This window comes from Siniperca chuatsi, linkage group LG21, assembly GCF_020085105.1.
Source record: "Siniperca chuatsi isolate FFG_IHB_CAS linkage group LG21, ASM2008510v1, whole genome shotgun sequence".
NCBI classification, from domain to species: Eukaryota; Metazoa; Chordata; class Actinopteri; order Centrarchiformes; family Sinipercidae; genus Siniperca; species Siniperca chuatsi.
The window spans coordinates 11,937,319-12,072,106 of NC_058062.1; the positions used below are offsets into that span (position 1 = coordinate 11,937,319).

General features: G+C 40.9%; 2 long non-coding RNA genes across 11 annotated transcripts; one reads left to right on the top strand and one right to left on the bottom strand.

Annotated features, from left to right (window-relative positions):
* Window positions 1-26,331: 26,331 nt before the first annotated feature.
* Window positions 26,332-90,298, bottom strand: LOC122869115. 10 transcript variants are annotated; one of them, XR_006376250.1, is made up of 8 exons: window positions 90,139-90,289; window positions 79,629-79,839; window positions 79,069-79,174; window positions 78,356-78,413; window positions 77,153-77,886; window positions 42,446-42,507; window positions 29,173-29,237; window positions 26,332-27,216 (listed from the first exon to the last, which is right to left on the bottom strand). It is a non-coding gene; the product is annotated as an uncharacterized LOC122869115 (long non-coding RNA). The 10 variants fall into 10 exon arrangements; XR_006376248.1 differs by having other exon boundaries at window positions 77,153-78,413; window positions 90,139-90,290; XR_006376244.1 differs by having other exon boundaries at window positions 78,356-79,174; window positions 90,139-90,290.
* On the top strand, window positions 29,244-33,888 carry LOC122869116. The gene is made up of 2 exons (XR_006376253.1): window positions 29,244-30,027; window positions 32,689-33,888. It is a non-coding gene; the product is annotated as an uncharacterized LOC122869116 (long non-coding RNA).
* Window positions 90,299-134,788: the final 44,490 nt, after the last annotated feature.

Below are 134,788 nucleotides of genomic sequence, written 5' to 3' on the forward strand. Positions count from 1 at the left end.
TGTTGGTGATGACTGTGGAGGTGGAGGGATGTTGGGGGGGAGTAGAGGGTGGGAGAGGAAGGGGTGTGTGTGGAAACCCTGAGAACTTTTTTTTTCTCTTGGCGTAGCTGCGCTGCTCTCCAGGACCACGGAGTGTTGCCCCCCTGCAGCTTAAGCCTCTGTCTCTTTTTGTCCCCAGCACAACAGCCTGTGGCATTCCATGGCAGCAAATCTGGCTGTGCTGTCACATGGGGGAGATTAGCCAAACTAAGACCTCAATAGAATGCTCACTTTACTCACCCATTCCAGCAGTGGCCACCCCCCACACCCAAACACCCTCACACACCCAATTTAACCGTTCCTCGTCTAGACAGACAGAAGTGATTATTATTGGCATTATTAAGACTTATATGCAATGCTCTTTTTGTCATTGTCACATTCCCAGCGGTATACATGAGCTGCCAAGCGATGAGCTCTATTTCCCACTGTGAAGGACACTTCCTCGTTGGTTGGGCCTGTGCAGTGCTCCACCTGGCCAAGTTGTAGCTTCTAGGACTAAATGCAAAATATCTTGCAGTGGATTTACATCTATTTCCTAAGCATTTTCTTCAGTAACTGTGGTTTCTCCTGCCTTCTGGCTCCTCCGGTCGACCTCCGCTTCATAATGCAGTTATTCTGGGCTTGGTCACAGATATTTAGAGTTATTCTAGTTATTCACCACTACCCACACACACACCATCCTTATCTGGCTGGGGACACTTGGAGGAGGATCTTCCAGGAAACAAAGCTCTAGCAGGATGGAGAGGTCTGTGGCTGCCTGAAGGGACCTAGGATGAACTAGGAAGGGGGAAACAGTGGGGATCTGGGTTGAACAGAATCTACTCCTAGGGGGTACTGCAAGAACAAAGCCATCTGACTGCATTTACAGACAAAGAGGGAAACACATATGGTTCATGTTTGTAGCATGTCAGACTTACACCATTTGCCCCTTTTTTACGCAACCCTTCCAGCCTCATTTACATATGTGTTCATGCCCAAATGGTAATTTTTAGATTAAGATTTACCAGATATATTCCCTGGTTACATTTTTTCAAACCAGTTTACATCAGGTTGGAGTTAATGCACTGAAAGAGAACACTTCACAGATTATTGTAGTAGACAGAATCTGATGATGGTTATGATTTTAGAGTTAAGACCATTGTTACAGTTATTGGTTAAGTGAATCAGTCTTACTCTTTGGGTTAGCTTTACAGAAATGGGGAAGGCTGAACTTCATGCGGCCCAGGAGCTGAGGCCAGAGCATGAGTCTGAGTTTGCAGCTGGAGACTGGGGGCCACAGTTGCTGCGGCACAGTAAATAATTAGGTTTATTTTCACGTAATGGTCTACTGCCCAGAGCAGCACCATTGCTAAGCATAGGCAAAAAGCTATTTTATTGCTGCCACATAAAAGGACTTCTCTTACCGCCTCCCAAAATGGATGTCATTAATGGAGCAGGTCTGGTTGAAAAGGGGTGAGGGTAGGGACATCGCAGGCAGGGGGAGGGCTGATACATCAAGGAAGGCTATATAGGCAAGAGCTGCCCGATCCAAACTGGGGAGTGACTCAGGCCGTGCTTCAGTGGCACTACCTCCCTCACCTGCTTTGCATTACAGGCAAAAGCAACAGTAAACCATGAACCATGAAGTTTGACCATTAAGCATTGCAATATAATTGCAGTCTACGGTATATCTGCTCTGAAGTCACGTACTTGACACACTACAAAATCTGAGCTGCATATGGACCACAAGGGAGGATACTCAAAACCTACACTACATACTACACACTACATCTAATCACAATCTCCTGCCAATACCATGACAAGTCACTGAATAGCCTTGCTAGCAATGAGCACACAATTTGCTGAGGTTATACATCACAAATAACAATATATCGTGTACTTTGATCAACACATAAATATTAAATTCTGATAATATCAACATATTTTAGATTCTCCGTCCAAAAACATCGGGCTGATATTGTTTATCCTCATCACTCAGTCTGTTGCTTGCTTCTGACGTAGCTTTCTGGCAGCTGCAGCCATCTGCAGCCAACCCAGCACACCGCAGCCCAGCAGAGTCCCAGCCAAGCCTAGCCAGGCCTGCGGCAGCAGTGGGCCTGCTGGCTTTCACTGGACAGATTAAGTCATGCTTTTGCGTCTGGGAGACATTGTCAGACCCAGCGATCATCTAAGCCATCAGTGATCCAACACAACCAGTGGAGGGGAGCACTAGTGACGTCCATAAATCACATCATTCCCCATCGAGTGCAAACCCCTGTATCTCCAACCCACGGAGAAAACTACAGAGTGCCTCAGTCACCTTGCACCCCTAGCTCCAGAGCTGGACTTGAATCTACATACAAGTCATGTTTGTCAGTGATTTTGGCAATAAAATGCTGAATAGCAAAGAAGTGGTAATAACAAAGTAAGATGGAAAGGTCCAAGATAAAGTAATAGCTTTGGATCACTGTAGAGCTGGAGGTCATCGATCAGTGGGTGGGGTACTCCGCCCCTGTAGGTCTATGGGTTTTGGGCGGGTGCCTTCATCTTTCACCTCCATAAGAAACAAGGCACCTGAGTTTACCTCTCTTTGTCAGGATTTGGGTGTCTGTCAAACAAACAAACCTTAATCACCTCCTCTTGGCAGTTGACCCAGTTCTTATAGGCTGGCTTTATAATATGGAAGATGTGGGCAAATCCAACATGTCCATTAAGTATGGATTAATCGCAAATCGTTACATCCCCAGGGCCTTGGGATTACCAAAAAAATTGAGGAAAATAAGGACCAGATTATTGGAGATCACGGAATGTGTTTGTCACAGATGACCTCTTGCCACTCTTGTGACGCACACACACACACACACACACACACACAAACACATACACAGTCAGGAGCAGGAGTGAAGTCAGTGCTTGGCACGGCAAGCTAGTATGGGTACCTGAGATGTCAGCCTCCTGGCTCCACTGATTCAAGCTGTTATTGCCCCTTCCTGTTCTTTCCATCCTTCCCACTTTCCACTCACAACAACAGTACATTGCCAGTGGGGTCACCATCTCACACAACAGTCTCACAATGCTGTATTGTCTGTACTATGCTAATATTGGTGGTAAAAGTAAGTGACTTTAGAAAAAAGTTTCAGAAAAAGGTTTTTGATGTTGCTCAAACAACAATTCCCCCTCTGCTCAACAGATTCTACTATCAGGCACTTTCCAGCTGTCTCATGTGGTAGCCTTTTGGCTAATAGCACCAAAATTAGTATTCATGAAGCATCCTACACTTCCCTGCTTGTTTGCTCTCTGCTGTGTTCTCACCATAAATTTGGCTCCCGGAACAGCAACTTACAATGGTTAAAATACGTTTTGTGAGTGCTCGTGTGCACATGAAAGTGTGCATGTGTGCCTGTGCACATGTTGGATACACATGCAGTTATATGTTTTTATTTGCCTTTGAGTAACGTATTGATACACTTTGCCCACAAAAACTTGCAATCTAAGAAGTGAATCTGGAATTTCCATAATAACTTGTGACCTTTTGATGTTTAATTGTTTTTGTAGTTTACAGGAAAGCTTTTGGAACTGTCTTTCAGTTCTGTTCTTGTCAAAATTCTGACCTTTTTCATGAAGACACAAACTTTTACTGCAACTTTGAGAGGCAATTGGGAATTTTTAACCCATGCTCTGGTGTGGAAAACATACAGCCACAGTGGCAGGTTGGACATGGAAACAAGGGAGTAAGCATGCTGAGACAGAAGGTGTGAATCCCCACTCCCAGAAGGGTACAGCTGGTAACCTGTGAAGCTTGTACTCCCCATGGCAAAGGGAATGCACCCCTGGACGGCACAGGACACTCCCAGCCATCTCTGGAGAAAAGAGAAGCACAAACCACAGAGGTTAAAACAGAATACCACTCATCACAATCATCACGTCACTACACAGTAAGAATGACTGACAGGTCAGTGTATTTAGAAACTGCAAAATACTCAGAACTTCCTCTTTAGCGGCTAGTGAAAAATGTGTATGTATGATATCACCCATGTCAGACAGACGAAACAGAGAGAAGTGAAAGAGCATAATGTCTGTTCAGCCCGCAGTGATGATGTCAAAGCGTCTCATGAAGATCAGACATCTGATCATGCTGAGAATGTCTCTTACATGTGAAACATGACTTGGAAATGACATGAAACGTCGGAACGTGAATATGATTCAATTATTACCAACATCTAACTTAATAACTAAGGAATGAATTCAGGTTTTACTTGATTTTATAATAAGGAGTAGCTATTTAAATTAAAAATAGACAAATCATCATAGTTCTATTTAAAGTGTAATACACTGAGGTATGTGTTTCTGACATGTGTCATTTTGTGCTTGTTAATATGTAGCCTAAAACAGTTAAATTATTTATTGCCCCAGCTGTGTTACTTTTTTCTCTTTAGCAATCATGGTTATTGAAATATTTATTATTATTTTATTTATATAATTACTCTTATTTATATAATTATTAGATTTACATTCTTGTTAAATTAAGAGGAAAAGGAATATGATGGGGTATTTTGTGTTAAATACTATGTTAAATTACAATTTGAAATAGAACATTTTTGTAATACACAATTACCACTCACTTGTATTTATTTATTCTATTTTTTTCATTGGAATTCAGAGAAGGGACATAAAAGAAACAGACACAGAGCAGATGGAAAAGTGCTTTCCTCCGCTGCTGTTTGCAGTTATTGTATGTGTGAACATTATACATCTCCCTGAGCCTGTCTTGGCAACTGACAGTAACAGTAACCCTGGCACTTTCTATACCTGCTGCTATCCCAGACTCACTCCATCCACCTCTACTAGAGTCACAGACTCATTAGGACAAATTGCACAGCAAATGTGTCACAGAGTCCTCAAGACAACAGTGCACATGCTAAGAGAGAAATGCAGCAGTCGTGGCCATAGTGCAAGGATTTTTCCAGTACCCTTTCCTGAATGCAGTGGAACTAAAGTCTCATACTGGGTATCAGTTTCCACTTTCCAGCTCCCTATAATTGAACAAATTGCTTTGAATCAGATTTTCTCGCACGGTCTGTTCTTTGTTATATGGGTTCAGAGTGATTACAGGATCATGACTGAGCTTTGCCTCAATAGATGACAAACTACATGGATTCTCCTAGTAATGTGTTCTCCCTTAGCCAACCTTATGTTACTATATTGCCAACTTGCTGCTTTATGAAGATCCATGCTGACTAGTTCAGGTCATAAAGGAAAGATGACAAAGTTTGAATTGTAGTACAAAAACTTAATAATTAAAAGCATCAACTCGCTTAGGACAAATGTTTGAGAAACTGGCCTCATTGAACTGAGAACAAATGTTTTTCTTATTAATTATTTGGAAAGAGTTTTTCAGCCAATATGCTATGGTATTAATTGGCCACTTGCTGCTTGTTACTGACCAGGTTACTATACATTTCCTAAAAAAATGCCTTTTTGTGGATTATTTGCCAAATGCATATGAACCTCTGAACTCACACACTTAACATCTAATGTAATTTATCTCTGATACTTGCACAGAAGTGCACATTTACACACATTCAGGTGCTGATACATGAAAACAAACGCACCCACACATGAACAGACACACACATACACTCTGTTTGAAGGTGAGTATCTTTATTGTAAAGTAATAGTAGCCTGTGAGGAGACAGTGGCTGACAACCACTTTTAACAACCAGCATGTCACCTCAGAAAAGCTTTGTAATATTTAATGTCATCAGACAACTTCAGAGGGGCAAACCTTGCAATAAAGTAGCTCTATTTTATATCATATTACTTTATTTAAAAATAATTATATCTTTTGTCATGTAGCCAAACATGATACACATTCAAACAGCAAAAGAAATACAACAGCGTCCTTAATATTTCTACTCTTATGGATTTAATTTCTTTCAGCTTCACTGGTTCATCTTTCTTTCTTTATTGCCTTCATAGTTTTGGCACAAAACTGGAAGGTTATTGAGGCATAGCAGTAAATGCAGCGTGAAGTGTCTGGTTTTATCAATGCATGTTATTTGAGGAACAATGAGGCTTACACTTTGGATCATCAGCTGTCCTACAACAGATCTGCTGGCATGTAAATATCAAATGATTCAGTCAGTGCAAGACTTGAGGAAGAGCTGAATAGGAAGAACAAATGATGAAAGCAAAGATAACAACAATGCACACAATGCACAAATCCTGCAAGCAATCTTGATCAATTCATTAAACAAGGAAAGCTTCAACAGGTTCCTCTTTCCCATAAGAAAATCTCTTCAACAATGTATACACAGTACAATGCAATAATAGAAGTGCCCTGAGTTTCTATTTGATAGACATTCCCATGGTTTCAGCTGTCCTAGGTGCCTGCCAGGATGTTGCTGGCCCGTGCAACAGACAGCCATTTCCTCCCAGGGCCAGGTGATTGACAAAGACACAACAGGCCACAGAGCCAAAACGACCCGCTGCTCTACTGCCAAGCACTCTGGGTTATAGTGCCATTCCCATACTGAACAAAAGCGTCAAGCAACTGGAGATAGAGAGCCATATCAATTTCAGTTTTAATGAGCACCTTTTGTACTCAAGGTTAATAAGCAGAGTCACCAGCCATCATCCGAGTGCGTACCTTACAGGAACATGAAAAAATGCATTTTTTGATTGCGGTTGTTATTCTAAGACCAACGTGAAGTCAGACTGTGGCAGATTTATACTTTGATAATGATAGCATAGTTTATATGGAAGTGAGTAAATCGTGTCTTTCAGCTATCATATTTATCTCAACACAATACAAAACTTGATTGTGAAGTGACATGCATCAGAAGTGAGGGAACTTCATCGCAATAAAAAAAAAGTAAGCAGATGCAACAGAGGACCCAACCCTGGGATTTTAGGCTGCCTTATGTTGTAAACAGCTGCATGTTATCCAGCTTACAGCAATGAGACGTGACCAAGCCTCCCTCCCTGGCGCACCATCTCCCAGGATCACTTGAAGGTGAGATACCATCAGACAGTAGTGATAGCATCAGATGCAGGCCCTCAAACATCCCTCCGCAAACAATATCGCTAATTTGTTCCTCTCTCTCACTTCCCCAGAGTTCCACTTAGTGTACGTAAGCTTTTGTTTTGTCAAGCAGAGACAGCGAGACAGATTCCTTGTCAAAACTCTTTTCCTTCAGGCCACTTTCATGAAGAGTTTGACTTCCAATCTGTTGACTGCACTGATGACTCCACTCATCTGTAATGACATCTGTATGTGTGTGTGTGTTTGTGTGTGTGTGTGTGTGTGTGTGTGTGTGTGCATGACCAAACATAAGCCTGCACATTTCCTTGCAGTAGCTGTTGAGCTCATCAGGTTTGGAGGAGACGGCTTCTCTGACAGGTGTCGTTAAAGTATGAGTAAGTGTATCTGTGCACGGGGACGCTCACGGGCTCACAGTTGCCTATTATTAAAGAAAACATTCTGCAGTCACCATAGCGATGGCAGCACTCTGAGATGGCTGCTGGGAGTGCTGACAGGCCTGTGTCAGAGCAGAATTTCCACCCCGGATCACTCCATCTCTCCACCCCTCTTCACATTTCTTTTGTCAAACCACTGAAGCAATCTCTGATACTACTTTTGCTCTCATTTCCTTACTCCCCCGACATATATTTTAATTTTTGTTCTTTTCACTGTACTCCCCTCTGTCCATATAGGCTCTCCTTGGCAGCCCCCCAGTCTAACACATACACACACACACATACACACACACCTCAGTGTAGTTCTTGAGAGACAGGCAGCGGCAGATAGACCTGCCTCAGTTTTCACACTTTACCCCAGGCTATTACCATGTCTTCTCAAGGTAGGCCTTCATATTTACCATACAGTCCCATTATTTCACACTAAACAAAGCTGTCATCTGCATCTGTCTCAATAGATCAGAAACAAGGGAAACAAGTTTGTGCTTGAAAGTAACACAGATGTACAACTCTTAAGAATACACCTGATATTGTAGAGGAAATTCAAAGCAGCTATTTACTGTATATAAGTGTTCTTGCACAAAATGTGTGATGATGTGAGAAATTAAAGGACTGAATAAAAAAGGTTCAAAGACTTTAACAAAAAATGAGACAGTAAAGAGTGCACACGTTGCATTCTCACAGTACAGCGTTAAGCTAGCAGGTATAGCCCAGTATTCACACTGTCAGTGACTAAAATGTTTATTAAGTAGGCAAATAGTGGTAGCTAAAGATACTTGTGTGAGTGTGGCATAAAGTAGCACAGGCCAATTCATGTGTCTCACCCACCCAGCACAGTTTACTGGGCACAAGCTGTCAGTTTATGTGTTCTGCATGACTCAGATTTTCTGATTAGTGGCCTGTTTGCATAGATACAGCGCAACAAGAAACAAATGGGGCTGAAGAATAACTAATGGCATGCTCAAATGAAAGGAATGATTTAATGAATGTGAAGGTTCAAAGCACGGTCAGTGACAAGTACCTTTAACTTCTGACATCAAAACTGGCTGTAATGTATATGTGCATCACATGTTTGTATGTCTGTCTGGATGTGAGAGGGACTGATGAGCATGCATGAGCCTAATTTTCACTTCATCCCCAAATACATCAACATCTAAAATAGTTTTACACTTTCTTTCCTGTAACACACACATTTACTTTAATGTTACAGACAATTAGACAACACAGAAGAAAAAAAAATGACACACCTGATTACATGATGTGATCATGCTTTTCTGCTCATTTTCATAATTCTAATGAATGCCCACTAGAAATAACAGTTCAGACGTTAACAGTGTCACCTCACAGCAGGAGCGGGCTAATGCATGTCAGATCCCTGTAATACATTGGCAAACTATGCAGTGTTTTCCCTGCATGCTTGGATAGGCTGCAACTGTAAAGTAATATGCAGTATAATATAATAGATACATGAAGCATGTATGCATGTTGTGGTATATGTTTAATCTACCATCAAATTGTTTGCCTGGTGTTCTCCCTTGCATGATGTTTTTGATACAGTATAGCAACAAATACAATTTCATTGTAACTATTGAAATACTGTGCATTCAAGCAAGCTGAAAACGGAAAAATGGAAAAGCACCAGGTTCAGAACACCAGCTAAAGCTTGTTGTTTCACTTCTTTCAAAGTTTGCTGTAGTTACGACAATGCAAAGGTGAACACTGTTGATGTAGTGCACCGGTAGATGTGATGACATGTCACCTCACTGAAAGATGACAAGTCTCCACCCCTTTCCAGTGGCCAAGCTTGTCAAACTCCTCAGTCTGACAATGTAAGTGAGGGTGGGAGAAACGCTCAGGTGGCTCAGTATGGATTATATTCCTCAACACATATTATGCTTCCAACATCCATACAGACATCCTTCCTTTCAAACAGACAGCATTATATTTCTATGTAATTGATGCATATGTGGGGATTAAGAGCAACCGCAAACACTGTAAACCACTGTAAAACCTGTACAAAATAATGCATGTCTATAAGCTGCTTATCTATCTTTGATCTGTTGTGACTGATCATGACACTGGAGGAAGTCACAGGGTCATAATTGCGCTCGCTCATAGTCTCTACAGAATATCTGTCATGGTTATCACATCTACCTCAGCATCACTTAGACAGGATGGCATTTTTGTGATCCAGCTATTTTTTAATTTTTCAGAAAGAATGGTTGTAGACTCAGCGTAAAACATCCACCCATCTTCCTCTGTGTGACCTGTCAAACTTTACATAGTTCTCTTTTAATATGTTCTGCCATCCTGGTCTATTTGCAAGTCATGGTCATGCAAAAGGAAGCCTCTGAGAGATTTGTCATGGTGCAGCTACGTGATTTATGAATAATTTTCCACCAATGTGAAATCATCACCAGTGTGCTTTTACAAGCAGGATAATATCATAAAATGTTGGCACCCCCACCCAAGTTCTTTCATCTCATTCTCTTTTCCCCCCTTAATTTTCCTCTTAATTTTTAAGGCGTGTGGTAATAAAGTAGCTAGTAAGAATTGGAACGTCTGCAATCTGATGACAGATTCATGGTGAATTTAGGAAGAGGCTTTTCAAGTGACGCACAATGAAATTGTTACATTTCGAGGCTTGAATGGAGTTTGGAAACCTTGCTGGATCCAATTTGTTAACGAGCCACGACTGTCAAAATACTTAGGGACGAGGTGCAGTATGTGTTTTGCTGTGCCAGGATATAAATATAGGGAAACACACATACTTTATTTCTCTCAGTTGCTCACCTTTGCTCTCTCACCCAGCTCACACACATGCATGCCAATACACGTGCAGACACACACACACACACACACACACACACACACACACACACACCATGCACAGAGCCATCAGATACAGAGCTGTTGACAGTTACTTTGGACTGATACTCTCCAGCTACAGTGACTGGCCAAACAAGTCTGAGCAGCGTATATTCATACACTTTTCATTACCCTTGGCTTGCGGCCTTCGACACAGTAGGCAGTCACAGCAGGGTAGGGCTCACATAACTTTTACTGTGGCAACAAACCTGGCATGGCAGGACAATACTCATACTGCTGGGTGGCAAATAATGGAGTCCTTTAGAGTTAGCACACATATGAGTACTTTGTCCAAGCCAATCTTAACCATGATTATTTTGACAGCTCTGTATTATTTAGTGTATGGAGATGAAGGTTTAATAGCTTCATGCTCCATGACAAAAATACCTAAATCTCAAATCCTTGAAAGATTTGGAAAACTCAAGACAGCGTACACTTGCTTAAGTCACTGAAGAAACAAAGAACTGCCATTCCCTCTTACTGACTATGGCCATACATGACATCCCATAATTTTAAACCTGTCGCATTCTCAAGTGGTTGTGTATCACCAAGACAACATCTATATAAGCCTGTCCTCCCAGTGAACTGTGTTCTGTGCCCTGACGAAGCGAAGGGGAACAACAGCCCTCATGGCTACGGGACACGTAAATTGCACTGCAAGACAAGGGGCTGTTTGTGTGAGACAGAAACATGACACATGATGTAGGAAGTGGGTTTTTTTCTTCCACTGTAAAATAAAGAATTAAACCCTGGGAAGAGGGAGCATTATAGAAACAATACTGGCACCTTTGTGTCTGTGAAGGTGTTAGAACAAGGTAATGTATGACTGACAAGCAATATGTTCCCAAGCTATGCATGTCTATGCAAGTGCAGCACAGTTTGTACAACAGAGGGATATTATCGTTCAACACTGTATGGTACAACAAAATTGCCCTTGGAGCTTGCCCAGGCAGTAACCGAGCTGTGGATTTGTAACAGTATTCTGTGTGCAAGTCACTGCAGAGCAGACATGGAAGGAAATCTAAAGTTCTCCTCTTTCCTATTTACAATTGCTTGGCATATTGTTGTTGCACTGGGTAACACTGTCAGACCAAATACTAGAAAGCAGGATCCAGCATGCATAATATCTCATTTGCAGGATTCAGCTATTTTATTTTACCCTGCCACTCATCAGCTTCCTCTTGTCCCCTGAGAGAAGTCCTTGTGTCTCTGAACATGTAAACCAACACCCTCACGCGCCACAGTAAATGTCTGTCTTTATGCCTGTCTTATCTTAATTTAAAAAAAAAATACTTTGTGTACAGTTTAACGAGAGAGCAATTAAGAAATGTAAGGGATATGTTGTCTTCTGAGAAAGCTATAGGTTTGGCTCAAGAGTTGTGTGATGTGTAACAGTATCTGAATATAAAATCCTGTCAGCCTTACCATATAGCCCTGTTTGGCAGCACTGCAGTTATGCTAACATATCACGTCATAGACCCATTTTGTAATGCCAAGATGCAGAGACACTAATGATTTGTGCTGTGTGGGAAAGCTGGTGCAGCATTCATTGACGGGATCTTGAGAGATTCAAAGATGAGTAATATATGACCATGATATAGATACCATATGTTCCCCTGCCTCTCTGCGAGACCAGGGGGTTGAAGGATGATGAGGTGCTAGGACTTCAGATCCTTGACACTCAGAAAGCTGGGTGATAGAGGCAGGAAAGAAAGGAGATGGAGAAGAAAATGAAGAGGGGATAGGAGGTACGGGTGCTGAGAGAGATTCAAAGACAGTTCCCATGCATCATGCCAAGTATTAGACTGGGGCATACAGTCTATGACCTCACTGCTCTGCGGCAGGGTAGAGCTGCTCGGCAACCTCACTGAATTAGCCCCTCCACTTTTGTGGTTTTGTTTGGGATGGATCAAGAAAGCCCAAATGGAGCAAAGAACATGGCGGTGGGCTGGCAGCCCAAAAATGAGCCGGAGCCGGCCAAGTGCTTGTGGTCGTCTAGTCAGGTCAACCCTGGTCAGGGCAGAACATCACCCCATCCATCTAGCAAAGAAGTCTTACCCTGGCCTCTGTAATGACTGCGTCATAAGAGAGAAGCCCCTCTCTCTGTGACCCAGGCCCTTAGTCTGTGCAACCCCTTTGGACTAAGCTGCCATGCTGAAATGTAGTACTGGGGCAGATGCTGGAGCCGGAACAAGGATCACAGCCAACTGGCAATGGAGGTGGAACCACTGCTCTAACCCTGTACTAATGTGAAAATTAAGGCTGTATGTGAGAGCAAGGGGAAGGACCATTTTGGGATTAGGGCATCCTTAGTGGATAAATTGAAGCGCTGATAGAATACATCCTGCTAAGACACAAATGGAAAAAAGAAAATTGATGAGGGATAAATGTCTGAGAAATGAGTGGGATATGTGCTGGGCAGAAAAAAAGGTGCCTCAATCTTAAATCCTGTTAACCCACAGTGAGGGTGTTAAGGTCACAACCTATCCTCTGGTAGGCATGCTGGAGGTGCTCAACTCTTTAGCAACCCTGAAGAACTGAATGCACTTCTAAACATTACACTTGGCCATATTGACAAAGAGAGTAACTGCTAATTTCACAACTGATGAAGTTTGTGAGCAAGCTTACAAGAATAAGCAGATACAGTAAGATCTGATTGATCTGTACATTCCTATCTAGTACTAATGGCATATAAACATATAAACATTAGCATTGCTTGCCTTAATAAATTAGGCCATTAATTACATAACAGCTATGTAGTATCTCTCTTTTTCTAGCCCATGTGTTTTATATTATTTGCGCCCCCTGCACAGCTGCAGCGGGCCTGATTATGTACACTAAAATGTGGTTTTGTGGAGGTGTGTGACGCAGCTGCAGAGCGGCTACTGTATATGATGTATAGAAAAAAAAGAGATTAGGCTATGCGTGTGTGAATTGATTGGTAGGTTTGAGAATGTTCAGGGGATGTGTGGCAGCATTCACGTCATGCTTACATTAGAAAGCTCTCTTCTCTCTTTGTAACTTTTATTCCTCTCCCACAGAGCTGAACTTTGTCCAGCAGCTCCATCTAACTCTAGCAAGGATCCTAACCAGTCCCAGGTGCTGTCAGAGCTAGGCTAACACAGTAGGCCCACCTAGACTGCGCGGCCTTGGGTTTCACCTCAAACCGCAGGCAGCCCTCACTCAAAGATCCAAACTATACCATAAAGTACTGTGGCTAAATCGGGCTAGCCCTTCTGCAAGCATGTCCCACCATGCACTATAAATCTATCTACATTTCCATCATGCACCTCAGTCACATTTCTAAGTTATATGGACTGACAGTGTTTTCTCTTGTCCTCTGTAAGCTTGAACAAAAGGGATTGCACAATGCTCCCTGCCAACCAGTAGAGCAGTAAATAAAAGATTAAAGGATGCCAAACCTGAAACCAAGCAGGCTCTTTCAAACCGAGATATATTTGTTGTTTTTTGTAAATCCTGATCTTGATGAACCAGTACAGAGTTAAGGTCTTTGTCTGAACTTCCTCTATTACCCACAATGCTTCCTGTTTCTATTTGAGGTGTAATGTATGTGTCTGGTTGATAAAAATTAAGAGGCAGACCTAGCCTGACTTTTCTTTTGAGTTGTCAGTGTGAACACTGTCTACATATTTTTACTCTTCAAAATTGCAGAAATGTAACATTAGTCAGCAGATGCCCATGCTGTTTGCTGTTGAAAAGTAAAGCAATGCAGCTGCTACTTTGATGCTAGTAATTCTCTACCGCCATTGTGTCTCAAAAGTCTGTCAGGTGTGGATATTTAGCCATGCAGGCAAATCGGGTCTGCACATTGCCTACATGGCCTTTTGCCAGCAGTGTGTACGGGCAATGTGATTGCAGACACAAGCAGGTGAAGGCAGGGGTGTAGTGGTATACGTGCCTGCAAAATGGTTTTACAGGAGCCAGGCTAAGGGGACAGGGGAGAGAGGAGGAGGAGGAGAAGGAGGATGTACTATGATAAATCTCCTATCCTTGTGTATACAGTACACAAGGTTCTGCCACCATGCTCTGCATATAGATATGCCATACGCATTATGCACAACCAAGAACAAGCTAAATATCACGTAATCCCTTCCATATCACATCCATCACAGCCATTCCTGTGTGCATGCACTCGTATAAACTCCCCTCCACTTCACCTACAACCTCCTTGAGCCCCTTCCAACCCTTATCTCTCATTCTTCCCCCTTTGGTCTTCTCCTCAAGTTAAAGCTGCCACCTTCAATGAAACCAGTGGTTCTAGATAGCAGCATGGCTTAATGACATCATTTTTTCCACAGTTACTATCGCCCCCATTACCCAAAATCCTGTTCGCCAGTGTCATTATCTCACCTGGCATCGGGCCCATGATTAGTTGCCTGTGCTCCCTGCCACTCCCCCCATACCCAACTAAAATACACAAGCATACACGTACACCCACATGCATACACACACATTGCCACCTCTACCCTGGAGTCTGAGCCAAAGCCTGCAGCTGGCAGCGCTATGAGAACATGTCCCTACACATCCACTTTCTTGGAAACCATTTTAGCTTGTTTAGCTTGTCTAAGCCTGAGTGGAAGAGACAGTACAAAGCTATAATACATTTGTTTTCCAATACAACAGAAATCTTTTTGATATCACTTGACATCAGTAACACCATGCAATGAAATGCACAGGGAAAGCTATACATCTCCCTGACTTCAGCTTTAACACAAAAGTTATGTCACTGTGCCAAGCAGATCCCACCCCACAGCTGCAACGCTACAGCTTTTGGCCTGTATTGGAGGCACAGACACACATCAACGGTGCAAACCCTCAGAAACGGACACAGAAATATATCCCCACACCCCTCCCCCCAATAAAGAATATAATTGAATCATTGGTAGAGACAAATCTCTATTCCAACATAATGAGGTAATTCCCTTCATCTTTGTATGCCTTACTCTCCTAAGCACAGCTGTATCACTTCATCTTAAATGTTTGATGAATCCATTGGGTTTTTATCTCTCCATGCCTTTTGTTGCTGCATTGCAGGGTCAGCCACAGGCAAACTGATGTCATCCGATTGTGAAGGCTGATTTTTTTGTAGTGTCTCTATCAGGAGTTATCTTCTTCAGCTACTGTTTGCTTTTCAACCCACTCAGAGACAAGACTTATGTCAGCACTCACACATGACATCATGAGTGAGAGGTAGCTCATTAGGGTATGAGTTGTTCGGGAGGTAGAACTGTGTCATTTGTGTGTAAAACAGAAAGAGAAGCAGAGATACAGAGTGAAAGAATCAGGAGAGAGGTAGAGCACACAGTAGGTCACGAGTTATGAGGAAATGAAACATAAGATCCCTTTTAAAGCCATGTCCTGCGGAGAGGAGCCCTACAGAGAGCAAGGTAGATGCCTCTGTCATCTCTTTCACAACAAGGATCCATCCTTAACCCTTAACAAATACAAGGATCTGCCCAATCATGCAAACCACATTAAAAGGCTGCACCGCTAATCTGAAAATAACTTATTAAAGTTATTTTAAGGCAACACCAACATTAAAGAAAGGTTTGTACATGCAGGTACATACAGACCGTGTTTCAGGAAAGAATTTGAATCAAATGTGGAATTCACCTCAGGTTCAGTGTGGGGTTATATTTACATTACAGAAATTTAAAAGTGAAAAAACACCTAAAATTATGACATAAATTGTCTTTACTCAGACCTTCCGCATGGCTGTAATGAGACTTTCTTATCTTGGCATGTCAATCTTACGTTATATGTCTCATTGCAAATGTTGTCTGAGTTGATTAGTGAGTGATGACTGACTATGTGGGTGAGCAACCAAGAAGGAATTAGAAAGAACATGAAAAACAAGTATTGTTATACCTGTCTGTCACTGTGAGTTTTAAATAAAAAAGAACAATAAAGTACTTCCGTTCATGCACCTTTGGCAAACATCCATTAATTTCACAGAAAGGGTTTGGCTATGGAGGCTGCCTGGTGATCAGGTGATCAGTGTGTCTGTAACAGAGAGGGAGCAAGAGAGAAAGACTATATTGAATTTATATGTAAAATGATCAAATGTACAACTACACAGAGAACGCTGATGGGTTTAAGAATATCTTGTCAGTCCTGTGGATAAATGTGTTTGTGTGTGTCCTGTCCGATGTCATGCAGGTGCAGGGAAGAAAGCAGGGAGGGAGGAGGTGAAGTACTGCGTGGTGTTGCGTTGCGAGGAGGCAGTGGGTGGTAGGGGTGGAAGTGCAGTGGAGATAATCCCCAGCTTTTGCCCTAATTCCTGTGCACGCTGGGCAGATCAGGGACTGAGGGAGGAGTGGTGCTACCCTGTGGTAGTCACCCAGCCCAGAGCCTTTCACCTGAACAGCCTGGCAACCCTGCAGCCTTCAGGCCTGGAGACTCAGCCTTCAACTTCGATCAGGAGCTGCTGAACAGTCACGGCTAAGTCTGGCTGAACAGACTTTGAGCCCGCTGTTGCCCTAAACTGCCCCTGTCCACTCAGCAATAGCATGCTCTGAATTTTTGCTCACATGCAGAGCCATTTCCTGGTCACTTTAAACGCTTTATCATACCTCACATTTTAAGTTGCATTCTATTTGCAAATGAATGTTGTTACTACTGATTGAGGATGAAGTGTCCTGTGTATCAATAAGCAAGGCAGAGGGGTCAGTGGGGTAATGTGTTCAGTATGGCTATATGTTTGGCCCTGGGGAGAGATGAAGTTCAGAGGTTAACCCAGGGGTCAAAAGGTCAGGTAACCCCAGAGCACTACTCCAGGCCGAGCCCCGATTCAGCTGGACACCCTGAGGAGAGACCCCTTCAACCCACATATCACCCTGCATGCAGTTGGGAGCGCCAGCTGTTAAGAAGAGCAACACAAGGAAGGAGGGAGGGAGAGGTAGAGAAGGAGCTCAGCTGACAGGATGTGCTCCAGTCCCAAGACACTCTTTCACTCCCATCCATCCATTCATCCCACACTCTGTGTTTGTTATCAATCAAACTAAGCATTTTCTATGTTCATTTAAAACTATTTCCCCCATAACAGCAAGGTTTTAACATTTTTATGCAGTCATATAAAACTGCAATAAATAATGCCTTTAAATTACACCAATTTCTGAATAGGTTCTGGATGTGAAGCTGAAAAAAACATTGTGGTGTCACTGTTAATTGGTCCCCCCAGTGGCAATAATCTGTGGCTCTTCCTCAGCCGGCCGTAACCTTTCGGTAACCCCACCACCACCGCTGTCATTATGGCCATCACAAGAGCCCTAATCATGTGATATGCGAAGCTTGGCTCCAGCTGTGAAGCCACAGATTCACAGCCTTTGTCCATCGGCTTGCTGAGTGACTCCAACATGCCCTGGTTGTGAACACATAAAAAAGAGCTTAGCACATTGCTATGCTGGAGGGATTCTTTAGATAGCTGAGCTGAATGTTTCCCCATTTTACACCATAAAGTCACTGTCACTTCCCTCTGTCTCTTTCACTGAATAAGTCCCTCTCTTGCTTTCCCTCTCTATGGGGAGTTTCAAGGTGTTTTAAATGAATACAGGCAGTGAAATGTAAGATGATTGAACAAAAAAAAAAAAACAGGAACGACAGCTTGACTTGACTTTGGGGCTCAGTGTATGTCAAGTATGAGTACAGCAGTGTGATCAGATTGGATTTGAGTTAGGTCTCTTAGGTGTAGAGATGAACAAAGGTTGTGTAACTGTGTAAAAAAAAAGGATAATTTGATGATAAGTATGCTGCTTTCTCACAGTACAGAAAAGCAGAAAATGAAAGGACTTCTGTTCGAGCACCTTCATACACTAATTGCGATTTCTAATTAGATTAGAAGATATTTGCATTATATCCCATGAGAAACTGGGCCTGAACAGGTGCCAAATTACACTCACCTGCAAAGATGACAATGTCATTCAAACTGCTTAAGGTGTAGATGGGACTATTTGCTAATGGCCGTTCTCAGGAGGATTCAACATGAGAATACTTTTTATCCACCAGTGAGCACAATGAAACTTTTCACATTTGGATCCATGGAAAGAGCTGAATCATACCATGCAGGCATTTGCTAAGAAGTTATATTAAAACACACCTGACAGAAGCACACAAACAAAGCAATTCACAATCAGAACTGCATTTTCTCAAGCTGAACAATATACACAATCAACAGCCAGTGTAGGCAGTATTTTGAAGTCTTGCAACCAGATTTTCAGAAGAGGCTGGGAGGCACTCAGCTCCTGGTCCTGCTCTTCCACACAAATTCGTCCCCAGAGAGAGGATACATGAAAACTGCTGGAAAATCTCACACAGTCTTGACTTAGTCACATCAGGCACCCACCCTAAAACACCACTCACTGTCAGTGATTTGATGTGCGTTCAGGCCCCAGAAAATCAAAACGTGCCTCAGCATATGAGCGTGTCACTCAAAACATCCATATTCAGAGAGTCTGGCCTTTTGGACTGAAAAGGGGGGGGGGGTTAGCCCTCCACTTTGCCTGATTAGGTTGTATTATGTGTCGTACATTGCCACTCTCACTGACTGGACAAAGGCCAGTGCAATGCATTTTTCCATCCAAATAAAATTCCCTTAAATGAGTGAATTTATGTTTGTTTCTGAGCACAGTGAAAGTAAACTCTGGGGAGTAGCTCAGCTCAATTACTGTGTTGTTTTAGCAAATGGACTTGCTGAGTCGTGTCCAGACACTTTTGAACTACTAAAATGCACTGAGCTTAAATTCTAGAAATACTCTACAGATGTTTTGCAAACGTCCATAATATGATTCATAACTGAATTGGCCTTGAAATTAGCATCATCATTTGGAGGACATTAAAGTGTCACTATTGAAGAAATGACCAACATAAAATCTGTACTGCTTACTCCTCAAGTTTTTCATTTCCATTATACACTGAATTAAAAAACATAAACTTCTTGAAACATTTTGTTGTCTTCCCTTACTTAAAGGTACCCTGTGGAGGTTTTGACCACTAGTAGCACTATGGAGCAATGTTTTTACGAGTGGGTCCTCGTTTTGTTTGTTGCAGCGCATGTGTACAAGGACGCACATGCACGTGCAAAGGCAGTCTGGTGACGCGACACACATTCTTGCCAATGCCTTCACACTATTCAACTGATCTACAGGTACAGAGAATGCACCAAGAAATGCAGCAATGTGCCAACAGACGCAGGAAAGAAGAAGAATGTAATCAAGTAAACATGTTTAGAATTTTCTTTTTTTAATTGGCTTTGCAAATGTGACAAAGTTAATGCATTTATCACATTTATTAGGCCTCACAGATACACATAATGTGCTTTGGTGAGTAAGACTGAATGTAAACAGAAACTTTGTTTACAAGACAACTCCACAGGGCACCTTAACAATACAAAGAGAGACATCACAGATGTAATTTATGCTGCTTATCATGTTTATGTACATTGCACAACTATGATGAACTAGACCTGAACTCAGATATTATATTTGACACATCGTCATATCAAATTATAATAAAAAACTAAGAAGTAGAAAATGAGAAAAGTCAAATGTTAAAAACATACATTTAAACTTTCTCTGATGTGTATGTAAAAGGATTTATGTAAACAGACTTTGAGGATCTCAAAATGAGTCAATTACTGTTTTTGTAAAATTAAATAATGTGACAATAATGTAACGTGTCACTCATCTTACTCAAGACAATGCACCTGAAGTTGATTAAACATGGTATACTCTAAAGAATTATGAATGGTGTTGACCCCAGAGATTTCGAAGAAGTAGGAAGCATTTAAAATTTCTGGCGAGGACAAGAACATTCTGGGGCTCACTGATAAGATCACACAACGTCAACTTTCTGGGCTACATTTCAAGCAGGATGAACAGGAAGAAAAAGCGGCCTTTGAAATACAAACACAAGTGGAGAAAAACCCTGAGTCTGCAGTATTTTGATCATCCTCTGTTTCAAGATAAAAAGCAGGCCTAATTTTGTCTTGTATTCCTCCGATTTCTACTCACAGGATGCATGCTGGATTTAACCTTTACCCTCTCTGGTATCATTATCAACCATTAACAGCCTAAATGTAAACTCATTAAAATCTGACCAGAGTCGTAGCAGCAGTCAACCTGTAGCTCACTCACTTTTTAGCGTATTGTATGAACACTGGTAGATTGAAAGTGTGCCATGGCCCCCAACAGAAGGGGGGAAAGGAGTAGATGGTGTAGATTTTTTCCATATCTTTGGTATGTCCTTGGCTGTGGGCAAATATGGGTGACCAACAGTTATCCTGGTGTAGATACATGTGCAACAGGGGTGAAGCAGCTGAATAAGAAGTGCTGAGGCCTCACTGGCTGTGTAAACAGGGCCTGACTACCCTGAGAGCTGATGGCTATCAACCATCCCAGAACCCGGAATGACAGGTCTTATCTGGCACTGCTCGGCTATGTGAGATACATGCCTATGTGTGTGAGTGTGTGTGCAATAACTACAGTGTGTATTAGGAACTCTCTGTTCAAATCTCTAACGGGCTCAGTCTTTGTGCAGGAAGACATAGGAGAAACAACTACGTTGCACACAATGCCATTGCATGAGTGACACACCACCACTACCATCTTGTTTGTGCTATCGTTGTGATAGATTGCTGTGTGAGCTCTTGTTGTTCCTCACCCCTCTGTCAGCTCTACACATCAGGAAACGAAATTCATGTGCTGCATGTAAAAAGGAACTTTGTGTGTGTGGGTCAAGGGGTCACTTTGTTCTCTGACCAGAGGATTCCTGCAATGTGGGAGGCAGCAAAGACAGCAGTCAAGACAAAATAATGAGACCTGATATACAGTGGAATCACACTTTAGAACTCTCATACAAATCATCATTTTCACCTACTTCAGTTGGGAATTCAAGCTTAAAAGATCATTATAAGAACTTGAAATATACTTAGCAATGAGGTATACAGGTACAGGAGGCAGCATTAATACACCAGCTTTTTATCAGCCATTTTACAGAACTGTACATGGGATTTCTTTGGAAATGCATGATGAGTCTGTGCTATGGGTGGTTCCCAAAACAGACAAGGTGCTTTACCTACTATTTCAGGTTTTTCTGCGGTGTTCAAGGAGGCGGACATGACTACCCAGTAGAAGTTACATTTATGAAAAAACACAGTAAAGCAAGTAAAAATGTCTGAATATATGCAGGTAGTGTGAAACCTTTTTGAGGAAAACACATGAGGCAGCATCAACAGGCATGTTAATAAATGTTAATAAAATTCCATAGATGTCATAAACGTATCAGTATGTTGTTTCTGGGAATTTCACATGTCAGCATATGATTTTCATATCTGCATTTTAGGAGAATTGTTCTAATGATCAACTTAAAAACATACTGCCTGGGATTTTTTTTAATTTTCAAACACATAAGATATCATTTGAAGTTTCAGTTTGCAGTAGATGATGGTATATAATATTTTCTAGGCCTGTAATGCTGCAGGCATACTACACAAATAATGTGGCCAACTTATTGTAACATTTCTTTCTGACAGTTTCACATGAAGACCCATTTATCCCTGAAATTGGAAGGTTGACACCCTCAGTCTAAATTCACCAAAGGCATAATGAGACATCTCTATCTGACTGTGTTTCCCAAGGTAAACTCCAGACTATGATCAGACCTTCTAACGAAGTGAACAAGTACTGACCTGACCTTTGACTTCTTTCACAGAGAGAAGAAATGAGCAACACTGTTGGGGGAAATGCACCTCTAAAAAATGTAGTGTCTTCCATTTAAATCTGATCCTTCCTCCTTTGCTAATCAGTAAAGGTCAAGCCACTAAAGCTGCTGTGCTGAATCACCCTTTGCTGGAAAGTTTTCAGATTTTCTAGTGAAAAAAAGGAAGAAAATATTAATCTTTTGTCATAATTCCCCCCATCAGACAGACTTGGCTCTGCAGCCAGTCGGCAAAAGTTCAAACGTAGTGTTCAGCGGGCTGGGAGTGACGTTCTCACCAAGCAGGGACAACCCAAAGTGTTTGAGGTGGTCTCTCAGCTGGAATTCTGAATCCAGGAGTGAAATGGCCTGTCAGTGTGATGTATGATGTAGAGAGGACAGAGCGCTGGCATCCTGGACTTGAGAACGTCTACCATGCCCCTTCATTCCATGCAGACAGGCAGGAAGCACACATGCGCATGAATTATTTTACTGTCTCACACATACGTATTAAAAAATTGTGATATACTTGCATGAAGAATGTGTCATTAGGAGGCAAACAATTCAACAACAATGCTATAAATTAAGTAAAAGTAAAGTATGAGGAAGCAGACTGTAATTCATTAAAAAGCACTGACCCAGTCATGTGTGACCTAAAACATAAAAACCAAATGGCAAATGACTTACGGTAATCAGATAAAATGTTCATGATCACTGGCTTCACATTTAATGATGTACTATATAGTTCCTCTGTCTATAAATATTTCTTTTCTTTGTAATCACTTCTCCAAAGACCAGACACAAAGGAAAGGGAAATGCTGCGCTGAATCAAAATGAGCTTGCCCATAAGGTCAAGCTCACATCATTTTTGCCATAATTGAAAGTAAACCCACATTGCTCTCCACCTTACCACCTCTCTCCCTCTCACTCTCACTTACAACCCCCCCACCCCACCCCCAAAACTCTCCCACACCCCCTTGCCCCCACCCCTCGCCTTGCCACTGCCTCTCTGCATTGATGCTAATAATTACCACTGAATGGATCTGCAGATTCCCATGGATGTCAGTGGAGCCTTTGGCCTGTTCTGTTGCTCCCCTCCTCCTCCTCATCATCTCCCGCTTCCCGAGTCTCCCCTTCCCCTTCTCAATGGGGATTAAGAGAGAGGGAGAGAGGCGAGGGATGGAGAGGGTGAGAGAGGGAGCTTTGCCAAACTGAGGGATGGTTTCCCATGCAACTGCCTCATCTATGTCACCTTGCCAATCAAGGCTGTCACCATGAATAAACCAGAAACACTGCTGCATTTTTGGGAAGAACATAACCTTAATGTCACTATCAATTTGCTGTTAATGTATTGATAGCTGAAGTTCTTACTTGGGTAAATGCGGTCATAATAAACTTAAGGTAAATCTCATGACACATTAGAAAGTGAAAACCTGTTGGAAAATAGGTTACCTCTATAAAGAACAATTGTGGAAAATACAGAGAAAAGGGAAAGTAGTGGATTCCCACCATTTCTCCCGTGCAAGCAGAGCTGAGTGGATCGACGTCATGGTCACTGGGAGCCCACGCACCCTCAGCATGCCAGAGGTAACCGATACCCAGTCAGTGATCATCCAAGCTCGAAAACCCACTAAAGCTATGCTTTCTTCCAAGGAAGTCCAAGGAGGGGCCAACCCGGCACACCACAGTTAATCACATCACACCACAAGAGGAACAGCAAGAAAGGGAAAGCATGAAAACTGTAAAGAGGTGCACATTAAAGTGGATAAGAAACTTGGCATGATGGACAAGATAAAGACAGAACGCTGTATGGGAAGAGCAGAGAGAAAGTTATCTTATTTTTTCCATTAAAACCAGTATGTATCAGCACTACCATGCATCATACATGACTCTTTAATGCAATATGTAACGTTCAACATGAAATGTGGACCTTTTCCAAGACCAAGTAGTAATTGTGTAATTTTTTCTTCAGATGCAGTTCCAATTTGAGGAAATGGTTTGGAGTGTGCTTAAAGGCATCTATGCTGCAGGAGTGTTTGGAACCAACAAGGTTTGGCTCGGGCTGCATGTCAACCTCACTTCAAATTATCCTCATTAATGACAATTCCAATGGGAAACGGCCATTTGTATGTGTGTGATACTGTGGTGTACAGGGCCTGTAATAGTCCTGGATGCACACCAGCACGTAAAGTGACATTTATTAGTCAGGGTCACAGGTTGTACCGAGCTGAACTAGGCAGCCAATAGCAGCTTTTCTGGCTGTGATACTGTGGGAGAACCCAGGATTTGTTATTTGACGTCATAGAGCAATGAATGGAGGAACACCCAGGTTATAGCCTTTTTCAAATTGTGGGTACATAGAAAAAGAGGAAAAAAGAGCTTATCTGCAAAAAACATGCTATGTATCGCTTTATTTGATTTTAATTTTCAAACCTGGAAAGATAAAATAAAACTTAAATTTTAAAAAATCTGAGTAGATATACTGATATACTTAAAAAGAAACAGTATGGATAAAGATGAAAATAAAACTCAACTTATTGCAGATCGAACAGGCGTGAATCCTCTGCACTGCAACAATATCTTCATTAATTAAAGAACATGAATCATGGCATGTGGGCTCATACACAGTCCACATGCCTCTTTAAATGTCCCCCTCTTCCATACCACAAACACACACACACCCTCATTGAACCACATGAGAGAAAAAGTGAGACACAATGAAACTTACACCAAAACTTGGCAGAGCTTCAAGTGAGAGCTCAGCGGCCGACACAAAGCTCATGCTTGACATTAAAAGTTTGTGGCTTGACAATTCTTGCTGGAATACTTTTCTTTTTGCAGAAAGTTACATCAACTCTCCCTATAGAGGAGAGGTGGAATGAAAAGGGAGCTGCCATTATATCCAAGATGGTGTTCCTCATCCCCCTCCTTCTTCCCGTCTCCTTCTATCATTTCCCAAGACTGTTTACCACAAACACAAGAGCAACGCTGCCTGAGCTCATTATGGACAGCCAAGCGGCAAAATACTGCCAAGTCCTGCCCCACAGCCTGGGCCTTGCTCTGTTGTCTTGGCAACCCAGCATCCAAGAACATGGAGGGGAGGGTTGGTTTTGATGTGTTGTGGGGGGGATTGCATGATGTCATCTTGTGGCTTGGAGGGGGCCAATCAAACCCTGAGAAAATTATGTCACCTTTTGTTGAGCCGGTCCATTCAGGGCTATAGAAGTGCAGTGAATTGAGAGCTGCAGAGAGGTCATTTTTCCCCTGAGCTGTGTATGTGTGTGAAAAAAGTGTGTGTGTGTGGGGGGGAGAGATCCATTGTGGACATGCTAATGTTGTTGACCATAAGCAGGGCCATAAAGATGTCATGAAGCTCAACTTCCAAAACATCATTCACACCCCTTTTCTTATTTTCAGATGGCAATGACCTTACCACCCCCCCCCAAATTTGATGCTTAATATGATCCTTATGATGCTTTGAACAACATGTCAGAACATTGTCAAGCGCCAGATAAAAACCTGACCACGCTGCAATGGAGTCTAACTCGGTCCGCTTTGTTTTATTGCAGAGAGAAAGACAACAATAAGCAACCCCCCGCAGGGCCTGTAGCTCTCCTCCTCCCCGAGCCAATCCTTACTGAATTACAGCTGAAATTGACAGTGAAAGACAGTTAAATGGGAAGTCACTGCTGAACTTACTTAAACTAATTGAAAACAATAAATGCATTTCTCGTGTATGCTGAAATGTCTTTCTGCACAAGACGAGAAGCTGTGGGGATTTTTATCCAAAAAGTGATGAAAACTCCCTGCAGTTTGACCCATGTTGACCTAAACTGTGACATTAAGCACTTCTCTGTCAACACCATACATACAAGTGTACAGAAACTCACATATTTTCCATGATGTCATGTTTTTCAGGAAAACTACTTCTAGAAATGGCCTTGTGATAAAAATAAATTACGTTTTTGCGCAATAAAATTTTATATCTCTTCAAAATTGCCCTATTATTCACACTGGTATTAGTGAAGTAAAACTGTGATTTCCAAGAACTTTCAGTTTATCAACATTTAGTCACATTTTCACTTTAAACTTCAGTTTTACTTTGCTTCTCATTGCCTGAGCCTCATGATAGTCCCCCTAGTAACAGATTGACACATAAAGCCCTAAATAGTAATGAAGCCAGCATGATGAATAATATGCAGACACATAACGAACATCATGAAAGCAGCATTTACAAAACAAACAGCCAGCAGCTTGGATACACTTCTTTTTTATTTCTGCCAACAGGGTTTAACAGACACAACAAAAGTTGTGGAGCTATAAATCATCATGAGAATAAACAGCTTGACAGGTTTATTAACCAATATTAACACAGGCTGCCAATGTGTCAGTGAAATGCACTGTCAGTATAAAAGTTTTGTATTTGCGTTCATCAGCACCTTGATTATAATAATCAATGATCTTTGTGATAGCAATTCTAAGATGTCAAATGATAACATTCCGTTTCCAATGAGTAATCCTTCTGAAGAATCTTGATCACATGTGTATTAATTAATTTTCTACAATAAGAAACATTTCTTGTGCTCTTCACCAGATAAACTTTGTATGTGACTGCACTGGTGTAAGTGCTGCCGTCAGTCTGTAAAAATAGAACTAAAAATGAAAATATCATCTGATTATTTTCCATTTACAGTTCCAGCGCTTGTTGATACTGTATCCAGAATAACACAGTATATGTCACAACTGCAGTGTATGAGCAACAGCGTGAAAAAACACTGAAAATCAAAAGCAGATGTATATATGGGAAAATATTAATCCAGGTTCAATTTAGAAAAAGTCAAACAATGTGTAGATCCATTGTGGTAACTACGGTAAATGCACATTCATCGAGTTGACTTTCCTACCGAGCACCTCTCCAGACAGGGTTGACTGATCTGTTCCATAATGTCTGAGCAGCAGAATACACTCCACTGTCCCGCTGAGTTTATGTCACAGCTTCTCCAAGTCCAAGCTGCTGGCGCTGGATCCTGAGAACGAGATTGTCAGTGATGGAGCTCATGCTGTTCGCAGCCATGCCAGGAGCTAACATCTGCTGCAGGGGATGCTGGTCCACAGTCCAAACCAGGATTTAGTATGATCCTAGAAACATAATACAGAAACTAATGATTGACTGAGGCCAAAAACCATGTGAAGCTTGAACATTGACACATGTTTCTCATACCCATACTAAAGAAAATTAGAGGTACATAATCTTTTCTGGCAACATTCCCTTTTTAAATGTTAAAAGCAACTGTTCAGTGATGTTACTTCAAATAACCAGAGATTCACAAAACACCCCAAAATGATCAACACAAACTTCTGCTCTGCTGATTCCTTTAGCAGATAGGATTTGGCTGCTTTCACAAACTTTCCACACAAAAAGGGCTTGAGGATTCAAACTGGCATAAAGATGTTGCAGATGAACCACCCAGAGCCTCATCCACAGCTGAAATTATCACATTATGAGTGGTGGCAAAATCCAGGCTGTGTGTTTTGCTTCCAGCAGTGTGGAAGCGAATCACCAGGCCTTCTCACGGTACAGCTGGAACAAGCTAATTTTCAGTCCAGTACCAGAATTAACATGTCACCCTAGTATTGCTTCAGGCCAAAAAAGCCCTGATAAGAAAGATATGTCTCATTTCAGTGATTAAAGAAATAAAATATGTTGTCTTATGAGAGCAGTGTTGATCAGTGTTCAACATCTGCTTTTTTCTCAACAACGTCAGAACATCAAGGTGAGGTAATGCAGGTAGGTGGCCTCTTGACAACCTCTACTCTTCTTTACCTGTGCTTGCACATACAACCTCCCACAAAATTACATTATGTTGTCTACCCCCACACTATGCACTCAGCCCTGCAGTTGTCATGGCAGCAGTGTGGCAGGACCGGCCTGTCCCGCCTGTTTTTTGCCCAGGGAAGGAACAACGTGTCAGAGGATAAGTAGTCATCCATCAATGTTTCTCATCTTCTGTCTGTCTGTCAGCACCTCTGAGCTGGTTTACCTGCGAGGAGTCACGTTCACCCAGTGTACAGGATGTGGCCTCACTCTTGTACTCTTGTTTCTTCATCTCCTACCTCTTTCACTTCTTTCTCCTTCCCCTGGGCCTCGCACATCATCTCTTTCCAGCTTGCTTCCCCTGGCCTAAGCTACCACCACTCCATTGCTTTTTGTTAACACACTCTGTTATTATGTACCCTCATATTTGGTTGTATGCTTTTTCAGCTTCACCACTCAACAATCATCCTTTTATGTGATTTTCTCTATCTCTCCCTTTGCCCTCTATTCTGGTTTTTCCCTTCCCACGTTTCTCTCCTATGCCTCACCTCGAGCAGAGCCAGTAGAGCAGCATCAGCATACAGAACCAGGTCCCAACCTGCCTTTGAGTCTCAGCCTGCCCAAGTACGCCTGTCTGTGCCTATCGCCCTCCCTCATCAGCACATCTATTGTACCTGTCTGCTGGCACCCTGCCATCCACACACACACAGTTCCCCTTCATTTACCCAGTGAACCTGGTAGAAGGAAAGATAATGCAAGCCTAAAATCTATAGAAAAAGACTACTCATGTTGGGGTCAAGCATGTTTGACCTCCATTGAGAACACCCACGGCTACCCTGAGAGGCGCACATATACAGTACCACTCATTCAGCCTGCTGGCTGCCCCGCACGAGCCCATCAACAGGTTTCTTTGAAGGCCACCGACTCTGTGGTGGGTCATCAAAGCATATCTTCATTCAGTTCCACTGAAAGGATCTGAGGCTCCTGAGAGACGCTGTGTTTGAAGTGATATCTCTGTGCCACTGCATTCTTTACCGTGCTGTCATGACTTGAGTTACACAATAAAGAAAGCAAGAACATGGGCATAAAGCCAGTGCCACCACCCTGATCATGTCTCACATAATGTACATGTGAACGACCAGTGCTACCTCTGTTTGATCAGTGAATGTACCATACTCTGGCTGTTTATAGCAACTGTCAGTTAATAATAAGACTTCACTGTGTGTGATATCACATATTCCACTGAATGAACATCAAACAAAAATCATAGTCATCCCTACCTGTTGAATCTCTTGAGATCATGTTTCCATTACTCAGCCTCTTCTCAGTGCTCACCTGAGATCATCTGAAAAAGATACAGGATGGGGAAATAAAATGATTAAGAGGGGAGCTCATTCAAGAGTAGACATAAAAGTCGACAAAAACCTGAGGAATCCCATGTAATTTAGTCCAGCACTGCCCAAACTTGCATTAACACTCACTCATACACAAATATTTATTTTTCTATAGTACAATGAGAGAGCAATTAGTTCCTCCATTATTTTTAAGGGTCTCGCTCAACCAAAGCTGGTTTTATGATGACCACGTGAGTCAGACATTCTCTAGTATCTTTACAGAACATTTAAAAAGTCAAACCTGGAGTAGCAACATAGATCAACCCACTGTGTTTTATGTAAATCTAAGGTTTCAGTGGAGCTTTGCAGTAGCTGGCAGGTCAGAAAAATGGAGGCAGTCAAAGTGACTTTTCCATTGTACCATTTAAAATTACGTGGTGTGCTGGTTTTATTTTATAAGGCTAACAGGTTCAGGTAGATATTGGATCAAGAAACTTTTCTTGATCACAGGTTTCTTGATAAAGACATGTAAGACTGAAGCTGTGCTCTCTGGACCAATGTCAGCTCCAGTCCCTCTTCATCCATTCACGGACAAAGGTGCTCTCTACTTCTAAGTTTCACTGTTCCAGACCTGTTCCCTTGGCAACAACAGCACTGTTTGCGAGTGACACAAAGCCTGAACTTAAGAACCTCCTTTCGGGTTGAAGGCTCCAAGTGTGGAGAGGAAAACAGCAATAACAGGACGGCGGGGAGAGAAACTGAATACCGGCAAATTGCTTCCCAGAGTTTCTGGAGGACATGGTAAAATGATTCTTTCTTTCCTCTCCCTTTTAAAATACCTTTCCCTGGCACTAGGCACTATAGGTAGTTGTGTCCTGGTCCCATTTCTTTTATATCCCTTCTTATATTTCCGTTTTTTCTAGCTATCGTACTGCGCTAAGTGAGTTATCGTGTACACCAGCAGGCTGGAGCAGCATGTGGCTAGGCTAAGCCTCCAAATGAGGTAATGTTTAGAGGGTTGGCGAGCCAGGAGAAGGGTTGGTCAGGTCTTGATTAGCTCAGGGGTAGGGGCTCTCTCTAATATTGGACACCCCTTTGTGTGGTGAGATTACTACCTTATGAAAAACTGCCCCTGCTGACACGCCTGATGGGATCAGAGCTTCCTGCCTGCTGCATCATCCTGCTTATGAGCTCTTCACACACAGGAGAGAAAACACACAACCAAACACCAAGCACACACACTTGAACCTCTCAGAAAAGACAGGCATCAACACTGGGAGATCATACACACAACTCTCAAATTGTGTGCACGCTTACGTGTAAACAAGCAAATACACAGACACGCCAACCAGCACAAACATGGCTGCGAACATCACCTCCTAGAGCCCCCTCTCTTTCACTTGTGTATGTGATGACCACAACTGATGACCCTCTGATGGAAAACAACCTGCATTTATTAACAAGGCCAGATGACACACAAACACACGCTCATGCATGCTCACTTGCTTTTACTGTGGTCGTCTCCTCCGGCCACTCTCCAATGAAAATCACATGATGGACCACATCCAGCTCTGAAAAAACAACCGAGAATCTCCACCCCGAAAAAACATCAACAAACAATGTTAAAAAGAGAGGATTCAGAGGCAAAGCTTTCAGGGGATTTGATCCCAGCAGTCCTCTTAAGAGGGCTGAGGCTATAGGATGATTTCAATTATTTGATATAATTTCTGATGGTCCATTAGTTCAAAATAAAGCTCTGATTATAAGAGATGTGTAAACAGAAAGTTGCAAACAAAACAAGCATCAGAGTCTGAAGAAGAGCTCTACTTTTTTCCAGATGTGTAATCGACTGTTAATTAGCAGTGGCCTTACTTTCATGTAACCTTTCCCAAGTAAATCTTATTTAAAACCAAGAACAACGGAATAAATGCAGCATTCTGGTTTGTTCAACCACATAGCAAACTTCAACACCTTTTTATTTCTACTGTTTAGAAGCCTACACTAACAAATGCTCATATATCTGCAGTGCACTTTGTGAAAACAAATAAATACTTGTAGGTTTATACACACAAGCGTGCATCTACACACACACACACACACACACACACACACCAGTCACGGACACTGGCACAACCTTGCGCCAGTGGTCCTTTAAACCAGTCATGTGAAACGACCCGTTTCTTTCTGCAAATCAGATTACATCTCCAAACTGAGGTCTGCAAGTCCACACACACACACACACACACACACACACACATACACACATTTAAAGCTCGAGGCTCAGGTCCACACACACACACACACACACACACACACACACAGCTTAATCAGATTTTGCACCACAAACCTTCTCGTCTTTGTGAATGTATGCAAACAGCCACTATCAGCCTGGCCCAGAAATACTGGCTCAAAATGTGCATATAAACTTACAGGATACAGTAAATATACAGTGTGTATGGACTATATACTGTATAACAAAGTTAGTGTAGCTAAGGCCACAAATTCCCTTTAATAAGAACAAAATAAAACAATTTCTTTGTCAAGGAAAATCATAGAGGGCTGTGATAAGCCTGCTTTCAGCAATGTCTGACTGCTGTTTGGCAGCTCTGCTATGGAATGAGCACATGTGGAAACATGTTTATAGTGTGTTTGGCAGGAATACAAATGATAGATGATTCGCAGATGATTCAAGTCCTATTCAGGTTACCAAGCACTGATGTGTTAAAGCAGGAAAATCCCACTAGTTTATTCTGCTTAAATTAATGTCAAATTTGCCTGGGTCAATTTATTATTCTATTTAGTGATTGAGTTAGCGGATAAATAAGTAAATGAATGGTTGAATAAGCTCAGTAAAAGTGATAAAACATGGCGAGTATGCAAATAATTTCATACTGTTTGCTTCTATGGTGCTGAACACTTTTGACGGCCGTGCACATTTTAGCTTCAGTGATCAGAGTTGCAACTATCCTAGTTTTTTTGCTCTGAGTCGTACAATCTCAGTCACAATGTAAAAGAAGCCGTTTGGCTCGGTGCTGGTGGACTGGTCGGCTTAATTAAACCCAGACAGTTGGAGGAAGTACAAGTCTCTGTCCCTACAGGATCTACATTAAGTCTCCACTCTGCTAATCAGAAAGCCCTTCAACTACATCAGCATGTCCCTCTGGCCCAACCAACAACCAAATCTCATTTGTCTTTACAACTTTTTAAGGAAATTTGAATTACTTCTCTATCGAGTCTGGAAAATCAATCAGTGATGTCTCAGTGTTCATCATCAAAATCCTAAATAGATAAGCTGTGTAGCTCATTGTCTGTGCTCCTTTTGCCCTTGGTGCCATGGAGGTCAGAGGGTGGGAAGTTGTGGGTGGCAGGAAGCTGAGAAAGTTGTGCCTACAATGGGGTGTCAGGACTCTGTCAGTCAGCCTAATTCAAGTTCAACTCAAGCGGGTCATTCTCTCTTCACAGTGACATCTGAGAAGACCAGCGATGGAGACCGGCAGCAAGGGGAATGGAGGACCAGAGGGGCTGCGCCCTGGGTTAGATTGCACTGTATGCTCAGATAAGATGACAGGAAAGGGCAGATTAGGGCAAGGCAACATGGGAAGCTGGCTAGGGCTACTGTTACCCCAGGAAGAGCTCACTCATTCCTCAGATCACACCTGCGGAGGCCAGGATCTCATTCAGTCACATAGTGCCACCAGCCAGGAGTTGGGAATTGGTCACCAGAGCCTCAGATTGGACTCAATGTAAACCAAGGGTAACTTCTAAAGCAACTGTGTACAAGAAATTATTGTACTTGTGGTTTTACATGTTTGGCCAAAGAAATACAAATATGTGTATACTTGATATTACTAGCAACCATTTTCCAAACCATACCAAGGTTTTAGATTTGGAACATTCCAGGCATTTTCCATTAATTTCAGTCTAGAAACACAACTTGGAGAGAGACTTGAAACATGCTTGGCATAGTAATTCATCAAAGTAATCTTTTCAACATTTTTCTCAAAGTTACATTGTTATGTGAGAAGTCCTTTTTTGGTGCTTTCATGGACACCACCCTGGCATCTGAGGTTTGAAAAGCAGTTAGTGAACAAAAACTTTTTAATGCCAGAAATGACCACGTGTATTATCCATTTTTGTATGTCCATGTTTGTATGTTGTATTTTGTGACAGCATAGTGAATGAATGCAACACTGTTAGCTGCAACGTAAAATCCACTTCTGTACAACTGCAGTACCATCTGACAACAGCAATAGCAAGGCAAGCAGGTTCCAAGTCTCTGCAGGTTGATTTTTATACCTTACTGTAATGAGTGAAAATCAGTAGCATTTGCTGGTTAAAGCATCTAAAATATTATAATGTAAAATGATTTGCAGTTGTTCTGTGTTTTAAATCATTGTAAACTATATCTTATGGACTCTTAGACAGACAAAAGAAGCAATGTGGGCTCTGGTAATGTTGGTATTTGTCATTATGTTTTACATTTATATAAGTTAAACAATCGATCAATTCATCGATTGAAATTTGAAAAAATTGCTGGCCTAGTAAGTAACCGGATATGGAAATTCTGTGATGTAACCCGAGAGACATATGGTCAGTCTTACAGCACACATTCCTGACAACACACACACACACACACACTGGTAAAATAAACCACAATCTTCATCTGGAGTGCATTTCCTGTCCTCCGGGTTGGCATATGGCTGCTAGTTCCTGTTTTACACCACTGCATCTCTCTGTTGTAGTTCCCTGCCTGCACAGAAACAACTGTCTTCACTGGGAACAGGGCAGAACTTTAGGGACAAGGACCATGACCTTAGACTTCTGTTATAGGTGTTGAAAATCTAAAGCGATGAGATGTCCTCCGCACATCTGGAAAAATCCCACATGGTGGATTATGTTGGTTTAGGATGTAGTTTTGACAAGCACAGTTCCCAGTTTTGCTTAATTCTTTCACCAAGAAGCAGAGAGGTGCAATCATCAGGGTCATACACTGACCCAAAACTCAATCTGGAATGGAAATTTAAGAGGGTAATAAAGTTACATCAAGCAGCTCTTTAATAAGACAAATTAGACAGCTCAACCCTCCTGCCTTGGTGATCATTCTGTGGAAAAAAACTCATTTGTGTGTCATATCTTACAAGGTGAGAAGTGAGGAGACAGTTCTATTCAGCAGCAACAGTGGTGATGAATTGCCTTGTCTGAAACAAACGTTTCACCAAATGATCTTCTGGTTATTACCTCTACTGGGTTAAAAAGGTGACAGGAGTTAGCTGTTAGTTTTAGAGTAAAGGTAAACAGCCTCTCCCATGGTGGGCCTGTACCCTACACAGTGTAAGCACATGTTTCCCATTGTGGTTAAAAAGGGAAGGGGATTAAAGTGTAGTGCAGTCGGAGCTATACACCCCATGGTGGGTTTACAGTCCTCTCAGGTCTTTCAGTATTGCTGATGTAGCCCTGTTGGAAGTGGCTTGTGTGTAGGGAGAAGCCATGATCAGATCTATCAGATGGACTATTCAGGGTCCTCTAGAGCCCAGACTTGAGGCCTCTCTTTGGGGCTGAGGAGGCAGGCGTGATACCATGTTGACAGAACTGCCTGACTGAGGCTGGCAGACACAGACACAAACACAGGCTGGGTAAGGATTATGAAAAGGTGTTGAAACCAAGCAGATTTTGCTTTTCAGTGGCCCAATACTGTCCCTGTGAAAAAGAGACAACCTTCAAAACTCATATTAAAGACAGAAACAGAGGTGGAGAAAAAGAGGTGAAGGCAGAGTTAGACTGAAAACAAAAGCAGAACAAAATCTGGTTCATAATCATTTGGCTGCCAAATATGAGGTTTTCACCCCAGGGCCTCAGGGTCAAATAGGCCACATTCAGGTACCACAGGGGACAGTTAAAGCAGGAGACTGTGACTGTGCAGCCAATTAAAGGACACTTTAAAAAGGCAAATAGTGCAAGGGACATTGAGGAAGATATGCATAGTGGAGCATATCTGCACTTACCAAAAACTGCCAATTAACCAACACCCCATGAAGCTCAGCTGTGACCGCTTCAGCTGGACAGCTTCCATGTGCAGTGAGAAAAAACACTCTGTGCAGGGTAAGAAAGGATGCAGAGGGAGGGTCAAACAGTGTTTGAGGGTTTACTGAGCATGATTCAAGCTGATTTTCAAAAATTGGACCCAAGTCATAAAAATTATAACTTGAGAATTGACTTGGACTTGACTGCTCTAAAATCTGATTGCCTAAAGACTTGCCTTGAGACTTGAAAACCTAAACATTAAGTCCTAACTTAATGATGACTTGATAAACATCACACACTAAAGAAATACATAAGACTGTGTTTCGTCTGCCTTCCATATCCACACACGAATATTTAACTATTGGGCTGAAATTACTTTTTCTTAGCTATGTAAAACTATCACTGCAGGTCGGAAATGAAAATGTTCAAATGCTGTGCTATTTACTTGCATCTTGACTTGCGAATTACTTATAGAGACTTACGACTTGACTTGTGTGCCCTAAATGACTTTGCCCGAAATCATGTCTAGTACACTTTGCTCCATCCAGGGAGATGGGATGCTCACCCAGACAAAGTTTAAGTCAAGTATTCCAAAAAATTATGAAGCGTCATTCTTAGCCTTTTGGCCTCAATGCCTACACACATAAACATAGATAATGACATTTCTATGTTATGTATACACGTTTATCAGTCTTGCAACATTGGTGTATCTACTTCTGTGTATGTTTGTCGGAGGAATTGGGGAGCAGGGATTTTGTACAGGGCCTAAGCATTTGTGCAGATTTGCAGGACTTTCTCACCCACAAAAATGGTGGGTGAAAGAATATGGCATGTTAATAAGCATGTGCGTGGTCGTGTTTTGAAACTGGAAACAGATTTATGTAGTGTTTGGGATCAGCTCTTTAAAAGGTCACACTGAACAAGTTAGCTCTGCTCGGTAAACCCTGTTCCCTCTCTGATCCAGGTGACTCTCGGCCAATAGTTTCACAACACACAGGACACGTAAGCACCACACTTACCACTTTCTCCTCCTTCATGACACAAGTAATTTCCGATTCCACTAACGCCACACTGACACTATTCAGTGTGGTGTTTGATTAATTGGTTCCTATAAGGCTCTTGGAGTGTTTCCGTTTGAAAAAAATAAATGACAAAAAACACTTTCTGGAGTCCTGAATTGTTAGATCCAAACACGCCTCCAGCCGCAAGCACAGCCACAGAGCAAGATGCCCTGGCATGTGATCAAATATGAGCCACAGTAACAGTAGTTTTCCTATTGACACTGATCTCAGCGTTACATGGGATAGAGTTGGAGGGGATATCTGTCAAACTCCCTTGATTACAAACATCCTTTACCAACACATGTGGAATGGCACACACACTTAAACACACATTCATGCATCGACGCACAAGCCTAGAAGCACACCATTGCATGCATGTGTGTGTGTGTGTCTGATATAAATGTCAGGGACTGCATGGGTGGAAAAAGGTGGGATGAGGAACACATCAAGTCTAATCCGGCCAGGGATTAGGAGCGGGCAAATATCACAGATAATAAACAAATGACTAACATTCCCGGTCTGTGTGGTTACAAGCCCCAGGGCTCCAGCTAGAACCCAGCAGGGTCTGGATCCAATCCCTGCTGTTTATCAGTGAGAGTAGAAGCGGCCACTTGTGAAACCTCCATGACAAACACTCGGGGACAAATCCAGAATGGCGAACACAGGAGTACAACCAATCACCCCTCCCAGTTTGATTTACAGCTCAGACCTCAGAGTCCTTAGCTTGATGTTCAGACTGAAAAGACCATTTTGTTACCACTACATTATTCACTCTGACACTGCCTTCTTGTTAGCCATATTCTGTGGGGTGACACTTGAATTTTGCCCTAACCAATCTCCAGTGACACATATCCAGCTACTCATAATTTTCAGTCAACATTGAGGCTGAGTTAGCCAACATACAGTCAGCATAAGTTAAGACAGTTTAAAGAGATTATGTCAGTACATATAGAGAACACATGTTGTTTAGGCAGATGAAATGTGCTGGTTAAATAATCTTGTCTTGATTTAGAAAAACACACCTCAGAGGGCATCTCATTATTTAAAAGTAAATGTTTAGTTATTATATGATCATATATATATATATATATTTTAAGTTTAATACATCACAAGCAGGGATTTGGAACAGTGATTAAACCAGTGCTGAAACTATTGCGCAACTGAATCAATTGATTGATTGATTGACAGAGAAGTAGTCAAAAACAACCTTCACTTGGCCCTGCTTCTTAAATATGAGCATTTGCTGCTTTTCTGTGTTTTATATAATTTTAAATTAAATAAATTTGGGTTCAGGACCCTTAATCAAACAAAAACCATTTTGAAGACTGATAAATTGTAATGGACATTTTTCACAATTTTCTGATATTTTATAAACAATTAATCATAAAAGTAATTGACAGATTAATAATCAAATCAAAGTTGTAGCCCTAGATTTATCTGTTGGCCTTAACTAACATGTTCCAATTTGACACTACTTGCTAATATTACCAACTTATGTTACAAACCCGACACCAGACTTTTTTGTATCACTCGATAAAATATGAGATGTGAGTGGCAATTCAGGGGTCTGGAACAAGTCCTCATGCTTAAGGCCAGAACGATTTTATGACACACGAAGTCAACACAAGAAAGACAGCAGAGCTGCACACCTGTTTAACATTATTGACAAAATATTGATTGCTTGTCTAGGTGTCACCACGGAGATTATTGCAGAGGAATGTTGGACAGATCAAGTAATATGTCATAAATTCCCTTACATAGTAACAGGGCTGGTTAATTAGCAGTGTGTGATGAAACAGATCAAAGATAAAGCAGAGAAAGCAGGTTGTAATTTGGTCAGGAATCAGGAAATGCACAAGGGGAGAAAGGGCTTCCACCAGAAATGCAGACACAGCATGTTTCCCCCCATCTCTTCTACCTGCTCTTTTGTCTTATGTGACATAAGATGAGATGTTTCATTAAGTCTTAACTTGGGTTGATGTTCGGAGGCCTTAATCTCACTCTCTATATGAGTGTGTTTTTGTGGGTTTGCTGAGAAGTTAAGTCTTCCCTTTGCTCTAATCCACCTATTTTGTTTCGGTCCACTGTTCAGATTTAAGGTGGAAAAGTGCCGAGACGGCAACGTTTTGCCTTCTCAGTCTGTCTGGCCCACAGTGCTTTACCTGCTGAGCCCAGAGACTCACCAAGCCTGAAGGACTCTGTTGCTTTAACCCTGTCCCAAGCATGGCCCTGGCCCACACAAAAGCCATCTGGGGTGCGGCTGAGAGCTTTAGCAACAAAATAACTCTTTCAATCTGCACTCTGCATGGTTCTGACTGCAGGGCGTTGAAGTCGCCAATACCAAGACTCTTACTGGACCTCCTCCTCCTTCTCCTCCACCCTTCTAATCCTGGCCTACATGACTGACTCCAACTGAAAGCACCACACGCCAGAGGTGGGAGCCAAAAGCACTGTGAGACCACCTGCTCATCAAACTAAATTGCACTCACTGAAGGCAATGGGGAATAGAGAGAATGAAAAGGAGGGGAACAAGAGAAAAAAAAGTAAGAATAAAAAGAAAGACAAGTCACTGCTCTCCCTCTGTGATCTTGGCAGACAAAAGAACAAATTACATTTCTGCGTCATGGCACCCGAGGGTCAAAATCGGCATAGGGTCCCTCTCAGTGCTGTTTGTGTGTGAACATGTTGGTATAGGTCCCATCAGTTCCCACAAGAGAGCCAGAGAGGTGCACAGGCCTACCTTTCAGCCTTTCATCTAGGCTTCTTTTGTATTCCGCTACACTTGTGTCTGTTGTCTCTCCCCTCTATTGGGCAGAATTGACTGTTATTATTCCAAACAGCATTATCTTTATTAATGCCACAGGTCTCAGGACTGTGCACTCCCTGGGAGCCGGGTCTGGAAAGAGCTGCAACCAATCTCCCTAGATAAAAGCTCAGCGGAGAGCTGTATGCAAGCCAGACAGCTCGGACAGGCCTTCATCCTCCCTCCTCATTCTCAGAGAGAGGTATAGGCCCTACAAAGACTAAGATATGGCTTTAATCTTAGCACTTTCAGTCAGACAGAAACATTTGAACTGAGAGTAGCTCTCTAGAAGGCTATCAAAAGCCACTTCGGGTTGTTAGCCACTAGTCAGAACAAACAAATTGTATTATTAGTAAATACATTTTTATAATATTTGAAAATTGCAAAAAGAAAAATATCCCTAATGAAAAAGTTTTTGAAAACCTGAAAATTGAGGGAAAGGTTTTGGAGTGACAAACTGTTCCGTTATAAGTCATGAAACTATATCTTATGATGCTATAGTTTATGAGCATGCTCTCCATTTCTACTGTGGCTTATATTGTTGGTGGCTCGCATGTACTTGGAGCTGAGGCCATTTCCTGATGTCAGCCATGCATGACAAGTTATTTTAAAGGTGGTGTGGAGAGCTGACGTGTGGCCAGGCCAGGCCAGGCCAGGGCAGGGCAGGGCAGCGGCTGGGGTCTCGGCTTAGTGCCTCGAGCCCCTCGCTCCAGTGGTCACACAGCATCAGCTCCCGGCCCGAGCCCGGACACTGATTTATGGGACAGGGGGATTACCATCAAACCAGCCGTGAGGACCACCCAGATGGTGGCACAGGACGACAGCCGCACAGGCACACACAGGCACACATGCGCGCAAATTCAAATATACTAATATATTCACACAAGAACTTATATGTACCTTTTTACACAGAAATCCACAGAAATCCAAATACTATATATAATAATAATAACAATTAATGACTTTGAAAACGCAAGCAAAAATCTTGCTATTCAAGATGTTTAAAAATTGAAACTTTCTGGGAGTAACCAAACATAAAAAAGCTACACATGCCATTTGTAATGGCTCTGTTAACCACTCAAGTGCAGTGGGAGGGATTAGTTTGCTGAGGCTTCCTCATTACCACAAAGCAAGGGCCAAGCTTTGCTCATCAGGGTTCATACGTATCTACAGGATGTGCCTGGTTAGAAGTAATTCCACTCAATCACGTCATACTATTCCTTTTTTTTTCTCACTTCAGTTTGCATAATGCACAATTGAAGAGCGACGACTTGTGTAATTTTCTATCTCAGCTGAGCCAGGTCCAAAACAAGAGCCTTCCATGTAGTTACAGATGGGGAGCAGAAGCCAGGCTCAAACTCTGGCTTTCATCAAGACTTGTGTAAATTCACTGAAATTGGTGACATCCAACTTGATCATGATGTTTAATAACTTCACTTTCCACTTTTCTCAATGCAGGTCTAAACTCCTCTCATTTTCATTCCGAATGCATTTACCATCCTTAATACTTTTCCACCAAGTAACATTTTCGTCCAAGAACATGTGCAAATACACTGAGCAAAAGAGGAAAAAAGGAAGAAAAGCAGATATTTCTTACTTGCCAGGGCACAGCTCAACCTCAAGACACCAGTTGGATGAGCTGAACAATAAGAGTCAATGACAAATCGGACGTGGTGCATTCCTTGGGCAAACACTCACCTCATAAAGGGAGACAGGTAGGCAAACACTCACCTGCCCTAAGCTAATAACGTATGTGGAGGCAACCCCACGTACACACACTCACACATGGACACACTTGAGCTTGTCAATATGTTGAGACAATGATGGGAATTAGACTGCACAAAATTGTGTTAGCATAAAGATAGGACCAGATTTGCTCAGAAAAAACTAAAGGACAAAAATCACATGTAGCATTTTTCACAACAAAATCACCATACCAAAGAGGAATGCAAGAGATCTGTGTCACTTTGTGCTGTATTACTGAGCTATGTGAAGTGTAGAAATAGACCGGTACACAACTATAATGTATATGATAGGCTTGCTCTGTTTAATGGTTTCTCTTAATCATTGCACTGCAAAAATAAACAGAAATTGAATTATTTTAACTAAGGCCACCACAATGGCTGCAGGAGGAGGATTTAAGTGGCTTACACAGAATGTATTTTATAATAAGTTGCACATTATAAACCACATGTCTGTACATAGCCTCCTCAAAACTTGTGTGTATGTGTGTGCATGTTGTTAAAAATCTCTGCAAGCTTATGTATCAGGGAATCATTGATGACTGTGCTCACTTTCCTACCAAACAAATCACACACATTTTCCCATAAGGCCTTCTTTCCCAGCAGAGGAGAGCAAACCTCTAGTGACAGCACCACTTTGCTCAGTGGGATGCACCCTCAACACTTCCTGACCATGTGACTCCCTCCAGCTTCCTTTTCATTGGACGTTCAGAGGCGGAGAGGATGAAGAGAAGAGGGGGCAGTGGTGGCGGAGGGTGGCGGGGAGCTGGCTGGCAGCGGACACATGAGAGAAAACAAATTCCTGCCCCATTGCTATGGAGATGAGTCAACAGCAGGTCGGGGTGGAGCAGAGAGGGCCGGGGGTTGTGGGGCACAGGCTGACCAACAATTCATCCCCATATCCGGCTCCCAAATGATTGGGCAAACATGGAGTGCTGCAGAGTCAAAAGGGCCCTGAGGGGCTGAGAGAGGGGCATCACCCTGGGGTGACACGCTGACAGGCACACACTAGTTGGTAGAGGGTGGACCAGCTGAAAGAGGGAGTAAGGGATAGGGGGAGGGAGGGGGCTGATGGGATATGGGAGAGGGGCTAAGTACATTGAGTACCGCAGGCTAAAGCACAGTCACAAAACAGTATTGATGGCTGTGGCTTTGTAAAGCAATATAATTAAATGATTTGTGTTAAAATGCCATTTTGAGGATGAGAACAATCTCTCAAGTAAATTCTTTATGTTAAATTAAATAATAAACAACATTTGGCTACGAGCTGTGCCAACAGTTAAAGTACGAGTTGCGTAAGTTTTATAAGCCTAAACCACAGTAACACTAAGTATCTGGCATACATCTGCTTTGTTACAGATAGTGAGAACATTTTGCACGTCTGAGTGAGCCACGGGAGCTGCAAAGCAAAACACTACTGGACAAAAAAGCTTGGAGATAAGGACATAACATCACCTAATGACAACCGAGCACATGGTGTCCCTATTGGGCAGATGGACATGAGCAGAGGTTTAAAGGAGAGCACTTTAACACTGAAACACAACAAGCACACTGAGACTAATTGCAACATTTTTAGAAACATATATACTCACCAGAAGTTCCCTGGGAAGCAATTAAAGGTTGACATCTCATTCCAAGAATTTGAATTCCTTCACTGTGAAAAAAAAAATCAAAAAAGAGGACAAAACGTCACTTCACAGACTAACCATATAGTATTCCATTGCTATATCTGCTTAACTCTTCACTCTCCATTTGTTCAGCTGGGTTCATTTAGGTAAAATAGTGTTGGAGCATGTAATATGAGGTTTGTATGGAAACTAGTTCAAAGCCTCAACCCACAGGACCAGGTTCCAAAACACTGGCCACTTTACAGTGGTGCAGAGCGCCGCTTGACAATAACGGGTCAGAGACAGAAATAACAGACTAGCAACGGGTGGATCTCATCAATGTCACATCATACAGAAAAAAAACCACAAGGTTTCAATACTGTACTTGTATTAGGCTAGACTTTATGTTGTGTAAGGGTTTTGTCTCAGTCAGCAGACAATGTCATATGTAACTTTATGCACTGTCATGGCTTGGTTTGCCCAGACTGGCAAACCAACTCCCATTATCCAATTGGCCATTTTACTTTGAAGGGTTGAAATGCCACCATTACAACAGACCTTTCACTGGGCAGTGGTGGGTGTGTTAGCAGAGAGGACCTGTTACTGGTTCTCCACTCCTATGTCAGAGCACAGTATTTTCATAAACACTGCTGAAGCATGTCCTTCCTTTAGTGGGAATTAGGATCATCTCCATACTAATCCACCCAACAAATCTTATAAATGAAAAACAGGACTGCATCAGTTATAGTGTGTTTGTCAGAAAAAGAGAGGAGCGAAAGGAACAAAAACAAGGGGAAAAAGTAAGATGATGATAAAAATAGCAGATGTTAAGAGTCACTTCTCGAAAGGTGTGTCATTCAGGGAGTTTGGGACGAACTTTTGGCCGCGACTGAGCTCTAAATTTAGCATATTTACTAAAATAAAAAGTGAGTTCAGTCACTGGCACTGGAACGTTCTCCTCCCCATTCATGACCTCAGTGGTGCAGCCGGCGTCACTCGTGACGAAATACAAACCATATAAAACAACAAAAAAGGACCTCCTCAAATACTGAGTACAGAAGGAAACAACCGCAATTTAATGTTCCCTGTAAATGATCCTATTATAGCAATCCGAGTCCAAATCAACAGAAAAATATGGCTTTGCACATTCTAAATTTAGAACAGTTTGAGCATAATTTACCTTTTACATAACAACTTTAAACAGAACAGTGTCTAGTTTGATGTTTGAGAATTAAAGCCTTTTATTTAAGTTTCTATAAATGTATACTTGACTGTGTGTACATAAAGTGAATAAAGGATGTATAACACATGTAGAAAGCTACTGTGTTTATTGTATCCATACATGCCAGGGATGAGCCTGTGTGTGGCAGGCAGGGGAGGATGCCCCTGGGCCAGGCAGAGGAGTAAGTGAAGTCCCATCTAAGCTTTAAAGCATGCGAGTATCAGGCCTGTAACTAAAACACAGGCATAAACACAGGCGATGTTAGGGATTACACCCTGCAATACCGCCGCAGGAAACAACAGACAGCACAGGTGTAACCATCGCCACAGACACATTCCTCTCCATCTCCTTTCTGCCGGCGGAGGTCTGACTGATCATCTACCCTTGTTGGCTGTGTGAAACTTGTGCAAACATCTGCATACACACACAGAAGAATTAGAATGGCCTAATGTCATGTCCAAGAAGCCTTGCAGCACAATACCACACATTCTTTCAGAGAGTGTAAAATCTTTCCTTTGAGAAATTGTTGTTTATTATTATGTCTGATATTATTTGTCTCTCTTTCCCTCAGGAGTTGAATCTGATCTGATACATCAATTTTGCAAAAACATCAGCTATATAATAGCAATAAATCAAAGAGCAGTACAGAACATTTTAAACACTGATAGGATGTTTTTTAAAACATTATGTTTTCTAGAAAGCAAAAGGAATACGATTTAGTAAGAGCAGCATGGATGAAGGGGGGAGGAAGGCACATTTCCTCAGTAAACAGCACCATCTAGAGCAAACAGCCTACATTTAATCCTGCACCTCACTCTCGTTGTTGCTGCCCGTCTTCATAAACAGCAGAAAATTATACTCATATGGTAGATTCATCAGTAACAATTACTTCATGTAAAATGCCAAAAATCCTCTCAGTTCCTTTAAATGTTAAAATGAGAAAATCAAACAAGCTCACTGGCTTATGGTTATTTTAATTTTCTTTTCTTTTTTAAGATAGCAAATAAGCAGGTTGTCTTGTTCTCTGGGTTATTTCTGAGCCACATATGTACAATTACAGAGGTGAGGTTGAACCACTCATTTTCCCAGTGTGAGTTGATAATGAGGCAGGCCGTTATTGAGATGTTTGCTTTAATCGTGTTCAGGGTTATTAGGGGCGGTTTACAGTACACAAGAGAGATTAAGGTAGGCCACGCATGACAGAAAGAGCTGAGGAGGCCAATGATAAGCCAGCTACCCACAACTGTGAAGCGGTCTGAGAAATATGAGCGCACAGTAGGACATGAAACATAGCAAGACAATCTCTCTCTTTCTTTCTTTCTCTCTCTGTCTCATTTGCCCTCTCTCTGTTGATGTTACACAACCAGAAAGGAATGCCTCATATATCGGAGACAGATTTAAAACAAGCGGAAAAGAAAAGAACAATAAAGAGAGGATCGCAGAGGGATCTATAGAGGCAGTGGGTGTTGTTTGGTTCCTTTATGTTTATATAAAAGGACAACATGGCAGGGAGCTTGGCAGTCCTGTAAAAGGCACACTGCAGTGACACACAAGCCTAGGCACATACGCACTTAACTTAACACATGCTTACATAAACTAAATCAGCCTGAGACACACAGTTGTGTGCACCAACCGGGGAACACTACACATTTCCTCTATATTTTTTCATGCCATTAATGAAAATAGACATTGTACTGTTTCAATACATTTTTGTTGGAATTTAGGGAGCACTTGAACATCCATCATTTTATGAGCTTCTAAACGTTCCCACAGAATTCCCACAGTTTTTCCGTGCATTTGTTCCATACACATTAAAGTAGCACTCAATTAGGACAGCACATGGAGCCTGAAATGGGGTACTCATATGCTACTCAAACAAGAGATATAGCACCCACCACCCATGTTTTTGTGACCCATGTTGCATTAAAAAACAATTCTATTTCCCAACATATAAACAATGGAAAGTCATTCATTAAGTACAATTAAAAGAGATTTGTATTTTTGAATATTTTGAAAAACTGTTAAAGTTGGCTAAATCCTAAACTGAGCTGAACTGTGCCAGTAACATCAGGTGGATCCGCACTTTTGTATTAATACCCTCCAAGGCTAAAGCACTTTCATAGGAAGACAAAAGTTGGACTTGGTTTACGTCAACATTATCTGTGTCTTTGTTGCCATATTTGATTCAGCTGCATAATATAGAAACCACAAAAATCTAAGATTAAAATGAACATTTCACACATCCTTTTGCACTGCATGGTTTGACAGCATTAGTAAAAGGTGTGGGTGTGTTTGTCTATGTGTGTATCAAGTTAGCAGAAGGTCAGAGTGGTGAAGTATTAGAGCACTGTTTGCTCTCTTCCATGTACTCTTGGGGACCAGCCTGTTTGAGAGTTTGAATAGTGACGTGTGAAACTCGTAAAAACAGGACATAGCGCCGCTCTGTTTGCTTAAGAACACAAAGAATGGACTGCCATTACAAAACAAATCCCTCAGCTGCATTCCTCCTGTCCATCAAACCTTACCTGTTGAACAAGATATGACACAGAGTGGAAAAGGTAGTTACAAGAAGATCTACTTCATGGTGGGATGACTTGCAATTTGTTCAAAGGTTGTCAGCTCTCTGACCTTCATATACAGTATGACCCTAGGAAAGAGGCATGCATCCACAAGTTTGCATGAGCATACATTCTCTTTCTCTCTCCTGTGAGTATGAACATGCGTATACTAATATGTAGACACATACTCAGTACCATAGTCAGAGGAAACCTCATGGACGAGCATCTGATTTTAAGCATTTATAATAATTATAAACAATAATGGGAAATAATGGAAACATTGTACTATTTCAAATATTTTATTTTACATATAATGTTGTTTGGATTTTAGAAGAATTGATGATGTTAATTTAATTTGGGGGTGATCCTTCAAGATGCACTATACTTTTTTGATGCCACTTTCTAAATTTATGCATGCAATGCAATTCATTTGTAATTTAGCCAATAAATCCACAGCATTACAGTTAGACTTAATTACATGTTTTGTGCAAAGACTTTAATAACGCCCTTGCAACATTGTAAATCACATCTTGAGAGCACCACATGACATTTTGTCAGCAAAACAATATGACAGTATGAAAACAGCATAGTTGAGATATGTAGTACAACTACACTGGCAGCACTCATGACAAAACCATATTTTTTTATGCTGCTGTTGGTTGAAAGATGCATTTGAACTATATTTCGTTCATGCTAGAGAGGCTGTCTGAATCTGGTCCAAACCCTCCTGCCATAACAGATCAATAGGCCTACAGACAAGACAGGACACTGTACTTAATATTATAGGAAACCATCTGGAAAGCTTGCGCTCCTTGCAATAATTAAAACAAAAGATTTTGCAGGTGACAGGGCCTGGGAGAGGTGAGGTGCACGTGACAGAAAAAAAACAATACATTGAGGTTTGTTTGTTTTTTTAACCAAAAAATACAAAATATTTGCTAATTACAGCTTCTAAAATGTCAGGATATGGTGATTTTCTCAGTTTTATATTTTTGTAAAATGAATAACTTTGGACTGTTGTGTCAGCTTGAGCTAAAGGAAACTGTGATTGGCATTTTTCACTATGTTCTGACATTTCTACACTAACTGACTAATCACTTGATAGAAAAAAGAATCAATAGATTAGGGCAGCAACTAACCATTAATCGTTTGGTCTATAAAACAATAGAAAACAGTCAAAATGTTCATCATAATTTCCTTCTTCTAATATCTTGTTCTACAGTCCTAAACCCAAACATCTTTAATTAACTATAATGTAAGATAAGGAAAAGCACAAATCTTCACATTTTAGAAGCTGGAACCATAAAATGATTGGTGTTTTTGCTTGAAAATTGACATTAATCGATTATTAAAAGAGCTGACAATTACTTGAAAATATGTTACTACTAACACTAATATTTAGTAATATATACTTTTGATGCACACTGTCATGATAGTCACAGTGCTGCAGTGTCATGATAGATGACTTTTCCCATAAATTGTATCTCACATTTTGAAACACCAAAAGAAAGGACAGTTTAATAACGGTGCCTTTTTTCTGCCTTCTGTCCAGCATCTGTTATATCAAACATCTTAATGGTGTTTTCAGCAGAGATGCCCAACTTGCTCTTATGTAACATGTGATTCAGGCTTTGAAAACAAACTGATGGATCCGATAGTAAAGCTGGGGTGACACTGGGTGGGAATCCATCAACTGGAACATATGAAAAGGGAGAGAGGCACCAAAAGATTCCAGCCCGCTCCCCTCCCCTCCTTGCCATCATCCTCGTATCAGAGGAGCCATTGGGAGAATTGGATGTGATTTGTATGTGTGTTTTTGAAGAGGGGTGCTCATAAACAGCCATGAAAGGGGCCCCTCTATTCAACCTGCCAGTAGAGATGCGCTTCACTGGGCCAGCCTTTTGTTTTCCCCTGTTCACAAAACCTTAAGCATAGAAAAAAAGGGGTTGATTCTCTCGATGTGTGCAGGCCCAAATGATGCTATTAGATTGGGTGCCCGCTTTGGGTGAAAAAGGCTTCAGTAGCGTTTGAAGTGATTTAAAACATGCAGGATAGAGCTGCCTGCAAATCCTGTTTGGGAATAACACTGGAGGAGAATGGGGAGGTAAAATGCCAAGCTAGTGATTATTCTATAGTATGCAAAATTGCTCTCAACTCCATGAGTGCCGTGGACGTTAAAACAAAAGATGCGGAACATTCCTTTGTCACGTGATGAAGGTCAATGTGCTGCGGTGGTGCGTGGGGTCAGGAAGTTCACCAAACTTCCCACGCTGCCTTACACCATAAGATCGCAGTTAAAGCTTGTAACGCTCTTCATTATTGGCAGAGGAATTTTGTTTCCACAAGGGCCGGTGCCCAAGTGCCCACACAGGGATGAGCCATCAGAAAAAAATATACAGAACACACCAATTACACACTAAGAATGAAAGAATGACTAAGAAAAACATTCTTACAGAAAATAGATGTTTTTCACATGAATCCAAGAGAAAATGCGTTAGTTATGTTAGTGACGTCACAGTGATACAATAACGATACAGGTATGTCATTTGTTGATACTGTAACACTATAATATGCCTTTCTACTCGAGAGGCCTAGAACCATTCCAGTCAAGCAAGCAGGTGACAATTTGAGAATGAAACTGTGCCAGCCAATGGCATTGTGTGGGGCATGTCATCATGGTGCCCGTTTGTCGACAGCAACCTAATAGGCATGAGAACCTGACAGTGTCAACAAAAGGACAGTGCCAAACAAAACCACTTGTTGGGAGTGAAAGGGCTCCTGAACAGGCTTGGTCCGGATCCACTCCACTCCACTCAGCCTTCCCTTCCAGTTACATTATGCCTCCTTGACATCTCAGCTATCAGGAAGAACGTTTCATGTTTGTTGTTCCTTCACAAATTATGCACTACTTTCTGCAGCCACCCACGCTTACTCTCAGACCACCTTTTCAGTGAATTCTTTGGACGATGCATTTGTCTATTTTTATATGGTTTGGAATTACTTTTGTCATTGCTGCTGCCTTTTGACAGACTGACAAGTCCATGGCATTTCCCTGCTTTCCACTCATAACCTTTAGGAATAATAAGCAGGTAGATAAAAAGGTATGAATATATATATATATATATATATATATATATATTATTTATTTATTTATTTTTTATTTGTGGATAGGATTATTGACATAATATAATTAGTCATGTAATTACTTGGGGTTTTGCCTGTGCAGGTTTTCCTCATTCCAAAAGGAATGAAAAAAGCAATCATGTTAATACACACATAGGAGGCTCATGGGAAAAATTACTCTAAAAGTGTCTCCTGTACCAACACTTGGCAGTGTAGAGAAAGGTATCAAACTAGGTTGAAAAGTAAATGCAAAAGTAAAGGAAAATTCTAATCTGTAAAAACATCATTAGAAATCATTATTTATACACACCATTATTTATACACACAGGTGAGCTAACAGTGAGTTGGTAGGAAACATTCAGTGACTCAAATGGGCTCCAAACTGATGGGATTTTCCCCATTTGGCATATTTGTCAGCTGTCTGGTCTGCAAGCAATATCACCTCTGATTGCACACGACAGGGTAGTCAAATGCCCTAAATACCTTACTTATCAGTGCTCATTAGTAACACAGTTTGAGAAGTTTGAGATAAAGTTTCTGTTGTAGACTATAGTCACCTCTGGGATCTATGGATAGTAACTTTATGTCGACACACTGTTTTCTTCTCGACAGGCTGTCATATCTACAGTATCTGCATATTCTCAAGGTTTGTCTTCCACTCAGAAAAGGATACAGAAGCTACACAAATGAACCAACTTTTCAATTCCAGTACAAGTAATTAACAAATGCTGAGCCCTGTAAGAAAGCGTAACCATTGAGCAGAAATGCTGTGAGCAATGTGAACATGACACCACTGCAGCCGCTTCTTCAGAGCTTCAGAGCATCACAGTATGTTTCCCACATACTGTATGTAAAAGATAATAAAATGAAACACACAACATCAAAATATGTGTTTATGAGAATGATATGATCATATTCTATTCTTCCGGAATGCAACTTTTGCAGTAGTCAATCAAACTCTTCGCCACAATATTCCTGGGAAATGCCAGGACTGAACTTAAACAAAATGTTTTCCACGTCAAAAAACATTAAAACCTGTGTCTGTCATTTTAACAATGAGATGAACCTAAGTTGATTAACTAACATTATTTTATTTATTTTTGACATTTGGTATGGCCTTCAATACCAAGTAAGTCATGCATCCTGGATTTCAATTCAGTACTACAGTTGTCAGATTTAAGAGAAACAGTAATCTTATGAAACACATTCCTTAAGAGGACAGATTTATATGGAGTGTGTTCAAATTATAACGGATGCAAGACAATATGTGATTTCATATTCTCAATGCTTCCTTGTGAAACCAAGTAGCAGGTTCTCAAAGTTGAAAATATAACTGGGGTAGACCCTAGAGGCCATGATGTCAGTGGAAGTCTTTACCAGGATGCTTGGTATGGGTCATGTGGGCTCCCGCTGATAAGACTGAGAAGCAGGTCATTAGGAGACCCTCAGCAAATGGCTAACAATGCTGCCTCAGTCCCAGCTATCGGGCCATCTTGCCACAGACCACATGTGGGCTAGCCAGACACAGGTAATCAGGGCTGTCAGAATGGGACCAGCTCCTCTTGCAGAAACCATAAACCACCATCTCCAACCTATTAAACTACTTAACATACAGGATAGAAACATTTTATGATTTTTAGTAGGATAAAGAGTAGGATAAATCAAATGTCAATGGTAGCTGCATTTAGCAATGTCAAGTAAACATTCCTCACTTCTCCTCTCATAAGTGACCCTCCTTGCACAAGCATCGCCACCGACTCTCTGTCAAACCGGTTGATGGTGAAATCACTGTTCATTGTGATGCCTGTTGCCATGGATACACCCAGGTGTTGCTCACGAGCCAAGGCAGAAGAATCAGAAAGCCAAGGCGCTCACTAATCCTTCTCCATACCACAGTGTGTCAATAATCAGGAATGCACTGCCTAAACTAAACTATTGTTCCTCTGCCAAAAAATCACAAATATAAGCACTGACATTACCTCTGGGCACTGTCGTCTCTGGGACTGGAAGAGAATCAACAAGAGTCAGAGATGGAAGAGGGAAGCTTTGATATCTCTCCAGACAGCTTAATACTGTCTAAATCATAAAACTTTTTACTACAGTGCATGGGGGGATGTATAGTGTTGTACTGTTGGGGATTGACTAAAGCACTTGAGTAGTAGCTTTTTTTACACAGTAGGACAAAGTCAGAGCTCCTGAGAAGACCAGCTGCTGTCTACAGTTGGAAGGCTTTGAACTAGCACTAAGCCCTGAGACAGCAGGAAATATCCTCTTCACTTCTTTGAACAGCCCCATTAGAGTTCAATTCTGAATAGAAAATGTAACAGAAAAATAATCTCACAAGGATTTATACAGATGCACCTGACTATGGCATCTGATCTTTGTGGACAAAAGCTACTAAACCAAACTAGCAGTTGCCCACTGTTCATCTGTCATGGAGTAAATGTTTATTACTTTGCTCCAGAGAATGGAATGTGGCAAGTTGCCATTTTCAGGATAACTCTCTAAAAGTAATTTGTCTCCTGTGTCATTATTCTTATTCTATGTCTTACTTTTAAGAGGTTGCATGGTAGCTGATATGTTAAAGAGTCATCTCGACATAACGCAGCAGCAACTCAACCGTCTTACAGAAAACCACAGCTCATACTTCAAGATCAGACATGCAGACATGAGAAGGTCTTAGTCCATCCTATGTAAGACCATACAATAGCTTGCCTGTTGTCTCTACTCCTCTCTGTCCTCTTTTCTTTTCTGTGTGTGTTTTCAAATTCTGTGGTATCACAGAACAGCGAAGCGCACAACTGGGCAAACGGATGCGGCCATAGTGGTAAGACCATTGTGGAATGCCCCGGCACTGAAAAGGTCCTCCTGAGAGCTTTATTGTGTGGGGTGGCTAGCCGCAGCAAGTTCTATTGCAAGCCACAACAATGAGCATCTTTGTCAAGCAACACTATTATCATTGCACATTACTGTAAATGACAGGAGAGGGTAGTGTGTCGAAGATCCCATTTAATGAGCTCCAGGTATGTGCTTGTCATAAAACGAGAAACTAATTTAAACATCTGCACAGCTGAGCTCATGTGCCTTCAGCGTCTAAGAGGATGTAAGTTTTGATCTGAAAGCTTCTACACAAAGTCATTTTAGCTCTGAGGAAATGAAGTCCACAAAATCTGATCAGAATTCTTTGGAGACAAATGTAAATTTAAAACTGTTTATCTTAGGGTGCAATCACCCTGCCAATTACAACTGAAACAGGGCTTGAAACCATATGTTATATGGACGCACAATTAACTTGTTTATTGGACAAAATTTTGGTAGCTTTTCTAATAGTTTAGAGATTTTAACTATGGACGTGTCTGGGTTCCTTATGGTCTTGAAACCAGGTTAAACAACAAAAATTGCCTTCAACTTAATATTTGGGGTTTGTTTTCTGCAGTTTATGTGTCAATCCGACTGCACACACCACAAATTGCTTAGAAGAAGACAGAGGCGCACTTCTTCAGGAAGTCTTGGTGTACATGCTCCTGATTGAATCATCCATACTTGGTTTAAATGCACCCTGAAGAGCTAAAAACAGATCATCTTGTGAGGTCAAAGGCAGTCAGACAGGCAGAGGCACTTGACCCTCTCTGCTAGATTACAGCTCAACCTGAACTTGACCCCTCTGTCACCTGATTTAAGAGCCTGCACTTTAGACAGAGCTGGTTGGTTGAGGATTATCTGACCCCAGACTTGTAGAACTTAGCCCTCCTCAGCAAGTGCTCACTCATCCTGATGTCATCTCTAATTGCTCTTGCTGCGTGGGATGTGAAGTCTGATATAAGGTACATTGTTGACTATGTGCATGGGCTTGTGTGTGTGTGTGTGTGTGTGTGTGTGTGTGTGTGTGTGTGTGTGTATGTATGTACGTATATCATCAGGAGCCAAGCTAACATTTGCCTGTAGCAACACACACACACACTCATGTCTTCACCTGCCACAACCTATCATTACTGCTGTCACGTAGCCACCTCCGCAGCAGGCCTCACAAGCCCCGACAACCACCGGCACACACACCTGGAGGGCCAAACACTTAGTTCCCAGCCCTGTGCTTCGTAAACACAGCCTTTTAACACACACAAACAGACACACACACACACACACACACACACACACATATATATAAACATCCACACACCTATTCATATCCTGCAGCCTCAGCTTCTACCTTGCCCCTCCCTTTCACTGTAAAATATGTCTCACTTTTCTATCTCCCCTACCACAAATGCTTTAATGCTATTTAATTTACTTCCTTTTCCACACCAGCTGAGTGAAACAGCACACAAACTGCAGAGCCAGGTTGCCAGCAGCTTCCAGGCTGCTTCTGTGACTAGACAAACAACAGGCCACAGTATATATTCCAGAGCAAACACAGTACAGAGAAATGGATTCTGATAAGTTGAATGGTACAATTCAAGAAAAGAAAAGGAACTTTCTAATCCAGTGTCAGTAACAGCATATTATGATTCAACAAGCCTGATATTTAACCGCAATGTCTTCATCTTGCATGTTTCTTCATCTGTGTTTGCTTGAGCCACGGCAACTTGAGAGTGTACACTGTTGAAACACATAAGACCACTGAGCTGATGTTGCACACCTGAGCCCAGCCCGCCTGCCACACGTGTGACCTTTATAAAGGCTGTCACTGTGACAAATCAGACACAAGAAAAAATTCTGAAGATCCCAGCCAGCTGGTTCAGGGCTGCTCAGTACAAACAGAAACTTCACTCAGAGTTAATTGAGGGGACAATGGAGGACCTCTGGAACGTGCTACCCCAACAGAAGGTTTGAGAAAGACAAGAATCACTGTGGTGTTTGCCTTCCTTTGTCATGTTAAAAGATTGTCTTGGGCCTGTGCTTGCTCTGCACCATGTTCTATTCAGAGAGAGCTTAGAGTGTAGCTGGTTACTCTGATAGGTGTGTGAAACCTGAAACTCACAGGCAAACTGTGCAAATGGAGAATCTAGAAAAAACAGCATGTCACACCTTACAGGCTTCAATTCCCAGACACTAAAAGCACATTATCTAGAATATCAATGCATTTCCTTACAAGGACCTTGAACATGAAATACTTTTCTTGAAAATTAAAAAATGCAGCATGCTGTTTAATGACATGTATGTATAAAATATAAAGTAGAAGCAGTAATTTACAGAACATGTAGAGTCATGGCAGCAACTAAGCAAAGAGAACTGACACCCTCTTCACTGGAAATTGAATTCCACTTTTCTATTGGATTTTGGACTTCATCTCTTTCTCTCTTAAAAGGATAGCTTCAAAATTTGTCAAGTCTGTCTTAAAGAGGAACTCCACCGATTTTACACATCAAAGTCTGTTTTGGGGTCTTGAGGAATAGTGGTGTGGAGTTAGAAAGAAGTGAGCTCATCAGACCTCTGTAGCCCGCTCCTCAGCTCTGTTTGAGACTAGGGACTCAGCATGGCACTAGCAACTCGCATAACACACCCAAATCTCCACACAAACTTTCAGCAGTCGAGTTGCATTGTGGGTCATGTAAGTGCCAGGTTTTGACAACAAAGAAGAATGTGTGGAATAAAAGATATCTCTGGTTCTGAGGCATCAATTTTGTTCACTTTTTTTTTTAAACTGTCCATTGTGAGTCTGACAATATAATACTGTAGGAGTGCAATGCTAAATAAGCAGAGCACACTTTTAAAACAAAGGTCAGGTGTCCATAGGTACATTGAAACAGTCATTCATACTGGCCATTAAAAGATATGGGCGCATCTGACTATTGTAAGAAAATAGTCAGGTGCCACGAAATAAATCTGAACTTATCTCTTAAACCAAACCTCTTCTATGCTTTTTCCTCTCCAATACAGTGATTCAAAAACACCTATAGAGTGGACAGATAATAACTGATCAATCAAATTCTGCTAAATGTAGAGTGAGAATATAACCTAAACTAAAACCTAGACTCATGCAATGCAAGGCTTACTTTGTTTTCATGACCTTATTTCTGTGCCTACAACTGTGTGTGCGTGACGTGTGCTGACTATGTGCGTGTATGAAGTGTGTGTTGTGAATGACCTCATCAAACCCAAGAATATACAGCAGAGAGGTCTGGGCAATATCAGGTTCGAGCTACGCCACAGAGCCCGAACGGTGTCACCCCGCTTCATTTACATACAGCAATATACAGGTCTACAGCCCACTCCCAAACACACATACACAAACCATTCACAACATGTTAAACTCAGACTCACTCAGAGCGTGTCTGTGCACAAGTGTGTGTTTGTTTGTAAGTGGGCGGAATAAAGGGCAAGGGTCCCAAAAAAACATGTCATCTTCATTCAGTTTGGTGAGCAGAGTGTTTTAGAGGCATACAGTGAGATGGTACGATGTTTTTGTTGCTCAAAATCAATTAAGCTGTATTTTTCTTCAGTTGTTTGTAACTGTAATGCACAGCACAAGAGCAGACTGTTGTAAACGTATTCCTTCACTTCTCTGCTGTTAGAGGCACAGTATGTGATTACTGTGAGAAATATGCAGAGCTGTCTCCAGTGAGAGAACTTGGGGAAAGATCCAGCCACAGGATATGTGTGTGTGTGTTGTGTGCGTTGTGTGTGTGTGTGTGTGTGTGTGTGTGTGTGTGTGTGTGTACATACAGAGGCCTCAGGCATGATCAAACAAAGCACATCTAGGTACAGTATGCCATCTGTACTCACCCCCAGCCACTAAAAAATGTACTCTACCCCACCCTCCCCATCTCCACGCAGGGTCTTTGCGGTATATGGAGTGTTAGAATGAAAGAGGCCTTGTCTAAGAGGCTAATCCTTGGGTGATTAGTCAACGCGTCTCGATTAAAAGCTGGCAATTCTGCCACGCCCCCCCCCCCAGTGGAAATGGCAGCCCACAGGTGTCCATACAATGTGTTATTAGAATGAAATGTTTAGGGTGATGGGTCGGGGTTGACTTTCTTATGAGATAGAGGAGAGGAATGAGACAGGAGCAGGACCTGAACAATCCCTCACAAAAGGATTGACAGTGGCTGCAGGAATGCCAACACAGCAGCCCTGTAAGATAAGCATTTTTTAGCTTTTCTTAAATTCTATTTTGCATGTATACTCTCTCCCATGCTGGGGTTAAATTAACTTTTTCTTTCTTGAAAATATAAGAACCAGAAAAGTCAGTAAAAGGGAGAAAGACTGAGAGAAAGTGGTACATATATTTTTACAGATTATCCCTTCATCAGTCAGTGTTTTCTGTAAACAGCCATTTTGAAGTGAAAGGATTGAGAGCAGAGACAGGTATTCAACCTAATCAGCATCATACGCTTTCCATCAACATAAATACCTCATCTTAAGGGTATTCCCATGCCAGAACATGCCACCAATGGCTAAAATATTCTGACTTTGACGAAACTGTACACAGTCAAGTATACATAAACTTTATATCACAATGCTCAGAGGGAGCTACAATGCACAAATGGTCACCAACTGACAAAGATACAGTATATTTGTGTTGAAACAGATGACTGAGGCTAAGTCTGTGAAGTGTTTTTATACTTTATTCTTTATGATTGTTAAACATATAAGTGTGTATAACATAAGTGTACTGCATAAGTGTGTATTAAGGGAGTGATGTGTTTTAAAGGAGAGGCAAGCGACGTTACGAGAGCTAAAGGCCCTTTTTCCAACATGAAAGAGAAATGTAGAAGCATCAAAAAAGCCTCTCTCTAATAAAACACTAAATCATAAAAGAAATACATATTTCTGTAATGACTATTTTTCCCACTGGTTTGATACTAGTCACAAATACTGATCAGTTTATGTAATTACAGCATAACTACGTAACGATCAGTGGCTTAATTCCTCCATTGTCATTGTGAGTTTAAGCCATTTTTCTTAATCTGCTCCTTGTTAACTCGTGGCAGTTTGAGTATCAGGAAATGACCTTTGGCCCTAGGGACAGACTACTGTACTTCCCCAATCACATCCATCGTGTGCCTAACCTTGAATGAAAGCTCCAAGGGGGAGGGCTGTGTCTTTGGAGACCGGACACAGAGAGGAATCACTTACCACTTTTCCCAAGAGACCCCAGTGGAGTTGCACAGAGGCAGGATTCAAATAACAATGGCAAGAGGGAGGGGCTGAATGTTTCCTGAGATCACATGTTGTTAAGAAGACCACAGCACTTGCCAACCAGCCATCCAGGCCGGCTGTATGCGGAGGTCCACAGGGTGAGAACACACATGGTTTGAGTTTAGATCTGTGTAGGACCGGGAGGAAAGAAGGGGCCTGGTAACAGGAACCCTCCAATTCTCACTTCCTGCTTCTGCTGGAAACGTGATCTGAGTACCCATCATGCCCATCAACACAGAGAGCAGTGTTCACCCGGCAGCCAAAAGGGATAGCATGTTCAGGCACAGGGCACACCATCACAACGAATCAGCCTGTCAGCACCCTGAAACCCAGGCTGGTGTTTTCCTAATGAGCTGGGGGGAGCAAAGACAATCCCATTCAATCATGCTGTTAATTCTCCTGTGCCACAGCGGCAGGTTAGGGGACATTTTTTAATTTCTACGGGAAGCATTTTTCAAACAGAGAATCTTATCATTAAATCATTACATCTGTCTGAGATAAATAAAAAAAACATTTTTTTGTTTGAGAAGAAGTATTACACATTGTCAGCAGCAACACCAGAAACAAACAATATCTTAAAGGGACAGTGCACCCCAAAATCAAAAATCCTTTTACCTGTAGTGCTATTTATCCATTTAGATTGTTTTGGTGTGAGTTGCCGAGTTTTGGAGATATCAGCCGTAGAGATGTCTGCCTTTTCTTGAATATAATGGAACTGGATGGCACTCTGCTTGTGGTTCTCAAAGCGCCAAAAAAATACATTTAAAAAAACTCAACAGCAATGTCTCTTTCCAGAAATTATGACCCACTTACTCAAGATAATCCACAGATTTGTTGTGAGCAGTTTAATAGGAACTATTTTCTTTGTACTGATAGTACCTACATGAAACCGTTCAGGTTCATTAGGGGAGCAGTGACCTGGTTTTCAACTCCATACAGTAGATAGATATTTACAGCTGATAATGAGTGTAGAAATATGCATGGGTGACACATGGGGAGAGGCCATAATTATAGGCTTGTGCAACCGTCTTGATTACCTTTACTACCTAAAAGCCAAATCAATGTCACTTAAAATGCTCCTGGAAGAAAGAACTCCAGCTGACCTCGCTGTGCCTCCTTGACAGCGGAAGATGACTCAACTCAGAAAACCACAGGTTACACTTGGTCAAGTAAACACACCACACTAATTAAACCAATCGAAAGGGCCCACATGTATGCACAAGCTACTTACTAAAAATCTGAGAGATGAAAAAGATGGTCACACAATACCAGGGCTACTTTGGACAATTTTGCAGGAAATGAAGCAGATTTTGGGCAGCAACAAAGGTTGCATGGGGCAGTGTATGCTGTTTGTGTGTCCATGTGTGCTGTGTGTGTTGCCAAGGCCCTAGCTCCATTGTTTATGCTCTGCTGTGTCTGGGTCAGCAGGGCTCTTGACTGAATTCTTGCCCCAGCATGCAGAAAGTTTTAACGGTGTTGTTGCAGGAGGTGGAATGATTACATTATAAAAATACACCACACCATATGTCCTAGTGAGAGCCCAAACCACAGGATGACATACAGTAGAATCCAGCAGGCCTTTAACCCTGCTTCTGCACCTCACAAGCTGACACAGCCTCACCGCGGCTTTGGGCGATCCACTCACCTTAAGTTATTTTCAGAAAAAGAACAGAATGAAGTGACTTCCAAGACAGCAAATGCTTATTTAGCAAGTCCCTAGATGATGGAAAAATGGGACCATCACAAGGGAGAATTTGTGCTTAAAGGAGCAGTGTGTAGGATTAAGTGGCATCTAGTTGCAACCATTTGAATACTGCTCGCATCACCCTCCTCTTCCAAGCGCGTAGGAGAAACTATGGTGGCTGCGAACCTCATGAAAAACGAGAACAGCTCTGTCTAGAGCCAGTTTGGTTTGTCCATTCTGGGCTTCTGTAGAAACATGGCGGTGCAACATAGCTGCTTCCGTGGAAGGTGCCCCGCTCCCTATGCACATATAAAGGACTTATTCTAAGGTAATGAAAACACAAAGATTCTTATTTTCAGGTGATATTATACACTAATGAAAACATACTTATAAATATTATATTCCATTTCTGCCAGTAGCTCCTCCTAAATGTTACACACTGGACCTTTAAGAAAGCCTTTGGTTAGCTAAAGGTCTGGTATTCAATCATCCTCTATCGTGACCCCAGAATTGGCAAGTTTAAAGTCCAACCAAACACATTAGCAGCTGATTTTAATGATGTCCACACTCCCTCCACTTCTACTTCCTTTTCTTGAAGATGTGCCAGTCAGTGCAATTAGCTGGTGTAGTGTGTTTGGTTAGGGTGAAAACATGCTCCTGGGTCTTGATGACATTATTCAGCTATAGCGTGAGGCCCTGTGGAAAAGGCACCAGCAGAGAAGAGTAAATGCAAACATGGCTTTGGCAGCAAAGGTCATCAGTGCTACTTCACACACACAACCACAGCATGGCTACACAGCTTTTGCATACAAAGTTGCCCCTTCTGTGTGAAACTTCCCACACAAGTTCATCCTGGTTGGGAGCCAGTCGGTTACCTCGACCAGAACCTCGCCCTCTTTCTTACCGTCTCCATTTCACCCTCTCTGTACTCTCCTTGTGTCTCATAACAAGACGGAGCATGCTCACTGTAAACCTCTTGGGGGGTGAAAGGGATTGGGAGATTAAATTTATTTTGAATTCCTTTCCCTTAATGTGGCAATTACCCCCCCCCCCCATCCCGCTCCCTCACCTCTTCTCTCCTCTCCCAGCAGCACAGCACGGAGTCTGTTCCAAAGCACATCTCGTTTATGTTTTGTACACAGAAAACATTTCTTTCACCCCCAGCTGAATCTCAAACTTCACAGCAGAAATGGCCTGCCACTCATTCAACTTAAGGTGGATTAGGTGTACGTATACTGCTGAAAAAGTGTGTGCTGAGTATGAGTTTCTTAGTTTGAGAGGGATAAGAAAATATCCAACCAAAATCATTGCTAGTTATCACTTTGTATGCTTGTATGATAGTGAAAGATAGTGATTAAAACCATAATTCTATGGATTTTAATCACACTATTTTGCCACATCATAAGCCAAGTCATTTGTGTCTAATCTTATTAAGCAGATCAGAAACTGTGTGTGTGTGTGTGTGTGTGTGTGTGTGTGTGTTTGCTGTGCAAGATGCTGCTGTGCCATTTTTTTCTGCATCCAAGACAAAGGTCAGGAATGCTAAGGTCAGCAATGCTACAGTTACAAAAGTGTCTGATTGTGACGTCCGAAATCCCTGATTTACACACTTGTGTAACAAAACCAGCCGGGTATGTGAGATTTCTCAACTCAGTTTTTGTGCCACTTTTCAAAGCTCCATGTCTAACAGACACAGACTCTCCTTTGATAAATGAATCCCACCAAAAGGCTCCATTTCCCTCTTTTCTTTGGTTGGAGGGCCAGTCACAAATGCCAGTCACCAATGCCCCCCCCCCTCCCCATTTACACACATTCAATGCATCCAAAATGGTCTCATTTTCTCTCAACTAAGCTTCTTAATTGACCGTTATATACAGGGAGGGATTAGCTGATAAGAGGGGGTGAAGAAAGAGAGGGAAAGCAAAATAAAAAGAGGAAGTACACGGTCAGTTGGGGGGTGGCAGGACACCAAAGGATTACCCTTGTCACCTTTTCTGTGGTAAAAATACATCTTCAGATGTGTGGGGGGAAGGAGGAAAGACTTTGTGAGGCATCCAAGAAAAACGTGGGCTATCAGGCACTTCAGAGGCACCCTCTCTCCAGGAGAGAACAGAGGAAGGCCCCTGCAGTGAGGATTCAATATTTCCTCCACCAGTAGCTACAGTAAAGACACTCAGAGGACCTGAAACTCTTTCCATAGGCCTGTCTTCGATGTTCTCTCACAGTGCTTGGCTCACATCTCTCCTGCTCTGTTTCTTTATGTTACTTTACACAGCTGCCCAGGGCCCACTCGTGTACTAAATATTTTGTCGTCATGTCATGCTGTAATGTTCTAATCTGTTCTTTCCATTGTTTGCTGAGTTACCAGTATATTCTATGATTTTCAGTACAAACAAGGAACGTAGGGTTGTAAAAGAAGGATTCGTGCTGTTGTGAGATCTCCAAACTCTTTAGAGCAAAGCTTTAGAATGAATAAATACAACAGGGACTGATATAGTCTATAACCTGTGAGTACACACACACAGTCACAGAGTGCCAGCTGTGCCACTGACATAGGTGGAGTCCAAGTATCAAGCCAACACAGGCCTTTATAATCGTGCTAGATTTATAGGTGTGGTGCCTTGTGTTCAATATCTAATTACAGATTTTTACAATGATAGCATGTTAAGTGAAATGTAATACAAGAGCGTTAGAACCATTGCTTTGACCTAGACATAGCAGCTCATAAAGCCCTACCTTTTAATTTCACCATATAGGGTTTCAGCGAAGGGCTGATATGCTTCCTCCTCAGGGGTGCAGAGGTAATGTCACAGGACTTTTTTTTATCTTTCAGTCTGTCCTTCCCTCAATCTGCGTCTCATTTTCAGGCTTATCACTCCATTCTGTCTAAGCCCAACTCTCCTCTCCTTTTCTCTGCCCCTTTCTCTTAAAGGTGCACCTTTCTTTCATCTTGCATTTGACAAACAAAGGTGCCATTAAGTGGTATGCCTACTAACAATATTTAATTAGGTTAAAACAAGTAGAAATGGCCAACTCTGACTCTAGGGAAATTCCATCTGAAGATGACAAGGGCTGCAGGATAGCGGGAGGGGTTTGGTGAGGGTAAAGCAGTGTGGTATAGGAAGGGGGATGAAAGTTGAGCTCCATCTCTTTTTGATGGATTGGTACAGACACAGGGAAACTTTACACGCTGTTTATTTGACCATGCTCTCCGTATGCACGTATCATATTAAAAACCACAAGTGTTGGGAGAGGAGTCAGAAGAAAGGGCGCTTTCCTTTCCTCAACAATACCGAGCTGTTTGGGCCGATTTAGGCAGCACAAAGGTCTCAGTGAGGGGAGAGAAATACACACTCAGGTGTCATTCACTAACACTCTCTGCTGCCACTGATCTGCAGTGACACATCGAAGCTGTCATGTACATAAATACATAAGCATGTGGACATATGCACTCACACGCTGAGAGTAGCTACACTAGTGCATCTGTCAGTTGTTGCTATAATCTTCAATCTGACACCTGGCGATCAGCAAACAATTATAAAGCCATCAAGCAAGCAAATCCTGGTGGTGTTGAAACCATGATAAAAAGGCCACAAGGTGAAAGTGTTGTCAGATTTTACATTGTGAACTCGAAGCACTGCATATCCTCTAAAGTTCAAAAGTACAAACTGTATATTACTCCTGGACAGAGTAAATGTAGCACACTTTTAAATGCATATTTTTACATCTGCAATGAAATTCTCAGAAACAAAAACATGCTATTATGTTTGTCAGCAGTATTAAACATCACAATACATCAAACTGTGTTCTGAGGAATCCTAGTCTCCATGTGCCCTCACATTTGCAAAGCAGATGTCTTGATTAGAGCATAGCAAGAAAATCTGTCATTCCCTGCAACAAGACGAGGGATATAAAAATGCACAGAGACAGTTAGGTTCATAAAAACTGCAATGTGTTCAACACTAAAAAGACATAGTATCCTGATGATTCAACACACAGGACATCAGATTACTGGATTCAGTCCAAGATGATTAGTGAAGAAAACTGAAGCCCAGCCGTGTTTGCTGTAAAAACTAAAAGCTATATAAAAAATGTGGCTCTCATGTCCAATCACATATCATAGATCAGACTGTTTATGAGACAACCTGTAAAGACCATAGGCAAAGGCTCAGCCACATGTTTTCCTGCTCTGTTTGAATAATCAGGTACAAGTAAAACAAACAGCTACAGAAGGGATGTTTAGCAAGGAGCTCGGGATCCAACTCGGGGTAATAAGTGTTCATTAGTTTTAATAGCCTGGCTCCTGGACCAAATGAAATGAAGACCAGGAGACCACATCCAGCTAATGTAAATAAACCAAAAATCTCCTCCACTGTCTATCTTGAAATTTTCTCTCACTTTCTTTACAGATTAGGTAAGCGTAAAGGAGGAACTGCAAGATTATACGGCCCTGACCAAAAGGTACCCTTTGTATTCTGGACTAATTATGTGTTCATATATGTGCATGTATTCATCTAAGAAAGGGGAGGCATCCTACAATAATAGATCATTTAAAAAATGTATTAATGCACGGTGGGTTCAGATACAGAGTAAATAGCTATAAAACTACAGTGACTTTAAAAGCAGACTGTTTTGTTTTTCAGTGCTTTGCTAGGACGACAAAGTGTTAAAACAAAAATGTGCAGGACACGAGTCAAGGATTGTTTAATCTTCAATAAAAGTTTAAAAAAATATACCTCCAATGACCCAATGGTTATGTTTTAAGCCTATGTTAGTCCATTAAGCAGATGCTGGTGTTTGGTGGCACATCTTGATTCCACCTGAGCCCAGAGAGAAGCGGTGAGGCAGGCCTAGTGGTCCAGATGGCCCCCCCCAACACAGGCCTGAACATAAACATGGCTTGGGTCTGGTTGAGGAGAGGGAGACCCCGTTTATTTATGGACATGTCTGGGTCTGGGACACAATTATAGAAAGATAGATAGAGGAGGTTAGGGACAAAGGAAAAGGGCAGGTCGTCCAAACTTACACATGCGGATGGCTTCCAGTATGGTCAGACAGTTGTGTGATCTGGCCCACCTACACGGTAGCTGAATATTAATGTGTGTCTGTGTTAAATGTGCCCACATACTTTCTTATCTACAGACTCATTTTACTTTATAGTTTGTACATTGGACTATCTTTTTAAACTGGAGGGAGAAAAGCAACAACTCGCTCATTTGAGGAACGCATCAACCTCTCCGCACTCCGCACACCACAAACAAGCCCAAGCCAAAGGTATTGGTTGCAGGGCTGCAAAAGTAGAGTGAGGGTGTGAGGCCGGGGGAATTCAAAGAATTTTGCCTGGTGCTTACTGGTAAAAACCAAGCCCACTGTAGGTTTATTAAAGTATGACTGAGCGAGGCCCTTTTCATCTTTGCTGCACTCTCCTCAATTATATCGGTTCAATCTAGATTTTTACAATAGGGCTTTACAGCTTAATAGCCTGACTACAGAAACCCAGACATTGTAAGGTGTTTTTATGGCTTTTGTAGCTCCTTTATGACTGGGCCAAATGTCATTGATTTACTGTACAGCACAGGGGCAGGTAGTTCTATAGAAGAGGAGCTAGACAGTTATGTTGCTTTCATAATCGCTGCAGGATCCTAGATATAGACCTAGGAAGTTGCGGTCAGGATGAGGAAGCTATGATAAGTATATCATTGGTTCTGGCACACACATACGCACACATAGACAGCAGCTTAAACTACACTACCTTGCCTTTCACAAAACTATCCAATAAGAAAACCAAGTTACACATCAGAGACTCTGCAAATCTGCAAGACGTTTGTTTGTGAGGAAAGACAAATTAGTGGCACTTCTTTCTCACTTCTAACATGTTTTGTGATGTTAGGGTAAGTATAATGTTGCACGAAGGTACATACAGTATATAGGTGCTACAAAAGCTAAGTTTAAACTTTTTCTCCGTGACTTTAACAGTTATCAGTCATTAATGTCACTGTGACAGGCGTCTGCTTGTCTTCCGCCTCAGTGTGAATGTTCTCCTCGTCTCACTTCAGCATCGTTACAACATTACAAAGGGCAATAAAACTCAGCATGCACACACTCACTCACACACACATACTGAAGTATAAACATTACACAATCACACCAAACATATGAGCAGCTTCAGCTAATTAAGACCACGCTGCCTTTTAATGCCTGTTTATATCTGACTCTTAAATGAATGCTGCCCCTGGAGCTCCTTCCAAAAAAGCTCAGTCAAAGAGTGGAGGAGAGGGGAGGAAAGGAGGTGATAGGGAGGGTGGGATGTAAATTACAGTAGGAGGGGGGGCTGGCAAATTATTTTGCCCTGTGGTGCCCCACAGTAAAGGTTTCACAAAAACAAGGCAAAAAAAAAAATGAAGAAAAGTTAATTGTTGAATTAAAAAATTGTTGATTGGAAAAGCAATTTAGCCCCAGGATAGTGTTTATACCATTTTAGCAAACTTGTTCATGAGATGATTAAAGAAATCTACACTAAGGCAATCTTAAGCAAGACATTTGAGGCATAAAGATTATCAAACTGCTGGGCTGTTTAAATTTCTTTGATCTTCATGATTCAGTGAATGATTGAACGCGAGTGAGGGAAAGGGAACTTTAATACTTACAATAATAATCTCAATCAGTACCATGTGGGGCTTTATTGGTGTGCTGCTGCCATTCTTGCTGCCTTGGCGGGCATGAAGGACACGGAGACCCAGGGGGCAGAGGGACTGGCCATCACTCGCTCACATCATTAAAGTCGATAAGCTGGCAGCTGGCAAGAGGGAAACTTGCCATCAGTAACCACCAGGTCCCTGACCACTTCACTCACATTTTCCAAAACCTTTTCGCAATCTGCTCTCTGCCTTTTCTCCCTGGTTCGACCGGACTCAGCCCTCCAGAGCACAAGCCAGTTGGTCTGATGCATGGCGCCGCAGTTCTGGAAGGGGTGGAAAAGTCCAACCTCACCTGAGTGACCCTTGTCCTGTCCTCAAGGCCACCGGGCTCTGCTTCAAGCCTCTGAGTAACAATAAACATGAGACCAGCTACTTTGACATCAATACTTCTACATACCTCCCTGCCTTTACAGGCCACACAGTGCACATAATGCACAATTAATACAGTATATCCTGATTTTAGAAATGTCACAGCTATAATTATATTTGGAGGTGGATTACCCATTTTAATATGCACAGATTTTGAGACAGAGTTTGGATTTCAAGTTGCAGCTTGTATGGACTTGGGGATTAATTGAGAAGGTGGCGTAGGCATATGTGTTTGTGAGAGGGAGAGACAGATGTCTGGAAGAGGCTAGGTTGGCAAAGTTTACAGTGGAGGAGTGCAGGCTTTGTAAACGAACAGAGGAACACACACAAACATACGTACCCACCTCGCACAAACTCCCCTCCTTACACCACACTGAAACCCAAGCTTACAACAGCCGCACACCATTGCTAATGTCCTCCTTGTGTGTATATGTTGGTGTTCGTGTGTGCATGCACATGTGTCTATGTGTCTACTCCAGCTACGCTACAAGTTGAGCTACAGACTCTCTACAGCTGTCCATGCCCCAACACACGTGCACCCCATTTAGGCTGCTGCTGATTGAGAGCTTCAGCACCCATTGGGGGTAGCAGCATAAGGGGAAGACATAGTTATTCATTTTCATTGCGCTAGGGTTTCCCCTGGTTTCTAATTGGGGTATTTCCAATGTTACCCACGGAGGCCCAGTGTTGTAGTGAAGGTTACCCAGTGGAAGGGTGAAACAGTGTTGAGCAGAGAGAGGTGGGAGTGCTACGAACATTAAGAAGGTCTGTAAATGAGCTGCTGCCACCAACAACACCCCATTAACGTCAACCACAGGGAGCAAAGACACAGAACCATAAGAAATAGTTATAGGGAAAGGCTCAGTATGTAATGCTTTATTGCACTGCTACAAAATGTGGTTAATAGAATAGGCAGCATATGCATTCAGATGTTTCAAATGTGAAAAATGCAGCTAATGAACAAATGTTTTCCTAAAGCCTTACTTGCCTGCAAAGAACGGAAAGACAGAGTCCAGAGTCAATGATTAACTTCAACAGTAGACGGAGGTTTACCTGAGCTGTCGACTAGACAGATATACACCCAGACTTCCTCCTCTGTATCTCTACTAAAGCTCCACCTTGACTTGCTCACTCTACCCACTCTGCCATGCCTCAACATATTGTCTGCAATAAACAACAGCTTGAGAAAAACATGGATCTCTTCCCTAAAAGCAAGTGAGCTCCTACAGTACCTGCTTGCCTGCCTTGGACACGTCTGGTCAGGTCCTCAGCTCGGCTAGCCCGCGGTAACTGTTATCAAAAGCTGCTGAAGGTTTTAGATGATCGATTATTATGAAGAGATTAGTAATTCTGGACATCTTAGAAGAGATGGGAAAGATAAGCAGCTGGGAGCAGTGTTGCAACCATTGACTTCTGTTGTGGGTTAGCAATGCCACTCTGAAAATGCAAGATTTGACGCAGGTGCTAATGTCAACACACTCTCCACAAAAACCTGAAAGTAAACTTGCATTTACAACAAGCTTGCACTTTCACTGAGATTAAATAGAAAAGAAAAGAAAAAATAACAGGAGCAGAAGCAAACAGTGCACAACAGCTCTGATAAGCCCACAGTTTGGAATTTGATTTTGGTTTTGAGTAAGAAAGCAAGGAGTAGATAAGAGATCCGGAGGAACTGCACACAGTGTATGAAATATTACAAAAGGTTATGCAGAAGGTTGTGTGTGTGCATAACTTCGTAGCATGGCTCTACAAGGTGGCTAAAGTCCCCTTAGTGACAAACCCAAAAGGAGAAATCTGATTAGCTGTAGATTATGGATAACCTGACATACACTTGTACCAGTGAAAGAGGTGTGGCTATGTGTGTAAAGTACACACACACTGTACTCATACACAACCTATACCTTATGTCGCCGTACTGCACATGTGCACGCATGAAATATGGTACGGATGCATGAACCGTGTGTGCAGTCAAACAATTTATATCAAACACACTGCATTTGCACACAGTTACACAATACACAGATGAACGATTCACTTATGATTACAACTTTTTCCCATGACACTCTTTCCCAATATCTCCAACGAATAACTACATTCTCTGAAATCTGATTTGCTGAAAGCAAATTGGTCAACATTCAACAATGTAGTGTACACACCGAGAGGAAACGGAAGACCAGGCCTTCCGAAACGAGCAGCAGAGCTCTTAAAAGTAACTGTGATATTCAATGTTCAAAAGGAAATTCATTCAAAAGAGCTGAATCAGGAGCAGATGAAATAAAACTGTTATATTCCAACAGTGGTTAGGATGAGTTGAATTAGCAGTCTGAATGTATAGAAAACTTTGCTTTTTGTAAGTTTTATAAGTTCAACCACATGCATGAAACAATAATAAAAGTAATTATGAACTACCACTTAGGCCTGGTCATAATGTGCACAACATATACCTGAAATAGTATTATGACACACACATACAGGACACCTGTGGGAACTGTAAGTGGCATTATACTCGTGCTATTACTGTCACCCAATCATAAGCTGCCCCACCTGTTCCTTAACCAAGTCACCTGTATCTTTCTCTCATTCATTCTCTGTGTTCTGCAATGTCTGAAGTTCACAGAGGAGGAGTGAAGCCAACAAAGAGCTTGCCAAGTTTCCATATCATGATTCAAACAGCCAGCAACCAGACTGGTTTCTGATGGGGTTTTTTTTGCTGTTTTCACATTGCTGTTTAGCTCTTCTGTTTTTTCTTGCTGAGCTACACCACCATACATTTAAAGTTAGTCCCAACTTTTCTGAAATTATTCTGAGATCTCTTGTGTGTCGATTTACTTTGAGCAGTCAACATGAAATGCTGCACAATGAGTGATACTGCTGGATCAACAGCATTTCAACTTGTAAGGCCAGAAAAGGGTTTGGAGCAACAGATGCACAAAGTGAACAGTTGGCTTTATTGAAGTTCACTCTGGGTTTATCAGTGTCGGTACACACAGAGGCACAAGGCCACTTTGATCTTCAAAGGGAGATGAGCAAGAATGAGGGGCAATAAGACAATGATAATGCCAATCTACATCCATTACTCCATAGACCACAGGGTTATTTCGAAATGCAAAGTAGCCCTTACCTTTCAGAGGGGGGAATCATATTTCATGTTACCACATTGCCATCTAGTGACTAACAGAAGTGTGCTGAGTGCACTATACACGTAATAGCAGCTTAACTGTACTTACTAATTTAAAAATTAAACATATTGAAATATAAGTCTCTAAAGTAATCTGTGAAACAACTTTTAGTAAAGCAACAGAAATATGTAGTGTTTCTTGTACTTAGATTCTAAAAATTTCTTTCACTTCTGAATTTTAAACAGTAACAAGTTACAGTCAAATGCTAATCAAAGAATTTGTAAATATCATCACTGTGGATATCTAAGAAAACTAAAGTAGAAAACTACTCTATCTACTGTAGAGCACATTGACTACCTATTCACAGTACTATGCAAGAGTGACACCTTGTGGGTAATGTAGTCAACTATAGCATGGTTATATTGTACAAACCAAGAAAAGAATGAAGCTCTGCTGTTATATGCAAGCCAAGAGCAGAAAAGCAGGCAGGTATAGTGAGCATTGTACATGAAAATGGTTTGACCTCAACATATGTTCTACACAGTACACACCTCTAAGTGTTTGTCCACTGAGATATGAAATTGAAAAAAGGGTTTCTTTCATGCCACTGAGGAAATAACATATCAATATTTGACAACCAGACCCATATATTGTATTACACTGTACTGTATGTTACAGTAAGTAAGCAGTGGAGTCTTCCAGTATGTCTCCGGACAAGGATCAAACACTGACCTCTAGTGGTGTTTGAAGACAGTGACATGCTTTTGTTGCTTAAAGGTATGCAGTTAGAGGGAGGAAACAACTTGGCCCTGCTGTCCTTTTGCATTTTTTTGTGTAAAAAAATGTCACTAAAAGTATTAAAACACTCACCCAAACTGAATGTCATCATTATGATCTCTATCTATCTAAACATAAAAAACTAAACTATTTGAAGGTACAAAACCTAATGGCGTACTGTTCTTTGAAGAAACAACTCCAAAAGACTTTACCCACCTTATAAGGCAATACATAAATCTACCCAAAATATTTAAATATAAAATAGTATTTCTGAACCTATTTTAACCTTTTGCATATATTTTAGTCAAGCTGCTTACTTTCCATTTTCAGTACAATTGGAAAAGCGTTAAATACATATGTCAGCCTGATACATTCTTTTCCTCCCACAGTTGCATTGAAGATGCTGAGAAACAAAAGTCTCATTAACTATGCAACCTGTTTATATAACATTTAGAAAAGATAAAAGAGGTAGTCAAAACTTGACTGATATTTCATAAGTTAGTTTTTTTAAGACTTTACAAAAACCTTGTCAAATGTATCATTTGTTTTTCAGAAAAAAATATGTAGTTCATATTTCAAGGTTGGATTTCTGAAATGTGGACACACATTAATGACAAGTGACGCAAATGCACTGAGAAGTGTACACGGTTTCGGGAGACATCCTTACAATGGCGTGAGAAGTCGCACAAGTTGTACATACTGTACAGCAGTATTCTGATTAATCTTATAAGTGTTGGTAGGTAAGGATTTATAAAGAGATGGCAAGAATAGGTAAATGGAAAAGGGATTAAACCTACATCTTTTCAATAAACAATGATTAGATTCCTTTTTTAATTTCAGTGTTCAATTTTGTTGAATTTTCAACAAGCCAATTTGTTTTAATAGTTGTGGATTTTGTATTTAATATCAAATATCACAGGGACAGCATAAAGTAAATTTAGTTTAAAAGAGGAATTTTGATTATAGCCTGAGTAATTTAGGCTTGATTAACTTGAGTATAACTGACATTGTTAACAGTTACACTGGCATTTTTGTAAACACAAACAGCTTACTGGAGAAGAAAAACATCCTTCATGTCCTAAGGCTTTCAATTAGCACCACAGATCTTTAGTGGCCAACAGAAGAAATACAGCCCAGTAAACAATTATTCTGTTACTGCATACCTTGTCCACAAGGGTGCAGCAGAGTCTCACATATGCACAACTCCAAAAATCAAGATTGTAAAAAAACATAGCCACCATTTCTCAATGTCATTTTTTTGTTACAAAATAAAGATTTTACAGAGACAAAAATGACTCAGTGTCGTTTTTTTTGTCATAAAACCATATTGATAGTCATAAGATTTGAATCCTCTTCAATGTGACACAAAATCCAATCAGCAACAGCCGACGAGGAACATGAATGCCTGTCTCTTTTCCACAGTCTGCTGAATGAGTGATGCCCTGCGATGACAGCCTGTTGTCTGGACAGCCTCCAGTCGTTTTAGCTATCATTACAGCACTTTGGCACTGTATGCTTATATGTGCTTCTAGTCAGGGACACTGACAGCCACTTCTCCACTTCCGCAGCATGTCTGTCAGAAGCTCAGGGCAAACATAGGAGCATCTGCCTCCCAGTTACCCAGCCTATAGCTTTTATGTGACATGATAATTTGTGTGCACTGTCTAAATGTCAGGACAATTAACAATCCAACTTAATTGCACATGTTATGCGTAAACGGGTGTACCTCGACCTCATTCAGTCTCCTTAAGACAAAGAAAATAAAAAACATACATGCACTAAAAGATATCAGTGTCACACGGCTCTCCTACACAAGTGCAGGATTTAACGCACACACACAGTTGTCTGAGGAGCCTGGTGGTCTGCTGTGTCCCGGGGAGGTCACTCAGGAAATTTCACGCTCCTCTTCACACTGAAAATGTCTCCTTTATCCTCCCCACTGAATACGAAAGAAAAGGGAAGAGGAGTGAAAGAGTGGCTTGAACGGAAAAAAAAGTAAAGAACCAACTGCTGAATGAGGATGCCGTACTTGTGTAGGTGTGCTTCGTTGCAACGCAGTGATGTTGCCATGGCAACCCACACCCAGCAAAGTAAAGGCCGAATATGGTCATAGGTTCAGTGGAATGTGACATTTGTGAGAGCTGAACACAAAGGGAGGAATTTTCCCTCCAAAATGAGAGCATGAAAAGAACAAGTGAGTTCAGTTTGAGAGAAAACAGGAGAAGGAATGTTTGGTATTTAAAGCATCGCATGATTATTTTGATTTTTTTGCGTGCAAGGCAGGTCAAGAAGACACCTGATGGTCCACCACCATACACTTGGGGTATTCATAGGCACACGTATAAAAAAAAAAGCATCCATTGACATGTGCTAGTGAGTGAAATTACAGTTTCACAATTGGGAAGAATTGCAAAAATGTAAACACATTAGATGCACTTCCTCTGTATTGTGCATGTGAAGTCAAGCCTGTGCTACATAATACACTTCTACACAGAATACACTTCTACACTGCAAACCCTCACAGTGGCTTCCTCATCTGCATGTGTTCCAGTGTAACTAGCAGAGTTTCAGCTTGTTCTTAGCATCTCTTATTCACTGCTCCTATGCAGATCCATAGTGTCCTTGTAGTGAGGTGGGTGGTGCTCGCAGCCTTCCTGTGGCTGAGGTTGGATGGAGTGCTGTCTGTCTGTGTCCAGGCCGACAGAGATGCCCCTGTGCTGCACTGTGTGTCTTTGCTGTTGGCTCTGTGTGTGTGTGTGTGTGTGTGTCAAGGGAATGTTGGGGAAACCTTTCTATGCTCTCCATCTTCTCCTATGCTGTCTTTCTTCTATATTCCTGCAGAGTTCAGTGTGGCTGTGCTTACACAGGAGTTCAAGGACAGAAGGGATAGCAGGATTTAAATGAAAGTCAGAGGAAGTATACCAGATTTTATCCACCAATAGGGAACAGCAGGCCATACAGCAAGGAGTTAAGTTAAAAGGTCTAAACACCAGGTGCAGAGGGAGGTTTATCAAAGAGGACAAGCTTTAGTGTTAGACCCAGAAGGCATCATTTTGAAGAATCCCCCACTCATGTTCACCACTTCCTCTAAAGCACCCTGCCACACTCTCACTCAAGCACAAGCTGTCTGTCTCTCTCAGCCTCCCACTTCCTGATAACTCCCAAAGCAGGATAACACCCTCCTTTACACACACACACACGAACACCACCCTCTAAGTTGAGGTTTCCCTGTAGGAAATTAGCAATCTCCTGCCATTACCCACCAGCATTTACTCTAGCCCCCTGCCCCCCGGTGTTTAAACAAAGCTTCTCTCCCTCATGAGCATCCTTAGAAAGAGAGGAGACAATTGTCGGTAGGCCAGTAGGAAGAAAGCACCACGCAGACTGTAGCAACAGGCCACAGGAAAACACAAAATAGCTAATTAGTCTGAAGCAGTGGTCTGGTGTCATGGCATCACAGAGGTCTATAGCTTTGTGTAGCATGATAGACATGCTACTCTGCTGTGTATTATTGAAGGCGCTTGCTCTATGATGGGAGTATTGGACAACTCTGTTTAGCATTTTTGAAAGTAAAAGGTCTTAAAGAGTATCTCCTCAAAGCTGACAACATTGTGCATTTCAGCTATAATATTTTTTAAAATTCTGGGCAGATTCTGAGGAGATAATCGCTTACAAAATGACATATTATGAAAGAGCTTTTGTGTCAATTAATTCTTACACATTTTCCTTAAAGCTGAGTGCTGTGAGAATCTATCACAAAACTCGCAGCTAAGAGAAAAAAACAAATGGAGGGAAAATCACCAAAGCGCTGAAAAAAAAAACCCAACACTTTACACAGTGTGCCCTGCTTTTCAAAACCTCTCTCCTTCTCCCTCTCACACACACATAAACACATAGGCACAAACACATACACCTCAAAACAAAGGTGCCATTTTACTCAGGAAGGGTCAGCAGTTCTCTCCATCAGACAGGGGCTTGTTCTTGGTCAGAGGCTGCTGCCCAATCTCAGGCCACCCTCCCCTGGCTCCACCGGCCCCCTCTGGCCCCCCTCTTGCCCCCACCACCCCGGAGACAAGCTCCCCATTGTTCCTGCACTACTAATAAATGACAGTTCTCCTGTTCAGACAAACTTTAGAGCCCATTCTAAACACACATACCCACACAAACGGAGTGTAAATGGTGCTCTATATGAGAGGATACACAACAGCTTGGACCTCATTAAAAGGTTATCTGACACTAATGATGGAAGGATACTTTCCTGGAATTTGAGCTTGGTGCCCTGTAGACCTGATGAGGTAATGCTGAGGGCACATTTGCTACAAAAACATGGTGTAATTAATGCGCAATAAATGTCTCTATTGCTTTCCATTTCCCTTCAGTGGTTGAAAACGGTCATGACAGCGAGATACAGTTCAGCAGGAGGTCATGCTGCTCAGTCAGTGTTGTCACCTGTGTGCAATGTCACCTACAAACACACACACACACACACACACACCAGGTACTGAGCTCAATCAAGGCCAGGAACCCAAGGTGAGACTTGAGTTTGGACATGATAAATCACCACTCAACTTAAGCTCATAAACACACCATTAGCACGCTCGACCACAGCAACTCGATCTGTTTACCTTAACCACTGTGCTGGGGACTATCGCTCTCTGGCAAGCCTGTATTAGCATGCCTGGGGGCCTGATGCACATGTCTATCACTGGGGCCGGCCAGTTCCAGCTCTGGGCCACAACATTTTCTTGTCTCAACGCTGTATGAGGTAATTTTCCAGCCGTTTGGGCTTGCTTCCATACAGACTAGGTTTTTAACATCAAGGAGCAGACTATAGAGCTCTATAGAATCATTGCATTACACCACTAGTGTGGAAAGAATTTTTGTCCGTTTAGTCTGAAGTGTGTGTTAACCTTATTTGTCCAGGTAACATTTTAAGGTAATGGAAACTGGTGTTAATCATCTAACAACATCATCTGCAGGTGTGAGGAGCTCTGAAATTAGCTAATTTAACATGTATAAAGCAGATGACAATACAGCTGAATCTTAACACAAAACTGGGTAAAGTGATGAGAAAGTTCCTAGGAAATGTTGAGTGGAGTAAATACAGGGTAGTTAGTGAGTCTGACCCTGGTGTGTATATGGCTCTCTGCTGCGGTTCACCACAAGCATATCATATGACAGCTCAGCCAGCACACTCAGCCCTGTGAGAAAGCAAATTCCTGCTTTGCTATTCTCAGCTATGGACCAAGACATAAACAAAAGTATCCCAAAAAGAGTGAATATACTGAAATACTCTGGCTGCTTTGATGTCTAACGGATCGTCTGAGTGAGTGAGAGAAGCGGGTGTGTGAGAGTAGGCGTGCATGGGGTGTATCTGTGTTTATATGGTGCTTACACAGCACAGGGGGTGATGTTGGCAGTGTGCAGGACAGATGCTGGGCGAGCGGGGTCACGTCAACAGACATGCTCCCGCTCCACAGTCCAAACGACAAAAGGAGGAGGACGAAGAAGAGGCAGAAGTTGTGAGGAGTTTAAAAAAAAGCCCCAGTGTTTAGTCAAGGCCTGCTCACTGACACAAAGTCTGTCTTTGTCTGCCTCCCAGGGTGCCAGATAAAGGAATTCTTGTGTGTCGGGGGCTCTGACCGAGTTTATTTGACACTTCAGCTCCTTTTGTGAAGCAAGTGTCCCACCGTCAATGCTGGCCATGAGAGTCACTTGGCATTAGACAGAGGGTCCCTCTTCAGTGGAGAAAGGGGGTCTTGTTTGGAGAAGATTTTTAATGGAGGGGGTGTGTGGGAGGTGCTGAATTGGATGGGGGGGGGGGTACTTGGTCTGTGCGCTGCGCTGTATACAGACATATAGTGGGGCTCTGTGCCCTGCCCCAACAATAGGTGGAATTCTTCATTGCTAAGGAAGTGGACGGGATTGAGGAGTGAGGAGCGAGAGTTGAAGGATGAAGGTGGACGCTTCATCCTTGTGAAGGTGGACGCTTCATCAGATAACTTGCATGAACACACTCCTACTATGAATGCAATGCCATCACTTCACAGTATTCAAAGAATGCCACATGCATGCAGAACAGGTACAAACACTTCTCTCATGTGACCCTGGCCATATAAGGAGTGATCACATGCACCTGTAGGTTCCACTCAAATGAACATCATCCAAATCTTTCTGTGTATTAACCGCAGCATAGAGTTGATCTTTTATACATGCCATGTGTCAGGTAGCAGCAGCTTGCACCAATGACAGCCCCCCCTGTGGGCAAAGTTATGGAGTCAGATTTACTCTCACCTGAATAGCCTCACTGTAGGAGAGGTGGGTGGACTAGTTGCTTTCTATGGTCACTGTATCCACACTGTTCATTTCCTTTTCTGCACCTGGTCTTTCACAACTTATGGCAGGTCAAGGCTCTGTGAATGGTCTGTGGACACCTGGCACTGCAGGTGTATGGCGACGTCAGGGTAAGGACATGTCATAACTCATAAAGGCGTACATTTTAATGAGTCCGTTTTGAGGGTGAGAGATGTGCGCGCAATGAACCCCTAAAATAATGGAGCAGTGTTCTCACACTAAACAGGTGAACCTAAATATGTGGAGCAGATCAAGGGTTTGACAGGGCTTTTGATATCAAACACGCCCCCCTCTACAGGCACAGATTAGACCCTAACTTGATAAGAGTTGTCCTAAGGAACCCCACAGGAGAGGAGTTTGATTGTGAAGGGTAATTTGGTGGTGAAGATGTAGGCCAAATGGGTGTGTAAGGAGATAATGACAGAAACCTTTGGTCAAAACAGTCATTGTTGAACTTTTTTTAAAATTTCGTTTGTTAAATAATAGCGGTTGAAATTAAGCTATGCCTGATTGGGACCCCTCTGGAACACCAAAGAACGCACTGACTGTGCTGCACGTTTTTACAACTCAAATAAAGAAACTGACTCAACTCATAACATTTCACTGCCTAAAACGTAGAAGTGGTAGGTAATTCTCTTTTCTCACATACCTGCTGGATGGGGAGATGCGTACTGTCATTATCCAAATTGTTGGACATCGGGTGAGCACCGCTTTCAAAAGATATTCCAGGATATTCCTTTCCTTGTGCCAAAATCCACCACAACAAATATTGATTTCCAAAACCATGTCACGGTATTGGCCGTCTATCACACTGGCCACACGCCTGAAATATCCCAAGAGACTCGTCTGTCCGACAAGCGGCTTGTCCAGCAGAAGGACTTGGGCAGAAGGAGTGACGGACACCACTCATCCCGTGTAAGAGACAGTATTTCCTTGTATCCTACAGGACGATTCACAGCTGGTGTGCTGAAACCATCAGCTGTGGCCATCATCAAGTTTTACCAATAATAATAATAATAATAATAATAATAATAATGATGATAATAATAATAACTCCTCCACGTGTGTCAGTGCTGTAAAAGTTAATCCTCTTAATGCGTCCAAAGAATCCTTGCGTAAACTGAATGCTTTAGCAAATTAATCAGATCGATCAGTGTAATTATTTCCACTAATGAATAAAAGAAGCTGGTTCCTCTTTCAAGTCCAGTGCAGTGATGGTCTCTGCTGCAGCTCCAACTAGCGTCTCTGTCGCTGACACGATGTGCTCCTGTGAAGAGCCTGAACCACACTGAGCCATAGTTGGAGCAGAGCAGCGCAGCACATGCTGCTCTCAGCCAACGTAGGCGCGCAAGGCATGATGGTATGTGGAGTTTATTGTTGTTGCTGCCAAATATTTGAGAAGAGGAGAATGTTATCAGATTAGAACCTTTAACATAATATAACATAGTGGCAGTAAAGTATAACTGAAAGTACTGTATAATTCATTTAGCTGACATTGGAAGGTATAACATGTTTGCCTGTTACTGGAAATTTAACTTACATTAAATCAACCCTGTTAATAAAAAGTGCTACTGGCACTACCTCATCTGAGTTTTGATGATAATGCCTATTATTATTATTATTAGTAGTAGTATCTGTAACAGTCAAATTAAATAAGTTATTATATCATGACTATAGGCTGTTATAATCTTGTTGCAATCACTCATCATCTGTCAGTTTGATCTCAGGTTGCGTGTGAGCCCTGTCTAAGTAGTGCAAGTGAGTAATAATGATCATCTGTGGCTGTGCACAGATACAGGGATGCCGGTGCCTTGAATCACCTTCCCATGAATGAATCTCTTGTCTTTCTTACCTCACTTTCATGTCCTAACCACCTCCAGGCTTGCTTGTATTTCTGGGATCATAGCTTCCTTTAAAGGTCAAAACAAGGAATGGATTACCTGGAACGGAGTGCAGCCTCGAAGACTAAAATTAGAAAATAATACTAAAACGGTTGATTTAAACTCAAGTTAAATCAACGTTTTACTCAGAACAAAAACCCCAATGTGATATTTTCCATCATTTAGTTTGTCGTGTGTTAGACTGTTTAAAGAGACAATTTGAATTTCCTGTGAATAAAATCATTTGAAATAGGTACTGATTATGTATGTCATTTTAAATCCCACTATGATAAAATCATGGTGAATATACTGTATTTGACTATGTGGATTATGGCATTCACTTTGATATAGTATGGCTGAAAGTGATCAAAAAGAAGACATAATATATGTTGGTAAAGTGGGTAAACATATTTTTAGAAAACCAAATTCCCCCCATAGAACTTACAACAAACTACATTTTATTATTCTATCATTTATATGCATGTAGAAATTTAGATCTTTTGAATTTCTGCCATAAAATATTATGTGTAATGTAATGAATGAGTTAACGTGGCTCTACCGTCCACTACACCACCATTACTGATCTCCAATCACAGGTGTGTATTGCACTTTGAGCAGGTGAAGCTCCACTCCACCTTTTCCTTTACTCTCCATTTGGCCATGCTCCAGTACAATCCTAGAGTACCTGAATTGCACGCGATTCTGTCAATTGCAGGTACTTGATGGCTTTCTTGTGTGCCGGGGTTGAAAAGTTGCTGGAGGTTTGCGCACACATCATTGCGTGACTAGAGCTGGGGATGAAAACACAAAGACATTGTTTTCAGTGATCAAACCCCCTTTATAGTAACTCAACAGCATTCCTGTCTCACATTCCTAAGCCACAACTGCTGTGTGAAGGTTTTTTTTTCCCCCTTTAGAGAAAAAAAAATACAAAGAAAGAAAAGGAAGGTTACACTTTATCTGGTTCACTGTGTTGACCTCGCTTCTTGCACAAAATTCTGCTCCCTTAGCTCATTAATCATTAATCAAGACTGAATTAAAGTATTAGTAGAGGCAATTATCTTGTAGAGGTAATTATCTCTTATCTGTGATCTGCGATGTGATGAATGTAAACAATAGAACCAGCAGTTCATCCTGATTTCATGCTCACAACAGAGACAAATGAAAATGCATTATTTCTCAATGTGTGTATGTGCATAATGCATGCATGTCTGCAGGCTTTCCTATGTGTGTGTGTGCAAGTACCTGTAAGTGTGCACCCACTTCTCCTCCTCCATGTCTCTACTCACGCCAGTGTGTGTACGTAGGTATGCGCTAATGTGCACACAGATGTTTTCCAGATTGGTGTGACAAGGATAATCATATCCAGAGAGCACAAAATCATTCTGAACGCTGCTCACACAGATGGGAAGAACAGGAGGAATGCATCAGAGAATCCAGGGGGAACCAAGGCTGGCTGAGTGAGAAGAAGATTCTGATATTTTTAAGCAGCATAAACAAATTGCTTAGCATACATATCAAGATGCACTGCTGTAAAATGTGTGATGCAGGAATATAAAAATGCATATGTGGAAATCTAATCTGTCCAAAGAGCCCATACAAGTGGCACAGTGATCACCTGGTGGCGGTGAAACAAATCTAATATTTACTGGAAGCGATGACCTCTACGACTTCTGCTTTCAACATACAGAACATAAAGAGGAGGACAATGGAGTGAGTCATATCTCCAGTGTGTGCTCTGAGAGTGATTAAGACTAGAGGACATTCATTACTGGCCCGGCTCAGACAGAGAGGGGCTTCAGAGCAGAGCTCTTGTGTTAGACTGTTTGGATGTCCTATCCCCTTGTATCTCTTTGACTACCTCCAACACAAGGCTCTATTCAACCAGACTGGGAACAAATGTTTCCTTATGTGGTTCTGAGTGCCCAAGCTCCAGTGACAGGATAGAGAGCAAGAGCCTATGAGACCGAAAGACAGAGAAGGTTACAATAATGCAGGCCATACTGCAGCTATTTAACTACTCAGCTCATCTTATAGTATGTGAGCTGCATTATGGGGGGGGTGACGTCATGGAAACCAAGGGGCACATGAGAAATGACAAGTATTTCCCAATAACAGCATCCCCTTTCACTGGCATGGCCCCCACCACAGGCTCACTAGCCTTCCACACTTAGTTTCCCCTCCTTATTTTCCCACTCTCCCACTTCTCATGGGTGTTATTATTTCTACATCCGCCTGGGAATTAATTCGGTAAATATCAGCCAGGAAACCTGAGGTTGGATTCCATGTTGGCAGCTCGTATAATTTCATGTACGGCCAATATGCCGACTCTAGTCAGGTTTTTGGCCTCTCCGTGGGAACGGGCAAAGAAGCTGAACAGGGGTCACGGCAAGGTTTCAGAGTGACGAGGATGATGATTACTCATGTGAAAACTGGCAACAAAAAAAATGGCTTGTGCCTGCTCTATATAATAAGCCATAATGTGGCGTGTACCTCTTTCCTATAGAATCACCCAGGATAAAGAGCTAATCCTCTTGTGCTATGAGGCTGGAGCCTTTCCAGCACCTCAGGGAGTCAGATCTGTGGAAGGGAGGCTCTTTCAAAGGATACCATGCAATAACCCCCCCGCACACACTCTCACTATGTCATTCGATTGGTGTTAACCGTAGATTTTATTCCGAGCGCTCGTCATCTCCCTTCAGGCCTTTCCCATGTTGCCCTGCATTAAGATGTCAAACTGCAACAGGGGTTCTAATGTTTACTCAAACATGTTTTCCTACTTAAGGAGAAATTAAATGAACTTTTGGCCAGGAGAGCAATACCACTGACATATGCATGACGCATTCCTCCTTCCTTCCTAACACACACTCTTACTCAGGGCAAAGGGGGAAAAAACACACCCTTCCTGGAGACTTACCATAGCATGACCATGAGAATGTTTTAACCTGCAGGTGCCTCGGTTTATTGGGTTTCTGTGTCAAAGAGTAGACCTTGTAAACAAATGTAAAGCACTAATTATGAACAGAATTCACTTTAATTTTCTGCAGGAAAATACACCTCGGCATGCACATTTTTTCTATGTGCATGAATTGTTGTTTGGAGGCACACATGGTTTGAGGGACATCAATTTTGAACTCTCCAAAGGGCCCATATTAGTTGGTTTAAGTTTCAAATTTGAATTAGGAAAAGGCAAAGGTAAGGCTAATGGTTCAAATAAGGGATCTACTGTGAGGAATAAAATGAGTATCTGTAATCAGGTATATGCTAGCTTTTGTCTGCAGATGCTCTTCTAGGTGTGTGTGTGTGTGTGTGATCAGTGGCAGACTGTGTGTAGGCAGCTGGGAGTGTGGCAGGGCTATGCGTGACTAGGAGAAATACACCTGTCTCTGTGCTCAGGTACGGAGGGGGAGCCGGCACGCAGAGGCCTGTCTGCCGAACAATGCTCCCTATTGTACCTGTGCTCTGACTGCAGACGCTCACAGGAGAGGAAGCCCTGAGCCCAGTGTGGTTGTAGCGCTCTCTCTCTCTCTCTCTTTCTCTCTCTCTCTCTCTCTCTCTCTCTCTCTGCTCACACAATCACACAACATACTGAGTCAAATTATTTATAGTACACATATTGTGCTGACCGCAGGCGCCCCGGGCTAAATCCCAGTAACTCTGCCTTTTACACGCAAGCTGCCAATCAGAGCTGTGACTGACAGATTTTACTTCCAATCAAAGAGAAGAGAAAAAGGACAAAGGTTGTGTTTGGTTAAATGCAAATCTTGAGAACATTTTGCATGCAAGCCATTATTAGGTTAAATGCAAGATATGATATTTTGTACTCATAAAAAAGGATGAACAAATGCTAAAATGTAGAAATAATATAAGTCCGGTGTCCGCATTTAAAAGTTTATCATGATGAATAATATTACTCTACAGCTAAACACACCTAGAGAGATAATTCAGAGGTGTTACTGTAAAGGTCTATAATAACAAGGCGTACTAGACCATGATGTGACTATTGTTAAGTAATCTATTATCAGTTCCACACCAGCCCAGGTTTTTCTAGGCTTTTTGTTCTCAGTACAGATAAGGCAACCTTGAGATGGAGAGCCAAGATACTGTAGATGTAGAGACAGACAGGCAGACAGAGACCCAAAGAGAAAGCAAGAGAGAGGCCGCCTGTCAGTAAATCACTGGGGCTCTCTGTGGATTCCACAACAAAGGCTGACTCTCATTTTGTCTTGATTTGTTGGCCAATTATGATGAAAAATGAACAGGGCAACCACAGAGAGGGTCGGGGACGAGAGGGAATGCTGAACATCTGCTTTCAGAAGTTTTGGGTTCTGGGTTGAGATTGGATGGACACAAGTACCCCTTCTGACAAACAGCATCTCCAGCTGTTCCACATATGTGGTCGGTTATTTGGTCCCATTTGGTGTATAATGTGTGGCACAAAAGAGTCCGAGCCTCTTTGATCCCATGTTCTGGAAGTCACGAAGGCTTTCTACACCTCTATTATGTGGTTTTACATGGAAAGCTTGAGTGTAAGTGCCATCATTTAGTTATCTATTCCTGTTAAATTCCTTGATGTGTGTGTGTGTGTGTGTGTGTGGATGTGTAACACCAGCGGTATCTTAAGTGATGTGTGTGTGTGTGTGTGTGTGTGTGTGTGTGTGTGCGCGCATGCTCACTGACTAACGCACTACAGTCTTCATAAAGGTAGTATTGTTAAGTTGCGTGCGAAGCTCATGCTTTAGGCTTTGGGTCCCCGCCCACCCCTGTAAACCACCAGCCTTTTTTTCCTCTTATTTTTTTCCCTTCTACACCTTCCCCTTTCTTTTTGTTACAGGTAAACATTTGATGTCCGCACGCAATCCCCAGAGAGTCTCCTCCCCTTGTTCTCTCCTCGGCTCCCTGGCTTCCACTCAGCGTTACTCACACTCTCTCTCACACACTCACCACACACACCTCTCTCTCGCCCATGCACACACAGACACGCTACCTTTCCCTCCCCATTCTTCTTCTCACTGACTCAGCACCTGTTTTCTATGGAGGTTATGAAGTTTCTCTCTCTCTCTCTCTGTTGATGAGTGACTTACCGGATTTCTGATTGACTGGACACACTTGTCCACTATCAGGCTTTACTAGCACCTTCTACCCTTTGTGCTTTTTCTGTCTTAGTGAACTTTCAAGTCTTGGGTCTTTGTTGCACCTAAAAATTTGGTATGAATCATTTGTAGTGTAGTTTGTCCTGCAAGAGCATGGATCTCTGTATAATTCTATGAAAGGAAATACTATTATTTAGTCATGATATGTGCAAAACCAAGGTGTGTTATATAATTAAAGAAAGTTAATCTGTGACCAAAATAATGTAATCTAACCATTCCCTAAATTTACACCAGACATGAGACGCAAGCGCTACTGAAACCATTCAATCCACACCAAACCTGACTTCCATTATTCATCATCACTGACCTCAGAACCAGCTGTCCTGTCAGCATCAGAGCTCCTGATGAGCTGAAAGGACTGGCAAATGAAATCAGAAATACAACAGACACAAATACTTTTCATCCATTTTTTTTTCAAGCGGTAGAAAATGGATGGATGGATGGACAAATACTTTTCAAGCAGGCTCCACGAGTATACAGTCATACAGGTAGAAAGTGGCTTTTTTTTTTTATTAATTAGGTAATTTATTGTATTTCCTCTGCCCACACTTCCAAAACAAAATTGACAAACCTTAACAAAATAGGTTTGGTATTTGATGACAATGGAAATGTGTAGTTCTGTTACAAAAACAGGTCAATTACTTTTTGTAAGATATGATTATCTTTGTAGAATAAGTAGGAATCCTAATTTATGGTCATGGGAATATGTTGGCTTTATATCATACAGCAATAAGAGCAAGTTTCAATCACTTAAAACTTCTGTAACCGTTAGTTTGCTGTTTCATGTGTTTCGGGTACAGCTTATACAAAGACATTATGTGTGAATAACATCCAGCATATTTATTAGTGGCGTGTGAATGATTGTGATCTAACACATGTTGAAAACTGAGGGAAGGTAATAAAACAAGTCCAAATCTGGTCTGTTAACTCCAGTTCTGTTACCAATGCCAATCTCAGTCACGCACATCCCTCAAGCTGCACTGCACAAACTCCGAGACTGAGGGAAGGTCTGACTGGTTCTGACACATCATAGGCGACCATCATGTCCAAGCAGAGAAAAACACAAACCTCTCTGCCAATGTTAACAGCAGCACATATGACTTCAATCAGCGCTAATGAATGTATGGGCAGAGAAGAATCTTTTTAGCTTGTTAGTAATATCAAACACACACCCACACCCACCCACACATGGACACATGTCTGCACAAATACTCACGTGCTGCCTATTGAGTAACCCAGACATGAGGGTTAAGTTAGTGCATGGAGATTTTAGACACAATCAAATTGCATGGTTACCAAACATACTGCATTGTTCCCGTATATAATTAATTAAAACTAAATAAAGATTCAGTCACATACAAGCACAGATTGAGTGATTCCTCTTGTTTAAGATTACTTTCTAAGCTTCAAGTTCAGCTGAGTCCTGCCTGTTCTTTTGATTTGGAAAAGTCAGACTGTCAGAGAGGAGAAGAGAGTCCCATGCAGGCATAAAAGGAATTATTTCAATCCCTACATTGCTGTGTCTCCTATGATAATTGTGGCCGTTGCTCTCTTTCATCAGGGGCTTTTGGCTCCCTCCAATCAGCCCAATTAGCAGCCCTGCTGAGGTGGAGTGTATTATGCAAATACAAACAGTTACTGTACCCGCATGAGCAGCTCCCATGGATAGCCTGCAACAAGGCTATGTTAAATAAATATTAGATTTGTTGTGCCTACAACAAGTTACATATTGTTGTGCTATTGTTGTGCTGCTCTGGAAGAGCCATTCACACAAGATAATCTGTCTGCGTCTCGTCATTGCAGAGCACTGTTTCCTCGTGTGCGGACAAAACACTGAGACAAAGAGGCTGTTTGATTGGGAATATGAAGCAATTGGTGTGGGAGAATAAAGGGATACTTCTTACAGTCTCTGGCACAAACCCAGATCAAAATGAAGACAAAAGAAATTATTTTTTTAATCCCACATTTCAACTTTTATTTTTCCTCTTTTTCCATTTAAGCTTTCAACTCAATCTTGCTGTGTCCTGTCTGTGTCTATTGTTTCATGCTTAGTTCATCTCTCTCGCTTTCTGCTCTCATTGGGAACAATTGCTTTTTTCCATGAAACCAATGAATATCCTGGCTATAAGGTGTGACAGTTGGGTCAGGGCTGTGAAAGAGCTGTATTGTCCTTCCTCACACCACAAGGTGTGCTTGTAGAGAAACCAACAACATGGCAACGTAACAATGAAATACACTTTCCCTGTAAATTTGTACCACATGGCTGCTAAAGGAACTATTGTTCCTTTTCATTACCCGCATTAAGTGTGTGTAACAAATACTTCAGTATGTATCCATAAAATATAGTAATACAGATGATGCCTTTTGGAAGTTGGAAGGCTGATGTAATGTTGCCTGATGTCCTCATGCTTTACCATAGAGCCATGCAAATTATTATGACTATTACAGATGTTATTTGTTACATTTTTACTATATTGGCAACTGTTTAGAAGCAGACGTTACAGGTTTGCTCCAGCACTCCGACATAATAGCTTTGTTTTGACACTTTAACCGTAATGCTTGATCCATAAAAAAATGTCATCCAGTCACGCAGACAGAGACAGACAAGTTTGGGGTGTGTTGCAGTACATAGCGTGTGTGTCACTTTCTCTCTGGTCATATCAGGCAGCTGTTTGTAAACAGTACTCCCCACACCCCAGCCAGCTAATGACAGGGTTGAGCTGGAATACAATGGCTGCTTCCTGGCATGCTCTGGCAGAGAAAAGAACAGCACTGACACAGAGATGAATAAAAGAGGTTCATCAGCAAGAAAAGCGTAAAAATTACAGCTCTTTTTTGGGGGGATTTGCTTGATGTATTCCATCTAATTGCACACTGATGAAAAGTCGTGGACCTGCACACGTCCTGCAGTTCTTCAGAGAGGTCAAAATGCGGCCTGTGGAGCAATTTGTTGATCAGTGTGGTAGTGATTTACCTTATTTGAACAAACAAAAAAAAACTTTTTCACGAATGTAATGCTAGTGATTACACTAAACCTCTCATGTATGGCTCATTTAATATGTTTATAGCAGCTCTTACAACTGAGCTGTAACACGTAAAATCTAAGAACTCAGTGACATTTCTGGAGGAACAAGTGCATCATGATCGTCAATAGTAAATACTCAGAACTAAACATTCCCCAAAAAGCACACAGTTGAGCCACTATTTAGCCTCACCTCTGAGCTGATTTACCACCATCAGAAATCAGAAAGCTGTTGCACCCACCAGGTCCGAGTGTTGGTATTTGGTTTGCGGTCAACGTCAGTTATTACTGTACGCCTGTGTGACATCTGAATGGAGGATTAGCATTTGTGTTGCCCTCTCTGTTTCCCTGCTATGAAGGAACACCCACAGGTAACACATCCAACAACCACTTCAAAGAAACAAAAAACAGTTTCTCTGACTCGCAAATCCAGTATGATTAACATTATCAATATTATTATATTGTCATTATTGCCCTTTTGGGTACCTAGCAACAGAGTGAGGTCACATTTTGTTTGTACCAGGGACCAGCTCAAAAGTACTGGTCAGAAAACAGTGTTGAATATGTGAATACCATGCCATGGAGGCTCAGTGTATGGAGTCACTTTAGCCTGCCTTTGATGTGTGAAAATGGTATGCAGAGGTCCAACTTCTCTTGCTGATGCTGACTCACTCAACTGGGAGCTAGCGTGACAGCCGAGGCAGGTTAATGTGTTCCCCCTCCAGACAAACACAATGAAATATGACTGACTGACTGTTGCCTTAAGACAGAAGACATGAACTGCAGAGGAAAGAAACTTCTCTGTTTGAACATTTTGGGGGTTGTATTTGGGGGTTAAGTCCTTTGCTAAAAAAACAATTATACTGGGCTTATCTCGTCTTTGTCTTTAAGAAGTCAGAGCAATTAGTGTGATATAACACACTTACTGTATGCACATCAGCGCACACATTAGGAAAAGATCATTACAATCCCATATGAATCCACAAGCGAATGTAAATCCATCCTGTCCCTGGGCAGATAGAGTGCACTCTGAGCTCTGTTTAAACATTCATGTCACTTCTAACTATTCTATTCTATATTATATTTACACATGTAAAAAGACTCAATAAGAACATGTTCAAGACAGTGAAAGTCAAGTAAAAAACATCACAGCACATGAAATTGCATTCCATCATAGTTGTTCAGGTCGAACTTAACATTAGGGTTATTGTTAATGTGTGTTTTTTAGTAGTCTTTTAAAATTTGCCTTACTTGATCTTAGTTGGTAGCTTGTTCCACACTGTGACGGCTCAGTAAATTACAGATCTGCACACCGCATCTGTTCTGGGTTTTTGTTTAACTAGATAACCCCTAGTAACCTGCCTGGTAGTGTGACTTTATTGGTCTCTCACATAATTTATTTGTGAGTACAGACAATTTGGTTGTTTACTATAACAGATATTCTACATGATATGAGTATTCAGCTCCTCAACGGACACAATGAAAGTTCTTTCAAATGAGTTAATGGCAACTTTTAACATGCCTAGTGTTGATTTTGTGCTGCAGAGTTGTTCATAAAAACACAAGCTTTGAGCAGACTCAAACAACATACAGATTTTTAAAGATAAAGCTGAAGGGCACAAGAGATACTATTGTTAATTGACGACTGATCGTAAAAACAGTGTGTGACATGTCTGGCTCTTAAGACAGACAGCAGCTGTCTAAATCAACCTTAGCACTGTCGTGGCTCTGTACACACATATACACACAGCCTCTCAATGTGTGTGTGTTCATAAGCTCTAAACCGTTCACTTCAATTCTGTCTCTCAGATGGCTGTCAAAACTATGGAAATACACACCTTAAAAGAAATATTGTCTCAAGCCTATAGCAGTGTACTTCATAAAGCCAAAAATGTAGCACTTACAGCCAGTATTTGATCTATCTATGGATTTTTTAATTGTACAGTTTTTTTGAATTTTTTTTTTTAAATGTACAGCTAAAACACATCTGTAAGCCTTCAAGTGATCTGCAATACACCCACAGTATGTTACTGTGCACCCGTATAGTGAGGCAATGTGGGTTTGAGCAAAAGCAATTCCACATAGAGTGGAAAGCTTTTCAGGACCATATCAACATTATAATCACTTTATGTTTATTTAGTCAGAAGTGTAAAACATGCTTGGTTCCTGTTGTTGGATCACTGAAGAGCTGGGGGAACTCTTGAGGAAAAGCATGGTGAAGTAGCTACAAAGGACCTGAGGGCAAAGGGAAGTGGGTACGTTAAGTAGTATGTGGGGGTGGTTTGTAGAGGTTGGATTATGTATTCTAAAGGGGGCAAAGTATGTGTGTGTTTTGGAGTGGTTGATGGGGGCTGAATGGGGCACTTGATAAAAGAAGATATTGCAATACACCCGCTGCTGGTGGCCCCTTCTTTCTTTTAATTGTGCAGATCATAATATCTCTTCTAACAGGAAAGGAGAAACCAGGGGAACCAGGTTTAGAAAAAGGGTTGTGATAAGATAACAAAGAAAGATCCAACCCATTCATGAGAAATAGAAAGCCCCTGAAACACACATGCACACACACACGCAACAGGTGTTGCTGCACAGCTGAATTTCCACTCTCCTTCTCGCTCCTTCTCATCTCTTTCATTGACTGACATTTATAGCACCAACAATGGACTGTTAACCTCACAGTAGCTCTTTATGATGGCGAAGGATCTGCATTTTTATTAGGGGCAGCTGTTGAAATTACTACCCATTCTTCTCCCAAGCTTTGTGATTTCTGCCTGTGACACAAAGTCCAGAGTCTGCTGCCAACACACTGAGGATGACGCGGAGGATTGGTTCACGTACTGAACACCAGTCAGTGCAAATTACTGGCACGACAGTCAGGTGACCCATGGCTTCTCTGAGTCAAAGAGTCATCTCGGTGACGGACAAATACAGAATAACAAGTAGGCACACTGATTTAAATCTTAAAATATGAATGCTAACAATCACATACACAAACATATCAAATATATAACTCAATGCAAAAAAATAAACATTTTGTTAACTGAAAAAAGAAACAAGCTGAGCTGGTCTATAGCTATTGCTTAAACATTAATGTGGAACTACATGTCCTGAGAATTCCATGTATTTATGTTATAGGTGTTCCTTCTTGTAAACACTATTATTATGCTACATAGGTGTGTATGGTTTGATAATATCACACTCAAATGTCAACAGCGGTTGTCTGACTCATGTACTTGTAGTAACTATAATCTTTTTTTTACTCCCAGAAGCTGCTGCAGGTGCTGTTAAGGCTGCAGGTACTGAATTAAATAAAACATTAACAATTCAATTGTATCAGTGACAAGTATGGCAAAGTATAGACCCCAAAACATTAAAATTAGTGGATTTGGAAAGAGACGCACTGACTATATGCAACATGCATCCAAACAATACCTGACATGTGAGTCAGAGGAAAGACTGAGTCAGTCTGAGGAGGCGAAAAAGAGATAGGTTTCATACGTGCCAACCTGCATGCCTGCGTGTGTATCTAAATGTATGGATATTAGTCTAGGTGTGATGTGCGAGGCTGCATCCAGAGTCATACCTTTGTTGTGTGAGGCAGTGCTGCCCTGAGGGCTGCAGCAGCATGAGTATGAGCTACGTGGTGCTCTGGAAACAAGAAAAGCGGCTCTGTTTTTGGATGGCTGTCTTGGCTTTGTATGAGCGCTTGCTGGCACGCAGTCAAGATCCTGCCCCTAGAGAGGGAAGATTAATGACAGCTAGTCACGGAAAGGCTTTACAGCAGCAGAGAGCAAAAGAGAGGAATAGAATGGGAGAGGGAAGATGGAGAGAAGTGGGTGGGGTGAGGACAAAGGTGAGGAACTGCTGTGTTGAAGTGGGAGTGATAGGAGTAGGTATGAGTAAAAGGTGTGTGAGTGTTTGTATCTGTGCATCAACAAAGAGCCCAGTACAAATGCAGATTAAACAGATTAATACAATCCTCATAAACATTCATAATAGTGACTGGACGCATTCTTCCTTGAATTTCATCACACTAATCCAGCTAATGTCCACATGACAGCTCTGACAGCCACTTAACTCACAGAACCTCACCCTACTCCTCCATCTGTGATAGTGTTCTATATGCTCAACACCTTTGCCAAATCCTGGGGAGGATAAGAGACAGCTAATTACACAGGTTTTGTTTAGTTACGGTCTAGACATTACATCTATTCCCTGTTCTGTAATGACGCCAGAACAGACAGTGCTGTGAATCCTCATCTAGCCCATTGTTTTCCCTCACCAAATGTGATGTATTGTACTCAGGGTTCCTTGTATACACTACGAAGGGCGTCAATTTCTTGAAATGTTAAACTTTTTCTTCAGTGGGAAAATGGAGATTAAGAGATAAAGCAAAGAGAACAAAGAAAAGCATCAAGGGTTGTTCCTGAAGGTAAGTAACCTGAACCACAACTGGTATACGACAAATGAACCAAGAGCTGAGGAGAGTGCACTGCCGCTAGGGCTGACCTCTCTCCCTGTCTCCCAGCCCAAACCCCAAACCAAAGTCCCGGGCTCCAGGGCAGGTCCAGGTCACAGTGAACTCACTCTCCTCATCTCCGCTTTCATTCCCTGACCACACAGCTGATGACCTCACTCCTTTTGGAGTCCCTAACAGACTTAAGTCTTTGTATCACAGATGAAAAATGATCCTGAGCAAAGTTTGCCTGATGGGACGAGAGCATGTGTAAGTGCTTTCCAAAGCTGTTTACTTCATTCTGGAGACATGCTGGATTCCTCCATCATAATGCATGGTAAAATGCTCCATTTAATGGTGCCAGGCAATTCTGACCACAAGAATGAAAGGAAAATGATTCTGTAAACCCATTTTTATCCAGAGAACATCTCTCTGAGCAGAGAAAATGACTTCACAAGACAGTGTGTTGAAATATCAAACTAAGGGCTGTATTCAGCTTGCACTTTCTGGGAATAAAATTCATATTGGACCATTCTACAGTACACAATTTACCTCCAATGCCAAGTTTCAGTGGCAATGCAGGGAGTAGTTAGCTGAAAAGCAAAGTTTTGGAGGTGGCGATAGATGGCCATGTAATGTGGTCAATTTTAACACTGACTTCGCACCCTGTCTCAGACCAGCAATCATTGTTGGCTTAGTTAAATATTTAATCATGACACAGATATTTTTGTAACCTTAAAAGGTGCAATTTGTAATAATTTAAGAGATTTAAGAGTTTAAAACATTCAAAAATTAACTAAAATTATCAACAGAATGTGAAGAAATAACAGTTTTGATGTTAAAACATCTATGTATTGTGTTGCAGAGATATCTAATGAAGTTAGCATGCTAACCAGCTAACCCCGGCCAGTCCTGTCTCATAATACCACTTAGTACCTCAAGAGATAGTACGATTAAAGTTCAGTGCTACGTTACACAAGTTCTCTTAGCTTTTAAAATAAACAAAATTAACTCAGGAGCACAAATATTTCCTTTCTTGACATTTTCTATTTTCCTCTTCCATTAAATAGAAGAATACAACTGTACACCTTCTAAATTCAAGTTGCTTTCTTTTACCGAACTAAGACCAGCTTAATTGCCTTGTTAAAACTTCATTAAACACACTTCATTCAAGATCGACCGATTTTGGTTTAATATAATTAACCAAAACCGTCTTAGTTAGTCTTTCCACCAACAATCACCAACTTCTGGTTTGATCGAAATAAATCCTTAATTCACTGAGTTAGATGTGAAAAATATTCTGGCTCTACACACCATTTCTGGCCACCTGATGAATGTAAGTCCAATATTCACTCTCTTTCAGTTCTGTTTTTGGTCTCTACCAACTCCTGAGGGAATTATCTGGCTCTTTTAGCTGGTAAACGCTCCAATATGTTTACCAGCTAGCCGTTAACTGTGTCTGTCTGCCTTCTGGTGCTGAGCCAGTAGTGTCCACTGGGTTTTAGAGCTCACTGAAAACAGCTGTCTGCTGTGGCTGAAAACAACACTATGAGAGCGGTGAGAGTGAACCAAAAGTTTGGACAGTCACATTGTTTTTACATTTTCATGATGCATTGTTATAATAAAATCAATTATAGCTGCTTTAACTATACTGCCGGACATTGTAGAAATAATTAATAAAATAACACTGTGTGACTGTTCAATTCATTTGTCTCTAGACGTCTTTTGGGGTTTACAGAATTTCCAGTTTTTGGTGAGCGGGTTGCTGTATTTGCAGTATGTCGAAATACTGTGCTGAGACAACAAACTTACTGCCATCACCACATTAGGAGTGCAGTTTAACAAAACTGAAAAAGAAATAAATCTATGATACATCACTCACTGAATCACCTCAGTATTTCCATTGGTGCACCTCGAGGAAATTAATTTAGCTAAGCAAATCAGTCAAACCCAATTGTACCTTTCAGCACCATTTTATCTGGCAGACTATACAATACATAATCTCCACAGCTGTGATATATCTGAATCAGTGCTTGGATATCTAACTATTTGTTATATACAGAAGACAACAGTGCATCTGTCTACAAAGATGTTCCCAGCCAGGTATATCAGTACTTAAAACTGACTTTACAGCTTTTGAGCCAATTCATATACATACTTCCTTCCCCTTTGACATGTCATTTTACCATGTCACCTGCCGCCCATTCTGCCGACATGACCAGGGAGACAGCGGAGTGGGCGGCAGGGAGAGAGGGAAGAAGGGAGGGGTGCTATTGTTGGCACACTTCTGCAGTTCTGTAGGCTGGGGAATGTGTAGAGGTGGAGAGGGGGATTAAAGAGAATAAATATTATTCTTTCACAGAACTGCTTTGAATCAGCGTTGAACTGCACATTTAAAGCTGTGTGGATTGGATGAGATCATTTGGGGAATGCTGCTATGGTGACCCATACAAAAAAGGGGAAAAAATGTTCAGAGGGAACAGGAAAAGTCAACAGGAATTGAGACAAAAAGAAGGTGAATAGGGATTGGACCGTAAATGAACTTCAATAAAAGTAGATTCATGGTGGGCAACTAAAAGGGCAACATAATATTGGGACAATTAATTTGCCGTTGTAGGAGAGACACTGGGAGCTTTAAGAGGCAGTGTAGCAAAGGCACATATTCAATAAACATCTATATTGATTTTTGTCTTCATCTATGACAATGCCTAAGGGAATACTCCCCTACTTTATATGTGGATCGTACATACATCTTGAATGTCATCTATATTTATAGAATTGTCCAGGAATAGCATTTTCTGCCTATATTCTAGAACTATACAATGGTGTAAAAAAGTGTTTGCCCCCTTCCTGATTTTTTTTTTTTGCATGTTTGTCACACTTAAATGTTTCAGATCATCAAACAAATTTAAATATTAGTCAAAGATATCACAAGTAAACACAAAATGCAGTTTTTAAATGAAGGTTGTTATTATTAAGGGAAAGCAAAATCCCAACCTACATGGCTCTGTGTGAAAAAGTGATTGCCCCCTAAACCTAATAACTGGTTGGGCCACCCTTAGCAGCAACAACTGCAATCAAGTGTTTGCGATAACTTGCAATGAGTTTTTTACAGCGCTGTGGAGGAATTTTGGCCCACTCTTCTTTGCAGAATTGTTGTAATTCAGCCACATTGGAGGGTTTTCGAGCATGAACTGCCTTTTTAAGGTCATGCCACAGCATCTCAATAGGATTCAGGTCAGGACTTTGACTAGGCCACTCCAAAGTCTTCATTTTGTTCTTCTTCAGCCATTCAGAGGTTGACTTGCTGGTGTGTTTTGGATCATTGTCCTGCTGCAGAACCCAAGTTCGTGTCAGCTTGAGGTCACAAACATATGGCCGGACATTCTCCTTCAGGAGTTTTTGGTAGACAGCAGAATTCATGGTTCCATTTATCACAGCAAGTCTTCCAGGTCCTGAAGCAGCAAAACAGCCCCAGACCATCACACTACCACCACCATATTTTACTGTTGGTATGATGTTCTTTTTCTGAAATGCGGTGTTACTTTTATGCCAGATGTAATGAGACACACAACTTCCAAAAAGTTCAACTTTTGTCTCGTCAGTCCACAGAGTATTTTCCCAAAAGTCTTGGGGATCATCAAGATGTTTTCTGGCAAAAATGAGACGAGCCTTAATGTTCTTTTTGCTCAGCAGTGGTTATAGTCTTGGAACTCTGCCATGCAGGCCATTTTTGCCCAGTCTCTTTCTTATGGTGGAGTCATGAACACTGACCTTAACTGAGGCAAGTGAGGCCTGCAGTTCTTTGGATGTTGTTGTGGGGTCTTTTGTGACCTCTTGGATGAGTCGTTGCTGCACTCTTGGGGTAATTTTGGTCAGCCAGCCACTCCTGAGAAGGTTCACCACTGTTCCATGTTTTCGCCATTTGTGAATAATGGCTCTCACTGTGGTTTGCTGGAGTCCCAAAGCTTTAGAAATAGCTTTATAACCTTTTCCAGACTGATAGATCTCAATTACTTTCTCATTTGTTCCTGAATTTCTTTGGATCTTGGCATGATGTCTAGCTTTTGAAGATATTTTGGTCTACTTCACTTTGTCAGGAAGGTCCTATTTAAGTGATTTCTTGATTGAGAACAGGTGTGGCAGTAATCAAGTCTGGGTGTGGCTAGAGAAATTGAACTCAGGTGTGATAAACCACAGTTATGTTTTAACAGGGGGGCAATTACTTTTTCACACAGGGCCATGTAGGTTTGGATTTTGTTTTCCCTTAATAACAACCGTCATTTAAAAACTGAATTTTGTGTTTACTTGTGTTATCTTTGACTAAAATTTAAATTAGTTTGATGATCAAAAACATGCAAAAAATAAGAAATCAGGAAGGGGGCAAACACTTTTTCACACCACTGTATATGACGTCACCTCAGATCCTCCTTTGTTCATGTCATAATTACTACGGGCGCTAGAGGACTTTTTCACTTGAACATCAAGAGATGTCATTTGGGGGCACTTGCTGAAACGACAAACTTTTGTTCTTCTTGGGAGGACAATCTCTTGAAAAAGCAGTTGAGAAAATAATCTCACCACAGCTTTGGATCATATCACATGATCATCAGTGGATGGAGTTTGCCCGGCTGTGGAGGATGATAATAATAAGGTCAGTCATGGTGTTACCTCCACTACCTTCTTCACTGGTGCTGACAGAGAGCAGCGAGGAATAAAAGAAATAACAGTTACAGTAGCTCTAACAGTAACTTTACACCACTACATCCCCAAATCTTCCCACAAGATTAGGCATACTGTAGACAGAGGTGGGCAGTGAACCCATTGAGATTTGGCTGAAGTGGTCATGGGGGTGATGCAGTCCACAGAGTCCCATAGCAAGGAAGAGAGGCGATAGCTGGTCCTGGGTTGCAGGGCACAGAGAGGGCAGTGTCTAGGAGAGAGAGGAACTCTGATAGACAGGCACAAAGGGACCATTGGTTTGGCGGAGACGCAGCGGGAATCCAGTTGGAGTTCCGTGGGAAGAGTTGAGCTCAATGAGACAGATCTCTCTCCCTCTTCTCAATGAGTTTGTGACAGAAAAGAGGAGATAGAGACATCAACAAAGCCTTCACAAGCAGCCCTCAATAATTCAATGCAGGCATTATTTCAATCTAACATGAGATAGGCACCATTACAATGCTGCAAGCGGGGAAGTAAATCTAATGAAATACAAGGTAATAACACATTTAAAAAGAAAATTAACTGTACTTCTGGAATGCATTATCTGTAATTATTAACATGCGCTTTTACTCAAGTTTTATTATCTGCAATGTTGGACAGACACAACAGAAAAGGATAAAGCACCCAGGAAAATAATGAAACTTGTGTTATTGATCCTCTGTGCATCAATACCTGGAAAAGTTTCTTCTGCCAAATCCCAATTAAAAAAATTAGACTTATTCCCCATAGCCAAATTCTCCCTTAATTGTATCTGTATCACGACCCAAGCCAACACATGTTGCAATCCAAAGCACACACTGATTCCCATGAAATAAAAGCATCAATCTGATCCAAAACTACTACAGAAATCCCATTGTTCTTCATCATGCAACACTTAACCTCCACAATCAAGCTCTATTGGGAAACTGCAATACTGATAAACACAGTACCGAAATACACATATGCACACACTTTTGGATGTCCCAAGCAGATGTTTAAAAGAGCATATTTTGACTTTTACTTGAATAATTTCTCAAATGCATTTTAATCTAATGTATGCAAAAAACATCATTTTACATGTATCTAATTTTTACTCCTCTTCCCGCCTCTAAATATTCTCACTAGCTTCTTCATCAGTCTCTTCGGCCACTCCCTGCGTCTCTCAGGGATGTGTGGTTGGCCCTTACAAACCGTTTTGATTGATTGTTATCACATGCCATGAAGGGCTTGTCTGTTTTGGATTGTGTGATTGCATTGCTGCTTCCCACTTTCCCTACTGGACTCGTACTGCCACCTGTGGCACTTGGCCTAAGGAACCACATAGACCACAGGGTCCAGAGGGAGCTATTCCAAACAGTGCTAACACTTAATATCCCTAAACCCCCACCACTGGGCATCAAACTATCCTGCACTGGAAACAGGAGGAATGTCAAAAAGCTGTAATCACCCAGTTCCTGACTTATTATACCTGGGCTTACTTTCTACTAAAGTTTGCAGTGGTTGTTTTAACCCAGATTTACACTGATGGTGACCCCTAGGCTCCAAGTTACTTCCATATTCCCAGCCACTACCCAAAAGTCAAATACTCTCCTTCTCGCTTCTTGCCCCCTGCAGCCTTTTCGATCCCCTCCACGGCTCTAATACCCCCGTGACCTCCAGGACTCTCCCCTGCCTCCTGCACTTCCCCACCCTCCCATGTCCTCCCTGGCACCTTTACCCCATGGCCCGGCCTCATTCATCTAGCCACCCCTCTCCGGCCAGGGGAGCTGAAGGCCCTCTTTGTATGTGCTCCCTGGGAGATATTAACCCCCCGTCTCCACGCTCCCACCAAACAAAGGAAGCACTTACTAACCGCTAAAGCCTTAACAAACAGCGCCTTTCAAATGAACCCTGCGCCATGTGGTGCAGAGGGAGGGGAGCGCCCAGGAGAGAAAAGCCCAAAACATTTGCTTGTTTTCGCAGATTACAGAAAACCTGGTGGTGCAGTACTCGGATCTTGTCAAGTTGACTCGCTACACCTCTAGGTTCCAGCTTAGACTCAGATGGTTGCCACTGAAGTAAGGAAAGAAGGACAAGTCCATATGCACAAAGACACTCACACACACTACAGGTATCTGTTTGTATTAAGTGGACATCCTATTGACACAATTGTTCCAATTGTAACTGTACACTACTTAAACCCTGATTGTCAATCTTACCCAGACTTTAACCTACTTGCAATAAGAACCATAACCCGGGCCCTTACTTTATTTGTTTGACTGGGCACCCATTTGCTCTGCATCACAGCAGCTTTGTTTTTCCTATAGTCTAATTAAGAATTATTAATAGATATTAAAAGTATGGATGTCTCAATGTAAATGCTACGGAAAAATGTTTGACTGTTAAAAAACTTCTATCAACTTACGCTATTTATTGTCATTACGCCCAACCCTAAATGGCAATAATAATGTCAACATTAAGTTAACACCTTAGGATGACATGACACACTGCATCACTTTGCATGTTAAAAGATACAACACTGGAAAACTCCAAGCCGTGTGTGACTGCTTTTGTTGGTTTTGTCGATCAGGACCTATCAAGACAGTAAACACACATAGCCATGTCTTACACAAACAGGCACACGCACAAAAACCCACACACCAGAGTCTCATGAGTGAGTTTCTGGGCAAGTGTGTAATGTGGTTGAGGTTTGCAGCACGATCCAAAATCACCCAAGCTGCCTCCCAGGTCTCAAATAAATCTGCCAATGACCTTTTATCCCCTCAGAAATGTGCACTTAATATGATGGGAGAAATTATTTTATGATGACTTTGCCCTCCAACGTTTTGGCGAGTGGATTGCTCTCTGGTTTAGGGCAAGAGAGACAGAAGGGGAGAGAAGAAGAAGAGACAGAGGGAAGGAGATGGAGAGATAGAGTCCAGATGCAGTGTAACTATTTGGGATTAGATTGTTTTGGAGTTTTTGTGAGAGTGATGACACTGCACACCTGTGAGGAACAAAGACAGAACAATCATGCACATTAGTATCCATGACATATTTCGCCAGCTTGAAGTTGAACAACAGGTCAACAACCTCTGAGCCTGATGAATACTGTCAGCACTCAGCAAAACTGAACTGCAAACATACAGTATGATCATATTGTGTAATTAGGAACAGAGAAACAAGAACAATATGTGGAATAAAAAGGAAATGTTTTAAAAAAACTGTGTTTGATTTCATGAGCAAAATCATCATTTAATATTTAGCAACTCTATCAAGAGGTAAATAGGACACTATAAACCATAGGCAACTGCGGTAAAAAGCTTTATAGCCATTGTTCTGCTGAGGTGATAACCGTTATTTAAACTGCAGTATATGACCTTTATTGGACTTCATTACACTGGGACGTGGTGTTGGTTTGCATGTGACATCATTCTGTGTATTTGAAATGTGAGGGACAAAGACCCTACATTTGCATCTAAATGTATGCTTTTGAAGGGCAAAGTTTTCAGTATTAGTCAGATTTGGAGGAGCTCAAAGGTGGAGTTTCACCCAAGCACTGGCACCTGTCTTTTTTTCCCTTAACAGTGAGTCACACAGAGCAGTTAGGAGAGCTTGTGGGTAAGCTGTCATCAAAAGGTTGCCTGTCCTCTCTCTGTGCCATCACCTTTATAGCTGTCAAGGCTATATCTGCAGGCCACTGACTTCTGGATTAAAGTTAGAACATACCCAAAGGCTGGCCAAACACAACATTAGCAAATTGAATGCAAGATGAATAAAAAGGTTACTGGTATGCTGTAAGTGATCCAAAACACACTCATCTGTTTGACATGCTAATAGAAAAGATTCATTGGAAGCACAACAGCAGATATTGTAGGCAACTAATTGTTCCTTGTAATATACAGTATATTGTTCATTTAGATGGATCTCTTTTCCACCTGGAAAATGTGTTTCTTTTTTAACTGAACAGACTTAAATTCAAAACCTTTGATATTCTCTCACATCAAAAGTCAGATGAACTTTGGCTTCATTCTCAGCACTATCTAATAGAAACAACCCACTGTCTACACTTCTCAGACAGGAATACAGCATACTCTGTAAAAGCCCACCTTCCCGCTGTCTGATCCAACATCCCTCTATCCATCTAAACACATGTGGTACAACCCCCTGTTCACAGGACAATATGAAACCCAGAAGGAGTGGACCGGCTCAGGTCCAAGTCACAGGAATTGTCTTCCCACATCTGAGCTTTCTGCCAATGAATGAGGCTTTGTCTGCAGAGGAATGAGATCCATATCTCCCATTTGGCATCGCTCATGTCGTCACTAATCAGAAGCAGATGAGCAGACAAGTTGCGCTTTGCGCTGACTGTGTGGGTTAGTGACTGACTTTGTGCACGTATGAATGTGTGCATGTGTATGTAGCGCTTAGATGGATTTTAGTGCTGAGCTATGGAACATGACTGGGGTTAAAAACATGGTTTATGTAGAGATCAGAACATGATGATGTAAAACATGCACTATGGTCAGTATCACATATTATGACCACTGTCAGCAAATTATTCACAAATTCAGGCATAAGTGATTTCGGCATGTCTTCATTATTTGTATTCAGAATGACAGCAGTCAAAATTACAACTTTGTGTTGTGAGATGTACAGAGTTTGAAAGGACAGGTATCTATGTATGTGTAAATTGTAAATGAGTGAGTGAGTCTGAATTAAAAGTAAGGAACAGTATGTGGTGTACTGTATAAACAATATAATATTAACATTGTAACACTTGTACCTTTTATCTCTTGTTATTATTAGCAACGCCCACAATGTCAATGGTTCCACTGAATAAAAAAAAAAACTCTGCACATACGGATATAAAATCAAGTCAAAGACATCTCTTTAAAGAGAGGCAATTTAAAGAGATATATTTCCTCTTCTGTGTGCAATAGGATATCTAGGTGTGAAAAATACAATTACATAAAATTAACAGAAAGCTGTAACAGTGAGTATAAACTCAAAATACAAGGGGTTTATATTCCAGCAAGTCCAAAAAAAAGTTAAAAAAAAGAGAATAATAAGTCCAAGAAAAGTGTTCAATGAAAAGGTCAATTAAAAGGTCCAATGGGATACATTTAGAAAAGTGCACATTAGAGTGGCTGCAAAATACACTGGTTTGGAGCTCCAGCGTTCAAGCTTACAGTCAATTAGCTACACCACAGTGTGCAATGAGCTGGTCGGAATTCACTGTGTTGCTCAAGGGCACTTCAGTAGGGCAGATGCTGGGAGTCCATTTGAAGGACAGTGTATATAACCACAACCTCTACCAAAGACCTTGGTGCATCTGTCACAAACATATTTTGGATGAGAAAGTTGACAGCAAAGCTGACTGAAAGACATGTATCATTCAAACTGCATTTTTTGGGTGTTCTCACACACTATGTAGAGTAGTTGTGGTGTGGGGTGTGTGGCTCTGTCTGTCAAAGGCAAGGTAACAGACATATGGCCAACCTCAAGCTCCAATGTTGAACATAGATGGTTTCCTACCAATGGGTTTTTTTAAAAGCAACTTTGTGATGTTTCTCAAACCATGCCGTTCCCAAACTTCTCATGGTCACATTCATTCTGTACAAAGGATCTCTGTTCGCTCTGGCCACTCTCAGTATCCCTTTGTGAACTTAGTCGGCAAGTCCTCTGCATTGGAATGCTTGTTTTCAGGGTTAGGAGGTAAAATGCACAAAGAGGGACACACAAACACATACACTTTCCCACATATTTTTCAAAGACACCCACATTTAGACATAACTGAAAGCCAAAGACAGGTCACTGTGCTTCCCAAAATGGACAATATGTCTCCTCTAATTGAGACATGTGGTCCTCGTTGTCATTCTGGTTAACCACAGCTCATAATGTTTAATGATTATGTGAGTCTCATGGACCTGAATGGAAGAACACTCATTCCAATAAAGAGAGAGACGGAGACAGACAGAGTTTGAGAAGGGAGGGAGTCTCTGAGAGAATGACAGGAGATGTAGAAGGAGAGAGAGGACGCAGTGAGAGCTTGGGAGCTTCAGACGACCTCTTCACCAGTAGAGACTGTATGAGGGGGATGAATGTAGTCCTTTGTGCTGGGCAGACTGTGGGCTCCAATGTATGTGTGTGTGTGTGTGTGCAAAAAAGAAAGAGAGAGCTAGGCGGCCCAGGCTCAGGGCCTACAGATGTCTGGAGCTGCGCCGCTCACCCCCGGCCTCCACAGGCAGCAAGCAGCTGTTGTCAGAGAGAGACAGGCCGCCCCAGAGAGACTGGGAGGGGGCCAACGGGCAAAAAACAAGAAAGAGCCTCTTTCACAGCCTGGTATGTCCTTCTGGATCCCCACACAATGTATCCTTTGAGGACCCAGAAGAATAACATTTAGATTTAAAGTTTTCTCATCCTGGGAAGTTTGGGTCAGCTCGCTCACTTGTCCTGCTCTCTAAACTGTTGAAGGGTTGGTACTGAGGTTAGGGTCGGGACTTAGGGAAAACTGCGGCTGGAGTTAGGACCAGAGCTATGGCTGCAATCTGCAATCCAGGAAGACTGGCAGATAAAGTGAGCACCCAGAGATACAAGTACCCCTTGACTAATACAGACAAGGAAATGTCAAATATGCTGTGAAGAAATTCAAGAATTGAATTCCATTGCAGAGGACATGCCAAATGTTCTTGTATACAATATCAAAGTCTTAACCTTGTGGTGACTTAACTGACTAACAGATGACAGTCCAGAGGGTCTATCACTAACTTTAACCCAGACAAATACGGTCCAGTGTCGATCAGCCAGAATTCAGAGTTCCACACACTCTAAACTCCCAGCAGGTGTCTATGAAATGTGCTCCCAGCACCTGCAGAGTCGAGGGAACTGAGCCACTCTGTGTTTTCACGGCTCTCAAGTCAAACAGGGCACAACACATTACTTGTTGTAGTACAGAATGTGCCTTGGCAGTTTTGGAGCCAGGTTTGTCGAGATGTTTCCACAGAAGAATTAAGGAAGTAATATACTAGGTATCTAGGGAGGAAAGGTTTTCTCTGTGGTCTCTGTGAACAAGCTTTGTCAGCTGGAAGGGAAAGGAAGGAAGGAACTTTTTTTCAGCTAAACTGCATTCATAAAAAGCCAGGCCATATTTCTGGAACTAGTTTAAAGGACAACGATTTTACTGACTCGTCCTTGGCAAGGAATGTTACACCTGTGGCAAAAAGTAAAATCTTGTCTGGTAACACACACTGAAAGACAACAGATTATGTATAATGTGTATATAAATATTACAGCAAAAACACTCCAAACGAAGGAGCTGCTCTAACTCAAATCGGATGTATATAGATTTTTAAAGGGTGATATTGTTACTGTTAATTCTCATTGGCAGCTATTTATAGTCTATATACAGTTATCAATCCAAAGCTAATATCAGAGTTTGACCCCACTTCTGACCTCCAGTGCAACCCACTCTAACAATTTAAGTTGAGAAAAGCTCTAAAGAGGGAAATGGGAACCAACTAAAGGAGGCAATAGTTCCAGTCAGACAACTTTTTTGTAATGACAGAATTACACACTCAACAGAGAGGTAATGTAGGTAGAGAAGCCTGTCATACAGAAACAAAAAAGGCAGGACTGCTCTGTCTTTATGGTCATCCATTGAAATACAAGCCAATTTGCCCATTCCCTGTTCAACAACTCCAAAGACATCTTTTTTAATATTTATTGTTCAGCAGTTAGGGCATGAGTGGGATGTACCTTTAGGGCAGCTGGACCTGACTGACATGGTGTAATAGGAAAGGGCAGGGTGGCAAAATAGATCATACAGAGAGGAACACTCTGCCAAGACAAACACAGGGGAGAGTCAGGAAGTCACCAGGCCGCCTGCCATATACATGTAGGCCCAGGCCTGACCAAAACATTGGCATGCTGAGGCAGGAGTTAAACCCCATAGATTATCCAGTGATTAGGTCTGGCTGTAAAGGAGACAAAACAAATCAAGTCTGTCAGACAGAATTCCAGAAAGTGGGATATGAATGGTAAACTCAAATGCTGTTAAAAATCATTTGATTAGATCTGGCCATTACAAACATTATATTCTATTAGGGATACATAACCATACAACGACCAGTAACCCTTCCATAATCCCACCGTGCATGCGAGCAACATGGTATTGCCATTCCAGAGTTCATGCCTCTGAGATCAGAGGCAGAAATCTCTTGAAGACAGTTACCTTTTGGTCACTGAAGTGATTCTGAATTCTACAATGCATTACATGAAGTTATGTATTTAATTAAAAAACTGAAAGCATCTCATGCTCACCTAGAGTACATAACCTTAAGAGTTAAACTAGTCAACTAGGTAAATAGTCCCCAAAAACAAAAATGCTAAACATCATAAAAATTACCCTTTGGGATACCACACTGCTTATGTAACTAATGCCACACACTGAACAATGAGGCCCATAAAGATGTATATCAGGTAAAATGAAAAGCCAAAGTAAGAAAATACTATTTGCAGGATGTGTGTTAATAATATGCAAACAAGTTTTATAACTCAGCCAGTAGGCTGAGTCATTGTCTAGTCAAATTTCAGGGAATTAGACAGAGGTGGAAGAAGTATTCAGAACTTTATTCAATAAAGCAATACAATAACAGGAAAATGTAAAAAAAGTAAAATAAGTAAAGGTCCTGCATTCAACTAAAGTAAATGTACTAGTAAAAGTAGAGTTAGCAGTTCAATACAAAAGTATAAAAAGTAAAAGTACTCATAAGTATTGCCATGTTGATGCATTAATGTTTAATGTTTGAGCTAGTTCAGATGGTGTCAGTTTTAACAATTTTATATTTATTTGGGTAGTTCAATCTAACAAAATGCATTATATTTGATGCATTGAGTCAGATTTATATTCTGATATTATTCGGTAAAGTAAGTAATAACTAGGCTGTCAGATAAATTGAGAAATTGAGGGAAAATTACCCTCTATATTTCCCTCTAAAATATACTGTAGGTTATTTCAAAATAGATGTACTCAAGTAAAGAACAGGTACCTGAAACTACTTGAGTATACTTGAGTATACTAAGTAAATGTGGTTAATTTCCACCTCTGGAAATAGACAGGGGTGGTGCTGAATATCAACACTTATCATCACTGTCATCATCAAATAAATCAAGCTGCATGGTTTCTGAAACCATTCTCTCGGTCTCGGCAGTCTCGGTCTCTACACACTTACTGTATATTTGCCTGCTCGCAAGTAAAACATCCAACCAATCAAACAAAGATAACATGGTAACCATGGTATCATAGTTGACTGTGCATGACTCAACAAACATGAGAATAAAGCACAAGTTGTGCAAACCCAGTTTCATTCTGACAATTACTGACACTGGATTCAGAAAGGAAAAAATCTAAAGCAAGAATTATGGAAGTAGTGAATGTGCATGGAATTATTTTAGGTGAAGGCCAGGGGTGTACACTACTTCCATTATTTATTTACTCAGAGTTTGTTCTACCTTGAAATGCTTTTATGTTGTAACTATACTTTCACTGTGCACTGAGGAGGTGCATTAAAGTAACATTTAATGTAATCTAAGCATATTAGATTCAAAGTTGTATTCCTGCTTTTGTTGGAGATTTTTTAAAACCAAATTTCTCGAGTTTTTGTTCCATCTCAAATTCAAAAGTATGTATCTTTTATTTTTTAAGTATATACTGAAGTATTTAAGTAACATTCATGGGCCCACAAACTCCTTGGGGCCCTGGGTGGGGCCAATACATTGGAGATAAACTGTATTACATAGGCTGCATACATTACAATCCAAGACAAATTAAAACTTTTTAATTGAACAAAGTTGAAGAACATGTTCCCTACTCATACTATCTTATATCATTGAGACTAGAGGAGTTGTGGAACGAGACAAGAAGGCAAACACAAGTTAGGGAACAAGAGGAAGAAAAACTGGAAAATGTTTGAGAGACAACAGGAGTGAGTGGAACATGGGAAACTAGAATAGCTCAACCACAAATAGGCTCTTTCCCTGAAAGAATGTATAAACATACAGTTGAGTTTCTTGGGAAGTCTGGCTATCCCATGAATGGATTGTTTGTTTTTCAGCCACTGAGATGATGCGGGGAGCAACACACAAGACATTTACAGAGACAGTAAAAAAAACAGAGATTAATGTGGATGAGAAAAGAGCAACTGATTACTGCAAAACTCATCGGTTTAATTGATCCCTCTGGGCTTATAGCACACTATGCAACACAACTTCTGACAACCTAAGAGATCATATCAATATTGAATGTGTCACTTAATGCATATTATCTTTCCTACTGAAACAAGGGGAGAGAAGTTAGAAGAAGAGAGAAGAAAGGAGAGCAAATAGCAAATCTGGCTGCAGAAAATGAGAGGAAGCTCTCTGTCACCTCCTACTTCCAAAATCCACTGACCAGGGCTGGCAGCAAAACCCAGGGCTCAGTGAGGTAATCAAGACTGCTCGGGAAAGTAGCTGCCTATAGGGACAATGTGTGTGTATGTGCGCGTGTGTGTGTGTGTGTGTGTGTGTGCTCCTATACTTCAGTCTTTGCAAGGATCAATTAGAGTTTTAGAGCATGCAAGTATTTTGGCTGGTCCTCACTTCTTCAAAAGACTAGGGATATGAACAAATACAAACACGTTATTTGAATATTAACCGATAAGAAAAACATCCACATTTTTGCAGTAATCTGTGATAAAGCTTGACTGATGTTACACAGGTGTTATTTCTACCTGGCACTTTGCTTGACTTGACAGTAAACCGGAACTGAGGGGCTGAAGTTAGGGACCGCCTCAAAAGTGCATGCAATTGGGCTGATGGGGCTTTTCTGTCAATAGCTTTTCATTTTTTTTCTACTACAACTTTCGATCTGGATTTAATTTTTTTTTTAGGTGGGGTTATATAAATTAAGTTATATAAATCCAACTACAGATACAAATACATATATTTTGTGACATAGACAGAAACGTAGTTTCGCATTACATTGCATCCACTTCTCTTTATCTTAATGTTGTAATGTGCTCTGCTGACCTATTTGTACTTTTATTATTATTTGTTATTATCATTATTTTTTTTATCTTGTTTTTAATGTTGTACAGCACTTTGGTTCAGTTTCAGTTGTTGGAAGGTGCCATAGAAAAAAAAGTTTGATTGATTGATTGATTACACCCCTACGAATAACTGTTTTAGGGTCCAGACTAGGTTTTAGGGTTAAGGTTAGACATGTAATTGTGAGGGTTTAAGTTAGGGGCTTATAAACGTGCATGCAATATCCATAAATGTTGGCGATACAACACAGCATATGAACAAGCCCTTGCATGTGTTTCAAGCTGTGTGTGTGCGTATATTTGTGTGTATGTGAGACTAATGTTCCCATTAGGACCCAAATGAAGATGGAATGAGGAATCCAGACGAGAGGAGGTGGAGGGAGGGAGGAGGAGAGAAGGAAAAAGGACCCCTATGGGCTTACCAAACAGCCCAGGAATGCGGTGGTAAAAATGAGTTGGGCTCTCTGGCACAAGATGGCCCGTGTGACTGGGTTTAGATGATGGCCGTGACAAAGACTCCTTTCTTACTGACTTTAATAACTACAATGAGCTGCGGAGCCACACACAAGCAACCACTTGTTATAGAAAATACGGATACACACTGACATGCACACACATAAGGAACACACCCTTAGTGTTCAGTGGAAATACACTTTCACCTTTTCTATGTGGAAAGCTGACACTGCCTTTAGGATGCAAGGTCTATACACAAGATGGTTTCATTTATATTTTGTGCCTATGAGGCACTCTTAAGAACGTCTCTGAGCACTGACTGAGTACAGTGTACTGTATTCACTGTTGTGAAAAGTAGACTGATGTGGGAAACATTCAACATAAAACAAAAACAAGCAATCATAGCTCATCACTACTTAAATGCAGCCTATAGATGCTTTTTTTGCAGAAGAACAGAGTTGTGAGAGTGTCAGTTATTCACATGGACTCCGGGGTGCAATGATCCATAAAACACTTTCTCCACTTTCAACACTTCTCTCCCAGGGTCATTTTAAAAGAGAAGCAGACCCCTTTCATGTGGATGGACAGAACTGTGGGACCTTGAGGCTGACATAATGGATCATGGATGGACAACAGGCCTGAAACCCAGTAATAATGAAACACACAATGTGCACCGGACATGATCGTTCTCATACACTGGACAGCGGAGTCACCTGACTACTTAATGCCATTTAGTTATTCAAAGAAAGGCAATAATGGCATTTTAACTAACTCAGAGCACCAATTGGTGATGAAGTATGGATTCACCAAAAGTGCCTTGGATCAATACTGTGAACATGCAACACTGACAAAGCATGCATCAAAATACCATGTCAAACTAGATGAAGTCATTAAATTGGAAATCTTAAAAATACAAAACGCTAAACGAACTAATAAATATTAGCAATGGTTCATACATCACTGATTACATATAATTGCATAATTTAAGGTAAGCTTAATTTTTATAGCTCAAATGTGTTTATTGGTTAGGCCTTTTTATATTGGCTATATTATATTTTATATATAAAAAATAAAATTGACATATTTTAGATACTGAAATTTGAATGCTTTGATAATATCACAGTCTTCATAAACAACTTAATCTGTATCAAAAACAAAATTTAAAATAATCATGCAAAAAGTAAATCGTGTGTCGGACTTAACATGCTTAACAAGCAAGAATCAGGACCACAGAGCACACTAAAAGCTTGTAATGCAAAAAATTTGGTGGTGATAAATTTTTTGCACTGGAAGTTTCCAGTGTGTGGACTGTATTGTCCTGATTGTATTGATCAAACATCCATCCCTTTTCTGTTGTATTGCTGCTCAGTGGACATGTAACATAGCATTTCTACATTGTACACTGAAGTCCCCCATCCCCACCCCAACTACCACAACTACCACACCCACCCCACACCACTACCCCATATCCCCCACCCTGTCTTGCCACTCCACATCTGGACAGTGGTTTCCACTGCATTCCGCAGGGTCCCATGCCTCTCAATCGCTCTATTCACATCCCCTCACTGCCCTGCGTGACGTGTACCTTACATATGTGTGAAAAAAATTCCCAGCCCTCCGACTGTTATTTCATGTTTTGCCCTGTTTTTAAAAAGAAAGATCTGAAACTCTCAGCAGCTGGCCACCTAATGCAGAGAGAACAGACCTGCTATAAGGAGGCTAAAATTGTTGCGTGTACTTGACCAGGCCTACTCCCTAATGTATCCCATCTGGACTGGAAATAAAGTAATACTATTCACTCTTCATAAAGTCCCTACCTGGATCTGTTACAGCTGATTCTGGTGGAGCAGCTGTGAGAGCCTTGGGGCTTTCAGAAGTTTTAAAGAGTTTCTTATTTGAAAAATATGACTATGCAGTGAACTTCGGGCTTTCCATGAGAACTTTGTTATACTGGCAGTTTGTGAAGCTTTGTAGCCACAATATTTCAATAGTCTTTGAGTCTTCAGAAATTCAGGTAAAGACTCAAACTTAAAATAATTTGCTAATAAGATTAAACTGTTACTGTCTTTGCCTCAGATAGTATTGTGAATTAGGGTTAAAACAGAGTTGATTTTATTATTGAATAGTTTAAAAGACTTACTAGTATCAGATATAAGAAGTATAACCCTGTCTTCATCTGTCTTTAACCATACAGAACCATCTTGGTTCTTGTACAAAAGTTAAAACTCAGACCTTAGTATTGAAATACAGTACATACAGCAATGAAGAAACACCTGTGTAATTGATTCTTAAGTCGATTTTTTTTGGTTGGAACGTGCCTAAAAATCACTATGACCGTGGTATCATCAGTTCTGGACGTTTTTCTTCTGATGCCCATTCGAGACAGTGAGATCAGATGCGCATGGATTTTTGCACAGAATTGTTCCTTGGCCGGAGATGAGCCGTTTCCCATCTCCTTCTGATCAGTTTTCACCTCTGCTACCAGTTCAGGTGTTTCTCTCAACAATAGTCATCTTGTCCAAACTGTCACCCTTCGCATTCCTAAACCCGTGTAATCCCAGCTCCACTACATCATAGTGTTACCACAGGTGACGAATATCTCCGGCGGACACAGTGTGCTCTTTGTTCCCCCTATGTTTGGTTTTCCCTCTTAAAAACACAGGATAGGCAAGAATGGACAGACGCTGGTGAGCTACACGGGGTGGGATTCATTAGGAATTGGAGTCAAAGACAGGTGTACAGCTTTGAGACTGATACCCAGCACCTGTTGAGCACAGACTTATCAGTTCATCAGGGCTTGAGTCAAAATATCTCAATGAAATCCAGTTTGCGTGCAAGTGAGTGAAGTGAAAAAGAGACAACCCATCTTGAGCAAATACACTGTTGACCTCTGAGGCTGAACAATCAAGATGTGCATGAGTTAGGAGCCTTGTCTCATAGTTTCGAATCTTGTTGACAAGAGACATGCACACCACTGAGTTTCATATTCTGATCAGAAAATAGTGTACAACCAAGGTTTGACCAGTAGGTGGCATCACCACACAGCAGAGTGGGGCCTACACCTGTTTACACACAACAGACTCACACAGAGGGAGAAGGTCATACAGAAATGATGCATCTTGAGTGTTTGTAGCTCTGCTGATGGGTTACATTTGAAAGACACCCTGTTTTCTTACATACAGCATTTAAGCATTAGTGGAACTGTCTTTATCTGGGATTACATTAACAATTTGTATTGGGTGTACGGATCAGGAATTAAACTAAATCAGGGCCATAATACTACCTGTAATTGTGTCACTGTGCTGAGTTATTGTGTCTTTGGTACTGCCATCAAACATTTCAGCTGCCAGATAGCAGACCGGAAAAATATGTAATAGCCCTATCACTGTGGCCTATCATGTTGTCTGCGCTGAATCTCTCAGGTGTCCTAATCTACGCCTCTTCAGTGATACAACTTTGATCTCTCTCTTTACAGTCTTCCATCTCTTTCTTGGATGGTGCTCCGATGATTTCTTCAGTTCTGTGTCATCAGAGCCACTGTGCCATTGTGGTCTGATAAATCACCCCTGGCTGTGTGAGCTCTGAAGCCTCCTGCCAGCATCCTGCTTCATTCATGAGCAATTACTGCTTCCAGACCATTCCTCATAACAACACAGCCTTGGTTCCTCTGAAAGATGCAGTAACTGTTTATGAGAAACACCAGAGCTTATATCTGCAGGTAGGAGAGCCTTCAGATAGATAGAGGCTCTGTTCTCAGTGCTACACATATAGTTTAGACAATGGAGGAGGGTTTGACAGAAAAAAAAAATATATATATATAAATCTTCTGCCCACTTATATTTATAATGTAATATTTCTATTACATTGCTAAAGGTGATCTCAAGATACTGTCTATAGTGCCCCCTGCTGTGATCTTCTATTGAAAATTACATACTACACCAGTTCACACTTGTTTTCAAATTTGCTATTCTTCGCTGTCCCTTACAAAGGTTATTGTACTATATATGAATATCAACTTTACGTCAACTAACTTAACTTCAAAGCCATGGTCTATTACTCATTCCCTCTTAACCTCACCTTGTTCTGCACTGACTCCAAAGACGCCTGGTAAAACAGTACCGCCACCGCCAGGGTCCATCTGTGCCTTTCTGCCTCAGACTTGCCTGCCAAGCTCCAAATCACCAAATTGCTCTGTAATTTTCTCACTGAATATTTGTCCAGTCCCTGCTCAGAGACAGAATGTGATTTCAGGATAAAAGTAGGGAGGGTGTCTAAATCATTCAACCTAAAATCTCCTTTTGGTTGCATGAAAAGCGGTTTAGACCAAGATCCCCTGCAAGCTACAGATTGTGGTAGGTGTGTGAGAGATAATCCCACGTTCATAGGGGCTTCACCAGACCAGTAGATCACAGGCATCCACCTAGCCTTGTAAAAAGATCTCACCACTCTCATCTGATGCTGCACCAGAGTTTATAAAAAACAAAGGGGGACCATTTTGTTGATAATGTCGTAAATCTTTCAGGATAAACTGTGAGCTCTGCGTCCCCAGATTGAACAAATCTCCTAGATAGTTAGATAGATAGATAGATCTATAGCGCTCTCAGAGCCGTCTGCAAGAAGAAAAGATCACTGCTGAAATGGACTGAAAAGTTACTTGTAAATCTTCTATTTCTGAAATCAATACTGCCATATCTAGACATGACTAGGGGATATTGCTGTGCTTATCATGAGTTACTCCAGCTGATAGGGGCAGTATCTAGGGAATGTTTGTTGTGCTATAACTAGTTATTTGCTGGTTTATCGATGGACACAACTCAAGCACCGGATGGTAGAGTAAATGCAGATAGTGGCATTTTGATGGAAGTGTTGTTGTTGTGTGGGTGCTAATCACACATCTCTGCATGTGCAACCAAGCCACATTGATGGCCCATCATTTCTGACATCACCAAAGTGTACTCCACAACACAAGTGTGAAATCTCTGGAAAAGAAAACTGATTAACACCTTAGATATGAGGAGGGCTGCAGGGAGTCCTTGTCTGTCGACTTCTGAATTACGCACTGAACTCAGCAAATTGTGATCTTTACAAGATCACCTTTCACATAAGCACACTGTGCTTCTGATTGCACATGACAATCTATGTGAGAGAAAGCTGCATTTGTTAAGCAAGAGTGTCCATGTTCATGAATTATCCATACTGTACTCACAAAATTGAAAGAAAGGAACATGCTTCAACAAGATGTGATTGAAGCAGGCTTGTGCCTCTGAGGATTGATCCAAATATCTATCAGGAAGTCAAAACAACCATCTGCCTTTCCCCTTCCAATTCCCATCTCCTATGTGTTTCATTGATTTTAACAATAAAGCCTGGAACACCAAGGGAGCTATGTTGATTTTCTAGCAGTCAATTCTTTCAAATTACTCCAGAGTTCTTTGTTCATTTTGCAGACTTCATGTTTCAGAACTTCAATCACAGGGCTCAATGAAACACAAGCGCTAAGCACTGCAGTCAGTGAAGACAGAACTTCATAAAATAGCAAGGCATTTTTGATATTTAAGCACGTCATCGTTGTCTGTGTACCTGTGTTAACACTTCGATAGCCTGGAAATCTGACCAGCCTCTCACCCAGTGCATGCTGGGATTGGCTCCTGCCCTTCTCGACCCTGAGCACGATAAGCAAGTACAGACAATGGGTGGATCAAGATGCACATTTGCATAAGTTTTTAGCCAATTTAGCAGCATGGCTCTTTAGCAATGTTGGTCTGTCTGTTGGTTGGTCGGTTGGTCCACCACTTTGGTCCAGACTGAAATATCTCAACAACTCCTGGATGGATTGCCATAAAATTGTGCAATTGTGACATTCATTGTGGCCAGACGAGGAATCCTACTGACTTTTGGTGATCCCCTGAGTTTTCCTCTAGTGTCACTATGAGGTTGACATTTTTTGCATTTAGTGAAATATCTCAACAACTATTGGGTGGACTGTCATGTAATTTTGTATAGACATTCATGGTTCCAAAACGATGTATCCTTTGGTGATCCCCTAACTTCCTATGGCGCCATAATCAGGTCAAATTTTTTATTTGTCCAATACTTACTGACTAAATACTAATGACAATCCCATCACCCTTTGTCTTTAGTGCTAATTTGCAAATATTAGCATTCTAACACGCTAAACTAAGCTGGTAAAAATGGTAACATTATACCGGCTAAACATCAGCATGCTAGCATTGTCACGGTCTGGACATTTTATCGTGCTGATAGCATTTACAGTAGCTCAAAGCTCTGCTGTGTCTCAGTACCGCCTCACACAGCTGCTAGCATGGCTGTAGACTCTTAGTCTTGTTTATCATCCATAGGAAGAATAAAGAGCAACAGGTCAGACCTGTGGTATTCAACAGAAGCTAATGAGCAGCGTTTCGTTTTAATGACCTGCCTTTATATAGCCTCCCTTCTTGCCTGGCATTTGAGTTTATAGCTAGCCAGGTAATTGCAAAGCTGTCACATACCCACAGACACAGCACACATTGTCATAAGCATAGCTGGTAGTCACAGTCTTTCCTTTTGTCTTTTATAATGGAATACTCACAGTGTATTAAAAATCATCTGGATGAGCATAAAGGTTAAGTCCCACAAGAATGTATCTGAAGGGAATTCATTTGTTCATATCATGGCTGAGAGACTCACAGTAAAACTAAATGTGATAAGCATGATCCCCAAAACAATGTTCCTTCAACTGATGCAATCTGTGTTATATACTGAAGGCAGGAAAAAAATTACATCCCTGCTCTTTCTCCTTGATACCTTCAAGCCCCCTCCCATAATGAACAAGTCGCCCATTTAAGCATAACACACAATGATAATATTTACCTGCAGCTCAGCATAGAAAACTATCCCCTCTTTCATATTTGAAAGGTCTCATTTATAAGAGCCATTATCTACAGAGAATATGTAGACAGTGTTTAGTGTCTATCTATTTTCTACAACCACTTACAGAACAAAGTCATTAGCTTCCCATACACATACACTGCAAAAACAGGTGCTACAGCTCAATTACATCTAAATAGTTAAGAAACACAGATCACTCTTTTAACTAAGTACAGAGGGAAAATGCTAAATTGTATTCAAGGTCAAGGGTACGGGAATGCAGCGCCCCTTAAACCCATTGGGGTAAGCACAACTGACATTAAATCCCAACACATGGATTTCAGGTATGCCAGAAATATGCAGCATCTGTAGCAGTGTCCTTTAATATTTCAATAACATTGGAGTAAAATAACTCTTTCCAAATGTCACCCAAATACTAATATTTTGTTCACCCAGTTAATTGAATGCAGTTGTAAAAAAAAAAATCATAGTTTCCTTTCCTGCTTATAAAAAAATCACTTTAGGCTTGTCTTATCATAGATGTGTGGTTCAATAAATAGTGTTCAAAAGCTTAAAAAGTGGAGCAATATAATGGAACATACTGTACATGTGAGATGAAGAAAGAATAGGAAATGCATTATTAAATCAAATAAAATGTGAAAATTAAATGCCATTCAATGTTTTTGACAAGTATTTTTTAACACTTAAGTCATATTGTCATTTTAGGATCTTTAACTGACCACTGTATTTATTAACTGATCAATATTCACTGGTTAGTCTACAATAATAACACTGTCTACTCAATAAACTCAATACTCCTATAGGTACTGTACTGAGCTGAATATGTAAATAAATTAAACTTTGTGTTTTACATCATTTCTGTTTTAACTGATTATTTCTAGACATATAAACAAGATTTCAACCAGTAAATCCACTTTGTACTTTACACATATTTTAATTTTATACTTATATCCACTTTGTACTTAATTTATCTTGCCTGTATTATAGTGTATTATATTCTGATTTGCTTAGAACTTCTGTTCCTGTGTGCACTGACATGATAGTGAGCAGCTGTAACAAAAGAGTTTCCCCTCGGGGATCAATACAGGATTTCTGATTCTGATTCTGAGGATGCAGAATATTTGCAACAAATTAAATCAACACGTGATGAAGATGACGAAGATGTGATGAGGTTTATGTAAGGGAAATTCTGGATTTTGCAAGGTGACTTCCTGGTTTAACTTTGACCTGTTGCATTCACCATATTTGTGTCTCCACTGAAACTATTATACATTATCCTCCTTGTTAAGATGTACAATCATCGTGTAGTGAGAAACTGATATCAGTGAATAAGAGGCTTACAAAATATCTTCTGCTATAACTACACAGTGATACCCAGAATGAGAAAAAATTCTGATAAAATAAACAACCATTGTGAATCTGCCTCTGAGCTGGAGGAAGAAGTAAACTGTAGAGGAGCTGCTATGACTCTAATGATGACAAACCGGGGCAGTAAGTCAGGATGTTGTACCTTTGCATTTACCTACTGACACCAGGAAACAAGCTATAAGATTTTTCTAAAGGCAATTTTATCTATAATATGCAGGAAAGGGTTTCAAATTCAGTAAATTTAGGCAAACATTTGTCATATTCAAATCTGTGCCTCGAGTTGCACTTGGTGCATTGGGGTTGTCAAATATGATGAATTCATCAGGTTGATTAGATTTTCCTCCAGTATTGCTTTAGCTGCTGTTTGCCAATACAGTGTCACCTCTCTGTTGATCATGTTGACTCTACTTCAGGCAATAAAATCCAACCAAGATTCATTAGGTTGTGGAAGTAGAAGATAAGAACCGCTAAGACGATAGAGGAAATGTATTTGTGTTTGAAAGCACCCAAACAGGTCAACAAGCATAGTGGCAAGCTGTCTGTTTGGATGCTCCTCTGCTGGTTGTAATAATCTCATATTTGAGCCTGTCATCCACCTGCGGCCCATTTCACACCAGGCTGGTTTCTTTCCTAAAATTACTAAAAATAAATGCAAAACAGAATAATTATTTTTCATATATAAAAAGGTTGCAAAAGCTATGATTTTGTGCACCATCATAATATCTTCTGATATGTGATCACCCTCGGGCGTGTGTATTACACGTTTATGGATACCCTTCCGAGATTTACTTGCCATACGGAAAATCTACCCGCATTTGGCGCATGTTCATTTCAGACCCTGATAAAAGTCATTCTTTTAAATGCTTGATATACTGTCATCCAGTGCACTAGCAATGTGTAAAGAGGTATCAAGATAGAGCAAGATATGACAATGTTATGTTATTTCCATCAAGTCAGCAAGCATTCATTTTTTCTGCTTGGACATCAGAATTGTATGATTGCTTAGGGCTTGGTAAAACAAAAAGCTAATTACTCCCAGTACTGGTGGGTGAGGTCTGATGGGAAAGTGTGAGGATGGTACCAAAGCAGAGCATCCATAAAGCAACACCTGAGCATCCATATGGCTGCTCCCATGGTGACAGTCAGTCCAAGCAGAAAGCCAGAAAGTTTGTGTGTGTGAGGGTTTGTGCTGAAAAGTGAGTCATTGTTTACTCTAGGAAAAAGTCAGCCAGCCAAACTTACAAAACATCAAACATTGTTCACCAATTCAGATCAATAAGAACAGAGAGTAGAGACAAGCTGGGGCAAGGAGACAGAAAACCAATAACCAAGAAAAGCCTTTTTATTGTTCTGTTTTTGTTGTTTTCTTTTGAAAAAAGGGCAAACATTACATCCTTATTATTGAACATAGAGACATAGCTGGCTAAAATCCTGCTGTGTTATTCTTTCTTTCATATTTTTTTATATTTGTAGGACAAAGTCACATTAGCTAATAGGCAAATGACTCACACTATAAATGTTCTTTAAGTGTCTTTTGATACGGATCGAAAAGAACATTTAAAAAGTATTGAATCACCTAATTGGAAGGGAGAAGACAGTCAATAGAAATATTTTCATTCAAAAATCAGATGGCATTAAAACAGTTAGGGTAATTTGTACAATTTATTGGTGTGAAGGAAAGGCTTTCAGAACAGATTCAGAGTAAAGACTTTGTAAGGTTATACAGTTACACACGCGGACTGCATTGCTTCATGCTATGTGGCAGCTTGTGCAGCCCTTTTGCTCTATGACTGACTTAGGTAACAGAGTACAGCACATTATGTCTAGCCCGGGAGGCAGCTGGCTTGACAAGGAGAGAGGGAGGTGAGAAGTTTCGCTCGCCAACTGGTCTGATGTCCTTGTAAAAGAATACAAGTAAGATTGAATTCCTGAATATCATGGAGTAACCATGGTGATGACCCGGTGATGTCAGGACACTGTTGAACGTATTTTGGCACACGTTTGATCACAGCAGAAATCTGCAGTGAAGGAGGCTAACAGTGAAGGTGAAGGAATACAATGGTGCATCCTGGTGGCTCACTTGGTTAAGACACAAACTCTGTAGCCGAGCCATCCTGGGTTCAATTATGTTTTTCATGATATCGCCTGCTCTGTTTCTGCTGTCTGTCCTGTTCATTACAACACAACCATCCAAAAAATGTGATGATCCATTCCAAGTGCCAGAGACTGTGTTACTTTTATTGCCTCTGCAATATCAGAATTTATGTACCTTGACCTTGTGGAACTTAAGCTTTCATTTGTTCTTCTGGTATTCAAGATGGAGAAAAAATACACAAAGTAGAATTTGTTCCATTATGAAGCTGACCGACTCCAAATGAAGAAATGTGACTCAGTCTTTGACAATATTGATTTTTCTCTGTGCTCTGATGAAATGGCTCACTTGCTGTCAAGCTGTCTTTCAGTCAGGGTGACTGCTGAGAAATGCAGCGTGAGAACTGTGGCTGAGGATTTATTGGCCACAAAAGGGAGACTGACAGATGGGTCACTGAGACTGGTTATGAAACCTAGACGGGGTTGCACCACAAGTAACTCCAGGTGAGCCACCGCGCCTACAGAAAATGTCTGGCGTAGCACAAAATTCTGGACCCTGTACACAGGCATTATACAGACCCCTCCCCGCATCCACGGCTATTCATACTAGTATCTTCGTGTGCCCTCCTTACATGAGGGCCCTGTATACTCAGTCCTCTTTTCGCTCCCAGTCTGGTGGCCCCTGTGGACAAAAACAGTAGTGTTTCCACCACCTCGTGTTGTAAAGATCTTGATCTGGCTAACGCATGCATTTGTTTTTGTGAAAGAAAGACGCAACTTATTTTGATTACTATCTTTGTTTTCAAACAGCTGTTTGCAGGAAGCATAGCGATGATATATATTTGTGGCTATGTAAGATTAATAACTGTAATATGAAAATGGTGAAACTGTGTTTTAGTAACGTTCACCTAGGTTACATGTAAGCCTACAACTAACAGTTGCTCGTTAAGTAGTAGGAATTTTGTTGAGAAAGCTAAAGTTATCAACATTCCCCATTAATGTCTTCATAATTAGAAGCCAACAGCAAGATATAGCTCGATAGCAAGGCCAGCATAAAATGTTACATCATAAGCCAGTTGTATTACAGTAATGTCCACAGTGACCTATACTTCCATGAACTGTACACAGCCAAATAAAATAGACATATGACATACCTGTCTAGGAGACAGAGGGACAGTTGAGAATTGGGTTTGAATCCTTTCAAATAACGGAGTTCTGTCTATCTGTTGAATGACTGACCAAGGTTGACTTGTGTTTTCGCCTCCTGCTTCCTTTTAACCAGCTAACGTACTAGCCTTCTCACTATGAACCTTTGCCTGGGAAAATGTAAACATAGGCTCTTCCGGTCTGCGTGCCGTAAATCATTTTGTCTGATTTTGAGTGGAATGTGACCTGGTGGCGAGCATTAAGAATAACTATATAGAAATAGCCAATCTTCCTGCTAATGGTGTTGTTTGCTTATGTAAATCATATAGAGGCACAGTATTAAATTGAGACTGTTTCATAACCAGTTAAAAAAATCCTTGTAGATCGTTAAAACAAGCCATAACAAGTGCCATAACATCTCAGACAAAGTCATAAACAGCCTCCACATCTAATCTGATCATGTTTCCTATTCCTGTTAGTACACAGGTCTACTGTATGTACAGTACTGCCATCTACTGTACAGTACATGGACTGATTACAGTAATTACAGCAGTAAAATTACACTTATGCACAACATTTGAGGCAATAAAGTGTAAAGACTCATACAGACATATACCTATGTTGTGAGGAGAATAAAGGTAGATCAAACACTTGCATGGCACCATTCATATAATATACCAATCTGCACGAGTGCAAAGCAGATATCACAGGATATTACCAGGAAATTGCAGACCAGTATCAAGCCTGCTTCTGATTTTCTCCGCATACAATTTTTAATTTTTCATTTAGCTGATCCCGAAACACAACTCAAGTGCATTCATTGTGCGATCTTCGTATTTCTAAAGGGGTGACAGATATTAGGATTAACTATTGCTGCAAACTTCTAAAACGGATTTGTGAGAATCGTTCCAAAGGGATAATTGCATTCCCACAAGCAATATGTAGTTTCACTGAAGAGGAGATACCCCCCAGCTATGATTTAGCACTCAGTGTCAGTCTATCATGGAATATGTGTGAAACAGAGCGGATGAAGGTGCTGCTGCTGAGAGAATGCAGACATCACAGCAATGTACACGGCACTGTGTGTGTTTGTTCGTGGCTGTCTGTGTGTTCTTGTACAAAATAACTAAATCATATTTATTCTTGATGATCATACTTGGCTTAAATGATGGCAAACCAGGTTCTGGCTTTTAATGTGACACCTCCGAATATGCATTTTCCTGTTGCACTTCACCAAATTATGTACGCCTAGCATTTTTCTGACTTACCTACGCAGGAGCCAATCATCATTCACTATTCCCCTAACAGTCCAACTGGCTGCACCTGTAGCCTGCTGCTTTAAGCTCTTTACGCCAACATCTAACCACCACCTGCCCCGCCACGAGCAACATCAAGGACCAACATCTGGAGCTTATGTTGCCCAACATATCCCAAACATGACTCCAGGTGAAGTCTGTACCACCAAAAAATCGACATCATATCTATCTTCTGTGTCTCCTCTATATCGGCTTATTCAAAATATGTATTTACTGTAAAAAAAAAAAAAAAAAAAAAGAGAGAGAGAGAAAAAAAGTAATGCCAAATTACACAACACTGTCAGATCGGTACATGTTCTGTGACTGAAGAGGCTACCTATCAACTCACAACAGTACAATCATTTGGTACCTAGAAGACAGTTTGTAATTAATGTGATCATGAGCTGATTCTTCCTATATAACTGGGCAGCAAACAGTAGATCATCATTAAAGTCAAGAGATGGGCAGTGAAAAGTTAATTTGGTCTGTTTTCTACATGCGGTTATGAACAGCTTTTTGATGTGCCAGACTAGGACTCATCCTGCCACCAAAGCAAACAGGCTGGCTGAGAAAGTACATCATGGAGGGGAGATAACTTGCAGATGCTTTGAACATAAGTGCTTTTCATATACACAGCAGTAGAACCTCTAACACCCAATGGCTGATAGAAATGTTCTAATTGGTGGAATTATATGATAATGATAATAAATTGTTGCAATTATATGATTATGATAATGAAAATAAATTGTGAATTATATTATTATTTAAGTACACTTAAAGGGACTGTTCACCCCAAAATCAAAAATACATATTTTTTCCTCTTAAATGTAGTGCTATTTATCCATCTAGATTGTTTTGGTGTGAGTTGCCAAGTTTTGGAGATATCGGCCACCGTCTGCATTTTATGAATATAATGGGACTATATGGCACTCGACTTGTGGTGCTCAAAGCACCAAACAAATACATTTGAAAAACTCAACAGCAATGTATCTTTCCAGAAATGACCTGGTTACTCATGATAATCCACAGATTTGTTGTGAGCAGTTTCAAATGTATTTTTTTTTTGGCACTTTGAGCACCACAAGCCGAGTGCCATTTAGTCCCATTATATTCAACAAATGCAGACATCTCTACGGCCGATATCTTCAAAACTCGGCAACTCACACCAAAACAATCTAGATGGATAAATAGTACTACAGGTAAGAGGAAAAATATGTAGTTTTGATTTTGGGGTGAACTGTCCCTCATGAGAAGAGATAACTGATTTAATAAAATAGTCCTTCATGTTCTTCTTTTTACAGTTCAAAGACACTGAATACATACAATGAAATATAGCAATGTGGATAGAGTGTGAGCTGAATACCTCTAATCAGAGGAAAACCTGTCCGTCTTCGATCTGACTAGTAACAACTACATCCAAATTATTGATACAGACAAAAGGAAGATGAATACGTCTTTAAATAGAACATAAAACATAAACATAAAAACATTAAGCAAGTATTTCAAAGTAAAAGGAAAAGTACTTCTTCTATTGCACCTGAAATGTCATTGCTATGCTGCTGACGCATCATTTGTCAGTTTGAAAGAGAAAATAATTACAGAATTTAAAAAAATCAAAATGGTACAATGCTATCATTGCCACTTTCAGAATCCCTTATCTTTCACAGCCTGCAAATCAAAACCCATTGTTATACTGTTGGCCATGAACAGGTTTCTGTATTTCTCAGATCAGCTGCTCATATACTGATTATGGGGGACACAGCTGACTGCAAGCTCTAATGAAAGTGATTCTCATCAAGCCGTCTATCTGCTCTCATAATGAGTGTCAAGGAACACACCGTTAACCCTTAACCTTTCAGACAGAGAAAAAGGACGCTGTCGCCACTTCTCTTGCAAACAAAGCCCGTCTTTGTCAGTCGGGGGCCCATTCAGCAACCGTGTTAGACAGAGGATGACTGCTGCTTAGGTTTGAGCAATATCCTCCCCTTATGTTCTATGATCTTTGATGTGTGACAACACATCAGGTGTCGGTGCTTTCCAATGCTCTGCTGCTGCTGTAGCTCAGCCAAACACAGATGGTAATCATTGACAAGCATGAAGCCAACAGGAGAGCAACCAGAGAGAACGTGTTTCTGCTGATATCAACGTATCATCAAAGATAAATCAACAATGTAGAACTTTAATATTGGATGCTACTGTACTTACTATATACCGCTAACATAATACACACTAATATAGGTTTACACTGCATGTTACAGATGTTGTCTTACATGTTATAACAAACTAGACTGATAAGCAAGGAAAAATAACATGAAGAATAGAGAATAGAACTTCTATAGGAAGAAGGTATGATTTAGCTTATCATTTGATTTCATTCCAGTATGTGCCGGTAGGCTTCAACAGTTTAAAACAAAAAGAAAAAGACAAAAAACAAAGAAAAAGTTGATGATAGAATCACATAAAATCAATTACTCTTTGAGCTGTGAAATTTCAAAAAAAGAAAATGCAAGAAGCACAAACTGCCAGCATAAAGCATGTACCTATTAAGAATTTCAGTTCAATGTGAAAGTATTATTGCTAATCCTCTAAAGCTTCAGAGATTGAAAAGCACAACAAAACCATTAAGAGCAGCAAAGAAAACTAATATTGCTGTCCCCATCTTATCAGACTGACATATTGAGCAGCACCCTTTATGCCGTTAATACCTCAAAGTGTGGTGAGCAATGCTTTCATCGACAATGACAAGGGGTAAATGGTACATACCCTGTAAACACATGACCAGTAGTGGCCAAGGTTTCATGTCCTTCTCCATGGTTGCAACTTGATATATTAATGGGCCAATATTGGCTTATCACAGATTTATCAGTATCACCTGCATTACACTGTTTTATACGTTGCTGTTTTATGTGTACCCCTATTTTTCTTAATTCATGTTTAATATATTTAGTTGTGTTTGTTTCTATTTATAGTTGTAACTCACAATTTTTATAATATTCAAATATTATTTGTTTTGGTATCCTTGGTGTCCTGCCGTGGTGTCCTACCATTTGAACCATAAGTAAATTATTTAGGTTAGACATAACATATACCTTTCCATCGTAAAATCCCTCCAGACATCCACTGAGTCAGCCTTTGGACTTATGGACATATTGTGATAGATCACATTTCTATCTTTCTACACCACAGATGCTTAGCAGCCCAGAGTGCATGTAATAGCATGCAGTTAGCAATATAATAGAATAAGCCTGACCACTATACAAATGTCCCATTTGGGATCTAATAATTTCAATCTTTCTCAACAGGTATGTTCCGGATAAGCCCTCTGGCTCTTATTTTCAACTAAATTATGCCTGGGGCATCCAGAGATATTTAGTTTGGTCACACGGAGCACTGCATGAAAAATATCTGCATGAAATATACAATTTATCAGGTCCATTAGAAAGATGGTAATGAGAATTATAATGCACTATGGTGAAGACAACACATTTATGTCTGGAACTGCAAAACATCAAAACTACTTTCAAAAAAGAACAAAACTTTATTCCAGTTAGACTGCAGAGTCATCAGTGAGTTGTTATAGCTATAGTATTTAAAGGCTGTATGCTAACTAATGAGTCTTTTGTTCTACTTTTCTATTGTAAGATAGCTTGCACTTCAGTCCACCGCAAAACATCTTTTTAAGTCTTGAAAAGGTTTAGGGTTAAACTTTAAATATTGTCTTGTGCTCAAATGATCAAAATACATATACACACATACCCTATTTGTGTTTGACCACTATGCACCCCATTAGCAAGGGAGTAACATGGCAACATGGTAACATTTATGTCAACTGCAGCGGGCTGTAATGTGCCATAAAGGGTAGACATGTTCGTCAAGGATGTCCCCTTCCACCTTTATTATTTTCCACATCAATCAATCCTCTGGTCATTGCCATCAGGAGTTACCATCAGGAGTTACCATTTTAATCTGAGATACAAAGTGTCTGACCAACTACCTATTTCATTCTTTAGGTATGAGGATTTGTCGAGATGTACACAATGTGTTTTGATGAAAAATGTTATAAGTAAAACTTTGTTTCCAATGAAAACTCCACAGGATACCTTTAATATTACAAAATGATTCATAAAAGTATGTACCCTCAAAATGGACTATCCATCTTTTCTACCAAACCAAACCACTTCTTTAGGAATTATTTTCTGGACAAAGTCTGGCCTTTTGGCAACTCCATCTGGACACTTGATTAATGATGGCAAACATAGGTTTCTCTCCCCTGAGCATGAGCACAAGCATACACACACGCATGCACATATAAATAGGAAGCCGCAGTGAGATTTTTCTCCCAGCAGGGGCATCCTAATTGGTAATAACATGTTTGAGAGTTGTCAAGACATGTCACCAGAGAGGTCACTCACAGACTGTCTTATGCTGCATGGACAGTTAGGGAAAAGTAGAGCATCTGCCTGGAGTCTCTTTAATTCTCAAAGCACATAAAAGGTTATGGGTGAGTGTGAAATCCTCACAGATTTTATTGTGTTTTAGTTCACAATCAGTACTTTAAAATACAAATAAATGTGTGCAAATTAAGTGTTTTCAGAGTGGTTGTGCCGTGACTAGCTTTACAGTTTTCCAACATGTAATTCCTAATTAGGCTAATGTCAATTTAATATGCTTTCAACATACATGTGGATGACATTTTTTACCAGTCAATGGGGACATATAAATTCTGAATGCTAAACTCGAGGGGCATCACAATTTCTGATGAATGGATAAAAGCATAGATGGAGCTGTTGGTGTTGGTGTTGAGAGGTAACTGAGATCAGAGGTGACGTATGGTCATATAATGAGAGATTTCATGGAGGCGATCCTCATTACAAGAACACAAAGCAGTGAGAAACCAAGTAAAACTGGTTTCAAGAGCCATAAGGATCATCATGTTGAATTCCAATTGTGCATATGCGCTTGTTGTGCTGGCTGCATCTTCCTGTGATATTTCTTGGCACATTAGTCTTATTCTCAGAAGAATGGCACAGTGCATGTATTATCTATTTAAAGTAAATACTGTATATATCCAAGCATAGCTTTTTTTCCAAACACAAACAAATGACAGCAACCACACAATGATACACTCAAATCTTTTGGTACCACTTTCTAATAAGATTTCCTCCACCCGAAAGTTGTTCCGATTAATGTCTTATAACTGATATACAAAGCATTAGTAAATCATTTATTAACCATTAATAAAGTTATTAGTTATAACTAGCAAACCATTAGGGTGCCTTATTAGAAAGAAAGCTTTTTTTTTAGTTTTCAGTCAATGAAAAAAGTAAGAGCAAGAAGCTCTTAAAGAAAGACAATAGCGAGTCACATAAGCAGTGTATTTAGCCATATTTTGGTGAAGTTTGTTAAGAATAGTGAGCATATGGAGCATAATTGAAAACTTAACATATTTGAATCCATTGTAAATGACAAGTGCTCCTGCTCTATGTGAAAAAGCCCACTGAAACTGTTTTACAGCCACTTTTCAAGTATAATTGATAAAATTATCTGGGATGGAGTATCACTTGAAGCATGCACAGCCATTAATGCCCCCAGCTATATTTGATAGTTGCATAGTATGAAATTAATTTGTTGGAGATACGGTTTATCACAACAGTACCTTTTCACCTGTGGCTAAATCAATTTAACCAATAATACCTGTCAATACCTGTGGAGTGTGTAACTACATCAAATTAGAGTGCACAAAGTAAAAATTATTGTTTCATTGGTGTTAGGCATGGAGGAAGAATTTCATCATGCTCCAATTTGAGAATTAATTTACATGCCAAAACAACGACAGACAGTCATAAGTCCTGTTCTCAGGTCTCAGTCCCAGGAGCCCTTCAGCTGTCTAAGCTTTTAACAGAGTCCATCTAAACCCCCTACTAAAGCCACAGCTGCTCACTAAACCTTGCAAACCTTTGCCACAGCAACTCTCTTGGCAATAAAGCAATTTCAATTCCACCTTGAAACGGTGGAAGGTGAAGCTATGTCTACTGTGACATCTACAGCCCATCAAAATACCAATTTAAAATTTTCTCCATATTTATCCATCTCACTTTGAACAATATGTCCTGCACACAGCTTGCACTCTTATTTTTGCTGGTAAGATACAAATCCCAGTGATTTTGTCAGTTTTGTTTTACACAGCCATATGCCTTCATGATGGCTGCAGTTACTCATCTCCATGTCACAGCTGTGTGTCTATAAGATTCACCCATCTGCTCAGTGGCTTCAGAACTGATTCGATCCATTTATCATCATATGTGCTCCGTTACTTTGCTGAAAGTCAGGATCTTTGGAGAAATGACAAGGGTGGGGTGGGATGTGCGCTTGGTACACTAAGTCCTAAATGAGTCTTGACACCTGCTGTGATTAGATAGGTCACAGAACAGTAGTTATCTGCACTGATGTCAAGTCCACGCTTACACAGTTAAATGTTCCAGTTCTGCATTCCAGTCATACTTCTCACATGAACCCTCTTTAAAATCCACAAAACATGCAGATGACAATTGTGCAGACCAGTGTATGAACACAGCCTGCAAAGTAACAGATACATTTTTGAAGGTGTAACGAGAACATCACAGCTATGCATTCAAATATCTAACTTTTCAGCTATTTGCATGGGGACTGGTTTAAAAAGCAGTGGACAGCTGTAACTTTCAAAATGATTAAATGCAAACTGAAAAGATCTAAATGATTGCATTCAAAAAAACAATGCAGAAATGATATTAGGATTGTTGGGACTTGGATATAAATCCCCCATCTATTCATCATGGTAGAATCCAAAAACAACCCATTTGAGTTGCATGTAATCCATACACAATTATAGTGGAGCAATCATACAAAAGATTAACCACAGAGGATGGAAATCATACAGGTCCATGTTAAAGTGACCCCAACTGTAATCCAGAAGAACATCTGAGGATTAAATGCAGGACGTTATCAAGCTTGTATTAAAGCCTGTTTGGATTTTCTTGGCTTAAAGAGTAGTAGTTTCTAAAATTGATTACAGCATGAAAGCAAAGTTCAGCTATCCCAAATATTTTAAAATCCACAGAACATCTCAGAGTATTGTATTTGTCATGACCTGCAGTTCTGTGATGCAGTGCTTTAAACAGAATGAGAGGATGTCGTCTCCTTCATCTCAAGCTAAATATCACAACATGTCATAGACACTTGTGACTGACACCACTGGACACTGTTTACTTTGGAGGCACCAAGGTCTTCTGCACCACGGCAGACCTAATGAATGTAACAGAGGCACGTCTGTTGTTTTCTTCTCTCAATTTACTCTCCTTAAGGCTCATCCATCCACATCAGTTCACCTCAACAGAGGCAGGTACAAGTATCAGAGCACAAAAACTGTCACCGAGAGTTATGTGAACATAAGCAATGAGCTGTGGATTCTCGCTCTCAGTAGCGTAATGTGACAGTATTTTGAAAGGATTCTTATTGGGTAACATTTGGTGTGAAAATAGAGTGGGCTGACTATTCTCTCAAGGATTGTTTTTAGACAGTGTAAGCCAGAAAGCACTCACCACTACACCATACATCTCAGTTTCCTGTGTTGATTTGTCACTATTTGCTCACATTCATACAAAGTCGTTTGTTGTCACATACTGTAACAACACCATTGCAATGCACTATATTGTATTTTAATGACTCACAATTCATGTGAAAGTAAGTAAAGACAACAGTGCTATACACTAAACACTATTAGCTACAATGGCTGAAAGCTTACTGTTTGTAATCTGTTTTGTTTAATATAATTCTGGGTTATTTATATTTCATTACTGCACCATTTACATATCTCTTCCTCAATTACACAGCCCAAAACACATGCCAGGTTCCAATAGCAACAACGCTCGTGGTTTGTTCAATATTAAAGATTCATTAAGAGGCGGCCGATGCTTTATTGAAACAGGGTTTGTTGCTGTAGCCGAAGGCAGCCAAGCTCTCCATCTCTGTCACTGCGTCGCTGGTTTTGTATGACAACACACCTCTGCTGATACAGGAAAGCAACCTTCTCACTTTCTCGCGCTCCCTCTCTCTGTTTACCACTTTCTGTATCTCCTTACACAACCATCTGTCCCTGTCCTTGTGTGTTTTGTGACTTGTTGCTAAGCAAACATTACGCAGGCCTCATAGATACAGCTTTCAAAGCATAAATCCTAAACTGTTACTCACTTTATGACTATTATGATTATCTGACCATTACTTACTCTTTTTGTGCCCCCCAGAGTAAAGCAGCATCATGTAAAACTAACTACATTTTACTGAGGAATTTATAATTACGTCCTTAATAGCAAACCAGAGCAGTAGGATTCTAACTTGTGATGGTATATTGTTATATATATATAAAAATGTATTTTTGACTGGTTTAAGAACAATCATTAAAGCTCATTCTCCATCATTCATCAGCTGCAGGTCCTTCAGTCAGTCCTCCCTCCTTGATTTCACCAACTTCAACAACAAGTCTCATCTGGTCTTCAACACTGAAGCAACAGCGGCAGCTCACAACTGGAAATTAATCCAACACAAAGCTAAATCTACCCAAAATCAATTTTTTTGTAAAACTGGGACAGGGGTGTCTCTCAACACCAACAGTTGCTTAGGGGCATCAAATGCACGCTAACTATCCAACAAGAACTAATGAGTGAAGTGTAGCCAAGCATGTGCAAGTTTTTAGCATTTGTGCTAACACAGCAAACATGCTAAAGCTAACCTATGTCAAGCTCTGTGAACGTAGCATGATGCTAACTGTCAGTCATCTGTAATCATCTCTTCATCAGTCCTGGAACTAAAGCAACCAGGGATGTGAATCAGTGCAGAAATGAAGGTTTATGTATGTTGAGCGTTGGTGAGCAGTGATCATTTTGTTCATTTTGTTGAATATTCATGTCGATGACACTTAACCTCTGCTCGTTTTGCCTAAACAACTCTGGCTCCCATAGACCTTGGGAGGAAAAGGAAAGATGAAGGAAAACTTGCTAGACCATTCAGCTTACATCATAAAGACAAAGTGTGTGCTAAAGACTGCCTTTTTTGTGTCCATCTCTTCTGGTGTAGAAGGACTGTACTGTTGTGCCCACCTACATACATGATAATTCTATTAAGAGAATTTTGATATTGGATCAGTGAAGGTAAAATACAATGTAACAATTGTCAGGACGTTGCCCTTTCATTGAATAAGACGGTGTAGTCCCTCATTCGTCCAGGAGTGTTCTATTGTAGAAAAGGTTTCAGTCGTAGTCATCTGGACACTGTTTTCAGAATCAAGACATTTCAGCTCCCATCCAGAAGTCATTCTCAATTGTGAAAAAATGGGGGACATGAATTAGAAATTTAAGCTACTCTGTGTTACATAAGCCCTGCCCTCAGGAAGGAATCTACCTGAGTATCTGTTAATAGCTAGTTTCACCTGAAACTGACCTAACTGTTTCCAAGATGGCCCAGTAATCAGTAATCAGGCCTATTGTTTTCTGGCTGCAACTACCTCATCACTGTTAAATACCTGATTAGCATGTGATTGGCGTGACCAAGGTGTTAATACACTGTGATAGACTTTGGGCAGATTGAATCTCAGACCACCATTTCTGTTCAAAGAGGGGTTCTCTTTTTTCACAAAAATGGCTTCCTTGACACCCCGTTCAAACCAACTCTTCTCTCTACTTAGAATCTTCACCTCGCTGTCTTCAAATGTGTGGTTTGTAGCTTTTAGATGCAAATGCACGGCGCTCTGTAATCCTGAGTTAGCGTGTCGTCTGTGCTGATTAAGTCTTTTGTGAAGTGGCTGTTTGGTCTCACCTATGTACCGTTCTTTGCAGTTTTCCTCACTGCACCGAATGGAGTAGACTACATTGCTCTGTTTTTGTGTGGGCAACTTGTCCTTAGGGTGAACGAGTTTCTGTCTTAAAGTGTTGCCTGGTTTAAAGAAAACAGGAACATCGTGCTGTCTAAAGATCCTTTGTAGTTTTTCAGACAGTCCAGATACATAAGGAATGGAGACACCGTTCCTTCTTGGTTCTGTTACACTTTTGTCCTGTTTTTTGGTTCTTTTAACTTTGTTGATAGCCCAAGTAGGATAACCACAGGCTGAGAGTACATTCTGGACATGCCTTTCCTCTTTCTTCTTACTCTCTGAGCCGGTGGGCACTTCTTGGGCTCTATGTTGTAATGTCCGGATTACACCCAGCTTGTGCTGTAATGGATGGTGTGAGTCAAAGTATTGATCCGTATGTGTTGGTTTCCTGTACACTTCTATCTGGAGCTTTCCGTCCTCTCCTTTGAGTGTAGAACAATCAAGAAAGGCCAAGCGGTTCTCTTTGGCGTCCTCTCGCATGAACTTGTGTTCATGCGAGAGGTGTTGGGTGTCCACAGTGCTGATATGCTCTGAGAACGCTTCCAAGTCTTGTTTCTTGATTTTCACAAAGGTGTCATCCACGTAGCGGTACCAATGACTTGGTGGTGTGCCTGGGAACAAAGATAATGCCTTCTTCTCAAACTGTTCCATGTTCAGGTTGGCCACGATGGGAGAGACCGGAGAGCCCATAGCACAGCCGTGAATCTGTCTGTAGAAGTGTCCCCGGAATTGGAAGTAGGTTGTGTTGAGACAGATGTCTAATAGTTTGCATATATGTTCAGGTGTAAGCTTGGTCCTTTGCTTCAAGGTGGAGTCCTCCTGCAGTCTTCTCCTCACCGCTGTCACTGCTTCTGAGGTCGGGATGTAGGTGAACAAGGACACAACATCATAAGAAACCATTACCTCATCTGGGTCCAACTGGAGATGTTTCACTTTGTCCACAAATTTCTGTGTGTTTTCCACATGATGTACTGTGTTCCCCACCAGCGGAATAACTATTCCTTTTCACTTTTTAGTTCCTCTAGAGTTATTGCCTTTCCAGACAGCTTCATGGTCAAATCTTTAAGCTTATTTGCACTGGTACATACTCTGTGTAATACAGTTATTTTTATAAGACGGCAGCATCACTAATGCTACAGAATATGACTTAGATGTGAATATTAATATGAGGTCTAAATGTGATGATTAAATATTTTTTGAGAATCTTGCTGTCTCTAGTTTGTTATTAAGGAACTAGTTGTGAATTCCCCAGTAGAAGCTCACTAGCTACTTGTTATAATCATGAAGTAATGAGGGACTACTTACCACTTTACTTCAGGGGGCGCAAAAAGGGTAGCTAATGATGAAGTAATTAGTAATGAATGAGTCATTACTAGTTTGTGCCGCTCAGTGGCTGATTCATAGTTCATCAAGAATGAAAGTGGTAGTTATTCCGATTCACAGATATTTATGAACTAACCATAACCTAATGATTCATTAATACAGTATCTCCCAGTCTGTTTTCTAGTAATCCATCAATATCTACTAGTCAAGCCATGTGTCTCCAGCTAAATCAGTTTCAATGACAATCGTTGGTGAAGCAGCCACATGTGATGGAGTCAACCATATCTTCAAACAAAGATAACATCTCCTCAAAGGGATTTATATGTACAGGTGACCACTATTATATAAAGATGGCAAAGAAAATATAAAGAAAAGCACATCCAAGTTTTGACGTTTTAGTTGCAGAAATACATATTATTTATGTTATAATCCTAGATTTTGCATATCTGTGTGTGTGTGTGTGTGTGTGTGTGTGTGTGTGTGTGTGTGTGTGTGTGTGTGTGTGTGTGTGTGTGTGTGTACTGCCTTGAGGTACTCAAGGCAGTGGCATTTAAGCAGGATAAATATGCACATCCATGGCACCGGAGATAATCCCTGCAGGGCCACGGGGTGCACATTGTAAGCATGAATAAAGCCAGAACTGAAAACAACTCATCCCAGATAACCAGACAGACAGGTGGACAGACAGAGACCCTCACTTACAGCAGGTTACTTTTCATGTAGCTTATTAAATTGGACATTCAAATAAGCCTTTTGTTGTGCTGACCAACTCTTTCTCAACCACCTTGCTCCTGTGCAAGTGTAACTGAAACACAATCTACTGAGTTATTATGTGCATCTGTAACATCTGTAATGTGCTAATGAAGTGACTACAACAAAAATGCCAACACATTTTCAACAGACCATTTTCTAGTTAACAAACCATAATAATACATACAGACAAGGCTTTGAAACACAGACAAAGGTAGAGTTTCACCCTGATGACATCCAATTAGGTTTAAAGAGATTTGTCCTTTTATTCATAATGAATCAATCCGTTGAATGCAATCATGATGATGTCAAACCACAGAATGAGCATAAAAGGCTTCACAAGAAATGCACTGAATCATTACAAGACAGAGACAAGCTAAGAAGCAGCTAGGAAAAAAGGTTGAATTTAATTGGGAAAATAAAGACACGTTCAAAATACATGCAAGATGTAAGAAACATTTGTTTCTTAACCTTCCTGGTCTTGTAACTGCATTCTGTATTACTCAAAGACTGGCCATGGGCTTTGCTGAATCCTGGCCTATGAAGCAGTAAAATAATCAGTTTCTGCCACTGTGAACAAAACTGCATACTTGTAGATTATAAATGGCTCTTGCACCTGTTTCTGCTTTTCTGTTGCTAAACTACTTTCACACCTGGCTCAGTTTTTAAAGGCAGAATGATGATGTTGTGTATTCATAGCAGTTTCAGGGACAGTTGACTAAAACATAATGTGGCCATTTTTTCATGATTTAAGTGCCAATAGGCAGGTTGAAAAGGTCGAACAGGTCGAAAAGGCTCTGTATTCACTTAACAATAGAAGACAGATGAGGGGAGAAAGATGAGATTTAATATGTTGAATTAGATTATCTTAGGTGCTTCAGACACTCTTGACCTACTGTACTTTATATGTGATGTTGTAGCAGCTCATGCAAATTGAACTGTTTCCTGAACACATCTTCAAATTTCAGAGGACCACATCAAGAACAAATAAAAAAGCACAATGGCTTGCAATGGCTGCTGTTGTGCAAGATACAGAACAGTATAAGATGGAGCAAAGGGATACATATCAGCAAAATATCAGATTGAACAGAAAAAGTCAATTTAAAGCCTCTTATGGATGCAAGAATTAGGTTTCATGAACCCTGGAAGCATAATCCTCCACATGAACTCCTTTCTATATTGTTTTCTAGAAAAATTAGTTTTCACCTTTTTCATTTGTGTTGTCAATTGTTCATGGTGTTTGGATATGGATGTTGATTTCAAACATACTGATTAGGAACATTAATTTTCTTTGTAGTTAGCTGTGTATATGTCCGAAGAGGCTACAATATGAAGCTTGGAAGGTTTTAGTGTTCTGTAATTATAGCATGACTGAGGCATTTTATTATGAGTTCAGAGAAGAGAAAATAGCGCATCCTTAGCCAAGGGCTTTAGTCCACAAACATATGTACATACATACAGTGTGTTAAATCAAGATAACAGACAGAAAGAGTGAGGCTTGTATTTATTTAAGCCCATTGCCAAATAGCGTGTTCTAAATGCAAACATATCTTCATCGAGCATGTTAAATAAATTAAGATCAAATGCCCAGAGAGCCATGTTGTAAAAAGTTAAGGCTACTTTAAGTTATAATTTACTTTTACAAGTAATCTGAATGGTGGCAGGTGTTTCAGTTGTAGTTGCTAGATGAGAGGTCTGTGTTGTGCAGATGGCTGTGCATTCTGTTTACACCTCTCCTTGAGAACAGTGCTGCCTCCCCTGCCCCCAGTCTGAATGCTAATATATTAAGTGTATCACAGCCTCCTTCACTCACTCACTCGCACACACACACACACACCAATATAGATGGTCCTTTGAAGTAAATAATTCACAAAATCAAGTCAAGTCTTAAAAAAAACTCATTTATCTTTACAAATATCTCTGTGCCCTCTGACAATCACATGTATGTTGGTTTGCAATTTTAACCTTTTTAATGTTAATTACACTGCATACTTCCACACAGTATGTATATATCATGCCATCAATTCCAATTTAAGGCTGCAATTAGCAGTTGTGGTCACGACTGATTAATCTATGGATTCTTTTTTCTTTATTTGCATTTTACTATTTAAACTCAATGGAATCATGATTAGTATCATGTCATAAAACTAAAACTATAACCTATAGAAAAAGCAACAAATGTATACACATTGTAACTCAGTGACTACAAAATGTTTTTGACTTCCACTGCATGTTTGGCTGGGAAGCTAGAGTTAAGTATGACCATTATTATGCCATTATGTAGAACTATGGTCTACTGAACATTTATCATTGCCATGTGAGATTAATCAAGATTTCTTTTCTTCATAAGTTTGGAGTCAAATATCATGCTGTGCACAATATTAGCAGTCTGGTACTTTATTATCAATTTGTTGCTTTAATATTATTTAGCTCTTATGGGCCAAGGTTTAATCTATCTACGAAGCAGGAACAGAACTGCGGCAGTTAGTGTTGGGTTATTCACTCCATTAATCTCCCTACGATCCAAAGGCAATTTATAAATAAAATGCCCTCACAATCATATGTCTTAATTTTCAGCCAGGCAACGGGCATATATTTTAATGTGGCACACTATGCAACATTTGTTAGAACAGAATCTTGAAAGTGCAAACAATCGCATCACTGAACATTGTAAGGAGCCCAGCAGGTATCAGGAGACAAATGTTTTTAATTTGTGAGACAATTAGCAATTTGTAATTCTGCTGATGTGTCAGTAGGATAGTCAACAGAAATTAGGGGCATTTGAAGTGACAGAGTTT